This window comes from Xenopus laevis, chromosome 8S (genome assembly GCF_017654675.1).
Source record: "Xenopus laevis strain J_2021 chromosome 8S, Xenopus_laevis_v10.1, whole genome shotgun sequence".
NCBI lineage: Eukaryota > Metazoa > Chordata > Amphibia > Anura > Pipidae > Xenopus > Xenopus laevis.
Genome location: NC_054386.1, coordinates 80641038 through 80768866, shown reverse-complemented (window position 1 = coordinate 80768866; position 127829 = coordinate 80641038). Strand labels below are relative to the sequence as shown.

Genomic DNA, 127829 nt, shown 5'->3' with positions numbered 1-127829 from the left:
TTCCTACTGCAATGTATACGTAGGATTGACTTTGTTCTTAATCTTTGGACCCTTAGCCACAGATAAAGTGGGGGAGGGGCATTATGAACATAAATTATTGAAATACCTTCATAAAGGTTTAAGGGTGTAAACTCAAAATGTTAAGCTTTGATTGAAAGCTTTGTCCCCTTTCTGATGGGGTGCAGTTTGGTATCTAAACTAGTTGCTAGGCAACCAAGGAAACTTGTCACATGTGGAGAGATCGATGGAAAAGGGGGATTGCAGTTCCAAGTCATGAATGTTGTTCTGATATTACTTTTATGAATATACAGAGACGATAGTTTTCTAAACCGCCTCATACATAGCATTTCAGAACTGTGACCTGTAAGGACCCCAAACATGTGGTCAACTCACGGCTATGGACATTAGTAATGGATCTTGCAGTGCAGAGGTCTGTCTGTCAGCCTTGCTGCAGTGGATTTGCCACACAGCCTATTTTGGGGGCAATTGGTCAGCCCGAACCCATAGGTTTTGTGATGACTCACATTTCTACTGACCTTGCATTGTGTGAATGCAAGAACACGTGCATGGAACGGTTGTCTCTTTAAGTTCCTCACTGCGTAGGTGCATGACAGTTGAGCAGAAGTGCTAAAACTGTCACTTCAAGACAGAAATGTTGCATGCTGTTTTTATGCTCTTGTTCTCTTTTATGTGATCATTATTTAAACAATGAAAATGTTTGTTCTATTTACAAATGTATGATTCACACTTTATGCCTTTTTATTTAATTAAACTTCATTGAGTTTAAACCCTCCAAATACACATATTATATACACCTACTTATACAGAGCTATCGATACACTTTTGTATAAACTATATAGTGAATAAAGTACCCCCTCTTGTAAAATATAAGGATATTATAAGTTACCGAGGAGTTTCATGACCATATAAAAACACGAGGCCGAAGGCCGATTGTTTTTATACAGGTCATGGAACTCCGAGGTAACTTATAATATCCTCATATTTTACAACTGGGGGTACTTTATTAATTATAATACACAAATTTTAGTGAGTCATGTGACAGAAATTACATCACTACTCACCGCTTATAACTGATGACATCACTACTCACCGTTTATAAGGATATAATTTACAAGATATTCATGGCTTTTGTGTATTATATACCAATATCTATATTAACTGTAGATCTTTCGATAACAATTGGATATTATGCTTGTTTTTGTATTTTGTATATCTGTGCGTGGTGTTCCGTGCAGATGTATAATTTATTTCCTAATTTATGCTCTCCTCAGCTCCCCCTAACTCTGTGCTCTCTCCAGCACTTAAGCCAGTGGGGAAAACAAAAGAGGAGATTGCTCTGGAGAAGAAGAGGGAGCTGGAAAAGAGATTGCAGGATGTGAGTGGGCAACTGAACTCTGCAAAGAAACCTCCCAAGAAACGTAAGCATTGTCTTTAAAACTTCATTTTGGAAAATTGCTACCCCACCTTTGACATTTTCACTTTGTTTTTATGCATGTGATTTTTAATAACACACTGCTTTTCTTACAGCCCATGACAAGGCAGAGTCGGCCCATCAAGTGTCAGTGACCCGCCTCAGTGCTTCCAGTTCCAGTTCAGATTCTGACAGCAGTAGCAGCTCCACCTCTAGCTCATCTGACACTAGTGACTCTGATTCTGGTTGAAAGAAATTGTCTCCTCCTTTGGGAGTAAGGGTTTGCTGATTTACAGTCAGAAGTGGTTCTGATTTGGATCTGCAGGAACGGAGCCCACCTGAACCATACTGCTTTCTTTGGGGTGCTAGGGAGTCTGAGGCCTTAGACAATAGGAGGAGGTAATGATTCCTTACTATGAATCATACATTGGAGAATGTGGTTTAGTGCAGTAGGCATATCCAGGAGGGGAAAGATCATAGGGGGTACTTTTTTTTTTTTGTTTTTTTTGTTTTTGTTTTTTACTTCCACCCTACTTTAACTTCTTATGGAATTCATAGGTGCTGGCGTGGATACATTTCTCTTAGCATTAACGCTTTGTATCCACAATGGCTTTTCTGGTATAGCTCGAGGCTCTGTGTTATCTAATAACTGTTTTGTTTCTTCCCCCCTTACCTGTTCATTTACCAACCAACAAAAGCTATGATCTGGGTGTGTGCTATTACATCTTTTATTATTTACGGAGATTGTTCAAGTCCGAGATGAAGGCTGTGTTTAGTTTCCCGAGGAGTGATTTGTAACTAAGGTACTCTGAAGAACCTCTTTTTGGCAAAGTATTACTGTCTCTTCTTCAGCCCTCTCCTGCATGTAGCGTTTATTGTAAATAGGGCACTTCCTTTATGGACATGCCTTTCTTAAAGCAGTCCCAGCTGCAACTTCAAATGACCCTTTGTTTAGAGCCCCTCCCATAATTTTTTTATGTATTTATTTTAGACATCAGAGGGAAAGCTTTTCCTTTTTGTTTTATATTGTAAAATAATTGCAAATGGATCCCTGTTGATGCAGGGGCCAGTGTAGATGTAAGATTTTATAAAGATGTATGTAAATATATAATAAGTTGCACAGGCATGTTTCTTGATGTAAAGGGTGACTTTTTTTTTTTCTTTTTTTTTCTTTCTTTTTTTACATTATGGGAAAAAAGCTTTTCTTTCCTAATTGTCTTCTATATAGCATAATCTTGCTTTGTCTTGTATTTTTTTTCTTCTTGTATTTGTTCAAACCCTTTAGTTTTGAGACATGTAAATAAAGAAAAAAAACCAGTCCATGCTGTGTGTCATTTATAATCTGTACGTAGAACCACAAATTGTGTGTTGCAATAAAAATGCAGTAAAGCAAAATGGTGACTATTCAGAAGGGACCTATATGCAGCGGAGAAGAAATATTCTTTCTGAATGAATAAACAATTGTGTTTCACAATCAGGTGGAGTTTTTTTTGTTGATTGTGATGCAGTACGTAATGTAGCATCTGTAGTGTATGTCATACTAAATCAATCTTTGCAGTTAGCTGTGGAGTTGTCAACATCTTTGTATGGTGCTCAATATCGCTGCATTAAAGAAACTTGACAGAAAAGCTGGTTTTACTTCATGTTTTAGACAAGATTAAAAAACCTAAGACATCACCATTGCACTGCATGAATGCCAAGCTAGAAAAGAAGTAGTTTGTACCAATTACACAATAAATTACATGTGCCCCAGCTTCTGTCCCAACTACAAGCAAGTGCCAATGCAAAGTCATAAAATTGTCCTAAAAGATGTGGAATTCTCTCCCTGAATCAGTGGTACAGGCTGATACATTAGATAGCTTTAAGAAGGGGTTGGATGGCTTTTTAGCAAATGAGGGAATACAGGGTTATGGAAGATAGCTCATAGTACAAGTTGATCCAGGGACTAGTCATATTGCCATTTGAGTCAGGAGGAAATTTTTTCCCCCCTCTGAGGCAAATTGGAGAGGCTTCAAATGGGTTTTTATTGCCTTCCTCTGGATCAACTGGCAGGCAGATTAAAAAAAAAAAAGCTAAAAGGTTGAACTTTATGGATGTTTTTTTTTTTTTTTTTTTTTTTTCAACCTATCACTGTTTCAAACAAAGTGGCTCTTTTTCAAGTGTTAATGCACATTACACCTAGACTTTAAATCTATATAACTCCACCCCCCTGACATGATAGGTTGCTAGTGATTGTACAAATTGAGGTCACTGCAATGGGGAGCCTGACTTCTTGGTGATCTGAGTAGGCACAGTAGTCCAAAGTGGTGATGAATCCAAATAGTAAATCCATTAGACGGTAAGTCCACTTAAATCCAATAAGATGCATTTAACCCCTTGTACTGCAAAACTTCCTACAAAAGAATCCAAATAGCTTACAATTTTTTTTTTCCATGTACACGAACAAACGCATTACATGAGTAATACACTGATGACATTATTACATGTCTTTATAGCGGTACTGCCCAATATATCTTACCACTTAGAAGTTCTGACACTGTAGGAAATCTTGTTTCTATTCTAATTTCAAACTATAGGGCGGCCGCATCAAATTCTCGCTGAAAAGAGACAGAATCAGATTAAATTCAGGTTAGTCCAGTTGTAGCCAACATTGTGCAGTATCTAGTTATTCTAAGAAGCATGCTACACTCCATTGGTCGTTCATACCTGCTGGAGTCAGGCTGTTAAGTTTCTTAATCCATAATGCTTCATTTTGTAACAATATTTTTCTGATGTCTCCACCGCCACTTCCAACACTAACCATTTTAACTGGGACACATGATGCTTGTTCAAAGTGACGTGTCAGTTGTTCTATAAATGTCCCTTATGTTCTTTTATCCTTTCTTTCACTTTTTTTGTGTATTACATATTAAAATATACACTTAAAGGAGAAGGAAAGCTACGGAGACATTTTATTGCCAATAGATTAGCTGCAATAGTGCAAGCTAGAATGCTATATTTATTCTGTAGAATGTTTTACCATACCTGAGTAAAAAGCTCTAGAAACTCTGTTTAGGATAGGAGCTGCAGTATTAATGTGGTGTGACATCACTTCCTGCCTGAGTCTCTCCCTGCTCTGGGCTCAGATTACAGTAGAGAAGGGAGGGGGGCGGGGGGGAAGAGGAGCAAACTGAGCATGCTTTTGCCCAGGGCAATGAGGTTTATGCTGAAAACAGGAAGTCTGATACAGAAGCCCACGAGTACACAATAGAAGGAAAGAAATGTGCTGTTTCTTTTGACAGGGGACTCAGAGCAACATTACTTTGGGGGTTTACTGGTATATTTAGATGGACCTTTCTGATAAGGCTTACTTAGTTTTAACCTTTCCTTCTCCTTTAAAGGACCAGTAACATCAAAACATTTTTTTAAAAATTTGGTATAGAACAAAATAAAAACACCAAGACAAATTAAACTTTAAAAGAGCAAACTCATATAACTTACAGAAACCCCACTTCCTGTCCTCTACAGAAAAGGCAACAGGGCGACATCAATTCATCGTACAGTGCTCGATTTCTTCTCCCATATTCTACTGACAGCTTGTGGAAGGCGATGTCGGCGCTGCTGGAGGAACAAGCACTTGGGTACAACAGCAGCTGGAAACCTCTGCTGCATACTTAATGACAAGGCTGGAAACTGGGAGCAGAATGGGCAGCATGGAGTTCAGGGACTAAGTATGCCGCTGAGGTTTCCAGCTGCTGTTGTACCCAAGTGCTTGTTCCTCCAGCAGCGCCGACATCACCTTCCACAAGCTGCACGATGAATTGTTGTCGCCCTGTCGCCTTTTCTGTAGAGGACAGTAAGTGGAGTTTCTGTAAAGTTATTTCTTAATAAAGGCTTTGCTATTTTAAAGCTTCATTTGTCTTGGTGTTTTTATTTCGTTATATGCAAAAACAAATATGCAAAAACAATTTTGATGTTACTATTCCTTTAGATCCATATGCCTGATCTTTCCCTGTTGATAACACCGTACCCCCAAGCACATGATTAAACACCTTAGGAGCCCCTAACAATAATTTTCAAATGCTAACAAACACCCAGAACAAATACCAGGCTTATGTTCCACAGGCAGAGTATGACACACACACACGGAATACAGGGCAGATTATTTGTGGCGGCATACCGCCCCGCCACTCTATGGGGAGCACTGGGGACGAGTAGCAGGTAGGTTGTGCGGGCGGGCGCTAAATCTGCATAGAAGGGCGCTAAGACCGTGTGGCCTAGAGACACCTCGCCCGGTAAATCCAGCGCTGGAGAGAATTTCACATCAAGAGCCTGTAGCCAATTGAGAAATCAGCCCTGTTCTCCAAAAACCCTTCTCCCTACACCAATCTCTCAGCTACGCATTAATCTTCCTAAGCTCCCACTGTCTTCTTAACGTTGCTCGTGGCTCAGGTAATATCTCTGAGAAAATTACCTTGGAAGTCCTCGCCCTCAACTTTACACCTAGTTTTTTAAAATTGTTCTTGATGACTTCACCACCTCCTCTAACTTTGTCATTGGTACCTATGTGTACCAAGACTGCCAGGTCTTCCCCAGCCCCTTCCAATAATCTGTCCACTCGTTCCACCACATGCTGAACCCTAGCACTGGGCAAGCAGCAGACTGTTCGGCATGAAGGGTCCATACGGCAGATTACCCTATCCACCTTTCTAATAATTGACTCCCCTACAACTAGAACCTGCCTCTCCTTCCTTGCAATCACCCACAACCTGTATAAGAGCCACTGCCTCCCATGGTTCTCTGAGAGTCAGCCTGCTCCATACATGCCAGTTCAGAGCTTTCCTCCCCAGCATCTTCAGCCAAAATTGTTGGGCTTTCCTTGTCCTTTATAAAAAAAAATGTTCATAATATTTTGATCACCTTCGTATATTCCTGTTTCAATATGACCACAAGGGCTCAGTATAAAACAGGCTATAAACTGTAGCAGATGAAAGCAATTGGTACCTTAACAGAAGGTCTATCAGGGCATGAAACATTGCTATTATGTGTGTGTTGGTCTGTGTCCAGGGTGTTAGGGCGTGGCACCCAGGGCCACCATCAGAAATCACAGGGCCCCATAGGACAAAAATGTCTGGGCCCCCTGGCCCTCACCCACCACAGGCCCCGCCCTAGACCCCACACCTCAGTAAAAAAAAACACACAATTATGGGTGCAAAAAACCCATTGGTGGCCAGCCCCTCCACATTGGTGGTCAAGAGCTCCATAGGACATTTAAAAAAAAAAGAAAAAAATTGGTGGTCAGGGACCCTAAAGAATATTTTAAATTAACATTGGTGGCTAGGGGCCTATAAAGGATTAAAATAATAATGTTTGCCGCAAATGGCTAGCAATTTTGCCTGAAATTGTAGATGTTGTATGGGAAGAAGCCAAACTCCAGGAGCAATTTTGTCAGATGGTGTCAGATAGACAAATCACATCCTACAAGTAGGATGTAATTGCATCGGTTAAAATGTAATGGAAAAAATCTGATATAATCTGTATAAACTACATGAAAAATTTGCTATCCGACATGGCACGTCCAGGGTTGGATTGGGAGAAAAAAGCAGCCCTGGCAAAAAAAATTAAAGCAGCCCATTTCAGGTATGGGAATGGTTATTTGGAAACCCATTATCCAGAAAGCTCCAAATTACGGAAAGGCGGTCTCCCATAATCTCCATTATAATCAAACAATCCAAATGTTTAAAACTGATTTAATTTTCTCTGTAATAATAAAACAGAACCATGTACTTGAGCCAAACTAAGATATAATTAGTCTTTATTGGGAGCAAAATCAGATTTGGGGTTATTTAATGTTTACATGATTTTCTAGTAGACTTAAAATATGAAGATCCCAATTCTGGAAAGATCCGTTATCTGGAAAACTCCAGGTCTCGAGCATTCTGGATAACAGGTCCCATAACTGTATACATGTGTGACATTGGTGACCAAGCTCCCCCTCCCACACAAGCTCAAAAGAAAACATTGATGGCACCGACCCACCCCCAGTAAAATGAGGGGGAAAAGGTGGTCAGGGCCTCCGATAAAAAGTAAAAAAAAATGTTGGTGACCAACCCCCCAGTTAAAAAACTATTGCCCCCTCCCTCCAAGTTAAAACAAACATTGGTGGCCAGTGGGAAAAAAAATTGGTGGCCGGACCCCTAAATAAAAAAAAAATAATAATAATTTGGTGGCCATGGTTCCCCATTAAAATTTTAAAAAAACATTGGTGGTCAGGGATTTCAAAGAAAAAAAAGATCATTGGTGTTCAGTGGAAACTTATTATTTGGCAGTTACAGGCTCCAGAAGTGACACCTAGTGGTTAGTTTGAAGAGCTGCAGAGGAGCTGCAGTCACTAGAGAAATGTGACATCTAGTGGTGTTTGTCAGTAACAGCAGCCTCATTAACGAATGTCTACACAGTATCGGGGAGGCAGGCTGTGCAGAGAGGCTGTGAGGCCCATTTACATCACACAGACAGCGGCCCAACTGGCATTTGTCTGAATTCAGATGGCCAGTCCGTGCCTGGACACGCCTGTTTGATGGGAATGCAGCATGTTGCTGTTGTATATACACTTGCACAGATATAAAACTGCTAGTGGAACAGGGGGCCAGGGAATGTGCATTGATAATTGTGACAATTTTGTTAGGCTGTGCATTAAAAATGATTCATGGTTGATGAAAAAGCAAAGGGAGAACTGGTACCCAGTCCAGATGCCACCCCTCTCCCACTTAAAAATCAGCGTCGGAGCAGGTCAAAGAGGGGCAGCTTCGCTAGTGCATTGATCGCAATTGCGCTATTGGAGTGGAATTTCCAGGTTAAAACCAGGAAGTTCGGCTCTTAAAGTTCAATTCAACAATTCGAAAAAAGCCGGGGCATCCAGGCCACAGTAAAACTTGTTCTCGTCTGTCCCACACCCTCTGGTGGCCAACACTAAGACTGGATGTTGTTATTATCGATTCTTGCCCAGTTTGTCAGTGTTCAAAACCTCCAAGGTCCTTGCCTCAGATTTTGCTACAGTCGCTTCACATTCCTGAAAAGGCCATGGACCCATATCTCTACGGATATCATTGTGGCATTACCTACCTCTAAAGGAAATACTGTTATTTGGATGATAGTGAACCAATTTAGTAAATATTTTCATTTTACTGCCCTCCAAACTCTCCACTTTGCTAAGTTTCTGGCTAAACTTTTCCTATATAATATATTTAAGTTTCATGGGGCTCCATTGACCATTGTCTTTGATGGGGGGTTCAATTTGTTTGATGGTTCTGGTGAGCCTCAAACCTTTGGTTCACTTATGGGCACCGCTTTTCCTCTATGTATCATCTCCAAACTAACAGCCAGATGGAAAGGACAAATAAAATCATTGGAACAATATCTCAGATGTTACGGCAGTAATACAATCAAGATTTTCTTCCATGGGATGAGTTTGCATTCAGTAATGCTACTTACTCATCCATTAGAGAATCTCTGCTGTTTTTGGCTATCATCCTAGAGGCTTTTCATTATCTGGTCAGCCCTCGGATGTTCCTTCTGTCAACTCGTTGGTTGACCACTTTTCTAAGATTTGGCAAATGGTCCAAATCTCACTGTCTCAGCAGTAGCTGCCTAAAAAAAACTCTGGCATTGTAAAGTGTCACCCAAGTATCAGTTTGGTGATAGGGTCTGGCTATCTTCCAAGAATAGAGCAGGCAGCATTCTCGATAAAAGAAGGTGGTTTATTGCAACAGGTTACAGACCAATATCACCTGATGCGTTTCGCAGGCTTACGATTTCTCCAATGTCACTTCCTTAAATAAGATGCAAAACAGCGTCCTCTTCAGGAATTACATCAAAAATTTATATTATATATATAAAAAGTCCAGACAACTTTATGTGTGAAAATAAAAAGGTACGTGCCTGGCGCCCCCCCAGCTTTGCGCCCTAGGCACGTGCCTACTCTGCCTACCCCTAGTTCTGGCCCTGGTTGCAGATGTAACCAATGCTCAAGTGTTATACGCACTGATACCGGTTCCAGAACATTTTAAATCAGCACGACATTCTGCTGCATCCCTTAGATTTCTTGTGATAGAGTCTGTTGCCCCCCACGACTTTTGCAACTCCAAAAGAGGGAAAAGTTTTGGATACACAAATTGCAGACAATGTACCAGAAGGGACTTAAAAGAGAGTACGATCTATATGCCTTTGGGTAGGATGGGTTATTGAGTATGCTTTGATAAGAGCATGGAGGGGGAGTGGTTGGGTCTGATATTGTTATACTGCCATGATGCACAACCCTGATTATATCAAATGTTCCTGTTTTCGCTTATACATGTTTGGTCATTTATATGCTATTTTTGTTATGCTTAGGTTTGTGTAACCTTATAGTGGATATATACCGTTTACGTAAAGAATTTATGGATATTGATCAAACAATATGCTGTATTCTAAGTGAACCAATTTGTACTTTGATTGAACCACTTTATATTTTGATTGAACCAATTTGTATACTAATGAGGTGGGTGTGTGCAAGACCTATGCCTTTAAATAGGATATGATGTCATTGTATTTACTGATGCTTGAGAAAGAAGCGGGAGCTTCGAAACGTTGCATATTATTTACCAGTTGGTAAAAAACTTTTTATTTTCACACACAAAGTTGTCTGGACGTTTTTGTTTGTTATATAATTTGTCCACGACGTGGAGTAAGTCACGGACTGGGAATACGCTCCACTCAGATTTGTACAGATATATATATATATATATTTGAGGGATATATGTTATAAATCTATATACATTGCATTGTTGATGTAATTCCTGCTGTTGTGTGGCCTATTTAAGAAGGTGACATTGGAGAACTTGTAAGCCTATAATTAAGGGAGTTGCTCCTGATGATGTTGGTCTATAAACTGTTCCAATAAACCACCTTCTTTTATCCGGAGTGCCACCTGCTTTTCAAGTACGTTATATTACAGTGGGAATGCTGGTGGGTGTTTTTGAGGAGCACACACGTGGGGTGAGTTTGGAGCAGTCTAATCCCTTTGACTTTGTATCCTCCAAGAATATTTCATTGAAAGTTCTTTCTGCCAAGCTAGGACCTAAATTCATTGGTCCATTTTCAGCACTGTCTACTTAGAGCTTCCTCCTGAACTGAGAATTTATTTTGATGTTTCTTTGTTAAAGCATGCCAGAGCGGTTCGACAGAATTCTCCTCCTCCTTTGATTTCTGTTGAAGATCAGCTGGAACATTTGGTACAGAGGTTAGTGGATTCCCGCCTTTCCAAAGGCAAACTGGTACACTGGAAAGGTCATAGTCCTCAGGAGAGATCTTGGGTTCCAGCCTCTGATGTTTATGCTGACTATCTCAAACATCAGTTTCATGCTAAATTCCCTGATAAACCAGGCGTCCAGTGGTCCTCTCTAGAGGAGGGTAATGTAAGGCTACCTGGTGGTCTAGTGGGGCAGCAGGGATGCCCGCCTCTTAGTAGCTCTTCTTTGGACTATTTCATTAATATCTTTCTAAGGATTGTAGACTAATACTGTACTGCATATTCTAGATGGGGCCTTACCATTGATTTGTACACAGAGAGATTGACCCTTTACTCCTGTGAATGTCCACACCTTTTAATACAGAACAATACCTTACGGGCTCTCCCTGCTACAGATTGGCATTGTTAAGCTTAGCAGTTCACAGCAGCCATCTTCTGGGTCTTCGTGTCTTCTTCCGGAGCTTTGGGCAATTTCGAACCATTTGGGCGCATGTGCAGTTGCGCAAACCGGTAAAATGCTCCAGCAGCACATGCGCCGCTTCGCCGGTCTCAGTCTCAGATTACCGAAGACCCAGAAGATGGCTGCCGTGAACTGTGATCCCTGAATCTGCACAGAGGGGTAAGTAAAAAGTAAGGGGCATTTCCTGGGGGGGCAGCTAGGCTGGGGGGGAGGAGGGAGGGGGTCTACGTAAGGTGGAGGATATGGGTTTTTTTTAACAGTTGAATTCTCTTTTAAGGGGGCTACTTACTAAAACTTGACTTTTTCCCATTTTTTAATTAAAAAAACTCGACCTAACTCCCATCCACAAATTTGGCTAATTTACTAATACAGTATTTAAGATTGAAAAAAATCAGATTGAAAAAGAACTCAAAATCAAGTTTGAATTCAAATCATACTACTTTATCGATTGTCACCCGAAAAACTAACGTATCGAAAATTGGTTTCCCACACCCCAAAACTCCTAAAAATCATGAGGGTTAAAAACATCTTCAAATGGTTGACTTTTAGCAGCGTAGGGGCATAATAAAAAAAAATGTTAGTTTTTTTCACTGAATGACTAAGCCTGAACAACTCAACCTTTAATAAATAGACCCCTAAGGCTATAAATACCACCTGGTCCTTCTTCAAAAAAGATGTGACTGATTTAATCCCACTTGGGGTATAAGTGGATTGCATATTTTTGTATCCTAAATGCATAACCTTAACTTTATCAGCATTGAATCTTATCTGCCACTTACTTGCCCTGTCTGCTAGTTTGTCCAAATCTCCTTTCAAGCCTGTCATATACTGGATAGAATTACCTGGGCTGCATAGTTTTATGTCATCAGCAAACATAGATACATTACTTCCATTGCTCCTAGCCATTAATTAATACATTAAATAAAAGTGGGCCCAATACAAAACCCTATGGCACCCAACTTAGAACCCTTCCACAAGTAGCGAATGTTCCTTTGACAACTGCTCTGTGAACACAAATCCTTTCTATCCGACCTAACAGCAACAAACCTAAGCATAAAAATTAAAAGTCAGAGCTGCTACAATGCAAAGCAAATCTTTATATAAAAACAAGCTCCTCATCCATTCATCTTCCAGTTTCATATTCAAACGACTGCCTGGTTGCTAGGGTAAATTAGTCCCAAGCAACCAGAGCTGCTGAAATACTACACTGAAGAGGCACTAATCAAAAAAGATAAATAAGTAAAAAAAACCACACAAATAGTTGAAAATGAAGACCAATTGCAAATTGTCTCAGAATGTCAATGTCTACATCATACTAAAAAGTAATTTTTAAGTAATACTACACCGTTAATGGGGCATAAGCCTCTGACTAGTACAGCTGTACAGGGCTGGACTGTTGCTGACAAACTGTGTAAAGCCTTTCTACAATGTAAAAAATGTGTATTATGGTGGGTAGTTATTTTACATGACTAGTTTAGCAAAATGGAAATCAAATACACGAAGCAAGTGGTTCTATTTAGATAAAATAACTGTAATATTTGTGGAGTTCTGCCCTTTGTCATCTTCATATGTAGGAGGTGATACTAAGGACAATATATTACTCCAGAAAAAAAGATCAAAAAAGTTACAGTTCCTTTCCAGTCAACTTTGTGATTAGGAACATCTCAATGTAGAAATCCATCTAAGAAACTGCAGATATTTGAGAGATTAAAGCAGAAGTTTGTTTGCTGAAACAACAAGGTGTGATGTGGTCATTTCTGTAGGCTTAAAGGAAACTATACCTTCAGAATGAATGTTTAACCAACCGATAGTTTATATCATATTCAGTGGACTATTAAAGAACCTACCAAGCTGGAATATATATATATATATCTATATATATATATAGGTGACTATTGCCCTTTTACATCTTTTACCTTGAGCCACCATTTTGTGATGTTCTGTGTTCTACCTTAGAAATTACCTGACGAGAAATACTGCAGCTCTATCTGTAACAGGAAGTAGTGTGCGAAAGTATATTTTCATGAAAATGGATTATTTAGATGAAGCTTATAAACTGTTTTATGTGATATAGTTTTATAGAGACACTGTTTGGGGGTGGTATCGTTTTCCTTTAACTAAAAATAGGATCCCTTATCTGTTTTTTCATGCCTTCAGTTTAAAACAGAAGGTATCCAATTAGAAAATATATTAATTGTTATATTGGGAATGCAATTTATGTTATTACCTGGTGGCAACTACTATATCTGGGACAAACCACTCGGACGATTAAGGAGAGGGTGCGGGAACACAAGTCTGCTGTGAAGTTGAACAAAATCAAGCAGGTTCTTGCCACTTTGCTTAAAAAAGCCATGGGGTTCAACAGTTGAAATTCCAGGTGTTTTGACAGTGTGCCAAAGTTTGGCAGAGGAGGTGATCACGCAAAGGTGGTTTTAAAAAATGAAATGTGGATACGCCGCCTGGAAACTTTGGAACCCCATGGTCTTAATCGCGAGTACCATTTACACCCCATATTCAGATAAATTTGGTTTTAATAAATGTTTTTAAATAATGTGAAAATATTGACAAAATATACAGGACAAGTAATAATGTTTAAATCCTATTTTCATTGGCTTTACCGATACTGTGTCAGGATATTAACGATTACAGCTGGATTGCTGCAACAAGAGAAAGGACATGGACATTCTGTTTATACCACATTCTATCTATTAATGTAGCTATGTCTGTCATTTTTGCTACACTTGTTTGTTAAAACAATTTTTATTACATTTTTGCTACATTGTTTCATTTTTGATTTGTCCTTTATTTGTCAGATGTTATTCTCTCTATTGGCCTGTAGATGGCGTTTTGTAAAATAGTATAAAACTGTATGTCACTTGAGAAAGGGCTGTAGATATTGTTTAATTAAAACTGTAAGCAATGCATGTTTAGCCCAAGCCCCATTCTCCCCATTCACGTAACCTCATTTTGAAATTTGGCCTAACATTGCAGGTTAGGTTTTAGTGCAGGTCACACGGGGGAGCACACTCTTAAACTGCACCCAAAGATCCCATCTTCGAACCAGAGGGGTGCACAGCTGTGGTGTACAGAGTGAGAAGATGCAGATACAGGTTGGGCATGGGTCCTACAATGGGCTACGGTCGGGTGCAGGTTTAGGTTTGTGGGTTACGATCAGGTGTAGATTGAGTTTATCCTGACCCACACATCACTAATGTGATCCCCTTTAAACACAATAGAATCATACTACTCAAACACAGCTCCCCACGTCTCACTGAGGGAATTTTATGAACTAATGGAATGACCTGGAACAGAATTATCTAAAATAAATGTTCAATATACATTCCTTGCAATGTGAATGACTGCAAACATTCTTTTTCTTTACACACTAAGGACTCGCCCCTTACAAACTTCACACTACACCTTAAAATCATTTCAATAATTGTATGTTTTTCATTAAACACTATATAAGATAGAAAATAGTATCCCTAATGATTTTGGTAAATACAAACCTTAGCAAACGGAATAAAGAAAGTAGTGTAGCCTACAACTGTAATTATAGAAAATGGTGCAGGATGCCAAAATAGATTATATGAGCACTATCCAAATATAATAAGACAGTAAAGAAAAAGTAAATGAAAAAAATCAAAGAGCTCACGATTCACCCCAGTCCAGGTGCACATGGGTATACTACAAAGCTCCGATGTGAGAATCTTCAAAAATGACATATGTTGAGTTAGTAAAAATAAAACAACAAATGGAGCACCAAAAGGAGCCGATTATTGGGCACTTGGGCAGCCTACAATATGTTCTGGGCATGCCTTTACCATGTTTAATGATTCTTCAATAAATCTCTATTTTTTAACGGACGAATAATTGGCTCCTTTGGTGCTCCATTTTTCTTGTGCTCTATATGGAACCTGGCTGTGTAGGATCGCAGTGTTTGTGCAGTATGCTGGAGCTGAACTCTGACCAGTAAGTGCTCCCACTTTTATTCATTGCTAACGCGTTTCGTGCCTACTGGGGCACTTACTCATAGGCCTATGAGTAAGGGCCCCATAGGACTCAGAAAGCGTTAGGCCTTGTCCTTTTGTCCTAATAAATGTTGTTTTACTTTTACTAACTCAACATATGTCATTTTTGAAGATTTTCACATCTGAGCTTTGTAGCCTAAAACTGGCCAGACACAGTTACAAGATTAATTTGTTTAGTGAGAACAGGTTGTTTGGACCACGACATTTAGATCAAAATAGGAGCCCGTTGAGACACTTTGGATGACCCAATGAATTACACACTAGATAACATTTCTAAACTTGCCCAACAGCAGTCTGGCTAATCCCTGACCAAATAATGGTCAGACATACTGTCATTTAGCCCCATACAATGGGCTAATGACTATCAACATGTTCTGTTTCTTGGATGGATTATGGATTATGGATTTAAAACGCTGAACTTTTAGACTTGACTTCTTAATAAGTACAGGCACCCTGACATCTTATTCATCTGTGGGTTTTACCTGTTGTGCATCATTTATTTAAATAAAAAGGAAAAATTACAGACAGGCAGCAAGCTCAAAGTCAAGAAACAGAGGGGAGAGATCCTGAGCTGAAAACAGGAGTCGAGGTGGACAAGAAGTCGTCAGGCTAGACAGGAAGTACGGCATAAACATGCACCAAAATAAGAACAGAAAACAAGAGTAAAAATAAAAAAGCAGCAAAGTTATAGATTATATATTACAATACAAAAAATACTTACAAACATTACACAGTAATACTTTGAGCACATTTGAGGTTTTTATCATGTCACTGGTCCAATAATAAGATTTATCTCTAAGCACCAATCTGAAATTTTTTCACAGACTTTTTTTTTTCCATCAGCTTCTCAACATATTTTCATAACATTTTTAGCCAGTTTTGCGGGTGTGCAAGGCAGAAGGGGAATTCATTACAAACTTTATTTTTTAAATAATATTTAAAACTTTCATTTATCCACAGAAGAAAAAAAATAAAGTTCAGTTTTAGGCATTTGATTTTTTTTTGTTGTTGTTTAAATAAAGGTGAGAGGCAAATTTGGGGTACATTTCTACAGGAGAATCTCCATTTTTAAAAAGTGGCACAAAATGTCCTGAATGTGAATGTTTAAAAGTCATTGTCGCCTATATGTTAACTCTTGGTTTTCTTTTTAATAAGGCCTCAAATTATTCTAGCTAAGAGTCTATGATGAAATCTTTCTTTGGTCATCAGAGGGTCCCCCTGGTCTGTAGCTTTCTGCTATGCTGACCGGTGCTTTTAGGTCTCTTGTTACAAGTCACCTGGAGGCATTCTTGTTTTGCTCCTTTCCAACTGAGACTTTGAAAATGATTGTACAGGAATAGAGAGAAGGGTTGGATCTCCATTTTATTTGCAGAAGGGATTTGGAATTGGTTGAAGTTCATTTGTCGATTGCCTCAGCCAAGAAAACATACAGGTCCCACCTCAAAGCCAAATTTCTGGTTGGGCTCTCCAAAGTCCATGAACATGGCATCTGTCAAGGGAAGCTGCTCAACACGGGGGGTGTAGATTTCTAGAACAGTCTTCTCTGTCCCTTTCCTCATCTACAGAAACAAATACAAAAAGCTTGTTTCTTTCACGACAGTAAACCTTTACATTGTGAATTGCTGGAACTGCATTGTTAGTTATACACAGAGACAACAGATGCTTACATCCCAGTGACATGAGCTAGCTTCAATCAGTGCTTGATGTGGAAGCAATGTAACATAACCTGATCTTAATCTGTTAAAGGGGTTGTTCACCTTCAAACACTTTTTTTCAGTTTGATTCAGAAGACGTTTTCCAATTGCTTTCTATTTGTGATCATTTTTCTAATATTAGTGTAAAGTTTCATTTTTCACCTGCTCTGGGAGGTGGGGGTCGCCGACTCTTTAACCGTTCTAAATTGATACATTTATCTTTGTCCCTGCTGAGCAGAACCCCTGATTTTCATTAAAGGAGAATTCAACCCCCCATACCCTACATAGTTCCCTTTCCCTGCTCCAGCCCCCACAGGTGATAACTCCAGTAATTGGTCCATATAATTAACCCTCGTTGCAGAATAAGCGCAGCGGAGCTCATGGGTGCCATCTGCTTCTCTTTGGTTATCTTCGGGTCTTCTTCCGGACCTTCGGCCATCTCCTTGACTTTTGGCTCATGCACAGTTGTCCAGAACCGGAATATTGCTTCAACTGCGAATGCACCGATATGCCGTTTACTTTCCAAAGATTAAAGAAGAGAAGAAGATGGCGCCCATGAGCTCCGCTGCTCTTATTCTGCAACGTGGGGGAATTACAGGATATGGGGCAATTACTGGAGTTATCACCTGTGCGGGCGGGAGCAGGGACTATGTAAGGTCGGGGGTAGTGGTTTTTATTATATGGGGGTTTAGTTCTCCTTAAAAGACAATAGAATCAATACAATAGTTGGTAATATTCCACAGATGCTACTGAGAAATGTATCATCTAAATTTATCAACTAAATGTAGCAAATTGTAACAGTTCAGATGCTCCTGGATCACTAAACTGCTGGACTGAAACACTAGAGACAGGAACATTAAACTTACATTTTGGGGAAATGGTAAAAAATTTAAGATGGAAAGCAATTGGAAAAAAAAGTCTTTATTTCTGGTAAACAATATGAAAATAACTGGACTGAAAAAAAGTGTTTGGAAGGTGAACAATCCCTACAAAAGCCTACAATTCATTTTTATTAATCATGTGGCTACTCACCGCACAGCCATCTCTCAAGGCCTTGATATAAGGTGTGGTATGGAAGGAAAGGTCCTCTTCATTGGAGCCCCGGAAGTGGAGAGCCTTTTGGTAGCTATCCGAAGAAGTAAGGTGCCAGGCAGCAGAACGATGGCAATGATATGTGAAGTTCTGGTGGACATAAGTACTTAGAAGGCGCAGGAAGGTAAGCTGCACTACACCAATATCATTGCCTTCGGAATCAATGTAAGAAAACTGTAAAAGGGGAGAAGAGAGGCAGGATATACATGAAGATGAGATGATGATCTGACAAGAGAACTTTTAATTTAATATATATAATATATTAAAATTTAATATAAGCTTCCCCATACTGAAGTAAGCAACTTTCTAAATACAATCAAGTAAAAATTCTGTAGTGTTTATGAAATAATCAAATTTATCTTCACTATCCCTCTCTCAGTATCTGTTTCTCTTCATTCTGTCTTCATTCAGGAGTTGGGTGTCAGATAGTCATTGGCAGTTAGATCCAATATATCTTATAGGGGGGCTCCTTTTGCCTAGAAGATGTATTAGAGCTCACTCTATTAAAATCACCAGACATCATGTCTCACTACATGCAGAATTTGTGCAAAAGGCAGTTATTTTGTTAGATTTTGTCTGTACTAGAATCAGTTATTTGAGTGAGCTCTAATACATCTGCTTAGGAAAGGGAACCCCCCCCCCTTATAAGATATGTTGGATCATTCTTCTGACACCCAACAGCTGCATGAACACAAAATGAAGAGAAACAGAATTTGAGAGAGGAATAGTGAATATAAACTTGATTATTTTAGAAACAATGCAGAATTTTTAATTGATTGTATTTAGAAAGTTTCTTACTTCAGTATGGGGAAGCTTGTTTTTTTCATTTTTGCGATAGTTCCCCTTTAATCTTGTACAACCAATCTCTCCTGTTCCCTGCCTTTAGGTATGCTTACCTTACGACCACTCTTAAACTGGCTGTACCACGTCTCTCTCTTCTCTGAGCTCCATGAAGACATCTTTACCTGAGACAGAAGAATTATAGTAGTTGATAAATGGCTATATATTCTGGCAATTATATGTTTTACCAAACTGGGTGGCAAGTTTTGAACACTGTGCTATTTTTATGAATGGAGTTGGCTACTTATAACATTGATACATCTATGGTATATGGTCTCTACTTATAACATTGGTGTGTAGGCAGCCATCCCAGGTCATTTTGCCTGATCCTGAGCTTTCAGAAAGAGCCAGCACTTCAGGATGGAACTGCTTTCAGGCAGGCTATTGCTCCTACTCAATGTAACTGGAGGAGTTGCAGTGGGACTTGGATTTTTACTACTGAGTGCTATTCTCATATGTACAAAGGAACTGTTATTTTGTATCAAGTATCTGTTATCTGGTTAAAGGGATTCTGTCATGATTTTTATGATGCAATTTTTATTTCTAAATTACACTGTTTACACTGCTACACTGCAAATAATTCACTTAACAATATAAAATTTCTAATATTGGTGCGTAGGCAGCCATCTCAGGTCATTTTGCCTGGTCATGCGCTTTCAGAAAGAGCCAGCACTTTAGGATGGAACAGTTTTCTGGTAGGCTGTTGTTTCTCCTACTCAATGTAACTGAATGTGTAACAGTGGGACCTGGATTTTACTATTGAGTGCTGTTCTTAGATCTATCAGGCAGGGCCAGAACTAGGGGTAGGCAGAAGAGGCAGCTGCATTGAGAGCAATAATGGGGGGTGCTGGGCAGCTACCCCTAGTCCGCACCTCTCAGTCTTACTTTTTCCCTCTTGACACCCTCCCCTTCACTGCTGTCTCCTCCATCACTCAATCCTCCCTCCCCGTCTGTCTCTTCACTCTCCGTCAATCACACATGAACACACAGGGCGCGGGGCTTGCTGGCCGGGTTGCCTAAGGCGCCCGGTCAGCCTGGCCTGGCCATACTACCAGGCTGCTGTTATCTTGTGTTGGGGAGCTGCTATCTGGATACCTTCCCATTGTTCTGTTGTTAGGCTGCTGAGGGGGAAAGGGAGGGGGTGATATCACTCCAACTTGCAGTACAGCAGTAAAGTGTGACTGAAGTTTATCAGAGCACAAGACACATGACTGGGGACAGCTGGGAAACTGACACTATGTCTATACCCATGTCAGATTTCAAAATTAAATATAAAAAATGGTTTGTGCTCTTTTGAGAAACGTATTTCAGTGCAGAATTCTGCTTGAGCAGCACTATTAACTGATGCATTTGAAATAAACATTTTTTCCAATGACAGTATCCCTTTAAATTCCTATTGTTATATTGTTAGGCTGCTGGGGGAGAAAGGGAGGGGGTGATATCACTCCAACTTGCAGTACAGCAGTAAAGAGTGACTGAAGTTTATCAGAGCACAGGTCACATGACTCGGGGCCCTGGGAAACTGTAAAAATGTCTAGCCCCATGTCAGATTTCAAAATAATTTATAAAAAAGTTTGCTCTTTTGAAAAACTGATTGCAGATTTCTGCTGTAGCAGCATTAAATGACACGTTTTAAAAAAAAAATGTTTTGTCGCAACAGAATCCCTTTAAGGTTTTTTCCTTTATAATTTTATTGCTGCACCATTCCTTTTACCTTCTCAGTGTCTTTGCTGGGGAAGATACAAGACTCTCCTCCTGCTGTAAAATTACAGAAGACTTTGAAAGAGTCCCTTGTGCAACCCTGGTTGGGATCAATCCAATATTCACCTGAAAGAGAGCATTTTTGTGAAAAATACATAACAGTAAAACAGTCTGGCAATATATATAAATATGCATGGTTATCTCTCTGGGTAAAGGTGACTTTGTCTACTCATATAAGTAAATGTCTGTATTTCCAAGGCCCCTAAAAAACATGATCCTTATCATACTATATAGAGTCCACTGTAATGTCCCTAAATTTGATGGACTAAGTGTGCCCACTGGCCAGTGAATATGTTTCCTATTAGCACACAGAGTAAGACACATAAAGGCATAAGCCAACTCATCCCTAGAAAAAACATTTCCTTTCCACAACCACTGCTAGAAAGCTTACCCAAACCCTCATGTTTCCCAGACTGGAAAAGTGCATTCTTTTTGCTCACTACAATTCATCCTGATACAACTATAAGCTCTGCGCTGCTTGGCTCTTCTAAACATATCTGCAATAACATCCCAAATAAACCCCCTCTTGCTCCTTATATTTAGCTCTATTGTCCATAACATTAACAAATAAAACATATTCACAACAAAATTGAAAAATCTTGAAAAGCAGCTTGTGTTTAAATTTCAGTATGAGCATGCATCTGCATGGAGTGCAGATTGTTATATTATATGAATACCTATCATATTATCAGTAGTAAATGCTGTATCTCACCATCAGCAAGTTCTGGGTGGCAGAGCTTCAAGTCTTGGCATGTCCGGGCTGGGTGCTCCTTTGTGCCCATTGGTGTCCTCATCAGCTCAATATCTTTTTTGATAGCATCAAGTGAGCCATAGATTTCCTCCATGCCCTCAGTGTGTTCAGCAGCAGGCTCATCTGCCATGAATTGACTGGCATCTATTGAACGTTTACTCTTTTTGGGCATTTGGAAGGGTAGAGGCTGGATCACTTCACCAGGGGGACCCTAAGAAATGAAGTATGCAGAGTTTTTCATTCTCCACATGATGTGGTTCTGACTTTGGGGGATAAAAAATTCACTTACTGGGGGTCCAGCAGGTCCTTGTACTCCTTTCTGTCCCTTGGGTCCAGCTTGTCCCTAAGTGCAAATTAATAACCCATTTAGAGCATGTGGATTAAAGAGCCACAATTCCTCTTTGGCTTAGTAGCTCAAAAGACATAAACTGAGAAACTGACAAGTTACGCAGTGCTTTACCTTAGATTATATGAACAGGAGATGAGAATGGGCCGAAGTGATGTGAGGAGAAGAAAGGTGAAGGTCAGAAGCAGAGTGAAGGTTGTGTGAAGGAGTGTATTTTGAGATCAGAGATGAAATACAGGGAGGGGCTTAGGTCCTTGAATGTAAGTATAAGTAGTTTAAATTTAATTGTAGAGGAGATTGGGAGCCAGTGAAGGGATATGCATAGGGGAGCAGCTGATGTTGAGTGGTGAGATAGATGAATGAGTCTCACAGCAGCATTTAGAACAGATTGGAGTTGTGAAAGGCGACTTGTTATAAGGCGGGAGATAATAAAAGACTTGATAAGTGTTTTGGTTATGTCTGAACTGAGATACGGTCGTATTTGGGCAATGTTGTGCAGCTGAATACGAAAAGATTGTGCAAGTGTTTGGATGTGTGGTGAAAAAGACAGATGCGAGTCTAGGATAACTCCTAGGCAGAGTGCCTGTGTGGTCGAATGAAAGGTGATGTTATTAACTGTGAGTGAGATCTGAGGGACAGGGGAAGATCTTGGAGGAAATATAATGAGTTCTGTTTTAGAAAGATTCCGTTTCAGGTGGTGTTGAGACATCCAGGAGGAGACAGCAGAAGGAGAGGGGTCAAGAGCAGACAAGTAGAGTTGGGTGTCATCAGCATAAAGGTGATACTGAAGTCCAAATGACTGAATATGTTTTCCTAGTGAAGTAGTATAAAGTGAGAACAGCAGTTGGCCTAAGACAGAGCCCTGAGGAACGCCAACAGAGAGAGGGAAGTAGTAGAAGTAAAAATAGAGAAGGCAATTTTAAAGCAACAATTACAAAAATAAGATGTAAACAATGTCAGCCAAGCAGTGTCACAAATGCCAATAGAGTATAGAATGTCTAGGAGGGGTGGTTGGTCAACTGTGTCAACGGCTGCAGAGAGAGCTAGAAGGATGAGTATAGAATAGTGAGTCAGTTCACTGAGAAAGACTAAATGAAGTTGCTACCAAGAGGAATTTAGAGGTGCCTGGAGAAGAGTTGTCAATGGCAATATTTAAGTAATCTAAAATGAGAGCAGGTGTCTCGCTGAAGAGAAAGTATGGAAGCCAAGGAGCAAAGTGATCCAAGAAAGTAGAGTAGGGACCAGGGGGATAATATATGACTGTGACAAGCCAGTGATCCAAATATATTAACACTGTGGAATGTTCTATATTAACATTGATTTTAACTCTAATCGTAGCTGGAAACAAATAAACAAAGTGCAAGAGGTTAGGGAAACTACCAGTCCAAACCCTGTTGAAGGTCCACAGATTAGGAACCACCAGGTTCTTTTGACGTATGTGCACTGCGATGATTGATGCAGGCAAAATGAGAACCCTGGAGTTACGGCCTGGTTTGGTGGTGGCGGTAGATCCAGGGTTTTCCTGGAGCAACTGGATCAGTTACTTGGTACAATGACTTCTCTAAAGGAGTTACTGTGAATATCCACTAACAGGTGACATAGATAGCATACTTACTGAGGCTCCTTTAGCACCTTTAGGACCTTGTGGACCCTGAATTTAAAAAAATACAAATTGATTAGAGTAAGGTACAGTACAATTGTAAGACATTGGGATAATGCAATAAAAGTTGCAAAAGTCACATGTTTGTACCAGGTCTAGTAACATATGATTAAAAGATTTGGGTTACTAGAACTGATACAAGCTTTGCTACAAGCTTGTTAAGTTATTTTTTTTTCGAGCTCCAAAACTAAAGAATACAGGAAAACAGCAGTTCTGTATTGAAAAACAGTTATGATATGATTTCCATGTAGAGATAGTACAATCAAGAAACAAAATATTAAGCTATGTAAGGTCAATATAATACACAAGAGACATAATTATCCAGTAATTTCATTATAAACAGTGCTTAGTGATGTCATCAATTATAACCATGCTTAGTGATGTAATCTCTGTCACATGACTCACTGAAACTTTTGTATTATAATTAATATTGTACCCTCACTGAAAAGTCTATTAGAGTATATTAGAAGTTACCTTGGAGTTCCACAACCTGTATAAAGGCATGGCTATGGAACTCCTTAGTGTCTTATAATATTCTTATATTTCACACTAGGGGGTACATTATTCACTATATAACTTTTAACTGTTTCGGTAATTGTAAACTGTAAATATTGTTGTGATCAGTTTAAAATGAGAAAAGCTCCAATCTACTGACATACTTTACCAGATATGCATAGAATACATAATATAAGTAAAACGAAAAGGATTTATGCATAAAGAGGACTTACTGGGGAGCCAGCTGGACCACCTGGGCCAATGGGACCTGTGACACCTGCAATGCCCTACAGAACAGAAAAAGATATGATCAGACACTAAGCCAGACTTCTACTAAAAAATATTTAATTCCTTTATACATTTGTCTGTATGTATACCAAGAAGTCAGGTAGAGAGGAGAAACTATTGCTTCATACTGGAGCACATAACCCTACTTAATCAGCATATTTTTACATTTGAGTAAAGATGGCCATACATGGCCAGATACACTCATTTGGCAAACAACAAACGAGTCAATTGAGACTAATTTGGACACCTACATCTTGGGCCAAAATAGTTGACATCAGTCGTTGATGGGATTTTAATACCTTCCTGCAAGATATGTTTCCAAATCTATCTGGCCGGTATGGTAGCTTTAACTATCGCATAGTGAAATAATGAAATGGTATGTATCCCTGTAATAATGCAGAGGTTTCCCCACAGATTCACGTATAAGAATGCAATCAAAATATTATTTTGCTAGGCTCTAATTGTTCAGAAAAGAAAGCAAAAACTTACCGTCTCTCCTTTCTGCCCCCCTGATCCGTGAGGTCCTGGCAAACCCCTATCTCCCTTTTCTCCTTGTTCTCCTGTTGGTCCAATGAGTCCAATAAGTCCAGGATGGCCCTGAACAAAAAAAAAAGATTTGCTTTATATTCACCTTTGCCTCAGACACCCCAAGTATCAGTGCCTTCAAGATTTTGAAATACTACAGAAAACACTGAAACTAATGGATTCCATTGGCTGATCATGTCATGTTTCTATTTCCCTTGCAGCTAACAACAGAAGACATATCTTAATTCACAACAGAAATTCTAGATACATTCTTAGTTTTGGAGCATGATTCACGGGACAAGGCAGCAGTAAATGTAATTCAACTTTATCTGAATATTCAATCGTGCAATACTGCTTGAGATACTTTTTAAAACTTTAACAGTAATAGTAAAACAAAAAAGAAGGTTTAGCCAAGGTAAAGTCTGAAGGCATATGGCCCACTGATAGTTTTCAGTTCATGACTGTGGAAAAAAATTGGTATTGTAATAAAAGAGGTCACTTATGTAATAATATCAATAGATGCGTATAAAAAGTGGTGTATAGAAACTCATTAACAATGTGACTAGGATCTTATAAACAATGTAAGGCTGTAACCTTTTCTGGAAAAATAAACACTCTCTTTTAAGCTTTGGGTCAACTGAATACAGAAAGGGCATAGACAGTTAGGAATGGATTGTTGAAACTCTGGCCTCTGGTGAGCTGAAGCCTGCCTAGCAGTATAAAGGTAGACAGCTACAAAAATAATTTCGATACAATTTATTTTGCAATAAGGAATGGATAAAATGTCAAGATATATCTATACTCTGTGTGTATTTGTTTACACTTAAAAAAATATATAAAATAAAAGGCATATGATTTGTACAGGTGCAGAAGCCTGTGGCAACCAATAAAATGTTTGCTTTTAAACCAATAGACGGTAGACAGATAGATGTAGACAGATGTACATTCCAGAGAATTGTAGTTTGCTCACCTTCTCTCCCTTTGCTCCATTGTCGCCCTTTAAACCTGGCAGTCCAGTGGGTCCCTGTAAATCAGACAGATGTGTTAATTAAATGTAAGTGGTTTAGCTACCCAAATATAATGTTTCCCCCCCCCACACACAAAAATGCCCCATACCACAGGTCCAGGTGGTCCTGCTTGTCCTGTTGCTCCAGGACGACCTTGTTCACCCTACAAAACAATAGCAGAAAATGAGGAAAATGACTGTGTACTGTATACATATTACCCACTTCTGTAATATATACATTTATAAGGATTTGAAAGTCACCAAATGTTCTGTGACCATATAAAGATCGCTAAACACTGAGGTGGCTTCTTTTAACTTTAAAAGGTTTTATATGGGGTATATTATGCTTGATCAAGTATCAAGGTAGTACAGGGGTGTGCAGGGGAAGTAATAGGTGATGCACAACGGGAGCATAATTGGGGATGGCCTGCTCCTTATTTTGTGGGGGTCCAGAGCCCCCAAAATTGTCAGCATTCTTATGGTTGCGCAGAGAAAGCATTATCAATTTGATAAAAACACAAGTAAAAGCAGCATAATAGTGTGTCTGTACTTGTGTATATATATGACAGTTTGCACAATGTATATAGAGAGCTGGACATTTTTGCAGTAAAGTAATTGTACAAACAGGCAGGACAAACACTGAAATAAATATAAATGTATAAAATAAACTCAATTACAAAGGTCCTTCTCCATAAAGTCTACAATTTAAGTAAATGTATATGTATAAGTGTGCATAGACCCAATCCATGTACTTTCTAATAATTTCCAAAGGAATATCAATAAACTAAATTATCATTCAGCAGCTCTACATTACTCACCACTGCTCCAGGAAGTCCCCTGAGACCTTCAGGTCCTTGTTTCCCTGCAGTCCCTTGTGGTCCCACAGCACCTGTCTTTCCTTGAGGACCCAAAGCACCAGGCTCGCCCTGAGAACAAATGCAAAGCAAATCGGTCAACTGATGGTCTCCTAGAAAACTGTACATTTATAAAATGTGTTTGTAAATTGATCAAGTTGATCTTACTTTTGACCCTTTCTCTCCTTGGCGCCCTTCGGGTCCAGATGGACCAGCAGGACCCTAAAAACATAAGAACCAAGATATAAGTAAATAATATGCAATACAGCCATGCTCAGGACTAGCCCTTCTACACATTCTAGTACCATTGTATGCCCATACTGCCTATAGTAAGTCTTAGTATTAATATTTATTTATTTTTTAAATTCTTGTATTGTTTTTGTAATTATACAAACAATGCCTGTAAATAAAGATTTTTGAAGAAAGAAAACCTTCTCTGTTGTGTATTGTCTCATTAGTCATGAAAGAGGTAAAATAGACAATGTAAGGATGGTAAAGCAAAGAAGTTATATAAAGGATGGTAGAGAATGATAAAAAATAAGATGTTATATAAAAGGAAGGTGCAGGTCTTAGTCAAGTATTTTCTATCATAAGGTGCATATAAATATATTAATACAGGACATTAACAACAAAACAAAAAACAAATAAATGGAGAGAAAATAACACTTGTGTATTAATCCTTAAAGCCTTTCTTACTATAGGCCAGGTTAAGTTTCCAGATAGTAATTGCATTAAGCATTAAAAGATTGAAAACTTGGCCAAGATGTTAGTAAACAGGTACCAAACACAACATATTTCTGTTTATATTTTTTTGTAGAGTAAAGGGCCTGGCCACAACACTGGTGGGACAGTGTATCGGATCTCCGGATCCCATATTTGCTTTAACATTGCTTATTAAGTATGATACTTAATTCTTTTACTTAATAGTATCGAGTTAAGTTTCATTTAAAAATGCTGTATAGCAAGGGGAGGAAAAACCATGACTTTGCTATAGTTATTTTAACTGTGAAAAATATGGTACATAGATCAGTCTGTTCTATATGTCCGAAAGGCTGGGTATGTTGCATCAGCCTGTGAGGGTCAGATATCTTTTCAGGTTTCCTCATCTAATTGAGGGAAGTCCTGGGCCCATTTAAGACTGATGTGCTTTACAAAGTCATAATTGTCATGCAATAGAATAGCATAGAAACAACTAAGGGGTTTAGAGAGCTCAGGCCTACTGAGATAGAGTTCAAGAGATTTCAGTAACATTGGGGGCTCCCCCAGGAGATTGGGCTTGAAACGAATGTCTTAGTTGAAGTAATCGAAACAGCATCGAGTCTTGCAGGCCACATTCCTCTACAAATAGTTTAAGGGCCCCAGGTTACACAATTCAGGTCTCTAATATAAGGCTTTCATCCACCTGATAAACTGGTCCCTCAGCCCATATCAAAATAAAAGTGCCCAGAGGTATGGCCACTCCACAGTGTCTAAGGCAGGGGTCCCCAAACTTTTTTACCCATGAGCCACATTCAAGTGCAAAATAATGTTGGAGAGCAACATAAGCAGGGATAACGTTCATGGGGTTTCCAAATAAGGGCTGTGATTGGGTGTTGGTAGTTCCTATGTAGAGTCTCATTGGAGTCTCATTCAAATACTGGGCCAGGGACTCAGGGCAGCGTTGCATTCTGGGACATTTCCAAATGTCCGTTAATAGCTTGGATCCTGTCACCAAGAGCCCCATAATCCCCCCTAAGCAGGTGCAAAAGGGTAGGGTGTTTGTCCAGTTCTACTACTTTCCCAAGGATAGTGTGCAGTAGGCTTAGATCACCAGGAGGGGGAAAGTAGACATTAATAAAAAACAAAATATGCATAGCTATTGTGACCTTCAGTATCAGGATTTAGCATGAAACGTGGGACCTAGCCATTGCCTGTTTAGGACCCACACTCTTTCACTCTTTGCCCCATGAGATGTGTCTCCTGATGGAATATTAGCTCGGCCCCAAGTTTTTTAAGTTAGGCCGCTGACATTCCAGGAGACCAATTTTAAGTTAGTTCTCGCCATAGTATGGGGCCGTGAGAAAATGGTGCATAATTGACAGAAAAAATAAATAAATAGAAAGAAAGGAAAGTAAAAGGGTAGAGGAAGCTGAAAAAATAGAACATTCCAAGACCCCCAACTGATCTCCCCACCTGGTATTCCCCAAAAACAACTGGAGATACATTAGTCCCGTATCATGTTTCATTGAGTAGAAGCCCTCAACTGTGACCAGAAAATCAACCAATCAATAAAACAAACTCCAATGCTATTAAGGAGATTTTACATGCAATCAGTCACAAGGGACTGGCTAAGTAAGTAGACAAGCTTATCCTGATAATATGGGTTTGATCTGCTGTTCATGTGGAGAGGGGACATACAGACTCCTCATGTAACCAACTCCGCCACTCTTATATAGGAGCGCAACTGCCTGTTTTCCATGTCTTCCATGCTCTCTCTTGCTTATTTTAGCAGTTATGCAGTTGTGAAGTCTCTTTGGGCAGTGGAGCTGTAGTCTTCAAAGGCACTGACATGCTCCTCTAGTGCCCCTATTCTTTCTAGAATGGCCTGGACGCAAAGACAATTTCACCTTTACCGCCTCTATTTTAATGGTCAGTGTGGCTTAAGTGTGGTTAAGGCGGACTGGCAGGTAGTGATCATTGTTAGGATATCCTGCATAGTTGGCATGGAGGCATTCAGAGGTTCCGGATCATGGTCGGGCTGCTGCTAAGGACAGAGAGCTGCGGGCCCATATTGATTTGAGGAGTACATGTACTGTTCCAACTTCATGGGCGGCCTCAGATTGCACTTGCTGTTTGCTTCCCCATTATTCAGTTCTGAAGGTGCTTGAGGTGTCAGGTAAGCAACCCAGTACCAAAGGCATTTATTTCATGGTTGATTATGGACTGATCCAGATGAATAGCAGCGGCGCTACCCAGACATGCTGCTTACTAGCTCAGTATACGTCTCTGCCCCCCTTTCAGGGACACCAACTTTACAACTTTAAGTGCTAAGCGGCATCAATGAAGAAGCCTTAAGCAACCAATCACTGTTGTTACATTTACTTACATTTAGTTGATTACATGTATGGCCTCATGAGTTGTTATGGGTAACTGTACTGATGCAATGTTATCTCACAAGCTAGACATCAATACACTAATATATATGTTCAGCAGAGACTGTATATGAGTGTGTTCTTATCTTGGCTTTCACTATATTTTGTATAGTTAGTACTCTGCCAGCTTCTGCCCAACTAATCCAGAAAAACTGCCCAGGGTAATGGGAAATAATACCAGTATCATAGGCACTTTAATGGCGGATAAACAGAAACTTTAGGATCTGTCAGTAATAAGAATGGCATATTGGGAGAATATGTTTATACACTTACCCTTTTTCCTAGTGGACCAGTAGGACCATTCTCACCAGTAGGACCAGGAGAACCCTGCCAATGAAAGAATATTGTCTCTTTAAGATTTCTACAGTCAGTATTATAATAGAAAGCAGGACGAATCCAAGGCAGTAGCTATGACTGCAAAGTGATTTTATTGGGGAAAAATGCTCCAAAACATGTTATCAAGTGTGGACACAGGACACCTTGCAGGAGAATCCACCTACATGTACTAAAGGTGAGCTACAGCCTATTGATAATTTCTTTAATATTTCTATCCAATCCAGAACCAGAAGATGATACATTCATACAATCAATTTGTGATCACCTATACTTAGCTTGCAGAATGAAAGCATTACAGATACATATTATAAGAAACCATATAAATGAATATGTCCTTTCTCTTGCTTTGCCCTGGAAAAAAAGGACTTGTGTTTAATTGGTCTGAACTCCAGTCTGAACTTCAGTCCTGAGAGAACAAACTAAATTCTAGGAAGAGGGCCGGAGGGCAAGTAAGACCCGTACATGATTTAGAAGCCATATATAACAGTGAAAGTTATATCAGTTAGACAAATAACAAATAATCAGTGGTACAATATTTAAAGACATAGGTAGAAATATATATATATATATATATATATATATATATATATATATATATATATATATATTTATATATATACGTGCCTTTATTTTGAGTACCATTAGGTCAGGGCATTCGTGAGAATTTTATATCCACTAAAATGTAATAGTTTGCTGAGACCAGGAGACATCTGCTACATATTTCATAAAAGGCAAGATATTCCAAGAGTTAGATTATCCTTCTAAATCAGGTACTTGAGCACTAGCATTTAAATGATTTGCCTTCTTCTTCTGCCTTTTTCCAGCTTTCAGATGGGGGTCACTGACTCCAACAGCCACAAACTTATTGATCTATAAGGCTACTATTTTATTGTTTTTGTAACAATTTTTACTTATCTTTCTAGCCTAACTAAACACTGCTTAGTCACGCATAGCTCCTGATTTTCATCATGCCACATTATTTGCCATGTGCTGCTAAGGGTATGGGCATCCAGAAATGCTGACTTAACAGCCCAGCATACTGGGAGCTTAAAATCTGCAGGCACAATTTTGAAAGGACTGATTTGAGCTCTGGATTATTTAAAACATTCACAATAATATCTTCCCAGTAACACTCACCGCTTCTCCTTGCTCTCCATCCTCTCCTCTATCTCCCTTTGCTCCATCTTGTCCCTAAACATAGGGAATAATAAAGAGTTAAGAAATCTGCAATTCATTTTTAAGAAAAATAAACATACATATACCCAATTTAGATTAGTACATTTTAATATTTTGGCTACTGTATGCCTACATGGTACTGTGTATTTTCATTGGAATTGCTGCCTGAGCTTTTTCTCCAGCCCAGCATGATTATTAGTACAGATCCATGGTCTCACACATAAATAATGTCACACTATTTCTATCACTAGGTATTCTTATTGATAATGTTCTGTCTGTTAGTTCACTTTGAAAAAGATTGGAGATCCAGCAGCAATGTTAAAACATTTCAATTATCCCAGAAATGCAGAAACTCCCAATCCCCATTGTTCAGATGGATTATCCCTCCCCCCCCCTCGCCAGCCATATCTTTTACCCTCCTACAGTTGAGGCTTAGGGCAGAGACATTCACTCAGATTCGGGGAGATTTAGTTGCTCCGGCGATAAATCGCCTCTTCTTCGGAGAAACTAATCTCCCGAACTGCCTCCCGTTGGCTAGAATCTAAATCATCGGCGGGATGGCACTTGGATCGCTTTGTTTTCTGAAGTTGCCTGAAGTTTTCTCGTGAGGCAACTTCGGGCGTCATCTGAAAACAAAGCGCACCGATTGCCATACTGCTGGCGATTTACATTCTAGACGGCGGGAGGCAGTTCGGGGAGAATAGTTGCCCCGAAGAAGATGAGATTTTCATCCTTCAGTATCAGCAAGATTAAACATCCCAATCTCAAATTTGCAACAGGTTTATATATTGTTTCTGAATTGTTGAGATAAGAACAGGGGCGTTTCTGAGGTGGCTCCTACAATACCACCCCTCGTCTGCTTGCCTTTCCTGTGTGGGGGTCTAGGGAGGCTCTAGAGCAGTGGTCCCCAACCAGTAGCTCGCGAGCAACATGTTGCTCACCGACCCCTTGGATGTTGCTCCCAGTGGCCTCAAAGCAGGTGCTTATTTTTGAATTCCCAGCTTCAAGGCAAGTTTTGGTTGTACAGAAACCAGGTGTTCTGCCAAATAGAGCCTTCTGTAGGCTACCAGTCCATGAAGGGACTACCAAACAGCCAACAACAACCCTTAATTGACATCCCCATGGAATTTTTCATGCTTGTGTTGCTCTCCAACTCTTTTTTACATTCAAATGTGGCTCACGAGTAAAAAAAGGTTGGGGACCCCTGCTCTAGAGAGTGCAATTGTGCTCTCTTGAACTAGAAAAGCTTTATTTCCGATTTTTAAACCGGAAATTTGGCTTTTCTATTGCTCTTAGGTACCAAGTGCAGCTTTTTCAACTCGCCTCATTTGTGCAGCGCCCCTGCATAAGTAGGTAAAGTAAGTCTCAACTCAGAAAGTTTGCACCATGTCTAGAAACCCATGGCAACCAATCAGAAGCATGCTTTCAAACAGATGACCAGTAAATGCTACCTGCTGATGGGTTTCTATGGGTAAACAGATTTGGTGCAAAATTTACATTTTGAAGCAACGTAGGTGGTTCTTCACAGTGAGGACAGTGAGGTTGTGAAATGTCCTGCCGAGTGATGTTGTGATGGCTGATTCTAATTCCTTTAATAGAGGCTTGGATTATTTCTTGGACAAGCATAATAACAAAGGCTATTGTGATACTAAAATATAGAATGAGTATAGATATTGGTATATATAGTTTACAAATGTCCATGTATAGATAGGTCGATATTAGTATGTCTGTATATTTGTGTACTGGGTTTCAATTGGAGGGACTGAACTTGATGAACTGTTTTCAACCCTACTCAACCATATTATGTCTCCATTCGTATTTTATTTTTTATTAACAAAGCTATAAATATATAAAGCACAAAGTATAAACACAGTAAAACACACTAGCTGAGAAAAGATATGAATATCAGGCATCAGATAGGGATGATAAAGGAAAGGGCTACACTAAAAATGAAAGCCTGTAGTTCTATAGTTCCTTGTTACTCTATCATTACTATATGTTGTGTGTAGGTAGGGCCATGGAAGGATCAAGCTAATTATGGAATTATGTATAAAATAAATACAAAACTGTGATAGTGCCAATAATTTGTTCCATGGCCTATTTAAAGGTATATAACTGATCAAGTAAAACAATAAAAGACCCCTTGTTTCCCATTTTCCATGAAGAAACTTATATAAAGAATTCTTCCTCCAAGTCCCAAGGGATTCCAGTGCCTATCATTTATACTGTGAAATACATTGTACACCAACAAGCCACTTACTCTGGGTCCCATCTCTCCTGGGGGTCCGGGGTCTCCAGGGAATCCAACAGGACCCTGCAACACATTTCAAAATGATCAGAATGAAGAATACATACCAAAGGCTACCGATAGTTAGTTATTTGTGAATCCGAGTTGATACTGGAATCATGCGATCAGAAACAATTAGCAATTATAATATGCAGTATATATATGAATCACACAGAGAGGTGTATATTTAAATAATAATGAATCCGGGGCTATCAATACATACAGTGTATGATTGTTCAAGCTCTACAATACATGTTATTGTACTTCTAACATAAGATTTTTATTTACAGGTATGGAACCGGTTATGCTTGGTACCTGGGGTTTTCTAGATAAGGGTCTTTCCGTTATTTGGATCTTTATACTTTAAATCAACTAAAAATCAACTAAAAAATAATTTAAACAAAAAAAAAATCAATCGGATGGTTTTGCCTCCACTCGTATATCTTAGTTAGGACTAAGTACAAGGTACTGTTTTATTTTTACAGGGAAAAGGGAAATAATGTTTGATTTTTTAATAATTTAAATGATTATTATTTATTCAATTAAAATGGAATCTAATAGAAATGGCCTTCTTGTAATTCTGAATTTTCTGAATTTAACGGGTTTCTGGATAACTGATTCCATACCTGTAAATATTAGGGAGGCACCGAATCCTAGATCCAATTCAGGAATTAGCCAAATCAATGTAAGATTTGGATTTAGCCAAATCCAAAATTTAACAAAGAATACACACAACACACAGATACCAAACCAGCTACCCCCAAAATGCTATTCCTGTTCAGTTGAGCTATTCATATCACTGTATTTTGCACTTACGGGGTTTCCCTTAGGCCCATCATCTCCAGGAGGTCCTTTAACTCCTTGAGGTCCTGGATCTCCTGACTGACCAGACTCTCCCTTTTCACCTCGGTCCCCACGTGGCCCCTGGAGTAAATAAATTAAGGGAGTTAATAAATACAGGAGATTAGAAAAGAAATCCAGTTCAGTATTTGTAGTGTATAACTTACCTTGGGCCCAACTTCTCCTTTAATACCTGGAACTCCTGACTCACCTGGTTCACCCTGCAAGCATGAGTTTAAAAAGAGAGTATTATGGTTGTGAATTCTGTATATATCTGGTTTAGAATTATATTTAAGTCAATAAAACCCACCCTTCATTCTGTGGGTTGGGTTTGGAAATGAGTTTGTAAGGTATCCTGAGATGCTTATGACTTACAATATTTTGGTATTACTGTAAAATGGCAACATGACGCATAACATTTTGAAGTAGCTGAGGTCTTTCTTCCATTTAGTGAAAAAATACATTTGGGATATAGTAGTAATCAACAAATCCCTAAATGAAAAATCATCCTTTGATTTAAATCATGTCACATCCTGCTTCCTGTGTCATTCTTTTTTTTCTACAAAATAATTTTTTCCTAAATCCAGTAATCACTTACCTTCTCTCCTAGAGGTCCCAAGTTTCCTATTCCACCAGGAGGACCTTGCGGGCCCTACAGAAAGTAAGATATTATTATTATGAGAACAGCATAAACAAAGAATAAAATCAAAAGGGGGGGCTTAGAAAACAGTGATAGGTGTTGTTAAATGGGAGGCTGAATAAAGGAGTGGAGAAGTGTGGAAAAAAAGAAGAAATATGGAGAGTTATAGGGAGATCTAGTTCACTAAATTTGGCATAAGTCTATTACTCACATCAGCACCAGAAGGTCCTGCTGGTCCACGTGGTCCAGGTGGACCAGGAGGTCCCTATAAAAGAAACAAAAAGACTGTAAGTAAATATGCCCAATATGCAATGAAGCCACGTGGCCAAGATTATTCATGCTTACCAGGGGGCCTACATCTCCAGTCTCTCCCTTCTCACCATATGGTCCTGGCATTCCCTGAAAAAAAAGTTGCATAGTTGAATAATATTGTAAACATAACCAAAAGGTTAAACTGTACATTGACTTTCCATTTATGTTTTACTCCATGTATGTTTTACTGAATTCAACAATAAACTTTTAACAGAATACAACCAAATTTGCAACATTGGGATTTGCTAACTGAACCCTACACTTAGCCCAATTAGCTAGTGCCCATTTTCTTTAAAATACAGATTTTTTTAGGATTATTCAGAAAAGTGGTGTTATTGAGACAAAGAGAAAGTGGAGATACACATGTCAGCTTTACAGCCATGTTCACAAACCTTCACTTCTGTGAATTCTTTAAACAAATCTTTTTTCTGAATTTGTCTTTAGCTGCTCCCCAATCTACCAGCCTCTCATCAGGTCACTTTTAAGCTGTACATGTGCCTTGTAAAATAATTCTGCCTTTCAGAAAGGAGATGTTATTCGAGAACACATGCTTTATTACCTAAAAATGTATGCTAATTTTTCATCTCTCAGTTTGTGAATGCAGTGCCACATTATTGGAGTTATAATAGTTTTAATCAAGTGCACAACAATTCATCCTCCCCAAAAACATCACTAAAACTTTCTCTAGCTCAACTATGGCCCACAGAGTAGTCAGAATGCAATGCTATATCACCATCTTTGGCAATGTAATGTCCATTTCTGTCATGGATAAATGAACATGTATAGTAGCACAGTACACAGTTTGGCCTTCAGTGTATATACACTTCTTGCTGATCACCAAAATGGATATTGGGAAAACAAGTGACACAGCAAAAGTTAGTGACCACCCAACATTACTGAGCGACTCTGTAGTTCAGTACATACTATGGAGGCCCAGATAAGTCGGGGTGTCAGAGATGCAACTGATGAGGGGGCTGGGGCCCATACATTATAAGATGTATATACATGCATTTATAAGATGAATTGCTAAATAAACTGTCTTTTTTATTTTGTCTCAATAGCCCCAATTTGTAAATGCCCCCATTGAGTTTGAATTATGGAAGATTTCTGTTTGTGAATATGGAAAAAGTATATACACCACTTTTAACACCACTTTTACTTCAAAAACATGCTTTCTCCACTTTTGTAAATTCTCTCTTTGTGTTTGGACTGTATAGTTACACAGTCACCTGAAGCCCAATGGGTCCTGGAGCTCCTGGGAATCCTCGTGTTCCTTCATCTCCTTTTGCCCCAAACACTCCTTGCTGTCCACGGGGTCCTGGCTCTCCATCAGCGCCCTGTATATATGTAAAACAAGAATTACATGAATTTGATAAAAAGGCAAATAAAAGGTACAATATAATAATATAATACAGGAGCTGTATTTATCTGAGGTGAGGTTTTCTTGCCTTAGGTACAACTAAAGAATCTCTGTTCATAGGTTTCCTTACTACAACCTATCACTTAGGGGAATAATCATCAAAAGAGAGATATACTATAAGGAATTTACTACCATCCTACTTTTTGGATGAGATACACAATTTCTTAGCAAACACTGCACTTGGGCTCCCCAAGGAACCAAATCCAGCAAAAACCTAGCAGCTGGAAAAAGGAGTAAGGAGGAATGCACCTCTCTAAAATAAGGAGTGGCAGCTCTTCTTCTACACTTCTATACAAGGCATTCTGAACCAAGAAAGCCTAAGGGCCTTAGGCTCCATCTCCATATCTTTAAGGACAGATACACTGCTTTTTAAAGTAGTCATGACATGCAAACCACATAGTTTGAACAGTATATGGAACAAGTATCACCAAGTCTTAAAATTACTGTATGGATTTCAAAAAGTGTTCAGTATAGCCCTTCACTAGCACAGCAGCACAGGGTACAAGTTACCACACAGTTGTAAAGTCACTTAAAAGACACAAATTGGTTGGAGACAGAGTTTTCTAAACATATAAACTACTTTATCTTCCTCACTTGAGAACCACCTTGGGTCAGCTCTTCACAAGAATACTGTGTACCAACATTCTAATTGTTTCACAGCTTAAAGTGGTAATAAATGAAGTAACAACTTTTCAATAGGTTTTAATTTTTTATTATTTTGTTAAATTTGTTTTTTGAATTAATTGCCACCTTCTTCTCTTTCCGGCTTGCAAATTGGAGTCAGTGACCCATCAGCCAAAAAAAAAAACTGCTGCTCTGCGAGGCTCCAATTTTACTGTTATTGCTACTTTTTATTTATTATTTTTTTTGTTCAAGCCCTCTCTAAAGGTGGCCATAGACATAGAGATCTGCTCGTTTGGCAATGTCGCCAAACGAGAGGTTCTCTCCCTAATATGCCCACATTGAGGAGGGCGATATCGGGCTTATCCGATTGTGGGCCCTAGAGCCCAACAATCGCATCATAATGCATCCGATACAGGAAAATAAATTAAATTATACATAGTTGAAACAATAGTTTGAATAGTATATGGAACAAAATGATGTAAATTACTCACCGCAGTTCCTGGTTGTCCAACAGGACCAGTAGGACCAGATGGGCCAGGGGGTCCCTGAGAAAATAAATATTTTGAATGCATAACAAATATGAAACAGATCACTAACATATGGAAACAAACCTTTCATTAGTGAAAAAGGAAATTATGTGATAATGCAGTTAATGTTTAAGCAGCAAGAGGAGTGGAATTATCTTTTATGTTTTTTCTGGGTGTAATTTATTGCAGACAGTGAACCAAGATATAATCAGGGCGATTAAATTCTAAATCCCAATATTCTTCCAGGATATAATGTTATCATACCTGTAAACTGCACTAGCTATTCCTTTTATTTGTGTTCATTTAGAATTATACAGCCGAGTGAAAAGATCCACTGACCTGCTATACATCTCTGCAAAAGAAATGCTTACCTTACAGTTTATATGAAAGGGAAAAGATTACTGCTGATGGTCTTTGATAGTTCAAGAACAATTTGAGTCCATCTGCCTTACACAACCAATTTTATTATTTTTTATTATTTTTCATATTTATTAATATAAAATATGAAGTTACAAGTGAAAGGAAAACTGGGCAAACAAATGTGCATCACTTTCAGTTAGAAAGACAAACATAAATTACAACCATCATGATTCTTACTGGATATTTGTTATGTAGGGACCTGTGATTACAGGTCAACAAAAAGCTGACTCGCGTCCAATCCTAACCTGCATTCACCCAACCCAGACTCAACCCGGTAAGCCATCGTTTTGTATATACCTCTACTAACCCTCCCATCTCTGATATCACCAGACAGGGTGGGGTATATAAATAAGCAGATAGCAGAAGGACAGGATTGGAGGCATGCTAAACACGCCCTGAGAGTTTAATAATTTAAATGGAATGCTACTATGTAACTGTTTTTTAACTGAATATTTTTATGTTTTATGCCAAAAATATTAACTACATGGCATTTGTACCTCCTTTAGGAACCAGAGAGTGCTGCATGTGATCAAATAGGTGGGACAAAGTCATTCTCATATCGATTCAGCAGGCACAAGGTATGCCTCAGGCATCGGACGGCAGCGAGTTCATTATGGCACCGGAAACCTTCTGTTGTGCGATATTCTAATAAGCGGTTGGGGATACCTTGTGGTTAAAGGGGTTGGTTTGTTCCACGGATCCGCATATTAGAATATTGCACAACAGAAGGTTTCCGGTGCCATAATGAACTCGCTGCCGTCCGATGCCTGAGGCACATTTGTGTTACAAGGCAGAATATCACGGTTTCAGATACAGCTTTGGCCATACCACTGCAGGAAGTCACTCTATGTGGATGACAAGGCGTACATAATTCAAATCCTTCGCAAGTTGCGACCAAGCAACTCTATCCCTTTGACATTTGAACGTAGTTCTATGACACCCTCAGGGCATCCACCCACTGCCTCCTGTCAGTCCATCCCCCTGTTCTCTACCTTTGTTTTAATAACAATTATGCGCTTTGGACATTGTGTTTTAATATAAATCAATAAAAGTTATATTTTATTTAATAATTTCTTGTGGGTAGTGGAGGCGATGGATGGGATGGTGCAACTATATAAGTAATTTCTTTTTTTTCCCCTTCTTTTAAGGCTAAAATTGGGTAAGCTTTATCAGAAAGTCTATAAAAATATACCAGTAAACCCTCAAAGTAATGCTGCTCTGAGTCCCCTGTCAAAAGAAACACCACATTTCTTTCCTTCTATTGTGTACACATGGGCTTCTGTTTCAGACTTCCTGTTTCCGTTTAAACCTCCAGGGCTTGACCTTGAGCATGCTCAGTTTACTCCTCTCCCACTTCCTCCTCCCCTCCCTGCTGTAATCTGAGCCCAGAGCTATGAGGGAACAGGTAGAGAATCAGGCAGGAAGTGATGTCACACCAAGCCAATATGGCAGTTGCTAAACAAACACTTCAAGAGCTGTTTACTCAAGTATGGTAAAGCATTCTAGAGAATTCATATAGTGTTATAGCTTGCACTATTGTGGCTATCTATTGGCAATAAACTGCTTCAGTAGCTTTCATTCTCCTTTAAGCATTCCTTAGATATAGTGCCATTTAAAAAGTATAGTGTTTTCTATATGAATAACAGATCCCCTTCTTGTTCTTGCTCATTATCCTTATCCAAGATGGCAAAATACTAAAGTAAGGAAAGGCTGTATTCACTATTAATCATCTTCCTGACTATTATATTATATATTCCTGACTATATTATTTTTTGTTTGTTGAAGTTGCCTGGATGAACAGAAAGAACAAGGTAAAAGCAAATTGTTTCTATACATGACAGGTGGGAGAGTATCTCTAAAATAAAACAAGTGCTCACATGTTCTCCTTTGTTCCCTTTTCCTCCTTTCTGTCCATGTTCTCCAACTTCACCCTAAAAAAAGGAAACATTTTTACACAATGTAGCTAAATACCAGTCCACCCTGTACTACGATGCTACACATTCATTGGTGCTATATTACAACTTACTGAACGGCTACTTATTTAGCCCATAAATGTAATCAGCAGCACTTTGTATGCTATGCTCAATCAAACTCCATTGCTACTGAGATAATATACACATTTCTTATTCACACATACACGAAGTTTAATGAGAAATAGTGATATTTTCATACACACACGTCACCCAATAAACACACAAACAGTTACTAATATGGGCACAACACACATACTGCATGCAGTAACATGAATGTTTACCTTGTCCCCATCCTCTCCGGAAATTCCTGGAGGTCCTGCAGGACCAGGCAGCCCCACAGGTCCTTGAACACCATCTCTACCCCCAGGGCCAATTGGTCCTTTTTCCCCCTATGAAGATATTAAGATTGAGTTTAAAATGTTGGTGGTAATTTCAAAAATTGAGATTCAAAAATATAAACTCATTCAACACAATAATACATTTCGATTGTGATTATCAGATTGAGTAGCAAATCTCCTCGTCTTCGGGGCGACTAATCTTCCTGAACTACCTTCCGCCGGCTAGAATAAAAATCGCTGGCGGGAAGGCACTCAGAGCGCTTCGTTTTCCAAAGTCGCCCGAAGTTGCCTCACAAGGAAAGGCGACTAACCCCCCCCCCCCGAACTTGCCAGTGTGTCTCTGCCCTAATTGTGCTGGTTTCTAAACTGTGGTGCAGTTGTAATTGAAATTTTCATTCAGATCAGCCTTATATTTTGCTATTTATATTTTACTGTATATATTCAGTAACAGCATGTGTGTCTGTCCCTAAGCTCAGTAAGTGACAGCAGCACAGAGCATGTGCAGTGAATCAGCAGAAAAGAAGATAGGGAGCTACTGGGCATTTTTGGAGGCACAGATCTTACTGCTAAAGGGCTGTGGTTGCCTTAGGCTGGTACAAAATCCCAAAACATAAGGGTGTATTTATTAACATTGGAGACAAACACCACATGTGATGTTGCCCATAGCAACCAATCAGCAATTAGATTTGAAGAGTCCCCTGCAAAAATACAGATCTGATTGGTTGCTATAGGCAACATCAACAGCAATGTTTGTCTCCTCCAGTGTTAATAAATAAACTACATAATGTATAACATTTCTGCCCTGTCTTTAGTTAAGCATTAGTTGTCCTTTAAGGCCTCCGTCCACTTGGGGCCACTATTTTGTGCAATAAAATAGTCTCAATTTGAATTGGCAAAGATCAATGTTAAAACTTTAACAAATTGTTGTTAATTGGCCAAGACTATTATTTTTTTGTGCTGAGATCATGATAGGATGGATCAGATTTAGTAGAATCACCGTCCCTGACCCACTTGTGCTCCCATGAAAATATTGTGTAACAATATGCATTATCAGCCAACCCTGTGGACCTCTTGGAAACCTCCACTGTATTCTGATTTCTTTTATTTATTTTTTCATTTTGATTCTGGTTATTACCACGATTCTGCATAAGTTACCACAAATTTGCATAATATTCATTTGCACATGTTATAAGTGGTAAATCCATTTAATAGACATATACTTACTGGTACGCCTTTCTCGCCTGAAGCTCCAGATGGCCCCTGGGGACCAGGTCTTCCTGGGGGCCCAATAGGTCCTCCTTGCCCAGGTCCACCTCTCTCTCCTGGAGATCCCTGTTTGAGGCATGCAGAAGGTTAAGGCAAGGCAGTTTAATCAAGGACACATACAATTCACTTTTCTATTTTTCATGTAATATTTACTGTATTAACCAATGTATTAATATATATGTAACAACCCTAATTAAAGGAATAGTTCAGTGTTAAAATAAAAACTTTGTAAATTGATAGGTTGTGCAAATTAAAAAATGTTTCTAATATAGTTAGTTAGCCAAAAATGTAATCTATAATGGCTGGAGTAAGTGGACATCTAACATAACAGAACAGAACACTACTTCCTGCTTTTCAGCTCTCTAACTCTGGGTTAGTCAGCGACTTGAAGGGGGACCACATGGGACATAACTGTTCAGTGAGTTTGCAATTGATCCTCAGCATGCAGCTCAGATTCAAAAGAAACAGTTATGACCCATGTGCCTCCCTTCAAGTCACTGATTGGTTACTGCCTGGTAACCAATCAGTGGAAACCAAGAGCCGCAAAGCAGGAAGTAGTGTTTTGGCTATTATGTTATATATCCATACCTCCCAACATTTTGGAAATAGAAAGACGGACAAAAAGATTTGTCGCAATTTTTTGACCATGCCTGTTTTGTGGCCACACCCTCTAATTACCATGTTCATTTTACAAAATTTAGTTATGAAAGTTTGAACACATTTCTGTGGTTTTTATGTGTTATTACAGTTTTGCTGATGAAGGTGAATTGCCCTTTGAGCTGCAAATCACAGTTTTTGCTTATCTTACATTGTTACAAAAGTATCTAAGTATCTATTCTGGACTCTGACAAAAGCCAATTAAGTTAGAAACTTTGTATCTTTTTCTGGCTGTTCAGTGCAGTAGATCAAAGAGAAAGTCGTGACATTTCAGTAACCTGGACTGCAGGTTGAGCTGTCAATATCTGGACTGTCCAGTGAAAAATGGCACAGTTGGGAGGTATGCACATCCAGTCGCTGCAGCCTTTATAGATTACATTTTTGGTTGAGAAAATGTTTTATTTTGCACAGCCTATCGAGGGTTGTGGGTGCAGTCCAAGGCTATTTGTATTTGCACTTGCTTATATAATTATTTACTTATGAGACAGGGTACCGGGGAATGTGCATTGCTCAATGGCCAAATCAGTAACACTTCCATTGTATTTAAGCATTTTTACTTAGCCTTGGAGTGCACCCACAACACTCCTCTTTTGATATTAGAAGTCACCTCTGAGTTCCATGACCTGTTATTTGATCATGGAACTCCCCAGTGACTTACAACATCCTTTTATTTTACAATAGGAGGCAATTTATTCACTGTATAATGTATATGATTTAAATTAAAACATTGGCTAACACAGTGATTAATTGATATTGCTTACAATATATGGGAGGAGTAGTTAACAAGAACTAATGCAGTGCTATGGCAACTCTGGCACTCTAGAGTCATTATAACTAAATAAACTGCACCACTGAGGATACATTTTACTGATTTCAGTATATATATGTTTTTATTGCCTTGGCCACACTGACAATGTATCTGTCCAGTGAAACTATATTAGAATTATCTTGCTTTCTACATCATCAACTGTGAGCAGTAATTGGGTTTAATAGCAAGCATGTCAGTCTGGCTGCTGCTGCTGCTTGGTCAAAGTTTAGTACAAGAATAGACAAGATCAGTTATCATGGTCTAATATATTACTTATTGGCTCCAGGGCCATGTTTATTGATAGGAACACAAGGGCCTGTGTATAGGGTAGCTGCTTTTAAGAGCGGCCCTGGAGTGCCAATATCATTGAATTTGTTTAATAAAAATAAAAAATCTTCCCCAGCTGTTTCATGAAACTTTCCTCATAAATCCAGCAGTGCTGGGGAGATGAGGGATATCGGGCCTGCTGTGCCAAAAACAGGAAGTGACGTGTGCCAGAAGTGACATCACACGCAACCTGTACGTGTGATGTAATTTCCGTAAGTTGGGAGGCACCTGCTTAGGGTGGCACCGGATCTTAATACACCACTAATTGGTTCCATCAACAGCTGAGGGCTATTTCTACACTGGAGCAATCAATTATCTTGGTGTTAGAACAAGATATTTATTGTACTATACTATAGTAGTATAGATTCACACCTTTTTTAACATAACCCCAAACCACACTATTTGTATTAAATACAAGGGAGGGGTAGCACAGACCCTCAACCCCCCCCCCCACACACACACACATATCCACCACCACACCAGTTGTAATACAATCTCTGTATATTTCTATGTGTAAAACGCCTTTATAGAATATATTGCAACAGTATTTAACTTTGTAACTACAGAGATAGATTTACTATGTACAGCAACTAATTGTAACAATATAGTAGAATACTTACTGCGGGTCCTGGGGGGCCTGCAGGGCCTTCATTACCTTTAAGACCAGATCCGCCCTATAAGGATAAAAATGATATAAAATGACTTTCAGACATCAGATTTCAGTTTATATATAAATATTATCCATTGAGATAGCCACTGCATAGAAATATATTAGGACCTAAAACAATTGGGATACTAATATATTAAAATGGGTCCAAAAAATATAAATGGATGAGATGGAACTATAAGCAGCAGTAAAAGTAAAATTAATCTGCATGCAGGGGCGTAACAATAGAGGGTCCAAGAGGTATAGGGGCCCCATGAGGTTCTAATTCATATACAGTTTCAATAAATATTGGTAAAACAAGTCGACTGCTAAACATTTTGTGGGCCTGAAAAATAATTTGCTGTGGGGCCCAGTAATGTCTAGTTACGCCACTGTCTGCATGGCCATACCCATGCTTGGGTATGCAGGGGGGATTCATGCTCACTTCAGGGAATATAAATTGCTGATTATCAAGAAGAAGTTCTCATTGAAATGTTTACATTTGCTTGGCTTTAAAGAAAGGCCCATTCATTTAGAATATTATAAGATCTGCTAGATCTAAACAGGTTGGTCTAAGGGTGGCTATGGCCAGGATCTAAGGATGGTGTAAGGATGGCTATGGCCAAGATCATAACAACCATTGTTTAAATCTGTCACCTACATCATAGTGTTAAACTATGGGGTACATATCACTTGGTTGTAAATACTGTAGAGTGTTAAAGAAAAGTCCAATCTTGTGGTGTAAATTAGACCATAGTTGGTCAAAATATCTGAGACTCTGGTTTTGACCTTATGTTTAAGGTAAAATGATAGGCTGAAGATACAGAGGGGGAAGCAAGGACAGTTTAATATTGTCATCATATTGTGGACCTAACCCAACATATGAGCCTATAAGTAAGTGCCCTTTTTTGGTACGAAACATCTTAGGCTTATGCAGGTCCTAATTTTTAATTATTTTGGCTACTCTTTCACTAATAGAGGATTTCTTCTCAATTTATGCTGTTTATGTACCTAACCCAAAATACCCTGCATTTCAATTGAAGAGGATGAGAGGGGACAGATTATCTGAATGTCTAGTGGGGCCTGTTTAACCACGCCGTCAACAGTAATACTATTCTCAAGGTCACTGTACCAATTGGAAAATTGCAACATGTTGAAATATAAAATAATGGTAATGTATGTCTGTACAAACTTGTATAAATTATTTATTCATTTCTGAGCTACAAACTCCAGGGACTTTGTTCTTCCTTTATTTTACATGCCTATATTGGAATACTCTTTTGAAGTAAACCATGCCCTTCCTTGTCACTGTTTAAACACACACACAGGATACAGTAACGAGAAATTGCAATGGTTCTTTTACATTTATAAACAATATATGTATGATATATATGGACTATGACATTTTGGTACCTTAACTTTTCCTTTTAGGCCTTTTTCCTTCTAATATTAATCACAATGTAACTCACCGGAGTACCAGGCAGGCCTCTCTCACCAGGAAATCCTCTCAATCCAGCAGGTCCATCCTTTCCACCAACTCCTGTTGGACCTGGATCACCCTGCATAGGAAGAAATGGTGAAGTGGGAAAAGAGGGAGGAAAATGCCATTCAAAATAAAAGTAATTATGAGTAGAAGAATACCAAATGGAAAATAATATTTAGCCACAAACTATATTGTATATACAATTGCACAATGAAGTGACAAAATGTAGGAGAAGAAAAAAAAATCAGACCACACATTTCATTGGCAGCCAAACTGAAGTTTAAGTTATGGGGGGAACCCTATGGATATCTGAATCATATTCTGTAGTGGAGGACAAATACACGTATGCAACTGTAAGGGGCACAATTCTCCCATTGCCAGAAAGTGGTCATTATTAAACAAATATATAAAAACATTGAATAAGACAAATGGAGGTATTGCCATTTCTATTTCTGAAGGAAGATATATTCATTCCCTGCTCATTTTTATGGGATACAAGGAACACTGTATCTGATCACGTAAAACATTGTGATGGAACTAAAAATAAGAAGTAGAAAATAGAAGTAGTTGTTTTCACACACTCACCTTAGTACCTTCCTTTCCTGATGGACCTGACAACCCTTGCTCTCCTGGGGGTCCTGGTGGGCCAGGATGTCCTCTGTCTCCCATAGGCCCTGATTCACCTTGTGTTCCCTGTACAGAAATCAGGGCCAGATGACTAAATATACAAGGTATATACTTTGAACAACATTGTGTCCTAAATTCAGAATGACTGAGTCATTCATGAGTAGGAATGTGTTTCAAGTTTTGTATCTTTATATAGGGTCAGATTTAAAGAACTTACATAGCTAAGCTGTCTAACCCAATAGCCCACCCAGACCAGGTCTCCCCTGCTTGCTATCCCATCTCCCCATACCCCTTGCACACCATTTCAATCTCCTACTCACCTGTGCCACCTGTGCTGCTTTTCCTTCAGTGTGATTGCCTCCACTGGGCTCTGGACAAGCGGGACATTCAATCGACTGTCAAAATCTCCCACCCAGTCCAGTCCTCAGTGGAGATTACACAGATCTCAGATATTGCCACCCTAGGCCTGAGTCTTTGTGGCTTGCCCACAAACCTGGGCCTGTCTTATCTACCGCCTAATGCACTAAAAAAATAACAGATACCCTGGACTTAATATTTGCTAGTACAACATTTGGAAATAACTGAAATGAAGAACCTCCTATAACCAGGAAAAATTATTCTACATCTCTTTACTGACAGTTTGAACAATTTTTCATTTTCAAACTGCTCCACTTCTCACAGGGTTTAGATCTCTCCACAAATGTTCAATGGAGATTAGATCTGGATTTATTATTGTCCACTTGATAGTTCTGGTTTTAACCATGCTTTGTTCTAAAGTGTGATTTGGGTTATTATCCTGGTGGAAGACTAATCATCTACAACAGAGTCCCAGTTCTCTGATACTGGTTCAATATTTGTGCTTCAAATTCCTTGGTAATCTCCTGATATCATAATGCCACACACAGACTCAAGACACCCAGTTCAAAGGGCAGGAAAGCAACCCCAAAACACCAGTGTATAAGAAGTAGCTTATATCTTACCTGAGATCCAACAACACCTGGGGGCCCAGTAGTTCCCACCTTTCCTTGGAAACCCTACAAAAACATGTGATATAGAAGTAATAAATATATAGCAACATTAAACACTTTTATCATATTTAATTTCTATGAATTCTGTTTATGTTGTGAAGAGTTTCATAACGATCTTAAAGGAAAACTATACCTCCAGAATGAATACTTAATCAACAGATAACAAGTCACCTATTAAAGAATCACAATAAATATGCAAATACATATCGGTATACACTGCCCTTTAACCCTGAGGCACCATTTTGTGATGCCCTGTGTGCTCCCTCAGAGATCACATGAAATACTGCAGCTCAAACTGTACTGTAGTTATACAGGAGCAGTGACCAGCTCCATGTTGTAGCTCCCACCCTTCCCAACTATAGTCAGGTGATCCCACTGGTGTCTAATAAAAGGGCAGCCAAGTTTGGGAGTTTTACTTTGAAAGCAGCTAGTAAGTTTCAGGTAAAACTAAGTCCCTTTGTAAAATGTATAATGAAGCAATAGAATTCTTAATGAATCAGATGAGAATTGAGCATAGGACTGGCCAGATATGGGATGACTTTGACGTAGTTGGCCAGCTTAAATATATTGCAATATATGGACAAACAATCCCTGTTTTGTTTAAAGGGTAAGGCATTTTTCAGTAGCAGTATGCACAAAATGTCTCTGTCTTAAATATATTGATAATGGGTTGAGTGCAGAGGACTCTTGTATTTGTCTATATGTATTTTGTGGCCACAGCATCATTGCACCCCGCCTAATGGTTTTAAAAATCAGTGGTGTGCACAACTTTCCCTTGTTTGTTATAGTTATACAGGAGCAGTGACCAGCTCCATGTTGTAGCTCCCACCCTTCCCAGCTATAGTCAGGTGATCCCACTGGTGTCTAATAAAAGGGCAGCCAAGTTTGGGAGTTTTACTTTGAAAGCAGCAAGTAAGTTGCAGGTAAAACTTAGTCCCTTTGTAAAATGTATAATGAAGCAATAGAATTCTTAATGAATCAGATAAAATTGAGCTTAGGACTGGCCAGATATGGAATGACTTTGACGTAGTTGGCCAGCTTAAATATATTGCAATATATGGACAAACAATCCCTGTTTTGTTTAAAGGGTAAGGCATTTTTCAGTAGCGGTTTGCACAAAATGTCTCTGTCTTAAATATATTGACAATGGGTTGAGTGCAGAGGACTCTTGTATTTGTCTATGCTGCAGCTCAAACTGTAACAGGAAGAAGTGTTGGAGTAAAAGATAGAGCTCTCCCATTCATTGGCTGATAAACCATAACAAGTTTGTGTACCTCTGGTTTGTTTGTGTGTGAATCATTGGAGCCAGGGGGCAGCCTTTAAAGAATCAGTAGCCCCAAAAAATGAAAGTATTTTAAAGGAATGACAATATAATGTGCAGCACAATAGTACATTGTATTGGCATTCCTTTATAACAATTTCATTTTTTGGTATTACTGTTCATTTAATACTTCTGTGTAAAAAGTGGCAGGGGACTACCTACTGTGATGTGAGCAGTGGGCTAACAACTGGGCTCCCCCACGAGCGCCCTGCTAAATTAGTAGTATAGGGTACCATGAACGTTGATGACCCTGCATATATGAATTGTGACTTATGAGTTAGAGCAATGGTCTACAGTGTTTAAAAATGACAGCTATTCATTTGGTGATAGTCTAATGTCAGATATTGTTAGAAAAATTAATTTTTCTTAAAATGGTTTTAAATATGAGTTGTTTTTGTTTGATATGTTTGATATGTTTTTATGTAGACCTATAATTTTGGGGGTATAGTTTCCCTTTACGCCTTAGTATTGTTTTTAAACTCAGTGTAAATTTACTCTGAAAACTTTAAAACTTTTTTTCCCCCCATAAAATTATGGGAGAATGTTATTTTATAACATTAAAGCTACTCCAATAATGCCTGAAGGCAGGCAGTAGTTTATGCAGATTTACTCACCACTTCGCCTCTCTGCCCGGGATGTCCTGGGATTCCATCCTTTCCTGGTGGTCCCTGTCAAGGAGGAGAGAGTTATGAGAACGGATTTAAACAAACTATGGTAATGAGTTGGAATGATATGTTTCATTAAATCAGAAGATTAATTTGAACAATCATAATTGTAGAGTTAACACAAGTGCCAAACACCAAGCTTTACCTGTCAGACTACAGAAACACCTGCACCTGCAGTGCCTGGCAGTTTAGAAACAGCAAGAAGAACTACCAGTGGCCGGCCTGTTCATACAGTAGCTAATATAGGAAGCCACTGGGAAACTGTAGATTTATGGGGAGATAATTGATACAATAGGGAAATCCTCTACACAACTCTTTACTGAGAGTGGGTGAATGTACTAAAAGTCAGTAACAGAAAAAATATTCGCAATGTGAAAAGTTATGCCTTTGCACAAACAAATTTTCCTTTATGCAAATTTAATATAGGTCTTGCAAATTTTATAGTTTTGGCTAGTGCGCAATGAATGTAATAAAACTTCTTACTGAAAAAGTTTGCTCCAAAATATTATGACCTTAAAGCACTTCTTAAAAATGTGCAAGTAAAATTCGTAATGCAATAACAGGTTAAGGAAGAATATTACATTGTGAAATGCTAATTCTTATTCTTATTTGTGCAAATTGTTTGCGACATTTATTACATTCCCCATACGTCTTCTATCTTACTCCCTTAAACATGGAGTAAGTTATCTTTTTTTCTTAGTCCCCAGCTCAGGGTAGGGCTTCATATACATTTTGTATGAAATAGCTTTAATATCATTTAGACCTTTAACATTTTGTATACCATAGGGACAGCCTAGTACATAATATGGTTGTAAAAGGTAAAGAAGTTTGATGTTACTCACTGGTGGTCCCTTGGGACCTGGGAAGCCATTAGAGCCTTGTGGTCCAGGAAGACCCTGAAATAAAAGATAATTTTCAGTATGTGAAGAGATAAAAAGGTATGGATGACAGCAAAATAACTTGGGACTTAGACACATACATAAGAGAAGGAATAAAGAGAAATAAACTTAGAATATCAATAAGACAAAGGCAAAGGATATACATATATGCATCACTAACAGCAACATATAGTAATCGTTTACATAATATGAGCGTGAGGGGGAAAATATTTGTGTTAAGTACAGAATAAATAAGAGTTCTGGAAAAAGTTAAAAATATGGCAACTTACCCTCTCTCCCAGTGGCCCTGATGGACCATCACCACCAGAAGTGCCCTGGATTTCAGAAAAATAAAATGAAATCAATATGACGTTTCATACTTTATAGTTCATCATTACACTCACACACCCCAAATTCCGCTCAATCTACATACAGTAAAAAGCTGACTGACCTTTGGTCCTGATTTTCCTGTTGCACCCCGGGGTCCTCTCTGACCTCTCGGTCCCTGTAGAAAGACATATGGAAAAAAGCATGAGCCAAATACAAGTCATACACAGGAATTAGGTGTTGCCCTTCTGCTAGACAGGACGCACACTTGAGAGAAACAACATTAGCAGAAGACAAGAGTACATCTGCCACTTCAGATTGTGGAATTCACTAGGCTGCTTTTAACTGATTCCACTGCAATTTGTGTAACTGATATTGAGGTATACATTGGTAATGTTTTGTGTGTTTAATAACTGCCTTCAATCAGGCGTTTAGGAGCTGATTGTTATTCAGCAGAAAGGTGTTTAGCATCAGGTGTCCCTCCAGATGTAGTTGAAGCACAACTCTCACTTTCCCCAAATATGTCACCACTAGAATATGCACATTTGGAGGGTCACAAGTTGAATTATTCTTAAGAGCAGTGATGGGTGAATTTATTCTTCAGGTGTGAATTCGCGGCAAATTTTCGGGATTCACCGCCGGCGAATAAATAAATTTGCAAAACAGCAGCAAAAATTCACTGGAGAAAATTCACCGGCGTCAAAAATATTGTCGCCGGCATCCAAAAAACGGACGCTGGCGTAAAGAACTGTGTCGGCGTCAAAAAAACGGACGCCGGCATCAAAATATGACCTGCCGTAAACATTATTCATCGTTTACTTAGACAGAATTTGCGAAATGGCACAGTCTATGGGCGTCAAATTTTCACGTTTTTTTTATGGGCAAAACAGTCATATTCAACTAGGGAATTGTTAAAATTCAATTACAGTTTTTTTAAAAATTCCAATTTGATTTTCAAGATTTATCATACACTGGCCCTTTAAGAACTCGAATTAGACTATTCGCCACCTAAAACCTGCGGAAGTGCTGTTTTAGTCAATGGAAGATATCCTGGGATCAAATTGGAGTTATTTGCAGCCTTCCTGACATTCAAGTTTTTTTCGAATTCGAATTGGGTCGATCCTATTCACCAAAGTTTGGAAAATTCTATTTTTTTAATAAATTTCGATTCGTCGAATTTTGAGTTCACTGGAGTTTTTAAAAACTCCTATGAACTCAAAAGTAGACCTTTGATAAATGTGCCTCCCCATGTATCAATTTAGAACAGTTAAAGAGTCGGCGACCCCTGCTCTCAGAGCTGCTTTAGAAGGTGAAATATTAAACTTTATCCTTCAATATGTGAAAAATTGTCACAAATAAAAAATAGAGTAATTAGAAAAAAATCTTTATTTCTGGTAATCTATCTGAAACCAACTGAACAGAAAAACGTGTTTGAAGGTGAACAACCTCTTTAACTTCCCAGCTAAATGATTCTGCAGAGGGGCCCTGTTATGCACTGAAGTAACAATATGACTTGAGTTGTAAGGGAAAGGGAGAGAGATAATAAGACAGCTCGATAATTAATAAACTTGTCACTCACCGATGGTCCCCTCTCTCCTCGAGGGCCAGATTTTCCTGAGAGACCCTTGAGAGAAAAAATTGAACAAATATGTTATATAAAGTAGAAACAATATATATGGAAATACATTACCTCTTAAATGACAAAAAATTATAAAAGCTAGTAATGGAACATGGTGTGGCAAAATAAATTAACACTTAATAGGAGTACACAAACCTTTTCTCAGTTAAAGGGAAGTGACTTGAGAGAAGAACCTGCACTCACCCACAATAAGTTTGTACCTAAAATGAAACCTTGATGGAGAAGAGGGGAGCCTGTACCGCTGCATATAGGAAAACTGCAAAATTTGGAATAAGGCTTGTACTACAGTTTAGTAGATATAAAGGAGGGGGGTAAGGTTTTTTTTTAACATTAAGGTTGAATTCTCCTCTAAGTTCAGAATAGCAATGCCCCCTTTTGTGACATCAGAGAAGGATGTACCACTACAGAGGCAGTGATGATATCCCAGATGGGAGGAGCTATGCAGGAAGTATGGACCACAATGCTCTCACAACCCATTCCTGGTGGTTGTATAGCAGCCTAAACCTATGGGTACTGTGAATTTTGATGTGGCCCAGTGCATTAGTAATCACTTACACACAGTTGTCCCTGACCACTCTTACCATTTTAACACTACTTTGTCAGTCAGGTATCATTGACATTTAGTATAATTACATTAGGGGAAGAGCTATGGCATCACAGCGGGTGTGATGACATTATGGGGAAGGACTATGGCATTGTTGGCGTTGTTGTTTCACATGGGTCTAATTAGGTTGACTTCTGCCCGGTTTTCAAAATGTTGAAAAAGTTTTGAACCAGGACTGGTGTCAAACTCAGTCCCCAACCAATCCCTACAATAACTCGCATGTTCTCTGATTAAAATGTTCTGTAAATAACTTTTCTGTACACTGTAAATTTCTACTTTGGAATTTTATACTCTTTTGTGGAGGATTGTTTATTGAGTGCCTACTCTTACATAACCAGTTGAGATAACAGAAGCATGGAAGGCACTGAGGGAACCTAAGTTTTGGCTGGAGGAGAGTTGATTTTTATACTGTGTAGGCAATACAAAGGACAGGGACTAATGTCTTCCAGTTGCAATTGGCATTTTGGCAATACAGTAGAACCCCCATTTTACATCCCCTGATTTTAAGTTTCCCCTCATTTTACATTGTTGTTATGTGGTCCCACCTATATATTATGCATATTAAATTTCCCTGATTTTACATTTTCCTGGATTTTACACCTTTTTTTCTGGTTCCCTGAAAAACGTAAAATGGGGTTCTACTGTAATAACTTTTCTTTAATTGTGCAGAATAATGATATTTGTATTGTTTGGGTGGCCAACCCCTTAAACCTTTCCTTTCCCTTATTAAAGTGTTATTTCATTGTCACTGCTCCTCACACATCCTTTTTCAGCTTTTGTTTAGGGGCTAATACTTATTACTTTTACACACATATTACAATAATGACATAGCTTATAATATTCATTGTCTAATATCTATGGTTATTTAGGACGCAAAAGAGCAGTTGCAGTCACACAAATTCCACTGAAGAAAGAATTCTGCACCAATATCCTTTAGATGCTGAGCCCCAGAAATTATATAATCCCAACAATTAAGATTTTAAATGTAACTACAGACAATTTGCAACAAAGTGCAAAAGCTGCCCCTGTTGTAATACATCACCAGCATCTGCTCCTCGTGACTTTATTATATTTGTTACAATTATGGGTAAATCTCACTGCTTTGTATGAAATTGCACACTTTGCGCATTGAATTTGTGGTAGTAAATTCCCTTTTTTATGTCTGTGTATTTGGCTACAGTTTACCTCAGGCACATTAATGATATCTGCCACCAGGACATAAGCTATAAAAGAATGTAAGGATGTAATGTATCAATCACACCATATGGAAAGGGTTTTGAATAATAAAAAAAAAGGTCACTGTAACATTTCACATACCCGTGCTCCCTTCTCTCCGTTAGCCCCAGCGAATCCAGGGAAGCCAAGTGATCCCTATAAGAAGACAAAACAAATGGTGACCACATGCCATGCCGCATGATATTAACTAAAAGTAATACTTTGCTGCCTGTTTCCCTTACCTTTGTACCCTGGCGTCCAGGATACCCGGGCAGTCCTGGTACACCTAGTTTGCCCTAAAAAAAACGACAAACGTCAGTCAAAGGCCTTGTGCTATCATGTTTAAATGGACACACAGAGAGAACTACCACATCTCACCTTCTCACCCAACGTTCCAATGGGCCCAGGATCACCAGATGGGCCAGATCTTCCTTTTGGACCCTCAGGTCCATCTTCTCCACGGGAGCCAGGCACCCCACCTTCACCCTGAGAAATATACGCGCATAAGTAAAGTATATCTGGCCCTAAACTGTGCTGAGCAGTATAAAAAGTACAATTCTTAGTTTTAAGGAAAAAACTAGCATATGCTAACTTATATTTAAGGAACCTGCACTGTATAGGGTATGAAAATATAACTAATAATTTGTACAGGCACCAACAATATATGTGTGTGTGCCTCAGAATATGTAGCATTTGTAATTTTATACCCTTGGAAATAATATAAAGATGATTTCAATCATTTAAAGATTTGTTATATATATTTGTCGGCAAAAATATATAAGGCAAAAAAATCAAAGTAATATACAAGTATCACTTTATACCCTATTATTTGTCATGTCTGAGGATTTAAAAAAACAATTGGCTTCTGCCTGAATGGATCACCAGCCAGGCAACAAATCTGAAGAATAAGGCTAAAACCCTAGTTGCCTTATGCTATTTTGTGATATTCTACAGAACAATTACAGCAATAATTAAAAGAAGCAAAAATGCAGCTGATTGCTTTGTATTTTTCAATTGCTTTCCACAGGTAATTAACTAAAGTGTAAGATATGATGGCTTAAAACCAGTACCTGGCAGCAAGTACTAGATAGTACTAGTAAATAAAACAATCCATTTACTTTCATATTTTTGATTGCGTACACAACACATTAATACCCCTCACACAGTTCAAGTGGAGAAATCAGTAGATCGTTATAAAACAAAGACTGTACCTTATCACCCTTAATGCCAATGTCTCCCTTGAATCCTGGGAATCCATCCTCACCCTATAATGAAGAAGCAAATGTTTAAGCAAAGCAGCTGGAAAGGTAAAGTTTCAGGTAAAGGATAACATGCAAGTCACATGTAAATCTCATTTGGCAGTTTCCCCTTCATCGAGTAGTAGTGCAACATAATCATCCCACATGGATCCAGACAAAGCAATCCAATATTTATAGATACTGTATCTTCATTTTCACATATTTAAGTACTGTACTAGACTGGAATGGACAAAACATGCAAAGATTTCCTGAAAGATGTTTCTCCCTTTCCATATAGGCTTAAGATCCAGATGAAACCAGTGGCATAATTACCATACAGCAAACCCTGTGACCACTGTAGAGGGGGGCCTGGACAATTGTGGGATCTGTTCTATGGTTTCTGCTCCTCCAACCACTTTACTGTTCTGCCAGCCAATGCATCCATAGAGTTGAATACAAATGTTGGGGACGACGACAATGTTGAGTTACTAACAGTTTTAAAGGGGGTCCTAAATATTTTATTAGGGTACAGCTCCTTATAGCTACTAATTTTGGGCTTTAAATTAAATCAAAACATCTATAAGATGTCTGAATGTTTTTGGACAGCACCACCTTCCATTTAGCTACCTTGTAGCTGCCCCTGTGCATCGAAATCCAGTGTATATAAAATAGAACAGAAGACCAGCACCAGGGGTCTTGACTTTCGGACCTTTTGGTTTCCATTCGGACCTTTCGTTTGGTCCCCATTGGGACCTTTATCGAGGTCCCAATGGGGGCCGAAAAGTCGGTTTTACATACCATGTAACAATTAAGGATGCACCGAATCCACTATTTTGGATTCGGCCGAACCCCTGAATCTTCCACAAAAGATTCAGCCGAATCCTAATTTGCATATGCGTATGGAAATTAGAGGTGGGAAGGGGAAAATTATTTTTACTTCCTAGTTTTGTGACAAAAGGTCACGTAATTTCCCTCCCCACCCTAATTTGCATATGCCGAATCCCGAACTGAATCCTGGATTTGGTGGATCCCTAGTAACAATATATCACTTTTTTCAAGTCAAGACCCCTGGTGCTGGTCTTTTGTTCTCTATATATATATATATATATATATATATATATATATATATATCCCTATTTCTCTTCCTCCCTATTATAAACAAAGAGGAAGCAACCACCGTAGGCAAACATTTTGCAGTGTGCTCCCCAAATGGTATCAAAGAGCTAAGAGTGAAAGTAATTGAACAGGTTAAGGACCCGATTAGAGGGGGGGATGTGATGCATAATCTAAACCTTAGAGAAGCATTTTGGATCCTAAAATTGGATACTAGGGTACCAAATGGCCTAAATTTTAGACATGCCATCAGTTATTTATATTAATAGAGTGTGGTTAGCAAAGCAATATGGAATATGGATGAAGATGGGTTGAGAAGTACAGGCATAAATATATACATATATTTTCCGCCCCTCCTTTTTTTCTTTTTTTTTTCTCCCATTTTTCTTTTTTTCTCTCATTTTTCTCCCATTTCCTTATCTTTTTCTTATATATACATAAAAAAGCCCTAGAGATTTGTTAAGGAGTAAATCTATTTAAAAGACAAAGATAATTCTCAAATTAAGAATAACTCCCTTATATAACATGATAAATACACTATATATGGTCTAATTTTCCATTTAGTTATAAATGAATAAAGCATGTGTATTCAGCTTTTTTCTTTGAAGAAACAATGGTTTTAATATAATACACATTTTAAGTAATGTTCTTAAATGTATCTAATAAACAGTGTATTTTATGGAAAGCCCAGTAGGGGCTGCTATAACCTTGTGTATAAAAGGACAACTGTGTCCAATTTGTTGCAAGCCTACGATTAAGGGAGTTGTTCCCGAAACGCGTTAGGTGTACATATCAGCAGCCTGCTGCAATAATTTTTTTTACCAGTAGTGCTGTCTAGCACTCTGCCTGCCCTATGTTCCCTGTGTGCCATACTCTGCCTGCCCTATGCTCCCTGTGTGTGCCATACTCTGCCTGCCCTATGCTCCCTGTGTGTGCTATACTCTGCCTGCCTGGGAGGTGCAGTACTATCCACAGGGGAGGAGGATATATATGGATTTAAGGGTATGTATTAATATGACTTAAATTCTTCACATGAATGATGAGTTAAATCCCTGCAGTGAACACCAACCATCTGTTTTTTCTTGGTGTGTTACCACCATTACTGTGGACATGGTTTTAAAAGTTCTTGTGGTTTAAAGTGGTTTAAAAACAGGGAGTGGTCAACACTGGCTTCTGTTATCGGCCCTCCACCACATAGTCCAGCAAAAGCCCGGCCCTTAGTACCACAGAAGTTGGACAGCACTGATCTATAACATGTAGGCAGAGAAGTTAGAGGCTGTGTGTAAAACAAAAAGTAAGGGATTTGGGGCAGTACTGGATATCTTTTGGGTACCTTTTCACCTTTATGTCCTTTCAAGCCCCGGATGCCATCGATTCCCTGTAAATGAAGTATCACAGTGAAACACACAAAATTACAGACACCAGGGCAGGTTTAAACACATTTCCAAGGATGCATGCGAGAAAAGAGAAGTAACAGCTTGGAAGGTGTTAAAACACCTTAAAGTTTTGGAGAGATAGAAAGAGGAAAAAGAAAAGTATATAAATCTGCTAAACAAGAAAGAGAGAGACACAATAATGGATTCAATGATAAATGAATAAAACACAATAAAGAAGTAAAAAAAGTCAGAGAGAAAAGGAAGCGCTAAGAAGAACAGAAGGAAAACAGAAGAAGGAAGACCAGTAACATAAAAAACAAAGATTTCTTTACTTTACCTTTCCACCACGTGGCCCAGGATAACCAAGAGTCCCCTGTGGACCAGTAGGACCCTTTAATGGAAATAAATGATAGAGATATTAAGAATGATACAGTAACTGATGTAAATAAAAAACATATAGTCCTAAAACCCCTTTTTAGTAATTTAAGGGGTCATCTGTCAGTATTAATAATAAGCATGGTATAAGGAAGGTGGGACCATAAGGTCTTAAATCATGGTAAGTCATTTGTTGATAGGGTAGTCCAGTTGCATGGAAGTCCAGGAAAATGCTAATCCTGATTGATCTCATCTGACTCTTTTTAAGGACAGGTCTTCAAGAGTATATCATTCTGAATAGTGATTGGTCTTCCCAGTGTGGGGCAGAATGGATTAATAACCTGTGTTTTGCCAGGAGCTACTTACAAGGTTGCCTCTAGCCCCTGCTGGACCTTCTTTTCCTGGATGTCCCTAAAAGAAAGTGCATAAACATTATGTGATATCCTACATATTATCACTTATTATCACATATTATCATAGCATAATTCATTTCATATTCTCTCTTGTAGCAGTGCAAAATATCCACTCAAATATCCAATCCCACAATGCCCACTTCTATTGTATAGTTTTTATGCAAAAGCACACAAGGCAATTAGATTTAACAACATCAAAAAAATCAGGAGGATGCAGGAACAGGGTGTAAATAATCTGGGCCCTGTCTAATTTTCTTCATATTGTTACAAGAATGAATTATTATTAATGTTGGTTAGAGGACTGCTACTATGGATTCCCATAGGGTAAATTGACACTGGCATAGTGTCATGAAAACCAGTTAATATATAAGTAGTATCAAGTGTTATGTTTTGCTTGCAACATAGACAGTGGATTTGTTTTATCAATGTCCCCCTCAGCCCTGCCTTATCAATTTCTCTCCTTGCCAATTATAACAGTCTAATGTAAAGAATAGAGTGAAAAGCAGAACATATGATCAAGGAAAAAGGTTATGGGTGCTTGTGTCAGTTATGGATACTTTTTTTGCCTCACCTCTGACTAATCTCTATTTCTGTGTTCGGGTTTTAAGCTATACCAGCAGCCCATGTGCACCTGAAATATGTGATAATGTGCTATCCCCAGTTTAAGAACAGGAATAGAAGAAAAAGGAATTTTTTTTTTAGGCAGAAGAGTTTTATGCAAAAGGCAGAGTTGCTTGGACCCTCGCTTACCCACTTGTAATACAACAGTTTGCATCTTGTAACTAGGAATTGCAGATAATAGAGAAAATGTTCCTCCATATTCAATGAAAGAGTACTTGTTATCATAAATAGTTTATTCCTGTTAGCAGTCTATTTCATATACATGTAAATATACCTGGTTAGTCTTGACAATTCATAGGGAAAAACACTATAAAAATAAAAAACTAAGAGTCTAAAAAAGAAGAATAAAAATAATCAGATGGGTAACCATCCAAGTCTACCTGCTTTTATATAGGTGATACAAGAGAACATGACTAATCAAAAAGTTCAAGTGACTTGCTGGTTTTACCCTGTGCAGTGTATATCTATTTAACATAGAATTTATATTGTAATACTTACAGGAGGTCCATCAGACCCAGGAATACCAGGCAGGCCAGGTTTGCCCTGTGTCCCCTGTAAATAATGAAATAGCAGTCAGACACTGCATATATCTAAGGCAGCATAGTATCTCCACATAAATACATACAATTCAATTAACGCCTTATATCTTACCTTATCTCCTGGTGGTCCCATAGCTCCCTGTGGCCCTGAAAGCCCCAGAGTTCCAGGAGTTCCTTGCTGCCCAGGGGGACCAGGCTCACCTTGTGGACCCTGAAAAAAAGAAAAAGAAAATATGTCCAAAATATCTGAACCCTATTACAACAAGTAAACATGTTTCTTGTGTATCTCACATTAAGGGCTTAAAGGTGAAGGAAAGGTGTTTTTACTTGGGGTGCCAAAAGTTAGGCACCCCAAAGGGATTGTATTTACTTACCTGAAACCCCGGCAGGTGCTCATATCTGCAGAAAACTGCACAGGCCGGGGTTATACCAGTGAGCACCATGGAACGATCTTCTTCCGGCGTCTTCTTTCTTCAAATTTCTGGGGGCAGACGCATGCGCAGTAGAACAAAATAGCCGACTTTTTAGTTAAAGTTTGGCTTTTCACTCTACTGTGCATACACAACCAAGAGTAGAAAGAAGAAGCCAGAAGACGATCACTCCATGGTGCTCACTGTAAGAACCCCGGTGTGCAGTTTCTTCTGATAGGAGCACCAGCCTGGGATGGTAAATAAATAGAATCACTTGGGTGATTGGCCTAACTTTTGGCACCCCCAAATAGAAAATGCCTTTCCTTCTCCTTTGAAGGTTGGTTCAGTTTATGTAAAGACATACTAATCCTGAACATATGTTGCCAGTTAATTTACATATGCCTTATAACTGTATAGTCACATGACATGAGGGTAACATTCGAAAAGTTTAAAGTGCAAATCTTCTTACCAGGTTTCCCTTTTGTCCGACAGGTCCGTCCATACCTCTCACTCCCTGTGGAAATACAGAGAGTAATGTTATGTGGATGAGGTCTCCTGAAAGTGAAATAATATCATGGAGCACATGGATGGATACTCACTGGGGGCCCAGGAATGCCAGGGGGTCCTTTAGGTCCAAGTAATCCTCTGACTCCCTAAAAAAAATGGTACAGGTTAAAAAGAAATAGATCAAGGTGTATAATCTCAAATGACACTAAAACTTCATCTTTAGTGGTACCTTCAGAAGGAAGGTTTATTCATTTGAGTACAAGATACTGATCAAAGAGTACCGAACCTTCAGATAAAGCTGACTGCTTGGCAGTGTCGGACTGGCCCACCGGGATACCAGGAAAACTCCCAGTGGGCCAAGGTGTCAGTGGGCCCTCCTGCTTCTAAACATTTGGCCTATTTCATGGTCAGTGCCTATTTCTATGAGAATAAAGAGGCTAAATAGATGGAATAATAGATTATAGTATTTAAAGAAAAGAGAATAGGAGAATAAAGGTTGAGTGAGGAGAGGAAGAAAATAATAATTAGTGGGCTCCTGGTCTAAAGGTTTTTGGGTGGGCCCCTGGTCTAAGGGTTTTTGGTGTGCCCCCGGTGTCCCAGCCCAACACTGCTGCTTGGTTCAACACAAAAGTTTGGTACAGAGGGTTCATTGATCTGGACATAACTCAGCTAAGGTAGCCATAACCCAAAAAGTGAAAACATTGACCTAATTCCAAAGGCAAGAAGTCTGTGTCTGTGTTAGTACATTGCTTAGTTTTGACCTAAGACTTGTTGGTTCCCTGTATCCCACTATGCTCTTTGGCAGTGCTCCCTGAATTTGCTCTAGTATAGCTTTATCTTGGGTGAGCCAATAATGTCTGAAGGCTTGAGCATTTGGGTACTAAAAAATACACAACCCTTGCGTAGTATCTTCATTTGAATACTTCGGCTTCCTGTTGATCTGTTTATTTCCCTGAGCAAGTTTTCAAAAAAAAAAATATTTATGTCAGGGGAAAAAAAAAACAATCAACAGTAAGCCGAAGTATTCAAATGAAGAAACCATGCAAAGTTTAGGAACTCTTGCATGTTTTTAGTACCCAAATGTTTGAACCTGAAGACTCAAGCATTCTTAATTCCGGCCCCCATTATTGACAGCAAGCTTAGAGGAATGAGAGCTGCGGCCTACTGCTCTGTCAACTGTACTCCGATACATGCCCTTTGATTATGTCCAAGTAGAGGGTTATTAGCTGGCTTGTAATATTATCAGTGGCGGAACTACCGGGGTGCACCCCCTCTGGGCCCGTCGGCGGTTTGTGGGCTTGCAAACAATCACAATCTGTCACAATCTCTGCTTCCGGAGGTGGGGCCCACGCCGGGTAGTTCCGTTACTGCATATTATTACATTTTCCACTACAATTGCCTTAAAATGCACTTTATACATCCAAAGGATATTAACAGAACTGCAAGTTTACATGCAGTTTCTAAAATTATAATATTCAAACCACCCTTGAGATAGCTGCTTGAATAAAAAACTGAATAAAGCAGCATGTGGGGTAACCCAAACTATACTTGTACCATGTATTATGTAACTAAATGATCAGTAAAATCAGAATATCTCCCATAACCTGGACATGGACTAAAAAGCACATTGAGCATGCAGCACAGCCATGGGTAGAGAACAAATTATTGGAAGAGTCATGCAACCATAAGTATCTCAAGAACAATTTGTCCTCAGCACCTTTGCAATAAAAAACTCAACCATTAACAAGTTCTACTACCTTTAATTACTTTTTAAGTTTTCAACAGCTCAATACTGTGAAAATGGCGGTTGAAAATGGAAGGCAAGATGCATAGTAGACAAAGGACATGGGCTCATATTGAACAAGGATATAAATTGCACCTTACTTCTTATTTCTGCTTAATGGAGCCATATGTTGCTGTTTTTTGTTTGTTTATCCAAAATAAAAGGCTACTTTATAAGACCATAAGCTAAGTTTAGTTTGTGCCCACTTCATATATAGAAACATACATGTAAAACGGGAAAGCAATATGTCCACAAGAGAGACTTTGTGAGATGCACGCCATGAAATAAGGTATGCAGGTTTAGACATACATATGACCTCTATCAACATGGGTACTACTAAGATTTAATGTATTTACTTACTGGTTCTCCAGGTAGACCGCGAGCTCCAACATCTCCATCTGCTCCCTTGAAAGAAAAAATAAAAGTAAAGGTGGCATAAAGCATGGGTCACATTTGGAGGTACTGCTTCATATATATTTAGGATCCATTCTTTAAAGTGATTACTTACCCTCTCTCCATCTTCTCCTGGTCCTCCCAGAGGGCCTTGAACACCACCGTCACCCTACAAAAATAATAAAACATATTTTGACAAACATTTCTATACTCATGGCACATTTTAAAAAAAAAGATGGCAAAGGTATGGGACCTGCTATCTAGAAGGCTTTTCTTGATAAACGGTCCTTCTCTAATTTGGATCACCATACCGATAAGACAAATGCTAACTTATTTAACATCAAGTACTAGATACTGTTTTATTATTACAGAGGAATAATAATGAGGAAATCATAAAAAATAATTGTGTTTAAATAGGAAATATGGAAAATGTAATTTCCTTATTTTGGATCTTTCTATATAATGGTTTTCCAAATAATAAATCCCATATGTTAATTATGAGAATAGGGGGCAGATTTATCAAGGGTCGAATAGTAAATTCAAATTTTCGAGTGTCAAAATTCACACATTAGAATTTTAATCCGCCTATTGAGATTTGTGTGAGAATTAGTTCTATTAATTCTATTACAATAGAATTATGCAAGTCAGTTGCAGCTACTGACACATCCTGATAAAGGAACCCTAGAATTACTGACAGGTCCAGGTTCCTGGTAATTCCAGGTTCCATTGCTCAGAACATGCACTTGTGAGTAATTCATCAAAGTGGGCTGAAGGCACACACTGGCGCTAACTACAAGTTGCAAAGGAGCGTGTATGGGACACATTGGGACCTGGATTTTACTATTGAGTGCTGTTATTATATCTACCAGACAGCTGTTATCTTGTGTTAGGGAGCTGCTAATTGGTTACCTTCCCATTGGTCTGCTGATGGGCTGCTGGGGGGGAATGTGATATCACTCCAACTATGCAATACAGCAGTAAAGAGTGACTGAATTTTATCAGAGCACAAGTCACATGACTGGGGCAGCTGGGAAACTGACAATATGTCTAGCCCCATGTCAGATTTCGAAATTAAATATAAGAAAATCTGTTTGCTCTTTTGAGAAATGGATTTCAGTACAGAATTCTGCTGAATCAGCATTATTAACTGATGCGTTTTGGAAAAAAAACATTTTTCCCATGACAGTATCCCTTTAAGGTGGACATATTGGGAAAGTTCTTTAAATGTATGGTTGGCTTTGGTTTGCTTTAAGCAGAAGACAGGTTAGTTAGAGGGTGTCATTTGGTCTGCAGCACCTTCAGAAAACATTTTCTCCTGAGCATAATTTAAAAAAGTAAGAAAGAATCATATTAATTAAATAGGCTCAGCATTTAAAGTTAACAATGAAATAACTCACCCTGTTGCCCTTCTCTCCGGGCAGTCCAGGAAGTCCATCAAAGCCACGATCTCCCTGTAGCAGAAACAAAGTTTAATTATGTAGACCCAAGTATGTGCACAGTGTGATCTAGAGTCAATTTTTCTTACCTTCATTCCAAATTCACCAGGAAGACCACGTGCACCATCAGCACCAGAACGACCCTGAAAAAATGAACATTAAAGAAAGATTAGGAAGAAAATAGGAAAATTGTTGGGAGATTTTTAAAGGAAGATGAACCCTGATGAATGATCTGAGGACATAGGCCTGGGGCCATGTGTAGTAGAATAAATTATATATTTTAAATTTAGATTTCTTGTTTGGTTTTGGTCCTTCCAGACTAAATCATCAACTTGTCGGCTGATGTATAGGGCTCTCAGACCACATACTAATTGGACAGGCTTAAAAATGCAGTCATGGTGAGGACCACGTGGGCTCATTGACGTTGTCCTCACTATTTATGACTTGAGCTGCAGATTCTGCTTTTCACTAAAATCCATTTTCTCCTTATCTCCTTCCAATACCTTGATGTGAGCAGTTTCGCACCAAAATCCTCTACATGTGCCTGCAGCCGTAAGATTTTTGCGACTGTAGGATTATCAGTCTATATTTATACATAGGCTAAGAATCTGCCCTGTGTGGCAGTGCTCTAAAGCAATCAGTCATAGCAAAGTAGAAACAGGAATAAGACCCTTAGTTATTTCATAAAACCGAGATATAAAGCTGCATCTAGAATAGGTAAGAGGTGTTCCCTTGTACTTTGCCCAAATGAAGGAGATGTTACAGAAAGTCTTTACAGAAAGATTCTTACTCTTCTCCCTGGTTTCCCTGAGGGGCCTGTCAATCCCTGAGGTCCTCTTTGTCCCTAAAAGAGAAGGTAAAAAGATGTCATCATAGAGATTCATTCAAGTATAATCGAATGCAACATGACAGCTTGCATGTACAATATGGGCAGATTTATAAAAAAAAATCTAATTTTAAATCTCCAGTGTGATCTTACCTAAGCAAAAATGTGAAAATGAGAAATTCAATTGCTTGAAAATGGCATGCAGTGAAATAACATTTTACCCTTCATTTTCTATGAGCGCCAAATTTTAAATTAATCTCGAAACCTCAAATTGAAAATAGATTGAAATTTTAAACACTCCCTTAGAATTCAGCACGAACTCTCCAGCTTTTAAATGCTGAATATTTTTTTTTCAAGATTTTAAGGTTTTTTTTTCGATTTAATAAATCTTAAAAATATGAATTTTAAACTCAACTCAGATTCATGATTTTTTGTCACAAAAAAACACCATTTACTAAAAAAATTGGATTCAAATGCTGGTAAAAAAGGACAGATTATCAGTTTAGCCAACATAAGTGCCTTTAACCAAGAGTAGTTGTCCACTGTGTGCTTCTTGTATGATTACCATCTGACCCTGAGGGCCACATGGGCAAATCTCAAATTTTATATGTGTCCCTGGGCAACGCTACAGTTAACTGCTGCTGGGGATCCAGAGGCTTAAGCCAGGTGTCAGAACCAAACAGGCTCGTTTTAAAATAATTACAAGGCCCAGGATAAAAGTGGGCCTTGGTCAACTACCTACTTGGGCAGTTGGGGCACCATTATTGGTCTCCTCCAACATGAGTACATGCTTCCTTATCCGCTGTGAAACATGTTGCATCTCAACATGTTTCAAAGTAGCCATATGGTTGTCATATAGGGAGGGGTGTGACTAAATGGACAGCATACTTTTTTAAATAAATGATGTCCCAACAACACCAGCCTGTGCCCCTCTAATCTAGGCCATTATGTATTAAGAATACGAAGGACTGGCTGATCTGGCTAATTGGGCCTAAATTTGGTGAACCCAACTAGTAGTGACCCCATATGACACTGATTTGAGGAGAAGGGGCCAGACATTCCCTGTGAGAACCCCTCTAAAGGGAAGAGCACGAGTGGTGGATGACACAAAGAAATTGGGTGAGGAGGTCTGACAACATCTTCAAAGTGAGTTAAGTGATCTGTTGGATAGTGGTTGCAATTAATTATGCACATACTGTATGTACTACTCATGATAAGGTACTACACTAACACTTGGCACTACAATTACACTGCTATGTGTTCTAGGGTCACAAACTTAAGTTCAAGATTGGGTGAACCACCAGAACCTGAAATAATAATAATAATAATAATAATAAATCTGCCCCTATGTGTGTGTATGGAGCACTATGCATTAAATTGGCACTGCATATAAACGTCTATGTGCTCTGAAGGGCTAATAAAAATTAATTCGGCATTGCATTTATACTTTATACTTAGGGTTGTTACGTTTTGCTGCCTCAAGGTCCAGACAGGAGGCAGGCCAGTGATGACAGGGGGCAGGCTGGGTAATGTCACAGTCAGTCTAAGAGAATCCTGCCTGGCGTTTTTTTTAATTTGGAAAACTGGGCAAGCAGTTTTGACACGGGCAGCCCTTCTGAAAACTGTGAAAGTGTCAACCCTATTTATACTGTTAGGTGTTCTTGGGGCTTTAATATGAAGTTCACACTGCATATGTGTTGTGGAAATAAAAAGTGAGTGTTTGTATTGTGTAATAGGGAACAAAGCAGTCCAACAGTAAATATATTTCCAACTGGTTACCATGAAACAAGCCATGGAAGTGTTGCAGGATAAAGTTAATTACTGTTTTTCTGGGGTTATTTGAATACATTGCATTATATTCCAGCTCCTACATATATGAATAATTACATTTTAAAGATCTGAAGGAGAGTGTGAGTGTGACCCATTACATTTTTTTCTTTATCAGCCCCTAGATTTCACATTGAAAATCTGTTAACCAGTGGTATAAAGGGGGATGGTTGGGCTCATGCTATTTACTGCAGGTGGTCTAAAAATAAAATTTAGTCCAGGCCTGCTGGCAATCTTATTGGGGCATTCATGGGCCACTTTACATCCATTTGACTTTTGTATTTGTCTAATGCAAATAATATATCTGTACCGTGATCTTCTTCTTGATTTGTGGAACAATGAGCTCCACTTTCAGTACTTTTTCAGATGGCTCTCAGCTTAGCTCTCCAACTATGTTAAACAGGGGGCAGGCCCTGACATCACTGGAGTTTGGGAAGCAGAACTTGCTTTAAGTGAAATGGTACATAGCAGGGTCAACAAGTCTGTACATTGAGAGAGAGATCTTGGATCTATAGCACTAGAATGCCAATACCTAAGCAAAATGAATTCAAAATGGATTCTGAATGTGATTTCCCTGCAACTGCAACTTGGATGGCACAAGCCACCTAGTAACTCTATGTAAAATAGTTTCCACTGTGGTACTACTAAAGCTATTACTTAGGTAATTTTATTACCTGAGGACCAAGATCTCCAGATTCCCCCTTTGATCCTGGATTTCCAGGAGGTCCCTGAAATAGAAAGAGAACAATCACAGTGCACTGAAATTCTCTACACAAACCTTTGCATGTTAAATACTATCCTACATAATTCAACCTGACAGTATATTTAAAGAATTTTGTGGAGCACACATACTGTGCATTGTATACATTTTAGCAATGTGTAGAGTGATGTTTAGAACAATTTTACACAGGGGACATCATTATCCTCTAAAAGAGTGTAATATATACCATAGCACATAGAGAAAGTGCAAAATAACTGCTGTACAGAGAGACAGGGCAATATAACTGCTGTAGAGAGAGACAGCGCAATAAAACTGCTGTACAGAGAGAAAGGGCAATATAACTGCTGTACAGAGAGACAGGGCAATACAACTGCTGTACAGAGAGAGACAGGGCAAATATAACCGCTGTACAGAGAGACAGGGCAAATAAAACTGCTGTACAGAGAGACAGGGCAAATATAACTGCTGTACAGAGAGAAAGGGCAATATAACTGCTGTACAGAGAGACAGGGCAATATAACTGCTGTACAGAGAGACAGGGCAAATATAACTGCTGTACAGAGAGATAGGGCAAGTATAACTGTTGTACAGCAGTTCATAATGTTAGATTAATAAAGATATTTCAAATACTCTTTAACAAAAACTAATTAATATATTACATTTGGTAGAGAATCTGTAAAAATTATCTGTAAATCAATGCAACAATTTTGCTAACTGCACACTCATTACATACCAATGGTCCAGATCGGCCAGTATATCCCATGGGTCCAGAAGGTCCACGCAGAGCCAGCTATAAGGAGATAGATGGGAGAGGTAAGTGGGAGTTGACTGTTAATAGGAAGGTATAGAAATAGAAATATCAATGGAACTCACCCTGGCCTGTTGCAGAATGGCTTGAGCCTGTGCCTCTTGTGCTGCCACTATAGGACCCTTAGCACCTGCACTATTCCCAAAGCGAAACTGTAATTATGAAACAGACAGTTGGTTAAAACTATGAGTTGTATAGCCTCTGTGCAGAAACCACATATTACAGGCACAACTAATTTATCCATCTGAATGCATGTAATGGCTTTATCACGAGCCCCTATATACAGCCATTAGGATTAGTCCTATAGGTCAATTCCTCTTTATAATATTATAGGATCTCCTTCGACAACAAATCACAGTCCTTTTACATATACCAGTCCAAGAGTCACTATGAAACAACATGATGGCTCAGTATAGAGTTTAATGTTGCCCCAAGTGTAATTTAGCTATTTTCCATGACCAAATAAAAGCATGAGGCCACAGGCCAAGTTTCTTTATAAAGGTCATGCAACTCCAAGGTGACTTGGTCTTTTACATTTTAATAGGAGGTAAATTTCCCCTTATAATCTAAAAGTTTTAATTATGACAAAATAGTAAGTACACGACAAAGAAATAATAGGGGTAATTTACTAAAACACTTGCTCTGCACCTAGGGACAGTCTGAAAATCCTGTTCTAGGGGCAGAGTGCAATACCAGCAGGCGCAAGGCATAGGGCTGGTAGTAAGTACACGGCTCTGTTGCAGCCTGTCCCAGCTGAAGCTCCCTAACTTCTGCATGTGAATGTTGCACTAGTTATGGTCTGTGTTACCGGCAACCGGCAAGAATGGTGGTGCCCACACCTCATGAATACAGCACTGCTGAATGCCAGCTCTATTTTGAGGTAAAGAAAGCTGTAGTAATTCAAAAAAGTGCAAGACTGTGTTTTTTTGTACTTTGCACCTTACCCTGCAGTTAGTAAATGACCCCTCATTAGTCTCTTGCATAGGTCTTGGGGTAACAATATTTTTTTTAAAAAATCTCCACAAATGTAAATTTCAATTCTGTCTTCCTCCTTAGATGAGTGGTGGTGACTAGGTTCCCTCCAAGCAACTTCACAATTCTCAGCCCCTTCACAGGCTTGTGACAGAAGGGAGGGAAGCTAGAAGAGATGCAGAACAGTGTGCAACCTAACTTGCATCTCGAAAAAGACATTTAAGTTAGGTGACGGATAATGGGGCAGTAGGTAGAACACCCTCCTATCCACTCCTCATGTAAACATCACCAATAAACACAGGAAGTGCTGTTTAATGGGGCAGACATAAGTTTCTGTGTTCCAAAATGGAGCAAGATTGCAGTATGCCAAGTGCAGAGAATTGAGAATTTCTCCCTTTGTACACATTTGTAAATGACCCCTTAATAACTGAGCCTTACAATCTATTCCCTTTCTGACTGGCTTGGTGCTGACAACAAAAACAAGAAATCATTTTATTTTTCATAATGAAGAGAGCCAGAATAGAAAGGCCAATAATAAAAAAGTCAGAACCCATAACAATATTAAGACCATCTGCAAGATTACTTACATACTAAAAATATTAAAAGTAATATAAAAGTAAACTCTCCTTGTTAGATACATCCATATTCTGCTACAACAAAGTTTATATCACAAATACTTTAGGTGCTCAAGACCGCATTGTATAACACCAGGTAGATACTGTATATATATATATATATATATATATATATATATATATATATATATATATATATATATATATATATATATATATATATATATATATATATATATACCATTCAGAGACACTTACAGGAAGCATGACAGAGCTGCCGGGTTGTCCTGGCAATCCATTGGCTCCAGAAAGACCTGCTCTTCCCGGGGGACCCTGTTAAATAAGTAAATGAAAACATTGAAGAAATCAGGTAAAACAGAACTCTGTACAAAGGTTGCTGTTGCAATGGCTGTAATAGAATCCTCACTCTCTCTCCAGGATCTCCAACTGGTCCAGGATGTCCTTGTCTCCCAGGAGGTCCAGGCAGACCCTTTGAATGAAAAAAAACCTGTTATAATTGTATACCTGTATAAAGCATTATTCCTTACTGTGTATTGGTGCCACAGGTATAGCAGTCCATTCCATATTCACCTGTACCTAGGGTTGCCATCTGGCCGGTATTTTATTATTAATTATAACTAATTATTATTATTATTAATGTTATTAATAGGGAAAAAAAGATAAATATATAGGAAGGCCAGCATTTTGTACAGATGCATTACATATAGGAAGTAATGTACTTTATGCCTGCTCAATGGCAAAAGGGCTCCTAAAGCAGCTGTCAAATTAGAACTGTTACGCTTCCAGTAGGAATTAAGGTATACTTCAAAAATGAATATAATTCTTTTGTAAGCTATTCTTATTTAAGAGTATTAAAGGGTAACTATAGTCCAAAAACATTCAGCTTTTTACTACTTTGTACTATATCTTATCCCAAAGGTACAGCATTAACAATCCATGAAGTTTTAGGTTTACTTTCAGCTCCCTAGCTATTTGGGCTAGGTTTAGGAACAAACGGCTTAACCATGCGGTAGATTTTCTGATACTAGTAAAATGGAAGGTATTTTTGAAAGTTGTAAAATCCATATGCTGCACGGCAGACTGGTGATTAGTTTAGCTGCATAATATGTATGAATCCAAACTTTTTATTACAGTACAACACCATTATACGTTTTTCTAGGGAGGAAAAAAATTGTCTTAAATCTGGGAAAAGGTAAAGCCCCTGCCCACCATGCATGCATAAGTTCTTATTCACTCTCTCGTCATATCACGTCTAAACTAATGTAACTCTCTTTTAATTGGCCTTCTCTTCCAGAGACTGTCACCTCTCCAGTCCATAATCAATACTGCCGCCAGGCTTATACACCTCAGCAACCGCTCCTCCTTTGCCATGCAACTCTGCCAATCCCTATACTGGCTTCCACTACCTTGCAGAATAAAGTTCAAATTAATGACCCTGATATTCAAAGCAGTTCTTAACACTGCCCCTCCCTACATCTCTGACCTCATCTCTATATACTCACCCAATCGCTTACTACGCTCCTCTACTGACCTGCTCCTCAACTGTTCTTTCATTACCTCCTCACATGCTCGCATTCAAGACTTTGCAAGGGCTGCACCCCTCCTCTGGAATGCTCTCCCACAGTCTGTCCAACTTTCTCCCAACCTTTCTGCTTTCAACAAATCTCTTAAAACCACTTATTTAGAGAATCCTTCCCTCACTCTGCTTAACTACCAAATGCAATACCACATACAGTACTACATCTCTCACCCACTTTATTCTGATCTTGCCCACTCTCAGTCTGTGATACAACAAATAGACTGCATGGCTTGCCCGAAGAAAACAATGGTCCTATTGTGTCTACTGTAAGTACTTCATTGCAAGTCACTTATATGAAATAGGCCAGATGTAAAATTTATCTGACAGGCTAGATGAACTATTAAACTGATGGGAGCAAATTTTATTAAACTTGCGGTCCAGAGTAGTATTGCCTCAAACACGTGACACATATAAATTCACTTTCTATGTTTTGTCATACCTTACGCTCAGTAGATTGGCAGCATCAAGAGCAGACTGAGCATGCGGTGCCATTGCACATTAAATAGGATAGGGAGATATTGTGGTTATGCTCGTTTGCTGATTTGTCAAGGTTTGAATTTCTGCCATGACGTACAAAAACGTACAAATTTAAATTATATTTTCTAAACCTCGAATGTCTCGTATTTATTAAGCAAAAAAAAACTCAAAACTTGAAGATGTTTTTGGCCTTCACGATTTAGGGTGTTTTGCAGTGTTTGACACTGGTTTTCCCTCAAAAACTTGATAAACTCAAGGTATTCAATGTTTTTAAGCCTATGAACTCAAAAAATTTGAGGTATTTAGTTCAAGTTTTTTTTTTTTGATCCAATTTTTAATTATTAGTAAATTAGCCAAGTTCATAGATGGGTAAAGTTTGTTTCTGGTAAAATATGAGAAAAAAAAATAGTTTTGTTAAATATCCTCCTTGCAAATTCATATTAACTCCGTATTAAATAGCGTATCGCTTTTCAGGCTTACCCAGCACTCAAATGAGCATAGGAGTATATGTTAAATATTTATATTACCTATTTTAGCCACTAGAGGACCTTGTTGCACAACGTATTATTGCTATAATATATTGGAATATCCTGTAGTTGGTGTTTGATTATTTATACATTTCAAGCTGTGTTCATTAGGGATGCACAGAACCCAGGATTCGGTTCAGGATTCGGCCAGGATTCGGCCTTTTTCAGCAGGATTCGGCCGAATCCCTCTGCCCGGCTGAACTGAATCTAAATCCTAATTTGCATGTGCAAATTAGGGGCGGGAGGGAAATCTCGTGATTTATTTGTCACAAAACAAGGAAGTAAAAAACGTTGTCCCCTTCCCACCCGTAAATTGCATATGCAAATTTGGTTTGGCTGAATCTTTTAAAAAGGATTCGGGGTTTGGCCGAATCCAAATTAGTGGATTCGGAGCATCCCTAGTGTTCACTGTAGGGCTTTAGTTCTCCCTTTAAGTTTAAAACATTGTTATATTTATTAAAGGACATAAGGTTTATTTATTAAGCTGCCTTGTATAGGCTAATAGTCCATTTGTTTAACAATGGAAATGAAGACAAAAATAGTTTCATTCACATCTATGGGAGCAGGGGTAAAGAAGGATTATAGGATTATACATACCGCAGGGCCTTCTGATCCAGGGGGTCCTTCAACCAACATGCCCTGGAAGAGATTAAAAGAAGGACATCAACCACTGTAGAGGCTTCTTCTATACTGGATGAAAAGCACCTGGATGAGCACTCTAAAGCTTGTATTTATTATAAAACATAAATTCAGAAATCATCATCACGAATATTAGTTTTTTAAAACAATTCTGCTTTCAGCAGCTTACAAAAAGTAGATGATTAAATCCATCCGTTAATAATGCACCAATCATGTGACTACGGCCTAAATACTAATACTGATATCAGTTTCAGATATCATATCAGTGCTACAAAGGTATAAAACCAATCCCCTACAGGTTCTGCATCTTTTATTTTTACATTTAGCATTCATGTAGGTTGCACATTTTGCTCATCCCATTTCTGTAACTACTCAAACCTTTTCTTCAAAAAATGCAGATTTTCTTCAAAAAATGCAATTGTGCAAAAAAAAATGAGGGTGGAAAATGAATTGAAACCAATTATAAAAAATGCATTTGTAATAAAAAAACACAATTTTTTATTATCAATCAGGCCGGATTTGTGGAAAGGCCACCAAGGCCCGGGCCTAGGACGGCAGGATTTTAAGGGGGGCATGCTGCCCAACTACACCCACATTGGTTCAAAAAACTCGAGATGCGCAGGAGACACAATCATTTTTTAAATTTCCAGTGCGCCAATCCCCCTGGTCCCGACGATGAAAATTTGAATGAATAAAGGGGAGGGGTGACGAATAGCAGTGGGCCTAGGGTCACCCGCTATGTAAATCTGGCCCTGATATCAATAGACCCAATCACTTTATTTTAAAATGAATAAATCAGCCCCCAAGACTAATTATACAGCTACTGCAAAATCACTAATTTGGTTTCATTCAAATGGGAAAAGGTAAACTTATTATTAGTGCTGGATATATACAACAACATTTGTCAATTTGATTTTTACTGAAAACAATTACTTACTGACTCCAAGAGAGCTGACTCTCCTTTATCTCCTTTGATCCCACGGGGTCCACTGAAAGCCTGAGGGTAGCACACATATAACCACAAATACGCAGTTATTTAGTATCACTGAGTTCCGCAGATTTTTGTTAACTCACTTTTATCATACAGCAAATTATAAAGTCATCACTGCTCTATATGGTTAGAACATTCTTTAAATTTCCTTCAGTACCTTTCTGCATTTATACTTGTGCGTAGGAGTCACCTTTTTGCTTAACGCTGTTAAGTCATACGTGACTTCAGTATGTAAACAGTGTCTCTTGTGCTGTAGATGAGTGTCTAAATACATGAATAACCTGCGAAATATATGTTAAATGATACTCTGTTACTCCTGTGAGTAGTGATATCATTTGTGTCCCATGATTTACTGAAACCTATGTACTCCTGTTGTAAAATATCATGATATGAAATCACTTCTGAGTTCCCTAAAAAAGCTTTTGGTCTGCAGCCTTGAGTCATGGAACTCTTTGGTGATTCTTAAGATGATATATGTTACACTACAGGCTATTTATTCTCTCCATTAGAGGAAAAGTAATGAGAGAAAAAGTACCATTATAATGTGTTTTTAGCGGCAGCAGGGATATGCTCAAGCAACAATATTATTGGATTACAGTCACATCATCAAATTCCCCATAGTGATTTCTATGATCACATATGCTGAAGTCAGAATGGATCATAAATAGTCATATAATAATCAGAGGAAATAGCTTCCTTGGCCTTGCAAGGTTCAGTTTGGATTGAACTTCTTTTGACATCACACATTAGAACATGATATCAAGGTGAAAATCAACCACATTTGTGAATTAAAGGCAGCGAGTAAGGAATTAAGGCATGAAAGCAGTACAGAGAAGGTCGTGAGAAAACAAAGGTTTAGATTTAAACATTACGAGAAGAAAATGACATTAAAGAAGGGAGAGAACAAAATAATAGAAGTCGATAGTAAGCAACACAAATGACGACAAAAAAGACAACACAAAAGAAAATAATAATGTGCAAAAAGAGATCACACAAGTAAATAAAATATGATGAGAAGGTGGCATTAGTGGAACAGGGAATGACACTGCCACAAAGGAAATGGCATCACACAGGAACACACTGAAAAATAGGGATGGTTGAATTTTAGGAAACGTGCAAGTTGTGTAAAGATGCTTCTCATTCTTGGTTAATTTACAAGGACTCTGAACCAATGAACTTACACCTCCACTTTCAGGGGTCTCTGCTGAGAGAACAGGACCCAGGTGTGTGGTCTCCGAGCCCTCTGTGTAATCCTTGTATACATATTCATAGTCCAGTCCTCCTGGCGGATTGTCCTCCTCCCCAGTCATATACTCCTCTGTGAAGGAATCACTGCCCTTGGCAACCACTGAAGGTTCCTGTTCTTTTGTCTTTCGTGATGGGAGGAGATGAGGAAAGAATAAAGATGGGTGCAGAGGGGAAGGATGAAGTGGGAAATACAATAAAACTCCAAAAGTAGAGGTGTAAACAGGAGGTGGCATAAAAAAACAATGTAATACCTATAAGACAATTGTGGTTCCTTATGTACAGCAAATACGAGAAGGAGTTCCGAACAGGTTAAGTCTCTGAACTCCCAACTGGATTTTGCTGGAGAAGTTTTATTACTGGGCAATGCAACACTTAGGTGCCACTGATTTACTAGGCAGGAAAAATAATGTACTGATAGGCTTATATTCTTTTGGTATTAATATAATAATCAATATTTAATGTGCTATCCAGGATAAAAATGTGTTTTATAATTATAGTATTTTATGATTAAAAAGGTAAATAATCCTTTTTCGAAAAAACAAAGTGGAAGAATCGCCAGGAGAATTTTTGTATCATTGTATTATGCAACCTTGACCGAGGGAATTATGAATACCTGGGGGGTGGGTGAGACATCCTGTGTGGCCTTTTCCTCCAAGCCCCCATACATTTCCTCCTCTTCCAAAGGAGGGGCAGTGTAATCAAGTTCCTTTTCTGACATGGTGGGCTCAGGGGTCTCAGTGAAATCAGGGGTAAGAGACGGGTCCTTGGGGATAGGGCGAGGCGTATTGTATAGTAGAAATAGTGAAGACATAGCATTGATGTATTAAAGGAAAGGAGAGAAGTGAAATTGAAAATAGGATAAAGGATAAAATGTAGGGAAGAAGCAGAAAAATAAAAGACATGGAGAAAAAAACATTTCAAGCATTAGTGTGTTATAATATCATTTCTCTCCTCGTGCTGAAGGAGAAATTTATTTGCTCCATCATAAATTCACACAGAATGGTCATTATCACCCCAGTGAGGCACAGAAGAGAGGAGAGGGCTGATAATGAATCCTGACTGAATTGTCCCTATGATGATGGGATAGGCTTTTTCATTCACTCACTGTAAAACTGTTACACAGCAAAACAAGGGAAACATCTGAGGCAAGAAGACAAATATGTGACACCGAACCAAAAATAACTTTTAGTAATTTGTGGGGGGACATGGTAAAATGATTTGACTTGCTTTTATCAAACCATGGATTTCTACTACTCTCTCTAGCAAGCAGAAATTGTTTGGTTGCAGCTTTATTTCTATAGTTTCTGTCAAAATAAAACGTATTAAGGCCAATTCTGTAGACAACTAGCAATAACAACATGAATGTGAATTTAGCTATACTCAATGATCTTAAAAAGGGTTGAACCACTATTTAAGGGTGACACATATAGTTCAGTTTGCCTTCAGTGATCTCTTGTTTTTCAGGGACACAGGTGAATGAGCTCCAAGCAAGGAGCAGTAAAGCAGAATACCGCTAAGTATACACATTACAGGATTCATACAGATAATAAATCCTTTTTTGTTTGCTGTCTCCCCTCTTATAAAGGGAAGCCAAAAAAATATATTGAACAGTATGGGATTGGGGCAAGTCAGGTATGTCAGATCTCATTTATGGGATCTGCATACTTTTTTCTCTACCTGCTGGTAACCATTCCCCAAGTTCCTCCTCTTGGCGCCAGCGAAGTTTTTCTTGGGTTGGGCCTTGCCCACATTATTTTTCACTGGGGTGTTGCGTTTGGCAGGGGCCTTGCCCGCTGCTCCGTTTTTCACCTTGCTGACACTCTTGGCAGGAGGAGGCACCTTTGGCTTCGGCTTGGTTGGCTGCTTGTGGTTTTTAGCTTTGTTTTTCTGTCAGTGGCCAGAACAGTTTGGCAGAATGGGGAATATGGGGATTTTGGGGTAGTGAATATGAAGTACACGTACGAGGTGGCACACAGACAAACAATGAATTGGAGAGAGAAAGAAAGAAACACGCATGAATAAGACATGTGATGGACTTAGTAACCTTCGTAGATGCAGGAACAAAGTGATGCCCAACAAGGAAGGATGGGGATTTCTCATCAGCTCTTATATTCATCTCTAAAGTGATGGGAGCTTCCAAATCTCTTTTCTGAAATCTAAACTATTGAATACATGTATATGAATATAAGCTCTGCATGGAAATATTCATCTTAAGAAACTGCTTGGTAACATACTTGGGTACATAGAAAAAATCAGATGTAGAATCTTGTAATGCCTTAAATGGGCCGTGTTACGTGGTTATTACATCTGGACAAGTAACCGTTCCTTTGTTATGTACAGTTCTTTAAAACTTTGCTTTTGTGGATTGGTAGTGAAACTTCAGTATATCCAAGAGGAGAAGGGAAAAAGTAAGGCTAGAAGAGAGAACTATGCTATGACATCAGAAGGGAAAAAAAGAACATTAGCCCATGGAGAGTAATATTTACAAAAACAGCAGACAGTATTCACAAATAAGGATAGAGATTGAGATAAATAATGTGTTTTTTTTAACAATCTTCATCAATTTAACAGTTCTTCAGCCTCACCTCAACAACTTCACTGCAAACGTGATCATTACATTTCTCAGGAACTTTTTATATCTTTGCTATTATCTCAGATTTTTCTTTATTGGTTTACATTATAAGGGAAAGTTTCATCAATATTTTAAGTGATAAGTGATGAAATTCAATCACAAACCTACTCACAAAAAAGTCAACGACTATTCTGGGTTTTTTTCCCCTTTAACTCAAAAATGGATAAATCGGTTTCTAGGGGGCAAGATAATCAAAATTCAAACTTGCCTTTTTTTTTTGACTAATCAATTGTTAAAAACCTTGATTAGTCAAAATTTATCAAAGAAAAAAATGAAAAGTCATGTGAAAAACACTTCGCAAGTTTCTATTTAAATCAATAGGAATTTCTGAAACAGCTTATGCGATGCGTTTTCTATAGTCGCCTGAAATTGCCTCACTGAGGCAACTTTGGGCAACTATTGAAAACGCATCGCTGCGTGTGCATTAGCGCAGGCGACTTTTCATTGTAGCCTATGGGGAAAAACGCTGAGGCGATTAGTCGCCAGGCGACAAAATCTCCCCGAGTCTACTCGTGTGGCCTTACCCTAAATAGGGCGATATTTAAAATAGGGAGAGAAACCTGCACCAGAATAACCAATCAAGTAAGAAGCAAATGACTTGGTCCCTATTGTATTATTTTAGGAATGTCTACTGGAGTTCCCTAATGTACCTAAAAAATGTAAAATATTTCATGCACAAGGAGTAGTAAGTACCCAGATAAGCAAAGTGCTAAAAAATGTAACATGAGGAGATAATAAGGTCACAGACTAATGCCACATGATGCATCACTTTTGTTGTTCCCGGACTGGAAAGTTTAGTGTGTAGCTATAAAGAGGTGCTCTGATTTTCCCGTAAACCTCTTTCCTTGTTGGACAACACAATAGTTTACATTTACAGGCGCTGGATGGAATGAGATGGAGTGAGACACGACACCCAGGATGGATACAATGACACATCCACTGGTTACCTGCTCCTCTACACCCTCTTCAAGGGCTCTCACAGTGGGTGGGGCAGGCGTCCCTTCCTCTTTATTGTCATAATAGTATGGATACTCGTAATACTCCACCTCTTCCTCTGCATACTATAAGCGGCAGGAGAGCAGAGCAAAATAGGTACAGGGAGAGGAGAAATATGTTATTGAGAATTTTTAGGAGATTGTGGATTGCTAACAGGCGAAAAAGACAGAAAGGCATGGGATGCTCATGTTCTCTGATACATTTTTGTTTTAGATATTTACCATAAAGAACCTCTGTTGGAAGAAATTTTACCCCACCAGATAAAACAGATCCATATAAGCAGAAACAGGGATTTCCAACTTGTCAACTATAAGCCCCTTCCTGAGGACCCCAAAGCAACCTTCCGCTTTCCGCTTTCACCTGCAGGGCCTCAAGTTGATCACAAGATTCCTGTTGCAATTCGTTGCCATTCTTTTACAGATGTTAACTAACCTCAAATCATAGGAGTGATAATGATCCAGTTTGAGAATTTTTGAGACCTTACGCAACATTTACAAAGTGCAGATCAGGATGCAAACAGCCACGTGTTTTGCACATTTACACCTTCCCTGAATAATAGCTATATATCTTTGTACTCCAAAATGGAGCACAAATACCTGCATCTGTCCCATGAATGTAAAACTGCCTGCATATAGCAGAGCTGTATTTATAAGGTGCAGGTAAGGAGAGGCACTTTTGCATCCCCCCTACCATACCGTAGACTGTGTATTATTCATGCAACATAGTAAAGTCATCTAGATGGATACGGCAGATGTTGTTGAATATTATGGGAGCGTAGGAGCAAGTGGCTTTGGGAATAGTATTGTGAGCAAATAATTGCATCAATCGTGTCTTTTTTTATTTTCATTTTTGCACATGTGCATGCAATTTTGCCTATAATTTTCAAAAACCATTAAGTGTGAAGAAGAATAAAAATCAAGGACTGGATCAGTATTCCTTATGACTTGGGGTTAGCTGAATCTGTGATTTTTCTTACAATTTACATATTTTTGCATGATGAAACAGTGATCTCATAGGGCAAGGAAGCAAGCAACATTTTGCCGCCGACCCCCCAAAATACATTTCCATTGCTGCTACAGTATATTGGGATTATGTCAGTGTAATCCCTACCAAAGTACAGTATTTAGTGCAACACTAACACTGTTTTTCCATCTGCAAGTAAATGGGGGTGACAAAACTCCCTGTGTGTCACTACCCTAAATGATTGACTAGAGATGATGGGTGTTTTCCATTCAATTTCAGTTCAGTTTCAATTGCAGAGGTTTTTTTTGCATTTAAACCTCACTTTGAAGGCCAACAAATTGTTCATACACAAAATATTGTCATAACAACTGCCACAAATCCAAATTTTTCTTATGTTGCACAGGCAATATGCCAATCAGCAGGGAGAATTTAAACAAACAGCTGATTGGTTGTTAAGGTTACTATACTATATAGACACCACATGGGTAGTATGTGTTCATCTCTGTTCTATTTGCTATGCTTGGAGTTAGTAGTAATAATCAACTACAAATTCTGGACATTCGCTACTGCCTTTATGCCTTCCTCCACTTGATGCTTTATATACTATATATTTCAATTTGTAACAACACGTTTTTCAAAGGCCAGGGAAAATCTATTATAAATAATGCAGAAGAAGCCCTTGCCTTCTAGTAACAAATTATATAGTATTATCCAAATAGTTGCAAACTCAAGCTATTGTAACTGAAACTCTCCAACATTTGTAATTGTGTTCTGGTAACTTGCTACAACCCCTACATTCAACAACACACCGGCACTCACATCCCTCAAGATTATCATAAATATCAGTCCCTCATATTGAGGGAAGTAATAAGCATATTGGCCTATCTTTTTTTATGTTGTTCATTAGTATAAAGATCCAGCAGAATATTTCAAGATAACATGATACACCATCAGAAAACAAGAGCTCCCATTCCTTCACAATGCTTTTGAAAGATGGCTGCTGAGCAAATCGTTCTCAATCTCAATGGTAGTAGTTGTAGCAAGTTGTAATGTGAAGATGAAGTTGGGAAGCCTTTGAAGGGTTAAAAATTAGCGGCAGCAGAGTGGCAATCATTACCAGGTTGGGTAATATTGGTTGCCTTAAATACAGTATATTTATCAACATCATACAATAAGTTGCTGAGAGGAAATGCTGACACTTGGGACACTATATTTCTATGATCTCCTTCCTTTATACAAATACAATTTATACAAAATAAAGTGGAGGTTGGGGGCAGTACGGCCTTCTAGTAATACAAAATTCATGAAGTGTTTTAGGAAAAGAAAAGCTGAATTTTCATTTAGGTCCCCTCTTAATTCCCACAAAACAAATATTATGTAATAAATAAAGTGTCATTGATACAGGTATGGGATCCGTTATCCAGAATGTGCCGAATTACTGAAAGCCCATGTCTCATAGACTCTATTTTATCCAAAAAATATTTAAAAATGATTTCCTTTTTCTCTGTAATAATAAAACAATACCTTGTATTGATCCGAACTCAGATATAATTAATCCTTATTGGAAGCAAAATCAGCCTATTGGGTTTATTTAATCTTTACATGATTTTCTAGTAGACTTAAAGGAAAACTATACCCCTCAATCAATGTAGGTCTCTATAAAAAGATATTGCATTAAACAGCTCATGTGTAAAATCCTGCTTCATGTAAATAAACCATTTTCATAATAATATACTTTTTAGTAGTATGTGCCATTGGGTAATCATAAATAGAAAAATAAGGGCCGCCCCCTGGGATCGTATGATTCACAGTGCACACAAACAAAACAAACCAAACCATACTTGTTAGGTCACATGAGCCATGATTTGTAGTATTTCTGGTCAGGTGATCTCTGAGGCAGCACACAGACCATCACGAAATGGTGGTTGAAGGCAAGAGATGTAAAAGGGCAAGATTTACTTAAATATATATTCCAGTTTGGTAAGATTCTTTAATATGTAACTTAATTTGATATAAACTATCTGTTGCTTAAGCATTTTGGGGGTATAGTTTTCCTATAAGGCATAAAGATCCAAATTATGGAAAGATCTCGTATCCGGAAAGCCCCAGGTCCCGAGCATTCTAAGTAACAGGTCCCATACGTGTAATATGGATCGTCTCAAATCTAAAAGAAGTGATGGCGCAGTTTTACCATTTTCATTGGCGCCTTTCTATCATCTTGTATGGCCTTTATCATACAGATGCACATCACTAAGCATTAAACAGCTGGGTTTTTAAGTAATAATTTTGTGGGTTTAAACTGGAAAATAGAGAATGCAGTCAGCATGGGCAATAGATTTCCAGGTAGAAACAGAAGCTGGGCCTCAGTGTTCCTACTACAAATATTTGGGCCTGCTGGGTAAATATTGTCTATAAAGCGCAAAAGGATTTCTGCCGACCTCTCTATTTCCAATACTTACATCCACTTTTGCATTAGGATCTTGAGCTTGTGGTGCATTTGGGAGGGAATCACAGTCTGGGCTGTAATGTTCACAGTAATCATAGGCGGCCTGGGCATTTGATGCTATAAGAAGTTGTTGAATGTCACCCTGAAAAAGACATTCAAAATGTTACTTATATAACACTGCACTATTATCATTTGGTGATTTGACATTATCAATTAACAAAATACACAGATATGATATACCATATAAACTGTACATATACAGCACTGACAGTTCTATAATAGAGAAACTGTTATTCATACATACATACATGTTGAAGTACAGAAGGCTCAGCACTATTTGTCAGTAGATGACACATAAGATAGTACTGTATATAAACATTATAAGAAGAATGAATATGCACAAGAATCTGTGATAACTTGGAGAGCCTAGATCAGTTTCAGTCAGGTCATTATTTCATCATGATTTCTAATGTTCTAAAGGCCCCCATACACGGGCTGATAAAAGTTGCCGACAGACTGAGTCGTCTGCTTATTGGCCCGTGTGTGGGGCCATCCGACGGGCTTCCCCGATCGATATCTGGCCGATAATGTCACATAATGCCCGGACTTGTGGGCAGTCCACAAAGGCCTGGGCCTAGGGCAGCAAATTTCAGAGGGTGGCACTATTGATACTATTGCTAATATGACTACAATGTTATTATTTTTTTATTACTTATATTTCTACCCAGGCCCTCTCCTTTGAAGGTAAGCAATGTCTTTAATATGGGGGTGTTATTGACTTATCCACTTTCTACAAAAACTGAGAATATAACCGTTGCAGGAAGTGCATGCTTTTAATGGAGTTACCAGTGGCATATTCTAAATCACATACAGACGTTGCGTCAGCAGAATACTGTTCATATAAAGTCCCCAAGTTGGTAAGCCCTGGGTAACATGGAGTATTCTAATTTGATTGTATATTTTATTTACATTACAAGGTATAAAGAGGGAGAGCCCGACAACAAGGGCAAGAAGCACCCAGCAATAATGCAGATTATTTGGATATATTCACAAGAATAGTGATGAATAAACTACTTAATTAATTACTTTGGCAGTTAAGTAGTCTGCACTGTCAGTGGTCTTTGTGAGAAGGATTTGTGAATGAGAGCAGTCAGCTATTATCTCAGTATTACCTAGTATCATATCATAATTTTTATTTTATACTGCTGCGAATAAATCTGTAGTGATGCACCCCCTCCCAAAAAAAAGTGGATAAAAGGGGCTTTCTCTTCGACAAAGGGAGACAAAAACTGACTATAGAAGTGAATTGCTTTCTGGAATAACATTGAAAGACAAGTATGTATTTATATTTATTCTTTTTGTGAACAAAAGAGTGAGAGGAGAGGAAAAAAAAGGTACTGCTCTCATATTGAAATGTATCACCACCACTTGAGAGACATATCATACCACTGCGATCTAACTGTATGATTCTGACCTCTAGTGGTGATAAGTGGTAAGCATTGCAGACTTCTTACCTCAAATGATTCCTCATCAAGGATGCGTGTTCCAAATACCGTGATCCCTTTAGTGTCAACAATGGGCTTGTTTCCACGTGGAAGCTTCTGGGTAATTTTCTTTTTGCAGTCCAATATTAAGGTCACCGATTTCTTTTGTACACTTAGAGCAATGCGATGCCACCTGGGAAGAAAGGGATACAAATACAGAGTTAGAAGGATATAAAATAAGAAATGTACACTGAATCTAAAATAATAGCATGAGAGAAATGAAAGAAGGTGTGATTAGGATTTGCAGGCACAGGAATGGAACACAAGGAACACAAAAGAGAAGAAGTGTGCACACACACAAAGCAGCAAAAGAATAAAAGAACAGTGTATACTGACTTTCCATCCGCCAAATTGATGCCCCTGAATATGGGGTAATCCTCAGGCGCTGGCTTTCCACTTTGGTCCTCGTAGAGGAATACTGGGGAGCTCCCCAGTTCTATCCCTAGTTGCTGGACTCCTTGTTCATTGTATATGGAAAGGAGGAATGATTGCAATCCATTCTTAGCCCGAACCAGCGCCATGATTGAAAAGTCCTCAGGGAATTTACCTACAAGGTGAAAATGTTCAGTCCTGTACGCAAGTGCCCCTGCCCTGCTTCCTTTATCATCAAAAGAGTTTGATACAAACCTGGGAAGAGCTGCCTTGTGGGAGCACTGATCTGAGCCTGTTTGGATATCCTGAAGGCCACATCTGCACCAGTACCTGACCGACGGGCCGTGCACAGGCCAGTGGTCTTCTTCACACCTTCAGGGTGCAGGTGGAGCTGTAGTCCTTTCAGTACATCTATGGGATCAGCTGAGGAAGACAATGAAATAAACTATTAAGTGAACAAGAACAGTGATGCAAGTGGATTTACTGGGTAATGTAACAAAAGATCCAAAGTGTGCACCTGGAATAGTCAACCAAAATCAGAAGTTTCTGATAGGTGAGCAAATGCTACCTGCTATGGATTACTAGATGATGCAAACTATGTGACTGTTATTACATAACTCCCAGCCCTACTTATGGGACTTCTCATAAATGATCTTGTAGAGACCTTACCCTCAGTTTTCAGTTTTTGTTGTAATAATTTGAGGCCTGCACCATTCTGCAGAACTATAATTCCTGTGTTCTGCTACAGGACACTATACCTGACATAATTATAATGGATGTTCCTCTGTCCGGTGCAGGGTACAAAGTAAGACCCAGAACACAGATAGTACTACACTATGGATTGGTTTGAATACTTAATATTATAAGGTTCTCTAAGAGCCAGAACTGGTGGCAAGTAGGACCCAATAAACATTAAGAGCAGGGGGCCTAGTTAGAATTAGGGGTTTTAAACAAATTAGGGGATTTGGAGGTTTAGGGAAGGTCCCAAAAAGCAATTCTTCAACTTCCATTCAGTTTATTAACTTATTGTGTATTACTTATCAAAGGAGGTTAGTTTCAAGCCCAAATAATTAATTTAGTAGCATAAAAAATCCAATTTTAGTGGAAACCATGGCCAAACAAGACTGAGGAACATTTTGAAGGGGCCTGTGCATCATGCTGTGCAAAACAGTTGTCCATAGCAACCAATCAGATCTTTGCTTTTGTTTTTTAATTTTCTAACTTGTAGGTGACTATTGAAATCTAACTGCTGATTAGTTGCTATGGGCAACATCACCATTGATGTTTTTCTCTAATGGTTTACATGGCATGATAAATAGACCCCCAAGTCTGAGAGCTGCACTACTGCTGAGCACACAGGCAATTTTAGAGCTAAGCAGGGCTGTGCAGGTGTCTGGAAGCCAAAGTTCTGAGAAAATGGAAACTGGCAGCTTTAAATATTTCCCAGTTTAAATGCCAGCAACTTCTGCTATATTCATCTAGCAGCATTTAGCATACACCCGTCTGCCTACACAAATCTGCACAGTTATAAACTTATATGTCCTCAGAAATCTGACAATACCCCATATGACTTGAGAAAAAAGTCTAGATCTGCCCTGACCAGGCAGTAATACAACTATGATATGTATGCAATATCCTGAATGGCACTGTATGGCTTATTGTTGCTTTACTTGTGTATTTTCAATTTACTACTACTTTTTACTCTAGCACGTCTATTTCTTCCGAGCGTTGCATTCCCTCTCTGCTTTCTACTGTTTTGTTATGTTCTGCTTTATTTCTTACAATACTTTCTTCGTCAAGCTGCAGATAAACTTTAATTTCTGTTCTTTTGCTGAGCATTCTGTTATCTTTGCTAGTGATGGGTGAATTTGCGCCGAATTTGCCGCGAAAATTGGTGAAAAATTTGCGAAGTGGCGCCGGCGTCTAGTTTTTGACGCCGGCGTCCGTTCACAGCGACTTTGTTTTTTTGATGCAGGCAAATTTTTACCAGCGAATTTTCGCGCTCGTTTCGCGAATTTATTTCGCCGCAAATTCGCCAATCACTAATCTTTGCCTCTGTTCTCCAACTGCCACTCTGAAAGTTACTCCTTAAAGCTACTGCAGTCAGCCTTCTTCCTTCACCTAGATCCTATAAACATGGCTCGTACCAGATTTCAGTGTCTAGCCTGTACAGAAAAACTGTACAGAAATCAGGCAGAAGCACCGTGCTAGTGACTATCTCTTTCCATGAAGAGGACACCAAGATTCAGTTTATAATAAAAACAATGCTTAGATTGAAGCTAAAAAAACACAATTCAGTCTCTCAAATGCAGTATCATATATATATATATATATATATATATATATATATATATATATATATATATATATATATATATATATATATATATAGTATATGTAGTAAATCCATGCAGTAAGGCATTCTCCCAATATTAGCCAGCCATCCAAAAGCTGGGTCAGAAATAACCACCTGTGGGCTTGAGAACATTATTTGGCTCCACTGCAATGTGTCTACTGTATGGGGAGGAGTAGAGATTATGATGAGTGCAGAGGCAGATGTTTTTTCTGCAGATTAACATCCCCAGGCTAAATTCAGCAGCAGAGAGCATGCATGATAAGTGGTGGTCAGAGTTATCCACTTGACAGGCCCTTGTCTAGGGGAGCAATGTGGACACACCCCATTAAGCACTGCATGTACCTGAGGTGATTTTGGTTAATTTTTAAAGCTTTATCAATTTGCAAGGGTTAACAATAATTCATGCACAAGTTATGGTGAGCTGGAGACTTGGCAGTTACTGTAGGTAACTGGGGCTCACAATAAGGTAGTTAATGTGCATATGCAAATTAGGGGCGGGGAGGGAAATAGTGTGACTTTTTGTCCCAAAACAAGTAAAAAATGTTCTCCCATTCCCACCCCTAATTTCCATATGCAAATGAGGATTTGGTTCAGTATTCGGCTGAATCTTTCTCGAAGGATTCAGGGGCTAGACATGTCTGGAGTGTGTGAATAGATAGAGTAAATTGGAGGTGAAAAAAGAGGAGTTGATGGGGTAATGTAGCACCCAAGTACTAAATCCAAGCACAGCACTTTTGGTGTACACTGAGGTGAGCATCTGTGTTGTACATTTAAAGGGGAACTATAGCGAAAAGTGAAAATTTTCTAAATACAAAAGCACAAAATGCCCCAGTACGTTGTACATTCATATAGAGAATATCTTTCTTTTGTATACTTATTGGGGAGCTACTTGGGTTTATCTTCACATACTTAGAAAATAATACAGTCCATTTTTCTACTGTACACACAGAAAAGAGAGCAGAGAATGAGACTTTCTCTATCCTGATCATACTCCTGCATTATACCCAATTTGTATAAAATTAGGTATAATTGCTAGCAGAGGGGAAAATGAAAAAACTGAGAAAATGGCACAAACAGACGGGAATACGTTACTGAGAGAGAAGAGAGTAAAGAATCAGAAGGGGGGAAAACTAATGAAAGGAGTTGATGTGAATCACAGACTTTTAGTAACTCGATTCGTAACAGTCTGCAGGACTTCCAACCAGGAGCCAAAGAGGAAAAACTCATTACCCTCCACATACCTCAATCCAGTAGGGATTAAGAAACAGAAAGAAAGAGGGAAATAAAAAGAAAGACTGAGGGAGGGAGACAGACACAACTCAGTGATATAGGGAGAGTAATAGAATGTATATTTACAGAAAAGTGTAAAGAAATAATGAAGGATAAAATGGAGAGGAAACTGGAAAAGTGGTAGGTAGTGATGAGCAAAACCACAAAAATAATTGTGAAATGGCAACATTTTGATTCTTTGCAAAATGCACTGGAGTCAATGGGAAGGAAAAATTACATTGTGGTTAAGGCTTTGTATATGCAGAAATAGCATATAGTATGCATTGCCCTATATTGTTAAAGCGAGCTTCATTCCACTATGCTACAGCTAGAAAAAAAGGTTCTTATGTTGCCAATCTGAACACATCATCCGGACAACTCCTTAGGCAGAAGAGAGGAGGGCAGGAGAGGGTTCTAATCCAGTTGGTTGATGTGTAAGGCAAGGGGCACATAATAATGGTCAGGTTCTTTCTCAGTTCCCACTTTTACTGGGCCCCACATGCAAGCACACACATTTTGTTATTCCATGATCACTGGAAAGCTGACAGCAACAGTAATTTCCTTTAGGTAGGCTACAGATGACACCACACAGACTGTCAATGTCACATGGGACTGTTTTGGGCTCTATAAGGCTAAGGCCACACTAGGCGATAGCGCCGCGATTTGACTCGCGGCGACTTTTCGCCGCGACTTTTAAGCCGCAATCGCTGGGGAAACTTTTGCGCTGGCGTCTATGGGGAATCGCGTAAAATCGCCAGCGTAAAAACACACGCGGCGATCTTTTTTCTATTGTCGCTCGAAATCGCCTAGCGAGGCAATTTCGATTCATATGTTTCGCTCTAAATGGGCAGGTAACACCAAACCAATGAAAAGGTTTTGTCTACAAATAAATATCATGTACTGATCCTCTTTACTTGTAGCAGATAAGCTCCATCATTTTAATATTTAGGTGGCGATAGATGGTTCTATGATCCACAGGAATTTTATTCCTAGATGCTGGATGTATATTTTGATATATTGATATATGGGAATGTTACAGTTCATAAAATTACTGGGTGTGGCAGCAATACCTTCTTGTACAGGCCCCTGCTGCTTGGGCATTTCCTTGCTACATCTCTAGTGTAAAATAATGCAGATCATTAACTAAATAGTTAAAATGACATGTATGGCCAATTCTTTAGTTTCAACCTCACAATGCCAATTGACCCAGGCTGTTTTTGCCACTTTCAGAGGTGGAGGTAGCTCCAGGGTTCACCGGTGTCAGTCGGTGAGTGCGGCTATATGGAGGTGCAAGGAGCAATTTTGGACAAAAGAAACTTTTAAAAATGTTCTTTCTTCAAGCAATGGTTGCAGCAAGTTATGCTTACAAACAGTAACACAGTAAACAGTTAGGAATGACTATTATCTTGTGTTTTATTAAAATAATAACACTTGATTATCATCTAGATCTCTTTAGTACTACAGAATCTATACTGATACTGTACTGTGTTCTAGCACCCACGCTTGGCAATACTCTCGCATTTCTCCCATTCTCCCTTTGCCTATTCCCTCTCTCTGGAGCAGTTGCCAGCAGTAGCTTTGCATGTCAGTGTGATGTTATGATAGCACGGTGGAGGTCAGGAGTCTGTCTGGGTTTGTAGGAGAGCTTGGAACTTTAGGGACGTGTTGTTGACAGTGAAAATACTCGCATTTGGTTCTCATTTTAAATGTGGGCAGGAGACCTGCAATATAATTTTGAATCCAGAATTTATAGCATCATAAACATAGAAATGAGAGTGTAGAAGAGTTGGAATAAAAAGTAAAAATGATACAGATCTGTGCAAAAGTGAGAGGCTAGGGAAAACAATAACAGCAATGTGAAGCTACTGCATAGGCACGCAGCTATATTTGCAGCTAACAATACCCTATTTACACTAAAATGCCAGCTCTGAATGTTTACGCTATAATATCGCCAAACTAGTGCGACAAATACACAGAAATTGTTATAAGGAAAAGAGAATTTAGAAAAGAGGCTTTGTTATGGCAGGGAATTACTGATTGTTCTGGGCATAACATTTTATATAAATGAATAATTCAAAAATACATTTTCTTAAAGTCTAGATTGTAGGGAAGGAATATAATAAAAGTTGTTAATGGTAAAAATGTATGCGCATAATGCTTTCTTTGTGTGAATTCCTTAGCTTTTGGAAACCTGGAAGATATTTACTAGGGATGCAGCAAATCCACTATTTTGGATTCGGCCGAACACCCAAATCCTTTGTTAAAGATTCGGCCGAATACCGAACCGAATCCGAATTTTCATATGCAAATTAGGGGCAGGAAGGGGAAATCATTATTACTTCCTTGTTGTATGACAACAAGTTACACAATCTCCCTCCCCAGCCCTAATTTGCATATGCAAATTAGGATTCGGATTCAGTTCGGCCGGGCAGAAGGATTCAGCCAAATCCAAATCCTGCTGAAAAAGGCTGAATCCTGGATTCAGTGCATCCCTAATATTTACCCCTTATGCCAGTAAAAGAAATTGCACATTTTATAGCTGGACCCAGTGTGAAGTGTAATTTTACCTTTTGGTGAATACACCCAATAATGTAAAAAGCATTTTTATAGACAAGTTATTAATGACTGTAGGAAAAAATACATTTCCGAAAAATCACGGGGAGGAAGAAGTCCTGTTAGGGTGTAACAAACACCAAGATCAGCGTGACCCAGTAACATCAATGCACCTGTGCTCAAGTCGGCTTTATCTCACAAGCACCACACTGTGATGTGAACTGTATCATTCAGAATAAAATGACACCATGATGTAAGGGGTGGAGTAATTACGCAAACAGGGGAGGACCATGACATTACTGTCAATCTGTGGTTTCTGGCAAATGCCAAAGGGGCTGCTGTAAGATGCCATAGACCAGTGATCCCCAACCAGTAGCTCTTGAGCAACACGTTGCTCTCCAACCCCTTGGATGTTGCTCCCAGTGGCCTCACCGAATTCCAGGCTTGGAGGCAAGTTTTGATTGTATAAAAACCAGGTGCACTGCCAAACAGAGCCTAAATGTAGGTTGACAATCCACATAGGGGCTACCAAATACCTAATCACAGCACTTTCATGCTAGTGTTGCTCCCCAACTCCTTTTACTTCTGAATGTTGCTCACAGGTCCAAAAGGTTGGGGATCCCTGCCATAGACTGTCAATATTTTGTGGACTGGTGGTGGCTGTTTGGGCCTCTGTGAAATGCCAGAGCCTATTTTAACATCCAGTTCAGACCTGGCTTAGGGGATTTGGGGGCAAACTGGAGGCTTACTGGGGATGGAGGACTAGTTATTACAAATTTACTGGCAAGTACATTGCTGGTAAGGTACCAGCCTTGGCTGGTATTTTATCAGTTAGGCCAGTGAAATACCGGCCAGGTGGCAAACATACATGTAGTTATATTTACTGATGTTTATTTTAGTTTATTGAGTCCTGGTCTGGTTTCTAGCTATTCTGCTTGCTGCCTGCCCTGAACTGTGCTGCTTAATTCTGCTTAATTCTATGTATCCGACACCATAGAACCTGTTCCCTGTTTTTTTGATTCCGGGTCCAGATGGCCCATCAGTCCTAGCACATATCCTAAACTTGTACAGTACAGAGTGTAAGATATTACTCACACAGCCATCTTTATCTTATTCAGTGCTACCAAATGCTGACCCCCTTTATGCACCAATCAAATTATATTGAATTACCGAAACAAAACAATACATTCTGTCTTACACCGAATATATATATCCAGGATTCGGTTTGGATTTGGCCAGGATTAGGCCTTTTTCAGCAGGATTCGGCTGAATCCTTCTGTCTGGCCGAACCGAATTTAAATCCTAATTTGCAAATTAGGGGCAGGGAGGGAAATCGCATAACTTTTTGTCACAAAACACAGAAGTAAATTTTTTCCCCTTCCCACCCCTAATTTGCATATGCAAATGAAGATTCGGATTCGGTTCGTATTTGGCAGAATCCTTCACGAAGGATTCGGGGGTTGGCCGAATCCAAAATAGTGGATTCGGTATATACTTATATACATATATATATATATATATATATATATACACACACACACACACACACACACAATATATATCATAGATGCCTGTACCAAACTGCTATTCTTACAGGTACACCACAAGAATCATATATTTGGGGCTGTGTCCTTTTTAAATTCATTGGTAAGGAAAAATTCTAAAATTTGGACGTTGAAAGTAAAAAAAAGACAAACAGAGATCTGAAGACAGAGGCTGCTCAAATTACAGCTTTAATATATAATGTACACACATCTGTAAGAGCTTTGTGCAACAAATTTACGGCCTCTGTACAAATAACTACTGCTGGAAAATCGATTTAATTCATCAGAATACCTGAAAAAAAATGGAAGAATTCCAGCTTGCACGTCACTGAAAAGAACTAACCCAATCAGTACTGGTGAGATGAAGCACATTCAGTATTCTCTGTGGCAGTGGCCCATACATCCTATGGTTCATATATATATATATGTGTGTGTCCATGCAGACATGTGTGTGAATATATCCATTCTCAAAGGAAGCACAGAAACTATTCACAAGAAATCAGTAAACTGGCATCTATGTTCCATGAAAGGTTATTAAACAGTAGGGCCTTTCATTTCAGAAGCATCAATCTACTGACACTCATGCACACTATCCATCTTGCCAGATTCAATCCACTAGTCCTTTTATTGCAGAACTAACAGAGACTTACAGGAGGTTACATAAGCAAGACCCTTGTATTTTTTTCTGTACTAGACATTACATTAATTAACATTCCTGTAAATTCTATATCTTTAAGTGAAAAACTATTCATTGGCCACTATTAGCTGCTTGAACCAAAATGACCATCAGCAATTGTAATGTAACATACAAAAATGTTTAAAAATGCTGCATGATACAAAGCCTATGTTCACCAATGATGTATTCTAAAATATAATCAGAATATTGTATTTATGTCTGGAAACTGCTGCTACTACTAAATGTTGGCAGGGTAATGAATCTACACAGGATCGCCATCAGAAATCACAGGGCCCCATACGACAAAATTTCCAGGGCCCCCCACCCCCACATTATAAGAAAATTGGTGACCAGGGCCCCTTAAACGTCCATACATTCCCGAAGTCAGCAGATGGGGGGCCCGGCTAATGAAGTAAGTGTGGCGTGGCAGGGCCCCCCTTACCCTCGGGCCCCCTACAACTCTCCCCCCTGTCCCCCCCCCGATGGCTGCCCTGAATCTACAACATGGTCCTTGGACCCAAAGACTATCTCCTGCTGTTACACTGGGCTTCAGAAATAATGAAGACCTTTACTGCGAGGAAGAAACATTACAGGATTCCAGGGCTTTTTGCAATTACAGTGGTTGCTCTATTAAAGGGGTCATTCACCTTTTAAAAACTTTTTTCAATTCTGTTGTTTTTAAATTGCTCCCCAGAAATAAAGACTTTTTTCACAACTACTTTACATTATTTTTTACTGTTACTGTTACAATTTTGCAACATTTAGTTGATACATTTCTCAGCAGCATTCCTTGAGTATTAACAACTATTGTATCAATTCTAACAGCTGCCTGTAATGAAAGCCAGAGATTCTGCTCAGCAGGGACAAAGATAAGAAATGTATCAACTAAATGTTTCCATTTAGAACAGTTTACAGGGTCGGCGACTCCCAACCCCTTCCAGGGCTGCTTTAGAAAGAAAAATGACACTTTATACTTCAATTTTAGAAAAACGGTCACACATAGAAAAAAAAAAAAAAAAAGTCATTGGAAAAAGTTATTTTTGGTGATCGATCTGTTGTTCAAAGGTGAACAACCCCTTTAACAGCAGACTAATGCTAGGAGGCCGATTTATCAACTCGGCAATTTGCTTTGTCTCTAAATTTAAAAATAAATCAAGTTTAATCTGGCTTGCCAGCATAATTTCTTTTAAAAAATTGAATTTTATAAATTCCGCTATTTAAATAACCTCAATGATTGCAATTGATAAATCTTGAAAATTCAAGTTTGGGACTGTTTTTGGAACTGTTTTAGCTGAATCTCAGGAAAAAACGCCTTCTCAAATTTTAATAAATAGGCTCCCAATGGTTCATCAGGCCATAATTCATTACAGGTGGTGATAGTATCATATAGCATGTAACAAGGGTTCTTTCAGTCTCAATCCTCTACACTCTCATATTCTGAATAGGGACACTCTCTGGCTTCCCTGCAGAGTACCTGATTATATTCTTAGTAGAGAGCAAGACTGTGTAATCCAACCCTCGGTGCAGTAGCTAAAGGGGGTTCAACTGCACATTGGCTAGCCCCCCCCCCTTGGGGTTCACTGGAAAAACCGCTGCACAAGGATGAAGGATGTTCAGATACAAGTTTGGGCATGGGAAAGAATCCAGAGGGGGGATGCAGGATCTCAGTTGGCATTATGTGCTAATAATAACGATACTAGCTCCATTCCAGCTAAGCAGCCCTAGAGTTTAAATAATAGTGGCATACGAGGCATGCTTACAAGCTTGTTAGAAACAGGGACCACCACCCACTGACACTGATGACATGTATGGCAGGTCACACTGCATAGGTCATTACTGCCTGCCATTACATTTTTAGGCAATAATCCCAGGCCCTAGGGAAATAACTTCTAAATGACTTGAAGCCCAGCTCTAGATTATGGTGAATATTTTGAAAAAGGCTTTCTGAGTTCTAGATATTGATTTAGAATAAAATTGGACAATGTAATTCACCACTGCATTCTTTTTTTTCTATCTTATAAAGTACAAAACACCAGTAAATAGTATATGTTGCATAATATTGAACATTGCAAATCATTATCACATGCTGCAGTAGGAGAAGAAATGAGAAGAAGTCAGCATTTTTAAACTTCAGCAGTGATTTTAATCTAGAAACAGACACAGCAAGGCAAAAAGACACACTGTTTGGTTGGCACATCTGTTGCTTGTTTACAAACCACTTAATGATCAATGATTGTAGAGGAAATTTTCTTTTAATTTTCTCTGAGCATATTGTATATAAAGGCTTTTATCAGCATTGTTTTTGTTTGTTGTTTAATAGATAATGCATTGCACATGTCTATTTAAGCAGTGATTGGTATTATAATACATAGGGTTGCACCAAATCCAGGATTCGGTTCAGGATTCAGGCAGGTTCCAGCCTTTTTCAGCAGGATTCGGATTCGGCCAAAATTATGCAAATCATGGTCGGGGAGGGAAACAGTGGCGGAACTACAGGGGGAGCAGGGGGTGCGAGCGGGTCAGGGCCCGCACCCCCTCAGTTGTGCGTCACGCACCAGGGCCCGCCCCCCTCTAGGATCGCCACTAGAGGGAAATCTCACAAAACAAGGAAGTAAAAAATGTTGTCCCCTTCCCACCCCTAATTTGTATATGCAAATTAGGATTTGATTCGGTATTCAGCTTTTCGCGAAGGATTCGGGGGTTCGGCTGAATTCAAAATAGTGGATTCGGTGCATCCCTAATAATACATAATAGCCATGAATATGAGCAAATGATATCTTTATAAACTGTGTTAATGATGTCTTCAGTTATAATCGGTTCTTAGTGATGTAATTTGTGACATATGACTCTTGCAGCCTCATGCTTTTAAAGGTGATTTCTTATATCCTTATAATACACAAAAGCCATGAATATCTTGTAAATTATATTCTTATAAACGGTGAGTAGTGATGTCATCAGTTATAAACGGTGAGTAGTGATGTCATTTCTGTCTCATGACTCACTAAAATTTGTGTATTATAATTAATAAAGTACCCCCAGTTGTAAAATATGAGGATATTAGAAGTTACCTCGGAGTTCCATGACCTGTATAAAAACACTCGGCCTTCGGCCTCGTGTTTTTATATGGTCATGAAACTCCTCGGTAACTTCTAATATCCTTATATTTTACAAGAGGGGGTACTTTATTCACTATATAATTTACAAAAGGGGGGTTCATTATTCCCTATATCAGGGGTGCCCAAAAGGTAGATCGGGATCTAGCAGTAGATTTTCTAGCTGGTGATCAGTAGATCTCAAGACACTGTCAACAAACAGCTTGACTAAATTATATAACAGAGAATTCACTGTAAGAAAAGAAAAGAGAGTGTAGTTGTAGACATGCATCTTTAGGCTCCCAAATGCTGGTTTAAAGCTATAGTGTGCTAAAGAGGCCAAGTCACAGGCAGTGGTGCTTAATATTTATACCAGCAGAGCTAGACTGTAATAACTTAACATAGTAAGACAACTACAGGAGCTGAAAACTTGTTAAAATATACTTTTTATTCACCCTGTTGTGCTGCACAGAGAGTTTGTTAAAAGTTTTAAAAGTGCTCCCAAAAGAACATTACTGCACAAAGCCTACAAGAAATTAGAGGAAATACTGGTGATAACCATTAAAACTGAAGCTATTATTAAGCCCTGTGCTGAATATGTCATAACTGTGGTTCTAGAGTTTTTATCCAGGGCTACTTTTAAGAGATAATAGGTAGAATGCCCAGAATTTTAGTCTTGTATAGAGATGGCAACCATGATGGTTCCAATAGTTGGTGCTAAAGAAGACAGTTATCAGATTGCAAATGTGCTTTGTACTTTTTCTTGCACATTGGTGCAGCTATAGCATGCACATACACACACACAAACCCATTTAGTAGCAGATATACTTTCTCATGTCTGGCCTTCATATTCCTGTCTGTATGCACATCACATGAACGTGTGATATTCATAATAGTACGACATTATGTGGTGGGTGCCAAAGAAGTAGCCAAAAAAAATTCTCACTACTCAGAAAAGCAGGTACAACAGATGTGACTTAGTATTTTTTGGATTTCTGAATCCAATACATTTTAATAAATAATTAGTAAATACTGCAAATGTATTGCCTTTAGTTAGGTTAGGTTAAGTAAAATGTTCTCTATTGGTTGTTTCTGGTGAAGGATTGAACCATTGGTCCCTTGATGACTTTGTTGTTGTGCACAAACAAAATATCTATTTGGATCAGCTTATATATACTTTGCTTAACCTGGATTGTTTTCTTTACCGCACAAAAGATAAAAGACAATATTGGCTTAATATGGACTTAATCACTCATTGGTGAAACAGTTCATCCATGCTTAACAACTGGGCTTCCATAATGTGAGCAAAATTAGACTCTTCAGTAGAAATATCCAAGTCATAAAATCAATAGCAGGTTTAGCTAGTCACATGTAATCTAGGCAGCTCTGGAATTTTACAGGACTTTCTAAATCAAATAATAAGAAGCCCAGAGTTTTGCTGCAACACAGATCAGCTGTCCATCTGGCCAAGGGATGCATCCATTCAGCAGCTAAACACACACTGTCAGAAAGAAGCTCGGAAACAATCTCCCAGTTCCTGACACATACTTTCTAACCCTAAGTAAATATTTAAACCACCCACCCTTCCCTTCACAGTGGGCCCCCAGCTTCTCCAAAGTTGAAGCGGTAGCCTGTTCCATAAATGCACAGGGAGAATCAGGGTACTGTACGTGAATTCACACAATGGACCCTCTGTCAGATTCATTCCTTCAGTTTCAGACACAGGATGCTCTTAGCACACTGAATGCCCCTACAAGAAGTTCTCCGTCCTCTTTGTACAGTTAGATTTGCTTGTTATTGGATATTGAAAGGTTAAAACAGTTTAGTCTTAATTCTAACAAGTTATTATTCCTCGCTGTAAATGTCTACAGAAGCACAGGCCTTTAAGGCTAAGCTGTTCTAAGAACATATCCTAAAAGACAGAAGGAATGCAGTATAGTTGCTACAGTATATGGAAACTTTGTGCCACATGCTTTAAATAGGCAAATTGCACCATATGGCACAGATCTTAAATCCAGACTGGTATGAATAACATATAAAATAGATATTTATAAGTATGTGAGCTAGTTTACTTGTTCCAAGAAAAATGTATCAATCAGCTTTATGACTATGACTGAGGCACAATGGAATCACAATGAAATGACAGCTAGTTCAATGTAACCCCATTTCAAGTTGGGGGTGGGCAGGGTCTTTCTTCTCGCAGCTGTAAAGTAGCCTTCCTCTTGCTAATATGATAAACATGTCATTTTTATTGTCTGGCTGAATCTATAATATTTATAAAGGCCTAGGATGTCTTCTTCAGAAACCCCTTAGCCAGAAAGCTCCAAATTGCAAGAAGTTCATCTCCCATTGAGTCCATAGTAAGTAGATAGTTCCTATTTTAAGAAATGATTTCCTTTATAGCTGTAATAATAAAACAGTAACTTGTAACAAAGCTGCACGAATGTATATTGGTGGTAAAAACAACCTGTTTTATTTAATGTTGAAATAATTTTTAACATACTAGGTATGCGTGACCCAAACTACATAAATCTGACCTGGAACACCCAAGACCCCACACTAAACCACAACTAATTTCTGTTGTCACCCATTTCACTGTATGAATTATTTCATTGTATCAAGCATTTTTAAAGCAGATATTGGAATTGAGAGTCAACTGCATCTTTCTTGTATTATTAATAGATATGGCTATGAACAACAACCAACTTGAAGGGATACACTGAATCCCAGATTCAGTTTGGGTACCTGAATCCAAGCCTTTTTTCTGCAGGTTCAGACTTTGGTCAAATCCTTAGCCCTGGCCAAACCAAATCTGAACCCAAATGTAGAGTGACATTAGCCTACATAACAACTGAAGGTGAAAAAACAACCAAAAACAGACTGAATCTGAGCCTACAAGTTTATAGTTATTTTCTTTTTTTTTTGCTAATCTTTTTGATCAGGCTCTCTAATATCTTCTCTCCTGACATCTAAACTGCTGTCTCATTGCTGTAGTAATTAAGCTCTGTCAACCAGATAATTACCATTCCAAGCATGACAAATCATATGCAAATAATTCAAAATTGAAGAAAAATCTAAATAAATAAATAATAAACAAAGACCATTTGCATATTTTTTAATTACAACATACTACTAGTTAATTTTAATATGTAATCAGTTGACACCACCTATTTCCCTTTAAGTCATCTTTCTTTATCTTTACATGCCCTGTAGTACTTTATAACCCTTTTTCCTTTCACTCCACATATTTCACTATATTACCCTCTTACATAAACATCAGCTATTTCACTATATATCTTCATTTCCTTTAACTCCATAAATGTCACTGTTTAACCCATTATCTTAAACTCCACCTATTTCATTACCTAATCCTTTTTTTCTTTCAGTACAACCCTCAGCCCCACCTATTGCATTATATGAACTTTAACTCTACTCAATTCAAAAGTAGTGATTATATAACCACGTTCTTTTAATGACATATTTATACCTTTCTAATTTAATGTCACCAATACCAGGCTTTTTTTATTGGCAGCAAATACATTTGTAGTAAATGAATTTGCCACCCCAAATAGGTTAAGCCATGCACTGGAGTACCGACTGAGACACTTAAGGTTAGAACTACATGGGCGATTTAGGTCCAATCCAACGGCAGACGACAAAACGATGGCGCCAAGTCGGATGCAACGAAGATAAGGTTAGTTGTAGGAATGTCGTATGTAGTCGCAGCGTGCATCCGACCCAACTGTCGGATGCATGCTGTGACTTCATCCAACATTTATATTTCTTACCTTATTTCCGGCGCATCCGACTTGATGCCAGCGTTTCGTCGCGTGGCGTTGGATAGGACCTAAATCGCCCGTGTAGTTCTACCCTAACTGTCTGTAACAAGCAGGGCAGATGTACAAGCACAGCCATAGTGTTCAAAGTGCAATTTGCCATGCATTTTACCAGTAGTGCAACCATTTTCCCCACAATTACTTTGTAATTGCAGCCAAAAGTGAATTTGTGCCCACTACAACTGCATACAATGTGTTAAAATCCACACAGTTGTGGTTACACGTTTTTATAGACACAATTGCAATCAAAGATTGTGTGGGTATAGGGACAGTTGGTTTGAGGGCCTACTGACCTCGATGCTTGCACAAATACCTCCTTTTTAGAACATATAGTCTACTATATGACTGTAAGGTAGATAAGCAACCACAATATGTCTTATTCAGAAAGTGTCCAAATAAAGTCATAGACACTAATAAGTAATGGTTTGTAGTAGAATTCTTAAGTCTCAAAGTAAAGACTCACCAATTTAGGGAAGGGGTCCAGTTGCACCACCCTGAACCTTCAGCTGGGAGCGGATAAACGTATAGAAAAGATGAACAGGCACTTCCATGGCAGACTTGTGAGTTAAAAAGTATTTTTATTTCAGTGCACTAGGATACAGCCTTACGCGTTTTAGGCGCTATGATTAAGAATTCTATTGATACGAAACGCATATGGCTGTATCCTAGTGCACTGAAATAGTAACATGGTTAAACATCTATAAAGCTGACAGTGTTATTTATCTACCACTCCAGACGAGTACAAATTATTGGTGTAATAATGATATCTACAGAAAAGTATGTTAACACTAAATACTCTCATCTTTAACCTTAAATGATCATCTCCAGGATGTTATGTTATGTATGTTTAATTATAAATCAATGATGCTGGCTACAATTCATATTGCAGACACAAGAGATTGGGAAATTGCCCATGATGCACTATATGTGCCCCCAGCTGGAGGCACATGCTATCCTCCTTGCTCAGTTACTTTCTATGTGTTTCATCCTGCAGTCCAGTGCACCTGGGGGTCCATGTACATATGCTTTCATTGATTTAAGTGTTGTAGACCAAGCAAAGTTAATTGCTGATTGGCTGGTTGGCTCGATGAGTTACTGCACTGTTGCAAAATTGAGCCATTGTTATTTTAAGTGCTGCAGAGATGTTCCATACAATTAGAGCAGAATTCCATTTCAAGAGGGAGCAAGAGATCATTGCTTGGGAGGTGCTTAATTCAAAAGTAGATGGTTCTGAATATAATTTAATAAGGCAGTACATCCTTTTTAAATATTATTTAAAACTCTGATTTAAGTAGTACAGTGTCTCATTTCTCCTGATCTATTTGTCTCTCCTTTCTGCATCTCCCTGTCTCCTTTCCATGATACATTTTTTTTTCTCTGGAGCCAAAAATCCTCTATTCCCTGCCTAGAATAAAAAAAAGGCTGAAATAAAAAGAGAGGAAATAAGGGAAGGCAGTGTTATACAACTCTATTCATATATGTGTTCTTAAAGGGGTAATTCACTTTTAAGTTAACTTTTAGTATGTTAGCAACTTTTCAAGTGGTCTTTTCATTATCTTTTTATAGTTTTTGAATTATTTACCTTCTTCTTCTTCTGACTCTATTCTGCTTTAGTAGTTACATAGCTAACCATGTCACTGACCCACCTACAAATGCTCTGTGAGGCTTCAAATGTATTGTTATTGCTACTTTTGACTAATCATCTTTCTATTCAGGTGATGTCCTATCCATACTCCAGTCTCTTATTCAAACCAGTGCATGGTTGCTAGGGTAATTTGGACCCTAGCAACCATATTGCTAAATATGCAAACTAGAGAGCCGCGGAATAAAACGCTAAATAACTCAAAAAACAAACAACAATTGCAAATTGTCTCAGAATATCAATCTCTACATCATACTAAAAGTTAATTTAAAGGCGAAGAACCCCTTTAAAGAAAGCTTCAGCGGGTGTAGATCCTACAATCACTGATCACAATTAGGTGTTTATCTTACAAATTCTTTACTAAAAATGCTGCCCAGACATCTAGAGCCTCTGCAGGGTTGTCATACTTAACCTATTTTCAAGATGACATCACAAGCATCACATGTGCTCAATAAAATCTCTCACTACTGATGAAGAGGCTATCAGGCCACTGTCACCCAAAGAGATCCTAATTTATTTCCAATTTTTTTCCAATTTATCCATTATATTCAAGTAGATTGCTGACTCAGTCTGGCAATGCTTCCAGTTTATATATAGTCTATATCTATAACCTTCCTTCCTTACTTTTAATCAAGGAACTCTACCAGTTATAAATAAATAAAAAAGTACAAGAAGATCCTAGTGCTCTAAAGGTTTGCAGATGTTTTTACTGCAAAAGCTTTAGTTTTGCAGACATTTAATGCTGGCAGATTTTGGGGCCCAAAGCCCAGATTCCAGAGCACTCCCCCGGCAGCACCTTTTTATGGATGTATGTAGTTCTAATTCGCTGCTGCCTTCATGGAATTTTCTGATGCCCCATAAAAAGTCTTCTTGTTCCATCAGCCAGCTCTGAGCTCATTAAATGCAAGAGAAAATATCATAATCTAGCCATTTAAACAATAAAATAACTTCATTGTTCTCCAAGGAGACGAGGCTTTAGGAAAAAATGCAGGCTGGCATTTATACCAAAACATATGAGAAATTCTCAGATACAATGTGAATTAACACATTGACATTGGTAGAAGATCAATAAAGGAACACTGACATTTCTTTAAAAACAACAGGGACAGATAAACGTTGCAGTTATTTAAGACCAATATTATATTTACATGAGAGAGACACTTAATCCTACCTAGAAGCAAATCAACAAAAAACACCACTTTGCTATCAGGAGTTAAAAAAAAATTAAAATACGGTGTGTTTTATTCATCCCCTTTAAAAAAAAACCTCATATTATTTAAACAGAAAAAATGTTGTTAACCCTTATTGGTCTGGTGGAGAAGGGTACTCCCAAGAGACATTTCCTAGAGGGAATGGCCTCACCCATCTCCTTACAAAGTAACATTGACTAAGTACCAGCAGCTCTTTGTGTCTTTGCATAATCTATGTGATTTCTGATCTATCCATTCACATATGCAGACAGTGATTCCAGCTGACGTCTACAAGACCCTCCTATGCCAGCACTAGTGGCTGTGTCTTATTAAGGGTTAAGTTCAGAGTGGTTAATGGACCATGGTGACATTTATATCAGTCTGTCTGTGCACTACCTGGGCTCCTTGTGTGCCTGCCTCCCCTGCACACCACATTCCCCATACACAGACACCACTGTACACATAGCCTGTGCTAGCCACACACTGATGAAGAGCTATAGACTCACAATGATGTATTTGTCCATATGTTCACAACTAACATTTGATACTTTATACAAAAAAAATGAATTCTCGTTTCAGAAAAGGACGGCAGGAAGGAAATTCAATGTATTTTAACTTTCCAATAAACATTCTGCCCTATCCAGAACATGATGAATATATCTCTTCAGATACCTGCATACTTTATACAACTGTATGTTACTGTATGGCTGCATTTAAATGGAAAGTGTGTGTAATTTCTTCAGTGGCCTTCTGTGCCCCGTGTGCTACCAGCAAAATGTCACATTGAGATGTCAACTTAATCCACCAGTCTAATTCTTTCTCTCTCTCTCACTCTCGCTGACATTCCAGCTTTCAAATTCCTAGCCACACAGCTGCACTGATGCTTCAGTCCTGGCATTTATATACATGGGCAGCCCAAACAAAGTTCACAATAACCACAATAATCCTGGCACCCCAGGCGCTAGCTAACAATCTGCAGCTACTCTGCTTTTCTTTAAGATAAAATAATAAGCAACAAAAAAACTTATATACATAAATATAAATATTGTGAAGGCTATAAACTCTACAAAGAGTAAACGGAATCTGATCAAATCTAGAGACCTGACCCTGAAAAATGAAATGGAACATATAAAACAGAATGACACTGGTGTGGTGTTAGAATGAAGTTTCAACCAAGATCCAAACTCTTGTAGTGCCTTATAATTATCCACAGGTAAAAGAGTGTGGTCTCTAGGTGAAACACTGCAGCTTTCTCTAGGGCTTCACTACCCTCCCTCCCATGGCAAACCCCATCTATTCATACTGGCAGACAAAACCCAGCGCTGTCACTACAAAATGTTTCCAGGATTGCCAAATGTTTTCCCATGAGATTTATTTATTAAGTGCTTTGCCACAGATTCGTGGATAGGGACCTCCAACCTGTTCTCCAATCATAGTTGGATAAGTGATCCCCAGGCTTGGAGTTTTAGAGAAAGTCCTTTGCACCTGTTCCTGCCACCTAATTCTAATTTACTTAGCATGGCAGCGCTGCGCAATATGTTGGCGCTATACAAATACATGTTAATAATAATAACGACAGCTGTCATTTAATACAATACATAAACAAAAGTGTGAATGGCACCTCCATGTTGATTTAGAGACAGAAGACACTTAATATCTACCACATATATGAAAAAAAATCCCATCAATGGGATTGAAGGTATTGGAATATGTTTAAAGAGAGTGGTAGCTTGGTGCCTTCAGGTGGCTATTAGGTTCTAACTGTCATACAGGAGTTGTATCAGTCATTACAGTCAGGCAGCTGAAAGACGCTGGGTACCTGTTACCCATCACAGACTTGTTGGAAAGTTCTCACCTGGAAAGCACTTTGAAAATCATTTTATATAACCGGTACCCTGACACCAGTAGGTGCTCCCATTAAGCTCAAAGATGTCCATGTGACAGTTGCCGCTCATTATTAAGTGCCACTTATCGACTTACCTGCTACCTGAGTCTTCACCAGTTGTGTGAGGAGCAGCAGTGCCAGCAGGCTGCAGAGAGGGGGCATTCCGGGGACCCTGAACATCCTGGGCTGCCGCTGAGAGCGGGGCATGGTGCCCAGGTACAGGGAAGGGAGGGGTGGAGGAGGCCGCAGGATCAGCAGGAACGAGGTGCGAGGGAGCAGCAGAGGAGAGGAGAAGACAGGCTGCTGCTACTGCTGAGCGCTCACTACTTACACCATGTGCAGGAGCCTGGGCAGGAGAGGGAGGGCTGCCCAGCACTGGGAGGGGAGGAGGAGACAGGGAGAGGGGCTGCTACTTGAGGTGAGACCCTGTCTGAGCTCCTGTTCATTAAACACGCCCACTTTCTCTCTTCTTTAACGTGCCCTCCGTGGTCCGGTTCAGTCACATGTGTCCCATGGTTGTTTGGGCATTACAGTTACAGCATTCTCCATCCTGTCATTAGTCTCTGCTCACCTACTTGCTCTATATATTTCCCTCTATGATCTCTACACACACACACACTGTATATTTCTCTCTTTTTTAATTCTGTCATGTTCCCTTCTTTCTCCCTCTGATTGGACAGTGCAGTGTGGGACTGGGATGCCAGGGGCCCACCACAAAACTTTAGACCAGTGATCAGGGTCAGACTGGGTCTACTGCAGGCCGGACTGGCAATCTGTGGGTTCTGGCAAATGCCAGAGGGGCTGCTATGAGGTCCCATAGAAAGTCAGTATTTAGTGGGCTGGTGGGGGCTGTTTGGGCCTCTATGTGGGCTGATTGGGCCTCTGTGTACCTGAAATGCCAGGGCCTATTTTAATTCTCAGTCTGGACCTGGTCTACTGGATATCAGGAAAAAACCAAGTGTGCCCAGACCCCCCTCTCCCGATCTGCCAATATATAAATCTGGCCATGTGCGGCACCGCTCACATATAAGCACGGGGGGCCCCGGGGGTTTGTAATCCAGTGTGCCCCCCAACTTCCAGTCCGACCCTGCCAGTGATCCCCAACCAGTGGCTCACAAGCAACATGTCGCCCTCCAACCCCTTGGATGTTGCTCTCAGTGACTTCAAAGCAGCTGCTTATTTTTGAATTCCAGGCTGGGAGGCAGATTTTTTTCACGTTTGAGATCATTTTTAGTATGATGAAGAGAGTGATATTCTGAGACAATTTGCAATTGGTTTTCAATTTGTATTATTTATTATTTTGTTATTTAGCATTTTATTCAGCAGCTTTTCAATTTGCATCTTAAACAATCTGGAAATTAGGGTCCAAATTACCCTAGTAACCATGCATTGATTTGAATAAGAGACTGGAATATGAATAGGAGAGGGACTGTATAGGAGGATCAGTAATAGTAACAATAACAATACATTTGTAGCCTTTTACAGAGCATTTGTTTTTTAGAAGGGAGTCAGCGATGCCCATTTGAAAGCTGCAAAGAATCAGAAGAAAAAGGCAAATAATTATAAAACTATAAAAAAAAATAAAGAATGAAAACCAATTAAAAAGTTGCTTAGAAATGGCCGTTCTATAAAATAATAAAAGTTACCTTAAAGGTGAACCCTGTTTTATGGCCACACCCCTTAATTACATGTCCATTTTACAAAATTTGGCAGGTTATGAAATTTTGAACACATTTTTTACAGTTTTAGGGTAATTTTTTTTTGTGTTATAACAGTTTTGCTAAGGAAGGTGAAATTGCCCTATAGGGTGGTGGCACTTGTGGCGTTCTGGACTAGAATGTGAATCGCAGGCGGGATGGCACTCGGATCATTCCGAATCCCACCAGCAATTCACATTCTTGCCAGCAGGACGGCATTTTTGGGGAGATTAAGAAGAAGAAGAGGATATTTGTTGCTGGGCGACTAATCTCCCTGAATCGCCATGTGTGCCACCACCCTTAAAGCTGTGAGTCTCAGTTTCTGCCAAGAGACCTGCTTATCTTAAATAGTTACAATCATATCTTTGCTTATCTTATATTGTAACAAATGTATTGAAGCACAGTGACTCAATGTTCTGGGCTCTCTGCCAAAAAAGTCTCATCTTAATTAAGTTTCAGAAATTTTGTATCATTTTCTGGTGTCAGTGCAGGAGATCAAAGAGAAACTCGGGACATTTCAGTAGGAAACCCAGGACTGTGGGCTGAGCTATCAAAATCAGGGACTGTCCCGCTGAAAACGGGACTGTTGGGAGGTATATACATTTACTGTGTATCATACCAATTTGCTCCAGGGCAGTGATCCATATCAACCAATCAAATATGTCCTTGTACCTGCACTTGATCAAAACATATTACAAGTATGGGATCTGTTATCCAGAAACCCATTATCCAAAAAGCTCTGAATTACAGAGAACGTCTCCCATAGACTACATTTTATCCAAATAATCCAGATTTATTTTTTAAATTATTCATTTTTTCTCTGTATTAATAAAACAGTACCTTATATTTAATCCCAATGGAGATTTAATGGATCCTTGCAAAACCAGCATATTAGGTTTAGTTAGAGTCAATATGATATTCTAGTAGACTTAAGGTATAAGGATCCAAATTAGGAAAAGATCCATTATCCAGAAAACCCCAGGTCCCAAGCATTCTGGTTAATAGGTCCCATACCTACAATTATTGGTTGCTATGGTTTGCAGCTGCAAACAAAATCTGCACCATGGTAGTAACTGTATCTCATAGAATGTTACTGTGTTAAAGAATGATACTTTTAGAGATACATTACACATTACACTTGAAGGGGAACTAAAGTTTAAAATAGAATAATGCTAGAAATGCTGTATTTTGTATACTAAACATAAACATGAATTTACTGTACCAGAAGCCTAATTAAACAAATGATTTATGTTTTTAAAGCTGGCCGCAGGGGGCTGTCATCTTGTAACTTTGTTAAACATCTTTGCAAGACCAAGACTATGCACATGCTCAGTGTGGTCTGGGCTTCAGTTGGGAGGTTAAAGAGATATTGACAATAAAAAACTTATTTTTAAAATATGAATGTACATTAAAAGTTACCTATAGGCCATGCTTTACATAGTCGCCAGCTGCTTTACAGGGAAACAAACAAAGCTGCTCAGGTTCAGTATGATCAGTTTCCCTGCAGAGCAGTTAGGGACCGTCTGAAGTTTCCTATACTCAGTCGTCAGAGCAAGTAAAACGAAGGGGGAATTTCACTGCATACAGTCAGGTTTCTTGTAAAAACGGCACACATTTTTTGATATATTGGAGATAAATTTATTTTTCATTAAAGAAAGTAAAAATGGGGTTTACATCCCCTTTAAGGTTCTGAACACCATTATGGGCTAAGGCACTTAAGATGTAGATGGGAGATGTTTAGCTCCTTCCCTCCCTTACCCTGGACCTACCATGGGCACATAGGTTGGAACCTCCCGGTTTGAAGGTCTTATGGCTGTAAAGTCTGGGATAAAGGGATCTCTTAAACCTTCTGTTGCAGGAGGTCTAAAGATGAAAGGGGCCCCCTTAAGCCTTGGGGTTGATTTTGACCAACTAGTTAGGCTCTTGCTTTTTTAGGTAAAGTCTGTTAGGCATCTCTTGCACTTTTTGTGCACTGGGTGTTTTGAATTGAAGCATGCTTGAGCTTCAATTAAATACAAATTGGAGCTTCATTCTTATATCATATTTCATGCCCATCCTGACAAAATGTGGGTTTTCAGATCCCTATCATAGGCTGCCTCAATGCACACACTACCAACAACAATCTTAGAAAAGCTCAAGTGTACTTAGAACTATTTCTAGCTTGGCAACCAAAAATGAAACCCAGTAATTCAGCATCACCAGGACAAAACATATTTTGTCTTTGGTCTTTAGATGCTTGAAATGATATAAATAGAAATGACAGTGGATGTTAACTGACTGGATAATATCAAAGTGCTTTCCAGGGTTCCCTCTATGTTTTTTTCTTTAGAAACAAGTGCACATGTTATTGGGGGTAAATCCAAGTATTAAATTGCACAATGTATAAAAATAGGGGTGTGGAAGCACTCTAAAGGCTAAGTAATAGTATATTTAAGTATAAAGGAAGTGCTAGTTTTAATGCACATTCCCTGGGCCCCTGTCTCAAAAGTAAGTTTACAAAACAGGGCTTTTTAGTTACAAAGTTATGATCATAACGTTGAAAAGCCACCATACCACGTCAAGGTAAACTCCACATGGCGGTCCCTAACTTGTTTGCCTTTTGGCCATAGTATAAAAAGTCTTACTGCATAGTAGCATTCAGTGTAATCAGTGTCTGTTGAACCTTGGTTTCAGTGAAAAGGATCTATCCTCCCCCGCCAGTATGCGGCTTTTTATTTATTAAATTGCACATCAGACTTGTTTAGAACAACTTACTGCACATATATGTGTGCATGCATTATAATTTTAGATCAAGTTGATGTTTGTTCTGGTATCACAAAATGTTGATTTTTAAACTTTTGAATTTGTTTTTCAGGAGAGAGAAAGGCCTTCCTTGCCTTGTAAAATACTTCAGATCAATGAAAATTAGTAGTATAGCAGAGAATACATAGTTTAATTAATAAATGCTCCCATTAAATCTCCCACCTAACTGGCCTTCAGTTTGAGTTTTCATGAGTATCTAGGAGCAAATAAGCATGAAACCATTTCTCATTCTGAATGACCTCCAGGCTGGGCTTCCATCCAATGTTTTGAGTCCCATTGGGGGGCATCCCCTAATGAGAATCCCCACAAGGAGACTGCGGGGGGTTTCTGTTGATATCAATGCAATCATTTAAAGACCAAGGGAAGGAATGTTTTCTCCTGGTTGATATCATTCAGGGTGTGATATGAAGTGGAACACCAACCCAGTTGCACACTCTACCCCACTGTTGGACTGGGCCGGCAAGAAACAGGGAATAAAACCCGGCAGGCCCCCGACCCTTGTGGGTTCAGACCCTCCCAGGAAAAAAGGTAAGCAAGGTGGGGCCTGATGTGTCTTTGCCACTGGGGCAGGGGATGTGGGGGGCCCTGAAGCAGCAGCCTGGTGGGCCCGGGGATGAAAAAGGGAAAAGGCCCCCACTTTTATTTATTCTGGCGATTGAACCCCTAGCAATATTGATTAGGCAGGACTCAAAGGTTACTGGTACGACAATAGCCCACCAAACTCACAAACAAATGCTCTTTGCTGATGACTTATTGCTGACGCTAACGAAACCGCTGACATCTCTCCCACATTGTTTAATATCCTTCATCACTTTGGGCGGGAATCTGGACTGGTGATTAATTCGACTAAATCTGAAGCCCTTCCTTTAAATATTTCTTCATCCCAAGAAAAATTACTTAAGCTTAATTTTGATCTGCAGTGGAAAGTCAAACAGTTAAGTTATTTAGGGGTGCAAATTACTTCAACTCTCGAAGGTTTATATCAAGCTAACTATCCTCCACTTTGGATAGATATTACTAAGTCTCTTATGGCCTGGTCTAAATTACATATTTCATGGTTCGGAAGGATAAATGCAATTAAGATGGTTCTTTTACCTAAACTATTATATTTTTTCCGCGTTCTGCCTATTGAAATTACAAAGTCACAATTATACAAAATACAACAAAAATTTGCGAATTTTATTTGGGCCGGAAAAAAATCACGTTTGGCCCGAAATACCTCTTTTTTACCCAGGAACAGGGGTGGCCTGAGTGTCCCTAACATTTTTTTCTATTATCAAGCAGCGCAAATTGCGCCATTAATTCATTTTTATAGACCTACCCTCCCGTTATGGGCTCAAATAGAAGTCGCACAACTCAAGCCGATTAATCCTGCAGTGTTACCTTGGATTTCCAAATGTAAACGGCCCATTGCTTCCACCCCAATTTTAAAAATGGCACTAGCTGTATGGGACCAAGTAGTATTAAGAACTCCATTAAAATCGCCTCATTGTCCGGCTATGCCTGTTCTTGGCAACCCTGTTTTTCGACCAGGTCTACAAGATACTGATTTTTATTGGTGGTACTCCCACAACATGTTATATGTCACTCAGTTTTTTGGCTTGCAAGGCCTCAGGAAATAGTCCACTATAGTCGAACAGTATAATCCTCCACGAGCGGAAAGCTTTCGCTACATTCAGATCCAACACTTTCTGACTGAAGTGACTAAAGGGTGTGCTGATATCCTATCCTCTTCCGCTTGGGAACAAATGTGTATTAAGTTCCCTTGTAGTGGGGGTATAATATCTATGTTATATAAGGACATTTTAAATTCAGCGATTACTTCCCCTCCAACATATACTACTCAGTGGGAACGGGATTTGGGTAATATAATAGACGATGCTTCCTGGCAACAAACGTGGGTGAATACAGCCAAATCCTCTGTAAATACGTTGGCACAGGAAACTCTATACAAGGTGATTTCTAGATGGTACTTGGTTCCTACCAAGTTACATAAATATTATCCAGCTGTCAGTCCCCTCTGTTTCCGAAATTGTGGAACGGAAGGCACTATGATACATGTTTGGTGGCAGTGCAGACAGGCGTTCAGATTTTGGTCCAGGATATTCACACTAATAGATTCAATAATGGGAGTTAGACTCCGAAAAGACCCTAAGATAGTCTTACTCAATACCAATATTCCAATTTCGGACAAATATCATCGCAAGTTGATACAGTTTGTTTTTGTAGCAGCGAAACAGACTATTGCCGCCTCATGGAAAAAAACTTCTATTCCTATGGTTCTGTTTCGCTTAAAAATGAATTGGATAATGGTAAATGAAAGATTATTGAGTATATCTACTGATACCTATTCCACCTTTACTAAGGTCTGGACTCCCTGGATGCACTATGCCAGTCTACACTAAAATTTGTCTAGTGTAGGTTTTTCAATCTTCCAATTTCCCTGTACCACTCTGTACCTGGCTTACCAAGTGATTTATACTAAATTGAAACCTATATGATGGAATTTAAGGTAGTTTCAAACCTGAATTAAGAGCTAACTGTTGACATTATAATGATCACGGACACGGTTGATTCGGTATATTGTTTAGTTTTCTTTTTATTTTGTTTTTTTCAACATGTATTCTTTACTTATACTACATGATGTTTCCCGATGTGTCACTATGTGGCGTGTCCGGAGCCGTTGCTCTTCCTTCACTCTCAAGACATTTGTATGTTATGCCTATAATCCCCTCTGCGTAGGAGGATACACATTTTCTATATCTACGAATGCATAAAAAACTTTGTTATGAGAAAAGTATATGCTGTTTTTTCATCCAATAAAAAGTTTTGAAAGAAAAAGGGAAAAGGCACAGGATTCACAGCATATAACAGATAAGCTCTGTAGTATATAATGGGATTCTTCAGAACTTTTGTTAACTACTGTGTATCCTGTGCTTGAATGGCTGCCCCCATGGCTACACAGCAGCTTGTTTATATAAACTATAGTAGTACTTATCTGTTATCTACTGTGTATCCTGTGCTTTAATGGCTGCCCCCATGGCTAAACAGCAGCTTGTTTATATAAACTATAGTAGTACTTATCTTTTATCCACTGTGTATCCTGTGCTTGAATGGTTGACCCCATGGCTACACAGCAGCTTGTTTATATAAACTATAGTAGTACTTACCTGTTATCTACTGTGTATCCTGTGCTTTAATGGCTGCCCCCATGGCTACACAGCAGATTGTTTATATAAATTATAGTAGTACTTATCTTTTATCTACTGTGTATCCTGTGCTTTAATGGTTGGCCCCATGGCTACACAGCAGCTTGTTTATATAAACTATAGTAGTACTTATCTTTTATCTACTGTGTATCCTGTGCTTGAATGGTTCACCCCATGGCTACACAGCAGCTTGTTTATATAAACTATAGTAGTCCTTACCTGTTATCTACTGTGTATCCTGTGCTTTAATGGCTGCCCCCATGGCTACACAGCAGCTTGTTTATATAAACTATAGTAGTACTTATCTTTTATCTACTGTGTATCCTGTGCATAAATGGTTGACCCCATGGCTACACAGCGGCTTGTTTATATAAACTATAGTAGTACTTATCTGTTATCTACGGTGTATCCTGTGCTTGAATGGCTGCCCCTATGGCTACACAGCAGCTTGTTTATATAAACTATAGTAGTACTTATCTGTTATCTACTGTGTATCCTGTGCTTCAATGGCTGCCCCCATGGCTACACAACATCTTGTTTATATAACCTATAGTAGTACTGATCTGTTATCTGCTATATATCCTATGCTTGAATGGCTGCCCCATGGATACACAGCAGCTTATTTATCTAAACTATAGCTGTGCTTCTGAAGCAAACACACCAGTTTTACTAGTGCAGGGCAATACTACATTATAATGTAATTCCTTTAAAACACATTCAAGATTGGAGCTCAGCACCTTTTAACATCCCTAGGTATGTTTTGTCCTTTCCCACAATACACTGTTGAATAGTCCAGTACTATGGAATGGACAAAAGATTAAAACTCAACACAATGTGCTGCTGAACAGTACTACAATACTATAGAATAGCACAGTCCGATTGTTTAGGTGGCAGGTGTGGGGTTTTGGTGTCATCAAATCAAAAGACCAGCACCTTGGAAAACCCCCTTGGTAGATAATTTGTTGTCCTTGGTAGTAACTTATGGAATGTCAAATAGAATGATGGGCTGTTGTGGGTGGGGCCAAAGATTTGTAAACAAATAGTAGTCATTGACCTTCTCTTAGGGTAGGACTACACGGGTGTTTTGTGTGTGATCCAATACGCTGTGAAAGAAACGCAGGCATCAAGTAGGATGCAACGGAAGTAAGGTAAGATATACAAATGTCTGATGGTGTCGCAGTGTTGATCTGACGTGAAACACGATTGTCAGATGCATACAGTCGTGTCGCATCGGATCAACGCTGCGACACCATCCGAAATTTGTATATCTTACCTTACTTCTGCCGCATCCGATATAATGCCTGCGTTTTTGTGCAGCTCATCAGATCACACACAAAAAATCAAGCTTGATAAAGGGCTGGAAAAGCTCGAAACGTCGCTTAGCTTGAGGCACGAATAAAGCAACAATTTTTTCACCATAATCGGAGTGCTGCTGAAGTATTTTCTTGTACATGAATCAGACCTGGGCAGACAGAGTCACAGACGGCACCCGACGGCTGCAAAGAGCGGTGAGAGTGTTTGTGTAGCACTACTTTGTGTTTGTTAGGAGATAACACAAGATACTTGCTCCAGAGATATCCAATTCCATTGCACATGGGGGCCTAGGATTGCCACCTGGCGGGTATTTTATGATGATAAAATGATGGTTGATCCCAATGTTATTAATAGATAAATATATAGGAAGGCCGGTATTTTTTTCCAGAAAAGGTGGCAACCCTATGGGGGCCCCATCTATTTCAATAAAAAGTATCCGTTCACATCCTCAGGGGTGAGAGTAGGCTTCCCCACAAGTTCTTGTTTCATTAAAGGGGTTGTTCAACTTCCAAGCACTTTTTTTCAGTTGAGTTGAGTTGAGGCTTTTTAGCAAGTAAGGGAATACAGGGTTATGGGAAATAGCTCATAGTCCAAGTTGATCCATGGACTAGTCCGATTGCCATTTTGGAGTCAGGAAGGAATTTTTCCCCCTCTAAGGCAAATTGGAGAGGCTTCAGATGGGTTTTTTGCCTTCCTCTGGATCAACTGGCAGATAGGTAGTTAATAAAAAAAAAAAAAAAAAAGGTTGAACTCGATGGACATGTGTCTTTTTTCAACCTTACTTACTATGTTACTATGTTACTATGTTACTATGAGTTGTTTTCAGATTGTTCACCAGAAATAAAAACTTTTTTTTCAATTACTTTCCATCTTTTATATTTTACCTTTTTCCAAAATGTAAGTTTAAAGTGTAATGTTTGTGTCTCTATTGTTTCAGTCTGGCAGCTCAGCAGTTCAGGAGCATTCTGGATCACTAGCAACTATTGTATCAATTCTAACAGCTGCCTTTAATGAAACCCAGAGATTCTGCTCAGCAGGGACAAAGATAAGAAACATATCAATTTATGCATCGATTACAGTTTATAGTGTCATCGACCCACCAACTCCTACCCCCAGCTGCTTTATAAAGACTTAAGGTGAGCAATTTTAATTTGCACTTCAGTATTAGAAAAAGGGTCACAGATTAATTAGAAAAAGTATTTATTTCTTATTTCTTGGCTGTATTATAGTAAAGTAAAGTAATGGTGGCAATTGATCCCCTTGTCCTGATTCTCAGTAACGGTCAGAAGATAAACTGTACAGGTTTTGGTAAATATTTTGATTGTTGTAGCTTTCATGTTGACCTGTCCAAGAAAATTCTGAAGTTAATATGTCGCTTTTTTATTATTTCATCTGTTTGACGTTAATGTAATGCCATATGCAAGGTTATGTACATGTCACAGAAATTACAATTGATAAAACTTCTACTTTCCTCTTTATAACCCTTAAAACCTCATTTCTTTTAGGGCAGGGGCACACAGGAAGATTTGGGAGATCTAGTTCTCCCCAAACTACCTTCTCCCTGCCTTCCGCCTGCTATAATGAGAAAACGCCAGCGCAACGGCACTCACGGCGCTTCGATTTCCGAAATCACCCAAAGTTGCCTCACGAGGAAACTTCAAGCGACTTTGAAAATCGAAGCCCGTGGAAGGCAGTTTGGGGAGATTGTCGTCCCGCAGAAGAGGCGATTAGTCGCCAGGCAACTAAATCTCCCCGAATCTGCCCGTGTGCCCCTGTCCTTATCTTTCTCTCTTAGTTTTTTTTCGAGTATACATTCCCCAACCCCATATCAATAATATAGAGACTTTACATAAACAGATTCTTTTTTAAAATTATGTATTTTTCATTCACATCTCAAAGGTTTACATACTTGCATGTATAGGCATCATTTTTATGTTTAAAACCCATTAAAAATCTAAATTGAATCAATGCAAGTCTGGTGCACAACGAAAAACATCAAAGCTTAATAATAACTTCCAAAAATAAACCACACTCACAGGACTTGAAAGTGAATAAACATCTTTGAATAAAATATCTTTTATTCACTATCAAGTCCTGTAAGCAGTGTTGGACTGAGATGCCAGGGGCCCACCAAAAAACCTTAGACTGTGGGCCCACCTTAGACCATGGACTCACTTTCCAAACTATTATTCCTACTCTTCTCACTCAACCTCTTTATTATCCTAGTCTTTTATATCTACTTAATATATTCTTCCATAATTAAGCATTTCTTTCCCATAAAGAAATAGTGAATGACCATGAAAGCCAAATGGTTAAAGCAAGAGGCCCACTGACACCTGGGCCCACCGGGAGTTTTCCTGGTATCCCTGTGGGCCAGTCCGACACTGCCTGTAAGTGCAGTTTATTTTTATTTTTCTATATATATAATTCTCATTTTATAAGCAAATACAAATTTACTATATATGTGTAACAAATATAAATATGCAGATAGCCAAACTGTTTTTGAGCTGTTCCAACAAAAAGAAATACTGTTTTACATTACGGGGCACATTTAGTATTGGTCGAAGATCGAGGGTTAATTAAACCTCGATATTCGAAACCTTGAAGTAAAATCCTTCGACTTTCGAATATCGAAGTCGAAGGATTTACTGCAAATGCTTCAATCGAACGATCAAAGGAAAATTCGTTCGATCGAACGATTAAATCCTTCGAATCGAATCCATCGATCAAAGGATTTCCCTTTGATCAAAAAAAGCTTAGAAAGCTTATGGGGACCTTCCCCATAGGCTAACATTAGTGCTCGGTAGGTTTTAGGTGGCGAAGTACGTAGTCGAAGTTTATTTTAAAGAGACAGTACTTCAAAGTAGCCAATTAGATGGTCGAAGTAGACAAAAAAACCTTCGAAATTCGAAGTTTTTTTCCTTCTAATCCTTCACTCGAGCTAAGTGAATGTGCCCCTAATTGTAAAAGACTAATGCAAGGAAATATTTTTTGTAAATAATTTACTACAGGTAGGCTATAGAGTAACAAAACTACAGCTGGAGTAATGCTGATAACATTTTGGTGCCCTCTATGAGCTTTATATCGTCAAAAATGGAATAATAAAACTAATATTAAATAAAAATAAGGAAATGGTAGTGATGTTCAGGGCTGAAATATATATAGTACATCTGAGTATTTGGGAAGCTTTTTAATTGTTTTCACTACTTGCATTCAATTGAATATTAACCAATTTTTCTGTTTTTTACCATTCTGAAATTGGCTTTTTCAGTAAAGTGGACACATTTCAGAAGGATAGAATGCGGTTGACATTCCCTGTAATTATGAAGTGAACATTCTTTTGGAATTCTGGGGTTTGTGCTATTCCTGGTGTTTCAAATTACAGGACTCTAACCGGGCGTTGTCGGACAGAGACGGAAGTAATGGAACATTCATCTGTGGGGTCAGTGCACCTGCTGCCTCTATGATCAAGGATATCCCATAAAACCTTGTTATACCAACTGTTTAGGCACACCAAGAAAGCTAGCAATGTATAAGGTTAAAGAGACAGTAGTACTATAATAGAACAGTTATAATACAGTTTTCTGTGATATATATATATATATATATATATATATATATATATATATATATAAAAAACAAGGGAAAGTTGTGCTCACCACTAGTTTTTAAAATCATTAGGCGGGGGTGCAATCAATTGCACCCCCGCCTAATGATTTTAAAAACTAGTGGTGAGCACAACTTTCCCTTGTTTGTTATAGTTCTACAAGAGCAGTGACCAGCTCTATGTTGTAGCTCCCACCCCCTCCAACTATAGTCAGGTGATCCCACTGGTGTCTAATAAAAGGGCAGCCAAGTTTGGGAGTTTTACTTTGAAAGCAGCTAGTAAGTTGCAGGTAAAACGTATTCGTCCCTTTTATAAAATGTATAATGAAACCATAGAATTCTTAATGAATCACATGAAAATTGAGCATAGGACTGGCCAGATATGGGATGACTTTGACGTAGTTGGCCAGCTTAAATATATTGCAATATATGGACAAACAATCCCTGTTTTGTTTAAAGGGTAAGGCATTTTTCAGTAGCAGTATGCACAAAATGTCTCTGTCTTAAATATATTGATAATGGGTTGAGTGCAGAGGAATCTTGTATTTGTATATATATATATATATATATATATATAGGCCTGGAACTAGGGGAAGCAGTAGAGGGTGGGGTGCAATTCAAGATAATGTGTTTATTGCACTATCCACAAACTGTTTGGTAGGCTCATCATTAGACCAGCTTCTTACCTCTTCTCTTACACTGTCTGCCACTAACTTTTCCTAAAATGGGATAATGATTGGGTTGAAAACAGATTTAAACACCCAACTTGTAAATGGGACATTGTGGTTTATATATTCAGTGTACATTGCTGAAACACTGCTGTGCCCCCATTGCACACCAAGCCCCTCACTAAACCTGCAGATGGTAAAGATAAGAACAAAGCACAGAGCTGTTAAGCCAGGGCCGTATTTACCATATAAGCTTAGGTGTAGGGTGATTTTTTTTTTGTTTTGGGTGGGTGGTGAGCTCTTACACCAATGTTAACGTAAATTGCAGTGGGGAAAACATTTGTTTCTGTGCCTGTCTGTATGTATACCAACCAGGGTAGAGCCGATTTATTGCAGCGACTAATCTCTTTGTGCGACATCAACCTTACAGGGGTTGTTCACCTTTGAGTTAACTTTTAGTATGTTAACTTTTAAAGGTGAAGTACCCCCAGAGGTGGGCCAAGTCAACCGGGCACCCTGGGCACCAACCGGCCATAGGGTTGCCCCCTTTTCATAAAATTTCTACCGGCTGATAGTGGGGACGGGAACAAAAGGGGTAGGCGTGGCATAAAAGGGCGGGTTGTGACATAAAGGGCGGGTCATGATGTAAAAGGGGGTGGGGCCACATTGCACAATGGCCAAAAGGTGGAGAAAAGTTATGTTTCAAGCAAATTAGGGCCGGGCCAAGGGCTTTTTTTAAGGGTATTGCAATTTTACCGGCAACTACATTGCCGGTAAATTTGTAATACTGGCCCTGGCCTTGGCAGGTGTTTTACCAGCTTGGCCAGTAAAAGACCAGCTGGGTGGCAACCCAAACTGCCACCTCACTCCCCACCCCCCACTGTGTGTGGTCGAATATGCAAAGGGTGGGCACATTGACAGAGTGCCAGAGGGGAGAACAGCAGAAGAGAGGAAAGAGCGGCAGAGGGGAGCAAAAATGTACTTGGGGTAGGCGGCAGGCCGAAGACCCTTTAACAGGTACCTGCTCAGGCCCCCCCTATTGTTGCTCCCTAGGCAGTAGTGATGTGCGGGCTGATCCGATACCCGCGGGTCGGGTGGGTTCGGGTCAACCTCGCAGTGCTCCTCACGGGTGGCGGGAGGGTGCAGGTTGACACCTTCAAATGCCGGCAACCGACTTCCAGGTTCCGGTTTTATAGTCCAACGTCTGCTCGCCCCGCCCCTTTTGTGACGCCATTGTGACATCATCGGTGGGGCAGGGCGGTGCAAGTCTATAAAAGGACTCTGGAAGCGGGTGCAGGCGGGCACGGGTTGTAGCAGGGCAGGTTAGGGTTGGGGTGCGGGTCAGCGAAACCCTGGCCCGCACATCACTACTAGGCAGGTGCCTCATCTGCCTACCCCTAGTTCCAGCCCTTTAACTTAACTTTTTGTATACTATAGAATGGCCAATTCTAAGCAACCTTTCAATTGGTCTTCATTATTTATGTTTTAAAGTTTTTCATTATTTGTCTTTTTCCTCTGACTTTTTACAACTTTCTAGTAGGGGTCACTGGTCCCTTCTAACAATTAATGCTCCAAAAAGCTACAAATGTATTGTTATTGCTACTTTTAATTAGTCGACTCTCTGTTCATACTCCAGTCTCGTATTCAAATCAATGAATGGTTGCTGGGGTAATTTGGACCCTAGTAACCAGATTGCTGAAGTGCAAACCGGAGAGCTGCTGAATAAAAAGCTAAATATCTCAAAAACCACAAATAATAAAAAATGAAAACTAATTCCAAATAGTCTCACAATATCACTCTCTACATACATACTAAAAGTTAACTCAAATGTGAACAATCCCTTTAAAATCCCTTTTTTACACTGCACAGCTACTTGAAGAATCCAGAGGCAGTTGGGAACACTAATAGTAAGGTGAGAACAGATACTCTGCATGTTCCTATATAAGCTACCTTCCTGGGTAAATGAAGTTTCCCTGAGGAAGAAGAGAGAGAGCTTAGTGTGGTCCTGTTGTCTATTTCAGGTGCTGTTTGGGAATGTCCCAATGAACAGGCAACATTATATGAACTATATGTGAGCTAGAGGGACCTGTGTACTATATGTGCAGTGTCGGACTGGCCCACTGGGATACCAGGAAAACTCCCGGTGAGCCCAGGTGTCAGTGGGCCTCTTGCTTCTAACCATTTGGCCTATTTCATGGTCATTCCCTATTCCTTTGTGGGGGGAAAAGAGCCTTAATAATGGAAGAATAGAGTATATTAAATAGATATAAAAGACTAGGATAATAAAGAAGTTGAGTGAGGAGAGGAAGAATAATAGTTTGGAAAGTTGGCCCACTGGCTAAGGTTTTCTGGTGGCCTCTGGCACCCCAGTCCGACACTGTATATGTGAGAGCCATTATGTGACCTGCTGAGTGCACTCCCTCTGTATTGTATTTTCCATATATACAGTCTATATAAACTCCAATGACACATTATGACACATGACACATTATGACACAAGAGACTTTAGCTTTCTACACTAAAGTCATAAACATTCAGGTATAGTTGAACTTTTGTATAGTATAGCAGAGTCAGATACTGCTTCATAAGTTTGATTAGCATCGTCCAAATCATCCAAACATATTGAACATACTGTTCACTAAAAAATCAATTGTCTATGCACATTGGTCAGATCAGAACTCATTTAACTTCACTCTTTGGGGTATATAGTAAGTATATAGTAAGTAATCTTATATAGTAATAAATACAAAGGTAAGTTTACAAACATCATCGGTTTCAAACTACTGTTGCTAAAGCTCAGCCTTCCGCATCCTACGTCAGACATCAGCACATTCAACATTCTCAAAGTGGGTGCATTTTGTTTTTATGTCATAGGTCACCCATATGTATCATCTAACCTGTCCAACTGAATAAACGGACGATTGCCATGGTACTAAAATTGTTGGGACAATTATTTGGAGCACACACTTTATCTTTAAATCACAAGAAACTTTGTTCCGTTCAATTACAGTAGGTCGGCATCCGGCATGTGTTGGCTAGCTTAAAGGGGTTGTTCACCTTCCAAACACTTTTTTAAGTTAAGATGTTTTCAGATTGTTCCCCAGAAATAAAGACTTTTTTTCAATTACTTTCCATTATTTATTATTTACTGTTTTTCCAAAATCTAAGTTTAAAGTTGAATGTTCGTGTCTCTGGTGTTTGAGTCTGGCAGCTCAGTAATTCAGGCGCAGATTCTAAACTGTTATAATTTTGCAACATTTAGTTGATACATTTCTCAGCAGCATCTCTGGAGTATTAGCAACTATTGTATCAATTCTAACAGCTGCCTGATTCTGCTCAGCAGGGACAGAGATAAGAAATGTATCGACTAAACGTATCAATTTATAACAGTTTACAGGGTCAGCAGCACAATAACACACCGGGGCAGATTTTTTAAGGTTCGAGTTGAAAATTTTAATTTTCCCATTCGAATTTCGAATTCAAATTTTGGAGGGTTTTTTTATAGCCAAAACTGTGAAATTTGACTAGGGAATTGTTAAAAATCGAGTTTTCTAAAAAAATTCTAATTAGATTTTTGAGATTTATCACTCACTGGCCATTTAAGAACTCGAATTATATTCACCACCTTAAGGGCAGAGACACGTGCTGCAATTCAGGGAGATTAAGTCGCCAGGCAAAAAATCTCCTTTTCTTCTCGGCGACTAATCTCCACAAACTGCCTTCCCACCGGCTAAAATGAAAATCGCCGGCTGGGTAATACTCGGATCGCTTCATTTTATGAAGTCGCCCGAAGTGAAAGTGAAGCCGGCGGCGATTTTCATTTTAGCCGGTGGGAAGGCAGGGAAGGCAGTTTGGGTAGATTAGTCACCCCGAAGAAGAGATTTGTTGCCTGGCGACTAACTTCCCGAAATGTGTCTCTGCCCTAAACCTGCCAAATTGCTGTTTTAGCCTATGGTAGACGTCCTGGGATCAATTTGGAGTTGTTTGCAGCCTTCCTGACATTTGAGTTTTTTTGGAAATAAAACTCGAATTGAATTCGAATTGAACTCGGGTCGATCCTATTCATCCGTGTTTCAAAAATTCGATTTTTTTTTTTTAATAAATTGCAATTGGTCGAATTTTGAGTTCATGTACTGACCCAGAGAAACCGTAAAAAACGTGCAGTATATCTAACAACTGGTTTGGAGAACCGCAGTATGAAAGTGAAATACCATTATCTGGTTTCTCAGAGCTCAAATATGTTGTATTTTGTCAAAAGTCAATATTACTGTCATTAGTTTCCCATGAAAATGTACCTAACTAAGTAATAATGGGAAATGGCAGAGACTATCCCTATCAATGGATTAAGATTAACGACAATATTAAATTAAAATAAAAATCCATTTCAGATTGGAACTATGAAAAAGAAAACCCCCTTCCCATATTCAGCTTTTGGTAGAGTTGATTCCGATAAGGTTCTGTATTTGTTTGTCTGTTAAACTTTGTGAGAACAACTGCTTTACTCCGACTGGACATAAATGATGAGGAAGAGGTCGGGCCAAGTTACGTAAAGTTAAAGAGAAGGGATGGGAGCAAGGACTCGCATACAGAGGACAAACAGGTGACAGGGGATAGTATAGGCAGGTTGGCTCCAGAGGCTGTAACATATTCAGGATTCTCAATCATACAGAAAACAGATGCCTCTTATTTCAAATGGTAGCTACTCCTGCAGCAGCCTGCAAACAGTTAATGCATAACAGTTTATTTTAGATAAAAATATTATGCGATTTTTGTCTGAAGATTAACTTATAGTTCAAAGTGAATTTACTTTTTACTTTACTCAAACATTAACTACAATATTCAAAGAAATACATTTGTAATATATTTATATATAATTGATATTACATTGTAATATTGTCATTTAAAAATTGTGAGAAGACATTTTGGCAAACGTTTCATTAATTCAGATTAAGAATTGCTTTGCTTCCAAAAGGACAGTCAGTGGTTGCTTCTTAGCCAGGAAAAATAAGGTTTGTATATTGTATTAACACTTCACCCTAGGATCACCTCCACCAGAAAAGACTTGATTGTCTATTGCTTTTCCAACAAAAACTCTCTGAATGCAACATTTATGCTCCTCGGAGAGCCTGTTACAGTTTTCTTACAGATCAAGAATTAAAAAAAAAGTGTTCACTGAACTGAAGGCAGCTTAGGAGGTTAATGGGAAAAAATATTCTTAGATGGGACTACATTTTAGAGATATATACTGTATATATATTTATGATTAAAAATATATATTTTAATTTATATACAAACCATATTATTTCCCTATAGGAATGTACCTTTTTTTTTAATTGTAGACTGCAGGCAGATATTTGCCAAGTCATTAGGCCTCACCCCAAAATGGCAAGGACTTGGGTTAGTCCCAGGAAAGGACAGGATCAGGGAAACATTGGGCTTCGGAATGAAAAGGTCTGGAAGGGGTGATGGGAGCAGAAGGTGAGGTTCTTGCTGTCTCTCGCTCGGCAGCACAAAGAACAAGGAGCCATTGACAGCACCAGGAAAAAAAAATGAAAATCCAGTTTTTTTGGGGGTCTGGTGTGATATAAAAAGCTCAAGGACAGAGGAGGGATTCAGAAGTAGCCCTGTGCCCTGCTGTAGCTGTTTAGCTAAAACTTCAGAGCTAAAATAACAGCCATCCGGCATGAACACATTTCTTTCATTTTTAAGTTGTTATTGAATCCCTCTCTCTCTCTCTCTCTTTTCAAATAACTGTATTAGTAAAGCGTTCAGAAAAGAGGGAGTGTTAAAATAAGGCATCCTAAGGAGCCGACGCAAGACCCTAGGGAAGAGGGAGCAGGAAGAGCAGGAATGAAAAATATGGAGGAATTGAGGAGCGCAGAGAGGGAGAAGGGGGGCTCAGTGTAATGAGAGAGGGAGGGGAAAGGGAGGGGGAGAGAGAGGTAAGGGGAAAGAAAGACTGATATTGTGTGTGTGACATAGAGAAACTTTTAGAGAAAGATTTTGAAAGAGAGATTGTGTCTCAGAGGTGGATTGTGTGTTGTGTTAAAGGAACAGAAACATCAAAAAATTAAAGTGTTTCAAAGTAATGAAAATATCATGTAGTGTTGCCCTGCACTGGTAAAACTGATGTGTTTGCTTCAGAAACACTACTATAGTTCATATAAACAAGCTGCTGTGTAGCAATGGCGGAAATTGAAAAAAGTCTATAAGGCACAGGTTAAATAGTGGATAACAGATAACACCATTATGTTCTACAGAGCTTATCTGCTGTGTAATTTGAGTCTTTTCTCCTGTGAATGGCTGCCCCCATGGCTACACTGCAGCTTATTTATATAAACAAGTAGTGTTTCTGTAGCAAACACAGCAGTTTTACCAGTGCAGAGCAACACTGCATTATAATTGTATTACTTTAAAACGCTTTCATTTTTTGATGTTACTGTTCCTTTAACAAGAGAAAAAGTTGAAGCCGTGTATTGGCAAGAGAGGAAAGCTTTGTATGTGGGTGGGTGAGGGACACAGGCAGGTTTGTGCGACAGAAAGAAGAAACTGATAGGGGAAAGTCTTTGAAAAACAGCAATCTGACGAAGACTCATCTGAGCTGCAGGGATGTGGCTGACAGGTAGGAAGAAGTGGAAGAGACAGAACCTGTACAGAGAGAAAGGAAAGAGGGAGATGAGGAATAAATGTGACTCTTAGGGGCACATTTACAATGGGTCGAATATCGATGGTTAATAAACCCTGGATATTCGACCATCGAAGTAAAATCCTTCGACTTCGAATATCGATGACGAAGGATTTACCGCATTTCTTTCAATTGATCAAAGGAAAAATTGTTCGGTCAAACGATTAAATCCTTTGAATCTAACGATTCAAAGGATTTGAATCCATCGATCAAAGGATTTTCCTTCGATCAGAAATTACTTTAGCTGGCGAAATAGCTAGTCGAAGTTTTTTTTAAAGAGACAGTACTTCGACTATCGAATGGTCGATTAGTCTAACGATTTTTAGTTCGAATAGTTCGGTTCGAAGTCGTAGTCAAAGGTCGAAGTAGCCAATTCGATGGTCGAAGTAGCCAAAAAAATACTTCGAAATTCAAAGTATTTTTCATTCTAATCCTTCACTCGAGCTAAGTAAATGTGCCCCTTAGAGAAGAATGCTACAATCAGACAGACATTAATAAAATATAAGTGATGGCACATCTGTAAGTACAGAAGATTTATATAAACACACACACAGTGGAGGTAATGTGCAGTATGTTTGCCGCTGCTGCCCCCTTGTGGGCTACAGATTCATCTGCCCAGTACTCCGATAAACAAGACGTTCAAAGTAGCCATTTTCCTGCAAAATTATTATTATAATACTTTATTTATACAACTTCTACATGTTCTGCATCCCTTTAAATAGATTATACATCATTCACTGACTCAGTGAAGATTACCATCTAAATGATCATAAATCATAGGTTTCCAATCAGTTCCTGATTCAAGGGGACGGGTCTTGTTTTTGGATCTTTGTCCCTGGGAAAACGTTTTGTTGTACAGAGATCCCCCATTTGCAGCTTTTGGCTTGAGAATATTTCCCTTTTTTTGGCCCATCCGCAGCAGAGTTCTCATGTGGAAACTGCTGTAAAGTGACAGCAGCAGCAATTTGAAAGCAGGTCTGACTGTAGGAACAAAGCATAACATGATAAAACATATAAACCAAAAAATATGTTATGAAATTAAACTTTGTGGCCATTATCTTGAGTTGGTGTGGTCAAGGGGTAGGAGTAGACAAAAAAGTAAACAAATTAGAGAAGGTTTCACTGTGAAAACCTGATAAACCTTAGTTTATGACATCCACTTTGGTCAGTTTTAACTAGGGATGCACAGAATTCAGGATTCTGTTAGGGATTCTGCCTTTTTCAGCAGGATTCGGCCGAATCCTTCTGCCCGGCCGAACGAATCCTAATTTGCATATGCAAATTAGGGACAGGGAGGGAAATCGCGTGACTTTTTGCCACAAAACAAGGAAGTAAAAAATGTTTTTCCCATCCCTAATTTGGATAAGCAAATTAGGATTGGTTCAGTATTCGCCGAATCTTTCGCCAAGGATTCGGCCGAATCCAAAATAGTGGATTCGGGGCATCCCTAGTTTTAACAGGAGCCAGTTAACCTGCCCATCTGTTTACGGAGTAGAGAAGCAAACCAGAATACTGGGAGGAGACCCATGCAGGCATTAGGAAAACATACAAACTTTTTGCAGAGAGTAGCCTAAAATTGAACTAAGGGCCCCCAGCACTGCAACTGTTAACTCGGTATTCAAAAGCAAAATAGTTTACTAACTGGTCTGTGTAAATTGTGTTGCAGTAGACAAGTCCTGGTATGGGACCTGTTATCCAGAATGCTCGGGACCTGGGGTTTTCCAGATAGCGGATCTTTCCATATCCAGAATGCTCGGGACCTGGGTTTTTCCAGATAACGGATCTTTCGGTTATTTGGATCTTCATGTCTTAAGTCTACTAGAAAATCATGTAAACGTTAAATAAACCTGGTTTTGCTTCCAGTAAGGATTCATTATATTTAAGGTGGGATCAAGTACAAGGAACTGTTTTATTATTACAGAGAACAAGGAAACAATTTTTAAAAATGTGGATTATTTGGATAAAATGGAGTCTATGTGAGATGGCCTTTCCGTAATTCAGATCTTTTTGGATAACGGGTTTTCGGATAACCGATTCCATGCCTGTATATTCATCGCATATAGTCCGTGTTGGACTGGGACGCCAGGGGCCCACCAGAAAACGTTAGTCCAGGGGCCTATTCTCCAAACTATTTCTCCTCTTCCTCACCTCACTCAACCTCTATTTTTTCAAATCTCTTTTCTTTCTATTCTATTAATTATTATTCTTTATATTTTTAGCCTCTCTTTTAATATACAGAAGTAGGTATTGACCATGAAATAGGCCAAATGGTTAGAAGCACGAGGGCCCACCAGAAATTTTCCTGGTATCCTGGTGGGCCAGTCCGACGCTGCATACAGTATTTTATGCTTTGTAAATAACAATTGTATGTATTAAAGCAGACATTCTGCATTTGACTCATCTCCTGGTATTACTGTATATCTCCCCTTGCTTTAGAAAATGGTTTAAATTGTGCTTTACTTTAAAATCTAAATATATTTGAGCTGTAGAGAGATCCTCTCTGCCCAGTGTCCAGGCTGAAATGAGAGCTGGGTTTGTCCTTTCGTTCGCTCACAGGTAGTGGGTATGTGTTAGTGACAAGCAGAACTGTGCAGTAGAAGCCCAACTGCCACCTCTGTTTCTCTGCTCCCACCTTAGTAAACTGTGCCGGTTTGTTCTTTCTCAAGGTGCTTAGTGGAGCTGTCGATTTTCCTCCAGATGTAAGTTTATCGCCAAAGTGTAACTGTCCCACTAGCCGTTTTTAGAGCTCATTTCATCTCATCTGCTGTGTACAAGACTTGATTAAAGGAAAAACTTTTTTACACTATGATGTGGCCCGGCTGCTTTCGGCAACAACTCTCAATTAAAAAAACAAAATTTCAACAATTATTCCACCTCCTAGCTGACTGGGACAAACTTACAATATCTTGGTTCGGCTGCACAGCAGCAGTCCGTATGGTAGTTCTCCCTAAATTACATATATTTATTTAGCATTTTAAGGTGGCCATACACGGGCAGATAAAGCTGCCGATATCGGTCGTTTGGACCAATTTGACAGCTTATCTGCCCGTGTATGGGGGCTTCCGACGGGTCTTTCCGATCGATATCTGGCCACGATATCGATCGGGAAGGTTTGATTTTTAACCGACCGACCCGTCGGAGCCCCTTGGCGCATCGTAATTCGATCGTTCGGCCATACGGCCGAACATTCGGATTACCCCCGATATAGCCATGCCGTTAGTGGCATATCGGGGAAAGATCTTTGTGTCTATGGCCACCATTACCCATAATGGTGTGAAAGCAAGATATAGATATTTTACAGCACAATGTTCTCAACTTTATCTAAATAAATAAGCTACATAGAGCCATCAAAGCTACTATATATTGCGCACTACATCAAGGCAGTCTTGTTAAGCACACATATAGCCAGAAGAATTTCCCAT

The 127829-nt window shown here is 39.0% G+C and overlaps 2 protein-coding genes across 12 annotated transcripts in view; one reads left to right on the top strand and one right to left on the bottom strand.

Annotated features, from left to right (window-relative positions):
* Positions 1-3060, top strand: part of brd2.S (bromodomain containing 2 S homeolog) — a 13696-nt gene extending 10636 nt beyond the window's left edge. For 4 of the 5 annotated variants that reach the window (XM_018233213.2, XM_018233212.2, XM_018233210.2 and 1 more), the window contains exons 11-12: positions 1293-1439; positions 1549-3060. In XM_018233213.2, the coding sequence (XP_018088702.1) occupies positions 1293-1439; positions 1549-1682 (281 nt within the window). In that variant the 3' untranslated portion in view covers positions 1683-3060. The remainder of the gene's footprint in view (positions 1-1292; positions 1440-1548) is intronic. The other variant, XM_018233211.2, reaches the window with a different exon arrangement.
* Positions 3061-15660: 12600 nt separating this feature from the next.
* Positions 15661-104789, bottom strand: LOC108700220 (collagen alpha-2(XI) chain). 7 transcript variants are annotated; one of them, XM_018233206.2, is made up of 67 exons: positions 104522-104789; positions 84639-84806; positions 84348-84558; positions 83982-84144; positions 82481-82609; positions 79010-79123; positions 77108-77317; positions 76044-76193; positions 75364-75552; positions 74129-74188; positions 73150-73191; positions 70376-70438; positions 70207-70281; positions 68467-68553; positions 68327-68383; positions 67547-67600; positions 65010-65063; positions 64309-64362; positions 64181-64234; positions 62899-62952; positions 62751-62795; positions 60700-60753; positions 60570-60614; positions 59803-59901; positions 59650-59703; positions 58484-58528; positions 58080-58133; positions 57700-57744; positions 55227-55280; positions 54394-54501; positions 54258-54311; positions 54118-54171; positions 52137-52181; positions 50682-50735; positions 50521-50565; positions 50195-50248; positions 49302-49355; positions 47319-47372; positions 46297-46404; positions 45698-45787; positions 44203-44256; positions 41749-41856; positions 40468-40575; positions 40091-40144; positions 37758-37811; positions 36452-36559; positions 35256-35309; positions 35122-35175; positions 34869-34922; positions 34438-34491; positions 34247-34354; positions 33404-33457; positions 31105-31158; positions 29905-29958; positions 26669-26722; positions 26465-26572; positions 25757-25810; positions 25611-25664; positions 24605-24712; positions 24061-24114; positions 23288-23323; positions 21616-21669; positions 21288-21537; positions 20529-20641; positions 18871-18939; positions 17915-18148; positions 15661-16747 (listed from the first exon to the last, which is right to left on the bottom strand). In XM_018233206.2, the coding sequence occupies exons 1-67, from the start codon at positions 104631-104633 to the stop codon at positions 16601-16603; spliced, it is 5622 nt and encodes a 1873-aa protein (XP_018088695.1). In that variant the 5' UTR covers positions 104634-104789; the 3' UTR covers positions 15661-16600. The 7 variants fall into 7 exon arrangements, with proteins under 7 accessions (XP_018088695.1, XP_018088697.1, XP_018088696.1 ...); XM_018233208.2 differs by lacking the exon at positions 77108-77317 and having other exon boundaries at positions 104522-104788; XM_018233207.2 differs by lacking the exon at positions 79010-79123 and having other exon boundaries at positions 104522-104788.
* Between the last annotated feature and the right edge of the window lie 23040 nt (positions 104790-127829).

What these genes read in the sequence shown, in the direction of transcription:
- LOC108700220 (XM_018233206.2), bottom strand. Translation starts at nt 104,633, where the DNA reads ATGCCCCGCTCTCAGCGGCAGCCCAGGATGTTCAGGGTCCCCGGAATG. An exon ending in CTGGATCAGAAGGCCCTGCG is followed by an intron (nt 70,439 to 73,149) that starts GTATGTATAATC and finishes TTTCATTCAAAG; the next exon opens with GGTCTGCCTGGACCTCCTGG. An exon ending in CTGGGCCACGTGGTGGAAAG is followed by an intron (nt 57,745 to 58,079) that starts GTAAAGTAAAGA and finishes CTTCATTTACAG; the next exon opens with GGAATCGATGGCATCCGGGG.